Source organism: Amblyomma mixtum, chromosome 2 (assembly GCF_055824585.1).
Source record: "Amblyomma mixtum isolate Tamu chromosome 2, ASM5582458v1, whole genome shotgun sequence".
In the NCBI taxonomy this organism is placed as follows: Eukaryota; Metazoa; Arthropoda; class Arachnida; order Ixodida; family Ixodidae; genus Amblyomma; species Amblyomma mixtum.
The window spans coordinates 244,349,999-244,476,491 of NC_143013.1; the positions used below are offsets into that span (position 1 = coordinate 244,349,999).

The 126,493-nt window shown below is 46.4% G+C and overlaps 2 protein-coding genes across 4 annotated transcripts; one reads left to right on the forward strand and one right to left on the reverse strand.

The window, feature by feature from the left end:
- Window positions 1-41,552: 41,552 nt before the first annotated feature.
- Spase12 (Signal peptidase complex subunit Spase12) lies at window positions 41,553-46,128 on the reverse strand. The gene is made up of 4 exons (XM_089573431.1): window positions 45,957-46,128; window positions 45,776-45,835; window positions 45,101-45,187; window positions 41,553-41,801 (listed from the first exon to the last, which is right to left on the reverse strand). Exons 1-4 carry the CDS (start codon window positions 46,008-46,010, stop codon window positions 41,694-41,696), a joined length of 309 nt encoding a protein of 102 aa, XP_089429557.1. The 5' UTR covers window positions 46,011-46,128; the 3' UTR covers window positions 41,553-41,693.
- A 166-nt stretch (window positions 46,129-46,294) lies between these two features.
- Window positions 46,295-114,115, forward strand: pcm (5'-3' exoribonuclease pacman). Of its 3 annotated transcripts, none has more exons than XM_089573434.1 (39): window positions 46,295-46,472; window positions 47,390-47,521; window positions 48,875-48,975; window positions 51,324-51,421; window positions 52,724-52,833; window positions 53,862-53,972; window positions 55,523-55,608; window positions 57,519-57,606; window positions 57,722-57,890; window positions 59,608-59,675; window positions 59,773-59,920; window positions 61,340-61,478; window positions 61,570-61,659; window positions 62,073-62,229; window positions 64,133-64,252; window positions 65,420-65,592; window positions 72,393-72,519; window positions 74,158-74,247; window positions 74,949-75,052; window positions 76,388-76,498; window positions 78,299-78,373; window positions 78,726-78,813; window positions 80,810-80,923; window positions 81,080-81,178; window positions 82,958-83,137; window positions 85,831-85,913; window positions 86,020-86,103; window positions 88,992-89,127; window positions 89,618-89,807; window positions 91,541-91,746; window positions 93,401-93,532; window positions 96,500-96,674; window positions 98,328-98,388; window positions 101,439-101,520; window positions 103,823-103,945; window positions 104,312-104,360; window positions 106,011-106,357; window positions 108,366-108,599; window positions 112,225-114,115. In XM_089573434.1, the coding sequence occupies exons 1-39, from the start codon at window positions 46,398-46,400 to the stop codon at window positions 112,600-112,602; spliced, it is 5,133 nt and encodes a 1,710-aa protein (XP_089429560.1). In that variant the 5' UTR covers window positions 46,295-46,397; the 3' UTR covers window positions 112,603-114,115. The 3 variants fall into 3 exon arrangements, with proteins under 3 accessions (XP_089429560.1, XP_089429561.1, XP_089429562.1); XM_089573435.1 differs by having other exon boundaries at window positions 93,401-93,523; XM_089573436.1 differs by lacking the exons at window positions 98,328-98,388; window positions 101,439-101,520; window positions 103,823-103,945; window positions 104,312-104,360.
- Window positions 114,116-126,493: the final 12,378 nt, after the last annotated feature.

A 126,493-nucleotide genomic window follows, 5' to 3' on the forward strand; every position in this document is an offset into this window, starting at 1 on the left:
AATTCGAAAAGCCGTACCGTAAACAGAAGTTCCGAAAAGAGTGACTGTGTTATTAGTTTGTGCAGTTTCCTTTTCGACATAATGAACTGGCTTAGTGAGAGTACTGTTCTGAGGGCAAATTTCTGCAGGACACAACGACAAAATTTTTGTCCTGGCCCTCCTTTGTGCAGTGAGTAACCCCACGTAAAAAAATTGCTGGGCCACTTAAGAAACTTACGTGCAAGTACTCTAAAAGCATTGCAATTCTGTTCCAATTTCATTATAATTCTATTTCAATTCTCTTTCTGTTATATTCCAATTCTATTCTAATTCTATTCCATTCCTCCGTAGTTGGTGCAGTTGTAAATAATAGTTCTTACTATTACTGGCCAGCATTTTGTATTTTCATGCCTTTGATGATGTCACACCGTTTCGACCAATCACTAGTTTTGTAACGCCGCTACTTTTGGGGCGACATGGGGTATTCGCGTCGATGAGCCATCTAATGGTTTCGAATTAATAAGGGGGCGCAATACAAGCGAGCTGCACACACTCGAAGCCACGAATTACCGCTTAAAGAGGCCACTTATAAGCGGGGAATAACGGGGTTTGCTCTCGTGAGTGCGCCGTCGTGTTTTTAACGACTTGACCATTATTGCTAGCAGTAACGATATTTATGCAGAATCTCCAGTGTAATAAATCTGTACTGCGCATTCAGAATTCCTGACCTCTATCTACTGTATACGCATCTCTAGCGTCTCGTTTCATTCGCAGGGAGCCTTCGGTACATACGCATAACATAATGAGACTACAAAAACATGCGTAGGTTTCCTCTTACGTAAGAGAAGATACCGGCAAGTTGTGAGTTGTCTCACTCTAGAAATGATTTCAGGGGAGCAAATGACCCGCATTGCGCAGTGCTTCAGCAAAGACGTCACGCATCTAAGGAAAAATCAAATCGTATATTTTACGCTCCTTACGTAATCAGCACCGCTTCATGCGAAAAGTCAGACTCTCTTGCCTTGGGTGACAGCACAGTGAGGCGACATTAGGAAACTGCGTCATCTTAAGTATATCGAATAGGGTTCGTTTAAATGACGTTTGTGAAGTGCCTCCGATTTCCACGTCATATGAGCGTACGTAGAGATTCAGGGGAAATTCATAATCCAATTGGCTTATAGACTTAGCTTGGCAGCGTCGTTGGATATGTCGACTGGCTGACGCAAACGAACATATCACCGGCGCATATCTGCATTCCACTGGCCACCTGTGCCAGGCGTGATGTCTTAACGTAAGAGGCTAGGCTGCATTTATTTCAGAAAGGCATCTTGCTGTCGTTGTCGTTTGAGCAACGATGAACTGGCCCATGATATCTGGTTGTGCCCCGCGTGCCATTCCGACCAAAAGTAAACAAATTACAGTCCAACATCGTTATAACGAAAACGTTTACAACGAAGTAATAGATATAACTAAGGAATAACGATTCCTTTTTGAAACTCCGTAAACACGGGCTATAACGATGTGGCTATAACGAAGTAATCACCTGGCCCCTTCAACTTCGGTATAACGAGGCTAAACTGTAGTTTAGTTTGGCATGGTTGTACGAAGGGGTACCCAAAAGAAACCTGACTAAATTTTTTGGTCGGCAAAGCTTCTGTGGTACCGCGTTTTTACCACTAGGAGCGCATAGAACGAATATTCCAGAGTCAGTAAGCCGAGTGCCGTCGTTGAAGGAGGTCAGACTAGTTTAGGCAGAGTTTTAGAGTGACGACTGTTTTGTGTGAATGTCGTTTTTGCAATGGCTGATTTTCGTCAACAGCGTGCGCCGGTGAAATTCTGATTTTTGCTCGGAAAAATTTGAATGGAAACTCTTGAAATATTAAGAAAGACGTACAAGGACGATGCTATGGGGACAACTCAAGTGTTCCTGAATCGAATCCTAAATCAATGCAACAATCATGACAATGGAAAACTTCAAATTCACCTCGCCTCAAGAAAGCTCGTCAGGTGAAACCAAACCTCAAAACAATGCTGATTTGTTTTTTAGACGTGAGAGGAGTCGTCCATTGAGAATTTCTTCCGCAAGGTCAGACAGTTAGCCAGGCTTTCTACTTGGATGTTTTGAAAAGATTGGGCAACAGTGTGCGGTGGAAGCGGCCAGATTTGTGGCGGTCGGGTGACTGGTTTTTCCATCATGTCAATGCCCCTGCTCACACAGCTCTGTCTCAACGACAATTTTAGACCAAAAATGGCATGACCCCTATTCCTCAACCCTCATACTCTCCCGACCTTGCCCCGTGCTACTTTCTTTGTTTCCTAGAAAGAAAAAAATAGGTGAATAGAAAGCGTTTCGCTGATGTTGCTTAGGTGAAGAAAAAAACGACGGAGGCACTGTCAAGCATCACAAAAAATGAATTTAAACAATGTTTTTAAAAATGAAATGAAAGATTCGACAAGCGTATCATTGCAAGTGGGGAATACTTTGCAGGATATTGAAGGTCTGTGCTTAAAATGTGAACAAATAAGTTCAAACAAAAATAACTCCGGTTTCTTTTGGGTACCCCCTCGTATGCGGTGATTAACGCCCAGAAGCTGGACATACGGGCTGTGAGGCGTGCAGTAGTGGAGGGCTCCGAAACAGTTTCGAGCACCTGATGCTTTTTAACGCGAACTGACATCGCACAGCACAAGGTCGTTTATGCCTTTCGCCCCCATCTATATGCGCACCCCGCGGCATGGGATTCCATCCAGAGAAGAGCTCCTAGCGGAACGCCATAGCCACCTAGACGCCATCGCTGGAAAAACTACGCAAATGCTCTGCTGAAATTTATGTGCAGGCATGTTTGACCGCGTCGTAGTCAGAGAAGGCACGTTGAACGTGTCCGTAAACAGAACAGTATGTTTCTGAACAGACCATAGGTCTTCTAATTTCAACTGCGTAGAGCACCATTCAGCTCAGATGTGATCTTTGTGCTCCATTTTTCTTTCGCTTGTGTGTCGTGTCGCCGTTACCTGTATAAGATATAAATGCATCGGTGGGCAAGTATAGAAGGTCGAAACAATGAACTAGGACTTTCGTGATGCCCGGACACCTACTATTTGAGACAAACGTCTCCAGGACGCGCGACTGACGGTCTGGGCGTATAGGTGCGAAGTGCGCCAATGTTAGGCCCATTGCTTTAGAACGCGTTAGAGAACCCAAGACTTAACTTTCGCCTCCACAGATGAGGTCTTCAACCAGCGGCTGATAACATATGTACAGAGGGCAAAACACATGTCTAGAACGACCGAACTGTGTGTCCCGCAGCTCCCAAAACCGCTGCGACCAAGAAGGCAAAAAATGACGACGAAATACTACGAGTTTAACTGCACATGCTTACATCCAGACCATTTTAAACCAAAAGTTTTCGCTAGATATCGCACAATCAGCCCGAGACACACGCAGAACGTGTTCTAGGCAAGCGTTTTGCCCTCTGTACACACTTTAGATGCCGCTCGCATGTCCTGGGATTTTTGTCCCCGACAGTACACCAAGGTCGTGCTAAGCTTCCATGAAAACCGCTACGCACGACAAATAAGAAACGTCGATCAATACGGCCTAGCCATGGGGCGCCTATTACAATACAGCCGAACACGCAATGACAAACATAACAAGAATGCTGTGAGTGGGGGATGACATGAGGCTGGACTTCATATAACAGGCGATGCTTTCTCTTGGTGTTTCTTCCTCTGACTTTGAGCTACAAAGGTAGAAAAGGAAGGAGACAGAGGGGAGGGCGAGGGGGAAAAATATCCCAAATAAAGAACTGACAGCTTAGCGGCAAGCAGAAAAGCATTCCGGAAAAAGCGAAGATAAATCCGGTAAACGATTCTGAAAAACAAAAACGAGGAAATGCGAAAAGACTCGAGAGATATACTAATCGATGGCGTCGTCGTCGCCAAATATTCACAAATTTCTATAACTCGTAACTCGGTGACGTAACCCACTTACAATCTCATTACAAGCCTTTTAACTTACTAAGCAGCTGACGTCACCTGCTAAGAGAATCACGTCCAACGCCAACTCGCAAGCGTCTACCTTTGTGAATCACGTCCGTCGCGACTGTACAGTTAAGAATTGCGCTCCAGGCTCTTTGGCATAGGTATCCGCTTATATACAGTTGGCGTCGATCTTGCGCTGCGTGCGCCTGGTCCTCCACTCAGGCAGCTGCGTAGTTATCAGAACGCGACGCGTTAGCCGAGATCGCCACAGGGCAGGCGTCCAAATGCGGTCGGACTGGTTTTGGTCACAACACGTGGCGTAAACGACACGGCGCGAAGCGATGACAATACCGCTCGAGCGACACCCGGATGGAAAATTTGCATCTTATTTGTGTGTCGAACAGGATTTCAGGCACAAGATTGTCACTGCTTGTGCTGTGAATTTCGTGAAGCTTGCCACGCGTCGCGCCGGTAGAAGATTTCTGAACAATAAGGAAATGTCGGCAAGTTTACTGTGCGAGCAGCGGAAGACGTTGTCTGGCTACGGTGACCGAATTACCAGTAAGGAGTTGCATCAAGTATTGGAATAATCGTGAGTCCTGTGGCTTTTTCCTCCCCGAGGAACGATCCCTATCTGTCTAATATTCCCATGTATTGCCAGTGTCTCCTATATAGTATATAGGAGGCACTGACAGAACGTATTTAGTATAGTGTACTCGAACTTGAATTTGGCGATTGTACTTGAACGTGGGTGTTTGAACTTGTACTTGCGGCGCCAACGTGATTGATTAAAATACATGTACTTGCTACACCAAAGTAAACTTGGTATGAGCAAACTCGAGTACATACAGCCAGTGTGCAGGCGAACCGCCCGATCACACCATAATAAAAAATTAGAAGATTACTCCTGTCATATGAACATATTCGCAAACTCATTCTTTCCGAAGACGATTCGTGAGTGGAATCGGCTACCAGCCAGTGTTGTGGAAAGCACAACTGCTGAATCATTCGTTGAAAGCCTTCAGTTGCACTTGTAAGCGCTTTGAACTCAGTCACGTCTGACAACACTATTTTGTTTATACTATTTGGTCAATTCGCGCGTGCGTTTCCTCTGTTGTTCGCGTCCATTTGTGGATGAAGTCTTGTTATGCCTTGGCTTGTTTTTCGCGTGTATTACTTTTCTCTGCACTTCATACCTCCCAAAATAATAAATAAATAAATAAAAAAATAAATAAATAAATAAATACATAAATAAATAAATAAATAAATAAATAAATAAATAAATAAATAAATAAATAAATAAATAAATAAATAAATAAATAAATAAATAAATAAATAATAAATAAATAAGATGTCACGCCCATCGAATATGGCTTCCCGTGGTTACAGTCACTGCGTTATGTTCCGTTTACGTTTATCCTGATCAAGCTCCGCTGAAGGTTAAAAACTTTCATTTCATCTTAAGTTGCTTACATGAATTCCCCTGCACACATTTGAAGGAACTGCGAACAGCCAACCGTTTGTTCTTCTTTCAGAATCGGAGGCGCTGCGGCGGTCAACGGGCCAGTCCGACGAACTCTGCTAGTTGGGGCGAAGGCATCGTGAACCATTCTGCCACGCAGGCAACTGCAGCTGTCATCCCGGGACGGACAAGAAACGACGTGGTGCGGCCTATAAGCTTTGACGTGTCCGGACGAATTTTCCACACGGCTGTAGCACCTCCCGTTCAGATGGGTCGGTGGGATTTTCGTCCGTCTACGTCGGGCTCCCTGCGGCGAACAAGCGACGGACGCGCCACCTGGACTTGGGCGCACGTTTCCTGGATGCCAGGGAGACGGCGCTAGCGGTGCACTGACAAGTGGTTAGGAAAAAGTTTGGGAGGCAACGAACGCACCCCGAAGGGGCTACTTACCTGCGATTTGTTTATGCGTTACAAATTCTCCGCGTGGGTGACCACGAACAGTACTCATGCTCACAGCCTTGTGCGGTCGGAAAATGCGGCACAGGCGGTGTGCAAGCAGCGCTGTTCGGATTACTATCCTATCTTAGCTTGACTTGCATGGGATGGGAGGGATAGTTTAGCCGTGAATTTCTCTATGTAAAGTCGAAATTTCTTTTTAGTATATAAGTATCCACTGAGATGAATACGATGTGCATAATGCGTTTCGGTCGGACCTAGTTTAGATGTGTCGAAGTTTGAAAAGACATGAGCAGTTGAGTTGCTGATTATTGTGACGGCACAGTAACCTCACCCCTAGAAACAGAGAACATAGGCTTTGCTGACAGTCAAATCAAGGCCCTAGAGATGCTCTTCCGCTAAGCGGACGAGAACAATATAAACTGTGGCTAATTTTGGGACATCTCCTGTGTGTCTCAAAGTTATGCACAGTGTGTGCAGGGCTTGGAACACGGTTTGTGGGAAAGCCACGAGGCGGGAATTGCAGAAAGCCACAGGGCACGATGTGAAGCTGCGTACGGTAACAACACTTACGGAGCAAGGCGTAATTAACCTCGCAAGTCACGTAGAGGCGTATTGTTTAATTGTAGAGAATATACGCTTCGTCTGACAGTCACAGGTGACAACGAGATTCGGCCTCGAATCCACCGATTTTCCAATGGATGTATAATGTATTCTAGGCTGGTGACGCTGGGTTTCGCAGCCGGTTCATTCCGAGACGATCCACTATGTAACTTCTATAATGCTCGTTGTACCTAGATGAATGAATATGCACCCTCGAATCTCAGTGCGAACAGCATGCGGAAGCAATGTTCACTTATGTTACTTATGACGCAGCAATCGGCTGTTTTCTGGTGACAGCTTTTATTTACAGCAGACCTTGACAATTAAGGCCACGTCTCCTCTCCGAGCAGATCAGGAGCCGCAGTTTCAAATTCTCGTCCATTATACTTGGTCCCAAGTCCTCTCGAACTTTCTCGACTGAGAGAAGATTTATTACTTGTATCGATACGCCTAAACTAGAAGCCGCTTTTCTGAACAGAGGCTCGTTTCTTAGCATCGAACTATGTAACATCTCCACGTCTTCTCCATTTGTAAGAACAGATGAAAAATGTAATAAAGAAAGCTTTGACAGCGAGCAGGTGCGGAGGTGGGGGGGGGGGGGGGAGGAGGGGGGGCTAGCAGGTGAGTATCGTGACGTTTCCAAGGCCGACGCCTCACCTACGCCTTGAGTCGGAAACTCTACGGCTTCTCAGCGCCGTTCCTCCTCTTAAGTTACGCGTCTTGCGTAGCGGCGGCCGTTACGTTCGTGAGTAACGTCTCGACGGCGGCGAGACGGCACGAGAGCGACCGCCGACACCGCCGCCTTCCTGGTTTACCGCACCCTCCCAGCTGCTCTCATTCCGAGGCGGTCTCGGCTCCCCTTCTCCGTCATCTTTTTTCTTCGCGCCCCCCGCTGTGGAATGTGCGTGACCTTGGTATGAGGAGGAGCAGGGCCGCCCTTGGAGAAGAGAACGAAGAAGAAAGGCGCGAGCCAGAGCGAAGCCTGACCGGTTGCCGAGTCCCCCCTTTGCGTCCGATGGCCAGATAAAGGGCGCAGACTGATCGGACGAGCGCCTCCCGCAGCGCTGAGGGCGAACTTAGAGGGGTGGTGGCTAACGGTACCCGAGTGTGTGCGTGCGTGTGTGTATGTGGGGGGGGGGGGGGTGTCTTTTCGATTCGTCTTTATTTCTTTCTTTCTTCGTCTGCTGCCCGTCTGCTGCTGCCTCCCGGCTTCTTTTATCTGCTGCTCGGCTCGGCCCAGGTCATTTGTGCTGTTTTATAAGTGGCCCGCGAGCGAGCACGCGCGCGGCCCTGTGGCGCCCTGGCACGGCTGCCGAGGCGGGGCAGGCCATCCACTCCGTGCTTGGATGCGCGCCGTGGTATGTTCGTCTTGCTCAACTTCAATTCAGCTGCTCCCTTTGGCAGAGTGGAAAGAGGGCTCGCAAACAAGGCGAGGCACGCGGCTCGTTCCATATTTATTTTTTTCGCCCGTTTTTTGGTACTACCAGTTGTCCATGGACATCGGCGAAGAGCACCTCCTTATTCGTATTCGCTTTTTCTTTTTTTTCTTTCTTTCTCTGTCATCATACTCCGTATTTGTTTTTTCGCTTTTCTGTTTACTCACTAACTAGAGTGGCTCGGCGGCTATCTTTCATTCCCGTCTATTTATTTATTTCTATTCTTGTCTGCTGTTTCTTATTTATTACGTCAGCTGTCTTAATTTCTCTTGTTTCCTTAGCTGAACCCCGCGCTATAAGGTTTATACGTCAGAGTTCTAACTGATGTGGCTGTTAGTTCGCGTGTATTCTGGCTCATGAATGATAATGAATGGAAACTTCAGACACTCGTTACAGACTTTAAAAGAACGGCACAGCCGTGTTCACGTTACGCAAACTTTGATTATCTTGGTCTCAGCGTGACTAAAAAAAATGCGGTTGGTTTATTCCGTATGTACGATTGGCTCTTATGCTATGTTTCTGCCCATACCCCGCCGAGTTTGCTTGTCTACTTCGTCCTAGTGGGCGGTAGACTGGACCTTTTCGGGATGTTCCCGCCATGAAAAACACTGCCCTTCACGTTTTCACTATAACCCCTTTCACTCATCCACTCAAGGAACCCGCCGAGGTAGCTCAGTGGTTACGGCGCTCGGCTGCTGACCCGAAAGACGCGGGTTCTATCCCGGCCACAGCGGCTTAATTTCGATAGCGGCGGAATTCTAAATTTAAGGCCCGTGTGCTGTGCGATGTCAGTGCACGTTAAACCCCAGGGGGTAGAAATTTCCGGAGCCCCTTCACTACGGCGTCCCTCATAGCCTGAGTCACTTTGGGACGTTAAACCCTAATAAACCAAACCATCCACTCAAACGGAAAAAAAAAAAACAGTCACACAAGACGGACAGAAGGACAAGAGGCCATGATTGTATTAGCATAACCTCGGTGCGCTTACTCGAAAAGGAATTTTCCTTTTTAGGTAGATCACGATAGATGACATTTCTTGTCTCTTATGCTTTGTGATTTGTGATTCTGCTGTTGCGCATGCTCTGCTGGCCTTGCTGGGACTATGTATTTTCTAATAAACTTCAGTTGATAGTCCAGTCGTTGCGGCGTGTACACTCCTCTTGTCCTTCGTCTTGCGTGACTAGTTTTTTTTTTTCGTTTACAATGTACCAACTGGCCCGCATTTCAACCCTTCTCCATACACTCAAGGCGCGATCAAGGTGTCCCCTCAGCGTAATGCAGTCGCTATGGCTGCGTTTTTTCTTTTTTTTTCACAATCTCTTTTCTCTCCCTTCCACGTGCCCTTGGGGGGGGGGGGGGGGGGGGGCGACGCGTGCCTGCAGGGCTAATTTCTCTCTTCCTTCTTTCAATCCGTCCTTCATATATTCACTTATGGCACGGCTGAGGTGTACACCGGGAAGCAAGACAGTTACTGCGTCCAATCGTTTCCTCAAAAACAATTTCCTCCCCGCGGCACGGTTGACGTATCCATCGAGAGTCAGATGACACTACGTCTTTCCTTCCCTCATAACCAGTTATTTATAACAGCTGCACTGTAACCTGCTTCGACCTACGTTCTTTCCTAGGCTTGTCATGATACAGCTCACAGCTGGAGTCTTAAACCTACCCACTATTTGAAACTCCAAGGCTTCAACACTCCAAAGCTTCAAAACTCGAGCGCAGGAAGTCGATATAGGCCAACTACAGTCGCCATTTTGTCTTGCATGCACGCTTTCGTCCCACCTATATCCTCATTGCCATCTAGCATTGTCATTTTTCTCCCCTCCCGTAAACTCCAGAGCGGAGTAGCAGGCCAGGGAAGCGCATACCTCAGGCCGACCTCTCTGTGTTCTCTTCGAGAAGTTCGTTCCCTCTCTTCTTTTACTCTTTGTTTCAAGCCGGCCAGCTCTATTCTGGTACGTTGGAAGAACAGCAGCGTGAGTATTGACGCACACACACGCAAGACCGGTGGGATAGAGGATTGTAAGGTTTCGGTTTTGTGTGGATTTGTATATGCGCCATAATATACGTACAACCGGCTCTTTCATCATCGCTGCGTTTCAGCCAGCGGTCCCTTGGTCTTGGAGCTGTCGGCGCAAGAGATGGCGTGACGAGACTTTTAAAAATAATTTAAAAAATTACAGAGAATGTCTACTCCATTTGAATCGGGGCGAAAGCATGGATACAAACACCTCCCTTAGAATCCTTAACGCAACCAAATTCTCACCAAATTATTCCGAATTGATATGGGTCCCAGCCCATTCGGGGAATCCGGGGAACGAGGCAGCCCACAATAAAGCCCGAGGTTTCGTCGACCGGGCAGTGGATGAGTCTGGCTCCCTGAATTTAAAGAAGGACTCCATGATCACATATCATGATCTCACCAATCATTTTAAACTAGAGAGCAGAATTTTCCCCCTTCCGGACAAAAGCCTGACTAAAGAACAAGAGGTTACGTGGCGTCGTCTACAGACGAGATCGATACGCACCCCATCACTCCTCGCGCACATTTATCCAGATCTTTACAACCCAAACTGCAAACACTGTGGCCAACGTGCTACCTACGATCACATCCTGTGGGACTGCAAAATAGAGACACCTCCGGGTGATCTAGTTACAGCTCCTTCTCTCGAGCGGTGGGAGACCGTGCTGGCTAGCTCTGACCCCAGAACGCAAGTTTTGGCGGTGGAGTGGGCTGACAAAGTCGTCGAGAGCTATGTACTCTCGACCGCTTAACGCGACCTCTTGCCAAGCTCCTTCCGGCGAATAAAATGTTTTACAATCAATCTGCTATATAGAAGACGACGATGAGAGGACAGTGCCACGGGACGGAGCGCTCGCGCTTCTATGACATACAATCGACAAGAGAGGATTTTGCTAATCCCTGAACCTCCGGGTAAGTGTTTTCGCACTAAAATACCAACAGTGCCGCTACTTTGCTTTGCCCATCGATCCAATCACGTCGCGTGGATGGCCATTTGCTTAGAGTAATTTGTTAGTAAGGCAGAAATCGCGCACTGTTGCACCTCTCGGCTTTCTTCGCTTTGACCGAAATAAACCGCAGCATTGGCTTCCTACTCGTGGATCCGTTTTTCCTCGACCGAGTCCAGGCTCGCGCAACCCACTTAGCGACTGATGGCATGACACCATAGAGGGAAGAACCTTTGCACGTGCACACAAATGGACGAAGGAAAGCAACGACAAACTGGAGGCAAGGCAAGTACTCAGGTCCTTCATCATCGCCCGACCATAATTCTCCTCTTCTTTTGTTATTTTTTGCATCATTTCTGTTGAGGCATGAATGGAAGTAATGTAGAAGAACTTCTTGCTGGGCGAGTTGGTGCATAGCTTTCTTGGGATGACGTTACCCACACGAACAAACATACACAGGAAAGAGCAGAAGACAGATGGAGCGCTCTTTCTGTCTTCTGCTCTTTCCTGTGTATGTTTGTTTGTGTGCGCAACGCCATCCCAAGAAAACATGAATGGAAATAGATATAAAGATAAGAAGCGATTAGAAAAAAAAAACATTTGAAAGATTTGAACGCAATCGACCTGAATGAGTCTGTCGTTTAGCAAAATCGTACGTCGATATAATACACCAGGTATACGTCATTGCACCTTCTCCTGCTTCTTGGCGGCTTGTGCCTTTCTTTTATAGAGCAATACGTCTCGGGTTCGATGCCCGCGCGACGGCATTTCGGTAACGCCAGACTGCGTAAAGGCTCGTACACCACGAAGAACCTTGGATGATTGGAATATATGAGAATCCCTTCGCTACGGTGCCCCTCGCAGCCCATATGGTATAAATATTCATAAATGTATTATTAATTCGCAAGTTTTGATTGTGTTCATCATTTTTTCTCATCGCGCTGTCGCCCAACTGTAACCAGCTCCATATTGACATATTCCTGACGATGGTCAAAACCTGTATAAATATGGGCAGATGTTGCACATAGCTCTATGTGCGTGAGGCTCCAAATCTCATAGCACATATTCGCTGTGGTGTGAAAGGCGCCTCGTGTGAGTTCGAAGGTGTTCGAAGTTCGAAGGCTATGAGTACACCTTGGAAGTACAAAATTAAGAACTTAAGAGAGGATCACATAATGATCTTGTTCATCTACTCAGTTCAAATAGTAATGACCTCCACAACCAGACTAAATAACCGAAGCCAAGTTCATCGGGAGAAGAATGGACACCCTGATATCAACTGGCATTCTCAGGAACTTGGCACATTATGTGTTCCCCAGCAGGGAATCATGCAGAACGACAAGCTCTACAAACGTCATCATCATCATCATAGCTGCTTGCTGAAATCAAGTGGCTAAGGCTTGCTGAATAATGAGCTGTACATATACTATACAGGTGACTTGCGGAGACCGCTGTTCTGCAGTGGGCTTAATTTGGTTGGTGACGACGTAATGGTAGTGGTTATAGCGGTGGTGGTGATGGTGATGATGATAGCAATCTATAGCCAATGAAGAGAAGCAGGAGGCTATGGGTAAAAGCTGCGCGAAGAATGGCAGCGAACGGTGATGATGGAGGAAATAAGGTACTATCGACATTAAGACAGTTGAAACAGGAGCAACAAACTAAGAAGAATTACTTTAAGAGAGAATAAATACAAAGGTAGTTAATTATCGCCGCTTGTCGATAGTGATAACAAAATACGTCCGCATATATTCTCCGCTATTATCGTTTTCGCGTTTCTGCGTTCGCATTTCGATCTCTCATTTATGTGTGTCCATTTATGTGAGTGTTGGACATATACTTCGCACTGTTGCGTGGAAAAAAAAAATGCAGTCAAGGCACACAGTTGAGGCAACTGTTTCTTGCTTATCCAGCCAAGCTACATCGTCTGTCACATACCTTAAGTTCGGAAGTAAGTAGCTGCACGGGCAACCTCCCATTATTACACATAAAACAACATAATAACTACAAATTCAGAATTTAAGAAGTGGAAGAACCAACACTTCACCCAATTTTTGCGGCTTAATTACTGTTTTTCTGGTCTTTCTTTCTGCTCCTTATTTTTCCGCTGTCGGGGAACACAATTTGACTTCTGTAAAACGCAAAGCGCTGGCAGCTCTTAAATCTTTGATACCACCAGAGTGACGATCGAAGAAAAAACAAGAAAACTGCACGATAAAGTACCCCTCCGCCTCACTATGACTATAATCGTCGTCATTTACGAAACCTGTGCCAGCGTCGGCAATTTCCGCGCCGTTCCTCGGCGGAAATTAAACACGAGAGTGCTCGATCATGCCTTTTCCTCAAATCCGTCGCCGTGCTTCCCGACCTGGTGTATATTATGTAGACGTAGCAGGCCCATCGCCCACGGGATTTTACACGGCCGCTGTCGTTCACCAGGAAATGCACGTTGATGGACTCTCTTTTCGAGCCCCGAATTCAATGCGAGCCGAGGAAGTAGCGATAGCGCTTGCTGCCGCCCACGCCAATTCGAGAATCATCATTACGGACTCCCGAAAAGCATGTGATCATTACTTGGCAGGGGAGATCTCCCCCTTAGCTGCTTGTATTCTAAGACGGACTGCCACTGATCCAACACCCAAAAGAATCATTTGGGCTCCTGGCCACCAGGGCTTACGAGGTAATGAGGCCGCTGACGCGGCTGCCCGAGCGCTTACTCACCGGGCTCCTCATCCCAGCTCTTCTGGCTCGGAGACTAACCAGCCGCTGCTGCGATTCAAGGAAATTATAACGCATTATAGCGACATCCACCGCCTTTTCCCGGCCCCTGCAAAGGGGCTGAGTAAGACGGAGGAGCGAACTTTAAGGCGCCTGCAGACAGGTACTCTACTCTGTCCTGCAATCTTAAAGCATTACGATCCTAACACGGATGGGCGATGCCCGCACTGTGGGGAGACCTGTGATATCTTCCACATGGTGTGGGCATGTACTCAAAATCCCCACCTCCTCCCTTCCCCTACCCCTTCCAGAGAGGCATGGGAGACTGCCCTTCTCAACTGCTCCTCGCTTGAGTCCCAAAGGGCTCTGGTGAAACGGGCTAGAGACGGGGCATTGTCATGCGGTGTCCCGGACTAGGGACGCCGACCATGTAGCGGGGCCACTCTGTGGCTCCCAAACTCTATTTCAGTAATTAAAAGTTTTCACCACCACCACCACCATGAACATGCGTGGGATTCCGCTGTATAACGAGATGGTTGTTGTCATGTGGTGCTGAGGAAGCCAGATTGAACGTCCATATGGCACACGTCGTGGAAGCGCATTTCACGGGAAACACAGAGAACGATATCGAATAACATGCTATGTTCCTCTTGATAACTATCACGATGCACACTCTTACGTTAAGATTGTAATACGTCTTGTTGTGCACTTATTAGCAAGAGAAATTAATGATTTCGCAACTGACGCTGCGTATCGACCCACTTGCACTGCTGCGGATAACGGCACTGCTCACTTTTAAAACAGCCTGCTTATGACAGAGAAAAGTCCGCTCCTTCTTTCTTCCTAAGCGTCATGATAATCCTGAAAATCCAGCTTAATCCTTAATGCGCGTCGCTTTCAGCACGCCTCTATATATTATGCTTAACAAAAAAAAAACGGTAAAAATAAGGACGCATGATCAAAGCAGACTGGATCAATACCATTTTTTTTCTCTCCGCATCAAAGAGCGCTTCAAATGTTTTGCGGCACAGAGCAAGAATGACGTAAAGAGGGTACATCGCTGAAAACGCTTTCTCTTCTCTGTTTTTCTTTTTTTTTTCATTTTCATGTTTTGCTGAATCGATATGTATTAATGGTTTCGTGCATATAGATAGACTTATGTACGCCACCGCAGTTAAAAGACCGCGGGGGAAGGTAAAAATACGCAGGAAATCATACGATACGCGATGTGACAAATATGCTTTCGCGGTATTGGTTTGTACATTTCGCCTTTGGATTTACCGCGTTCCAAATACTACTTTGAATCTGATTTAACCGTAGGCTTCTCATGGGTAGTGGTAGAAGACTGTAGTAGTGGCTTCTAGAAGGTGGAGATGGATGGGTGCCCGCAGGTGCTCCCATCAGAGGGTGCTATTGGAGGGTGCCCGGAAGGTACCGCTCAAATCCGCTAGGAGCGCTGGCGAATGAAGGCGGCGCACACGGACACGCATAAAGCTACATTTTCGCCGAAACAGGACTATACCGCTGACGCGGTAAAAAGAAAGAGCCCATACAGTTTGCGGGAATGAAGCCGAGCTGCTATTCCTGGCAGTCGCTAAGTAACGAACACAAATACTCTGCATATGTTACGAATAATTAGTTTATAATGGTGAATACTTTAAGTTTTGGAGACACTCTAAATGTTTAAATGGAGAGTTCAAGAATGTGAAAAGAAGTTTCAAGATAAACGCGAGCTCAATTTCGTTTTCAAACACTCAACTTGAGAAGCTGCATTCGCTTGGTGGCTTGTTGTGGCTTCGGTGCTGTCGTCGTGGACACTTTCACTAGCCATTTACTGTGCAGAGCTCGCTTACCGAACGCGACCTTATATATCCCTTTGTCTACGAGAGGTATACGCTGTTATGCTTTGTCATGTCCTCCTGGCAATTACGCATCGTGCTCGGGCATGCTGACGCAGATGTCCTAACCGCGCAGATGTCCTATTCTGCGGCTAAATGGATAGTAATAGCAAGTAAAGCGAAAGCCTGGCCTAGATCAAAGGCCAACTACAAGAAAACTTTTTCTTTGGCACGAACTTTTTATTTTTGCGTATTTCACGGTATTGTGAGCCTTTCTCGGGTCCTTACAGGAGTGGGTTGATGTACAGGCATACAAAACTGAAATGGCGTTCAAAGACGTTGATACAAGTAGACATAACGCTCACCAGACACTGTCAGACTGGTCCAAAGGTGTAAAATGACCCTTAATATGCACCCGCCGCGGTGGCTGAGTGGTAAGGCGCTCGTCTACCGAGCCGGAGTATCCGGGTTCGAACCCGACCGCGGCGGCCACGTTTCGATGGAGGCGAAACGCACGAGGCGCTCGTGTGCTGTGCGATGTCAGTGCACGTTAAAGATCCCCAGGTGGTCGAAATTATTCCGGAGACCTCCACTACGGCACCTCTCTCTTCCTTTCTTCTTTTAGGATAGGATAGGATAACTTTATTTGGCTCTAGCACAAGTGCTTTTTTTTTTATGTGGTCAGATGAGTCCATCCGCAACAGTCGGTTGCCCCTATTCCAGGGCTCCGCTGGATGCTGCCGTCAGCTGAGCTCGCCGTATCAAACCGATCTGGTCATCGCGGCAGTCGCTGGAGAGCAGACCCTCCCATTGCTCCACACTGGGGTTTTGTATAACTGGGACGATGTCGACTTTCTGACATGCCCATGTGATGTGATACAGTGTAGGTTTTTCATGGCACCACGGACAATTGTGTGCGTAAAGTGTGGGGTGAATTTTACTTAGTGTGTTTAGATTTGGATATGACCCCGTTTGCAGTTGTCTCCATGTGACAGCCTCTTCTTTGTTTAAAGATTTGTGCGGTGGTGGGTACCGCATCCTGCTGCCTTTGTAGTTGTTGAGTATGGCCGAGTATTCCTGAGGTACTGGCAGGGATTCCTCAAGGTCGTTGACGTTGGATGCTCGGTAGTTAGTATATCCTCGAGCTATCCTGTCTGCCTCTTGGTTTCCTGCCACCCCCGTGTGCCCCGGTACCCAGATGATCTTATGTTTGATCGGCTTGTGTGGTTTTGCATGTGTTTGTTGCGTCTTGCAGTCTACAGAGCGGAGTATGCGGAGCGCTCTGTGACCTACTCTGCCGCAAAGATAGTTGCGGCAGGCTGCTTGTGAATCAGTAAGAATTGTCAGTGACCGCCCAGTCCGATAGCCCTCCGCTGCCGCTAGAGCGACGGCCGCTTCTTCAGCCTCAGCTATCGTGCAGTCTTGCAGGGAGGCGCTGGTAATCTCGTGTAATTCCGAGTTGACTACAGTTGCCACTGCGTTGTTGGTGCCTTGTCCCCTAGTCATGGCATATGTGGCAGCGTCGACATACACTGTTGTATCCTGGGATGCGTGTGTCTGCTGTAAGCGGTCGGCCCTTGCCTCTCTTCGGTCTTTGTGGAGGTTCGGGTCCATGTTTCTTGGTATTGGTGCCACCCTGAGCGTGCTGCGGTACTCATCGGGGATCGTTTTAGTTCTCAATATTTCTCGAATTTGTTCGGTGTAGCCCAGTTTCTTTAAAAGAACTCTGCCTGTGGAGGTCTGCTGTAGTCTGCGCATTTGGGCAACATGCTGCGCTTCCCGTAATTCCTCGAACGTGTTGTGCAGTCCCAAGGCTAAGAGCTTTTCAGTTGAGGTGTTATGGGGTAGCCGAAGCGCGGTTTTATACGCTTTGCGTAAAATCGCGTCCGCCTGTTGTATTTCACTTTTGATATGATTGTAGTAGGGGAGACTGTATGTCGCCCGGCTGACCACTAGGCTCCTGACCAGCTTGAGTGTGTCTTCTTCGCGCATGCCATGACGTCTGTGTGAGATGCGCGTAATCATGCGGGCCACTTGAAGTGTAGATGCCTTTAATAGCGCAAGGGTGTGAGTACAGCGTTGATTTGACTGTATCCACATCCCTAGTACCCGTATGAGTGTCTTCTCTGGTATTGGTTCTCCTTCGAGGTAAACTTGTAGTCGAAGTTCTTTACTGGTAGGGACTGTTCGGTTCCGTTTTCCTCTCCAAACCCGTAAGAGCTCAGATTTTTCGGTCGAGCATGCTAGCCCTCTTGCTTTGACATAGTTTTCAACGCAGGTGGCCGCTTCTTGTAGCCTATCCTCTTTCTCGCCGAGTGAGCCAGTGTTAGTCCATATTGTGATGTCGTCGGCATAAATGGCATGGTGAATATCGTCAATTTCTTTTAGTTGCTTCGCCAGTCCGATCATGGCCACGTTGAATAGCGTGGGTGAAATGACCGACCCTTGAGGTGTTCCCTTGTTAGGCGTTCGAAACTTCTCGGACCGAAGTTCTCCTATACCGATGGTTGCAGTTCTGTTGGATAGAAATGCTTTGACGAAGCTGTGAATCCTGCGCCCGCAGTTCAGGTTGTCCAGGCCCGTAAGGATTGCTTCGTGGCTCACATTGTCAAAAGCCCCTTTGATGTCTAGGGCCATTATCACGTTTTCTCCGTCCCGAGGAACGTTCCGAAGTACACCTTCATATAATTGGAGGAGTACGTCTTGAGCTGATAATTTTGCTCTAAAGCCGAACATGCTGTGAGGGATCAGTTCGTTGTCTTCCATGTAGTTTTGAAGTCTCTGCGTTACCACTCGCTCGTATAGTTTTCCCAGGCATGACGTAAGCGAGATCGGCCTGAGGTTTTCTATCTGCAGTTTCTTGCCTGGCTTGGGTATCATCACCACTTCAGCATGTTTCCACTCCTCGGGGACAGTTTCAGCTTCCCAATGTTTGTTTAGGAAGTCTGTCAGTTCAGCGACCAGCACATCGCTGAGGTTGCGGATGAGTGCGTTGTTTATTTTATCCGCTCCCGCGGCCGTATTTCTGGTGGTGTTTCGCATGGCCGCGTAGACCTCTTCTCGTGTGATGGGTCTGTCCAGATTAGCGTTATCGTCTCCCCGGTACTCCCCTGTATAGGTCGGCGGGTTCGTGCTGCCAAAGCATTTGGCGCGCAATCTGTCGAGGAGTTCCGAGTCAGTGCCCTCGAACTGGTGAATGAACCGGTATATGGATTTATTGTTTTCAGCTTTTGTCTTTGTCGGATCGAGGAGCGCTCTAAGGATACGCCAAGTCCGTGTCGTGCTTAGCGTCCCACTAAGGGAATCGCTGAATTGTTGCCAATTTTGTTTTGCCAGCTGTGTGGCGTATTCCTCTGCTTTCGCTGTAATTTCGGCGATTTTAAGCTCGAGTTTCCTGTTATGTTTTTGTTTTTTCCATCTCCTGGTGAGACTGCGCCTAGCATCCCAAAGCTTGAGCAGCCGACCGTCCACCTCGGGTGTTTCCGCTGTTCGGTTTATGGTTTTGGTGTACTTGTCTTGCGTATCCCTTAGCATGCTTCCCCATTCCTCTAACGACTGTATGCCATTCTCGGTAAGGTTGCTGTCGCATGCTTCGCGGAACGCATTCCAGTCCGTTATTTTTGCCGCGCCCAACTGGCGTCTCAGCCTGTCTGAGGTTACTTGCGTCTTGAGTATGTAGTGGTCGCTGCCTAAATTTTCCAATAGGTTCTCCCATTGTGTTTGTCCGAGTCCTCTTACGAATGTGAGGTCGGGGCAGGTGTCGATGCTGACGCTATTTCCAATTCTGGTAGGGGTTGCTGGGTCCGTGAGTAGGTTGCAGTTGAAGTTATCTGCAACCTCGGCAAGCGTTTTGACTTTAATGGTGGCCTTTTGGTACCCCCAGCTCTTGTCCATGGCGTTGAAATCCCCCAAGATGATTAACGTGTTGTTTTTCGCTAGTCTGTGGACACCGTGAAAAAGTTCAAAAAATTTTGCTTTTCTTTGCTTCGGGGGGCTGTACACGTTGACGATGAATACACTTCCCCCTTTCCTTTTCTTTTTCGGTACGATCTCTACAATCACATGCTCAATGTCAGTGTCGGGTATGCTGTCGTGATTGATGGCTATGACTGCCTTGCTCACTAAGATGGCTGTCTTTCCCGTCATGTGGCTGTCGTAGCATGTGTATCCCGTGAGAGTGGGTGTCGCGCCAGTTTCTTGAAGTGCGATAACGTCAGGTGGTGTTAGCTGCGTCTGAATGAATTGTTTGATGAGGCCTTGTTTCTTGCGATAGCCTCTGCAGTTCCATTGCCATATGTCTAAGATGTCTTGTTTGCTGTGGTTCGTGTTAGCCATGATTTAGGTTCTTGAGCTTGTGCAATTGCCCGTTCCCTGGGATGTAGATGGATTGGCGAGAGCTGCTAACGCAGGACGGTTGTAGGCCTTTTCCTTAATGTTCTCTGTGTGTTTTTGTTTGCGGAAAGCACTCCGTAGCTCTGCTAGTTGTCCTTGTACCTGATGCATTGTCTGTTGCATCATTTGTTGCACCATTTGTTGCATCATCTGTTGTATTTCCGCTTTGAAGTTTGAGCGTTCCTCATCGCTCATCTGCAACGAGGAGTTCGTTTGTGTAGCGTTCGACAGCGGGTGGCAGTTGGATTTTAGGTCTTGAACTATCTTTGTGAGTTCCGCAATTTGGCGTTCCAACTCATTCTGTTTAACGCGAGCAAGTTCTAGTTCGCGCTTAAGTGCTGCTTTCTCTGCGTCTCCATGTTCAAGGTCACGGTTGTTTGCGTTGTTTGTATTGGTGTTGAATTTGTTACCAGTCCCACCCGAATGTGGAGCAAACCCGGGAGCATCGGCTCTCCAGCTCACCTTGTTGCTGCTTTTCTGGGCGGACCCGGTGTCTTCGTTCTTCCGGTGCTGGTTCCCGGCATTCGTCCCCGCAGGGGGTGACAGGGGGGGAAACGAATGGGACCACGAGCGATGCCGTGATGAGCGGGATCCCGAGCGGCTCCGTGATGTCTCTCCCTCCGAGCTGAACCACCGCGGCCGTCTGCTGCGGTCACCGCGGCTGCGGCGTCTGCTGTCGCGTCCGCCGCTGTTGCTGGCGTTTTCACCTGTAGCGTTGCTGAGGGCGGTCTTGGTTTGCTGCCTTCTGACTTTCTTGAGTCGTTCGCGGCAGTCCTTCGACCCGGTAGGGTGGGCCTCACCACAAATTACGCACTTTGGAGTGCAGGAATGTCCAGTCGGCGGGTTTTGCGTTCCGCACTGGCTACACGCGCGCACATTAGGTGTGGGGCACACGTCGGAGCGGTGGCCTTGCTGGAAACACACATAACACACTTGTCTCGTGGGGCGGTACGGGTAGCATGCCGTCTCGCCCCCGTAGTAGATAACATATTTTGGGACAATGGGACCGTCAAACGTGATGACGGCCGTCTTGGTTTTTCCTAACATCCGGGCGCTGAGTATGGTGACTCCTTGGGTGCGCACTCGTAAATGGGCCTTGAGTTCTTCCGGTGTCGTCCCGGGATCAATTCCATGTATCACGCCACGTTGGACATCGTCCGGCGCGGCCACGTAGGTGTTCATCTCAAATGCGCGTCCCGCAAAGGTGAGGCTGGTAATGCGTCTCACGAGTTGGGCAGCTGATTCATGTGGGGTGCTTACGATAATGATGTTAGATCCTGGCCGGAGCCGTATGATGAAATCTTCGTCTTTGCATTGTTGGTTGCACGCTGCAACTACAGCGCGGGCTACCTGGTGGGTGTGAAGCTGTCTGACAGCAAGTCCTTTCTTCGGTCGAATGATAATTTTGAAATCGTTCTTATGGAGCGGAGGCAGCCTGCGCCTTGGCTGGTGTCCTGTTCCTTGTCCGTTGGCGTTTCTGCCGGCGGCGGCTGGCCCTCCGTCGGTCGCGGTGAGTTGAGTTGAGTTGTCTTCGCCGGGGTTGTTTTGGGTGGTCGAATTGTTCCCCGCAGCGATCCGTCTGCTTTTCCTCTGGAGTTTCTTCTGGCGTTTGGACAATGCCAATTCCCAGCTGGCGTCGTTGTTGTAAGGGTTGGGCGGCTCCTGCGTGGCGGACGCCGCGTCAGCGTTGCTCACCGGGCTCTCGGAGTCAGTGGTGTTGAGGTCGTCCTCATCCATCTCCTGGGCGTCCGGTAAGTTTTGGGGCAATCCTTCCATGGTCTGATCGAATGTGTCGTTCGCAGAGCGGGGTCGATTTCAGGCCGCACCACCGCTGCCTTGTCAGGCCTACTGGCCCATGTATTCCCGTAGGCGAAGATGCCCTGCCGGTAGGCTCGGCGAGACGCCGTCCGAATCGCAGAGTCAAGTCCGATGAGGAGCCAAAATTTGGTCCTACCGTTCGGAACCTGGTGTCCAGCTCCCTCCTTTAACCCTTCTCTTACGGCGCGGTTCAGGTGTCTGCCGAGATATGTGAGACAGATACCGCGCCATTTCCTTTCCTCAAAAACCAATTTACCAATTTTACCCTTAATATGCTTGGTATGCAGTAAAACGCATCGTGAGAAAGTTCAGTGCTCATAAAAAATTATAGTAGCATACAACTGAAAAAAAAAACAGCAGTTGGTAACAAAGGGTCATGATCCGTGGCATCCTTCACTATACCCCCTGACCAATCACAAGAGTAAATAAATCATATTTTTATGTTTGACTATATCAAACAAGCCAGATGCATCAAAATCCTTTAGCGTAAAATTTCGCATGATGGATATCGATTCGCTTAGGAAGCAAGGAAAGCTTTAACACTGAACTACTTTTGTCTCGGAAGAATTCTGTACGACGGTCACTGCAGACTCAAGTTGTATCCGACCATAGTAGCTTTCTCAAAAGAGTTTGGAAAGGTCTGTAGCAGACAAAGCGTGAGAGAGATAGAGAGAGAGAGAGAGAGAGAGAGAGAGAGAGACTCTTTAATGAAGAGCAGAGAATTTAGCCGGCGCTTAAAAATCGCTGGCATGCTACTCTGCGTAGGGAGCGGAATTTGGGAGATAAAGACAGAAGGAGAGCATAGTGGAAGAGGTAAAAAAAAACCGAAGATAAAATGCGGCCATGAAATGGGTACTAAGCATGCAATGGCGAGTATTGATGTAACCTATGGAGTGATGGAGTGCATAGTCCGTCAAATGGGCTGACGAAGTTCACTGCATGAAGAATGCATGAAGGTGACGTGCAAGTGAATTTAAAGCTTATCGAGATGTCCAATGTCTTTTAAATATGTGAATAGAAAAGTCATTGCAAGTCTCTGTTGCCTAAGGCAGGCTAAGGGACCTAACTTGGTGGCGTGTTGCGCCATTAGGCAACTTGTCTGTTATGACATAAGAAAGAAACCGACGACTCTCCTAAGCCAGGCCGCATAGGAGTTAATGGGTTACGGGTAACGCGGAGTGCAAGGCTGCCTGAAGTGCGGGGCTCATGTTCAGTTGTACGTTCCCCCAGCTGGGGCATGATCGACGAGTTCTTGTTTTGGCAGCGTGCGAACATGCACTGGGCCGCTCTACTGCCGACAAGCACCGAGCCTCAGCCCGCTTTAGAAAGAATGTTTCGCCCCGCAGGCTTTTCACAGGCATTGTTTTAGGAATTCTGTCTAAAGATGGCAACTGTTCTTCAATTGTATTTTCTTATTTGCACCGAGTTACAGTGACACAGATGTTTGTTCGCATGCAAGTCCGCAAAGATCTGCGTCGAATGCGTTGTCTCCAAATGTGCTGCAATCAGAAAATCTCTGTCACACCCGTATCCTTGCATCGTCCGTACAGAGGGCGAAACGACTTCGCGGCGGGGTACATCATGAATTCCTGTTCCTGGAGACAACTCATATGCAGCGGGAGCAGGTACGGACCAAATAGCTCGTTCTTCTTCCATGCAGGAAAGGCGACCGTCGCACTTTTTGTTTTGCCCTCAACGCATAATCCTATAGGACATCACTGATGACGACCGCCCGTGCACGTCACGCAGCAAGCCCCATCGTCGGCTGGATCGACAAGCCACAGACAATGAAGGAACTGTCTGCACCACTAGGGACGATGGTGGTAGCGGTTAACGCGACCCACAAGGTATTACATACCGGCTGCTGAAGAGCCTTTTCGAAGTAGCCCTACGGCTTCTGACGAGAACAGTGACACGTGACAGACAGGGTGCCTATTTCTACTGGTTCATCATCTCCGCCTCGCTGTTTATGCGGCCAGGATCGAAGGTAATCTCGCCAGCCAAACATATCGCAAACCAGCAAACTTCCTACCGGTGGTTTGCTTGAGGTTAACCAAGGTCAAAGCCTTCGAGAGCATTCCCTCAAGCTGGTTCCGCTGGTTTCAGAAGACGACAGAGTTCGCAGCCAGTCAAGACCTCGAATTTCTGATACATTATCTCTTCCTTGCATGCGGCATATTTTTTCATGTATAGATCTAGGGAGGACAACTGCTCGAACCAGCCAGATAACTATCTTTGAGCAGGAAACGCCGGGGCTAAGAATATTCTTTAGTGGAAGGATATCGAAGGGCAGCCATCACTCTTGAAGGCGTTCATTTCTAGAGTCATTACACCATCCTTTTACGTTGTGTCACCCTCAATTTCCTTTTGGAGATCTCGGGTGACATACAGCGGCCACCTAGAACTACTGGCGCCAAGATCAATGCATGGGCTCACGATCTTCTATATTCAAGATGTCACAGTATATAGAGGCCGTATATTTACTAGATGTCTCCTTTGACCTCCCTGCTGCGCTGCAAAGCCAAGTGTCCAGTGTGTTACGTATGCAATGGCCGCAGTGCAGCTTCGAATGCTTTTCTCCTGGGAAGTTCTTTGCAGCAACCTACACAGGGGTTTGTCGCATTACTTAATAAGTAGCTAGAATCGGCGGCTGTGGTTTAAGCATATAGATGAGACCCTTCAATTGCGTACGAAAGACACAAAAAAGGCCCATGCAGTGCGATAAAAGACACAACATAAGGGTCTGTCTGTCTGTCTGTCTGTCTGTCTGTCTGTCTGTCTGTCTGTCTGTCTGTCTGTCTGTCTGTCTGTCTGTCTGTCTGTCTGTCGGTCGGTCGGTCGGTCGGTCGGTTGGTCGGTCGGTCGGTCGGTCTGTCGGTCGGTCGGTCGGTCGGTCGGTCGGTCGGTCGGTCGGTCGGTCGGTCGGTCGGTCGGTCGGTCGGTCGGTCGGTCGGTCGGTCGGTCGGTCGGTCGGTCGGTCGGTCGGTCGGTCGGTCGGTCGGTCGGTCGGTCGGTCGGTCGGTCGGTCGGTCGGTCGGTCTGTCTGTCTGTCGGTCGGTCGGTCGGTCGGTCGGTCGGTCGGTCGGTCGGTCGGTCGGTCGGTCGGTCGGTCGGTCGGTCGGTCGGTCGGTCTGTCTGTCTGTCTGTCTGTCTGTCTGTCTGTCTGTCTGTCTGTCTGTCTGTCTGTCTGTCTGTCTGTCTGTCTGTCTGTGTCTGTCTGTGTCTGTCTGTGTCTGTCTGTCTGTCTGTCTGTCTCTGTCTGTCTCTGTCTGTCTGTCTGTATGTCTGTCTGTCTCTGTCTGTCTCTGTCTGTCTGTCTGTATGTCTGTCTGTCTGTCTGTCTGTCGGTCGGTCGGTCCGTCCGTCCGTCCGTCCGCCCGCCCACCCGCTTGCTTGCTTGCTTGCTTGCTTACTTGCTTGCTCTGCCTGCTTGGTTGTGTGCCACGGCTCTGGTCCATAAAAATGCGAAAGCTATAGGTGGTATGTGGGGTTTCATGTACCCAAACTGCCCGTGAGATATGAGGGGTGCCTCAACCGAAAGCTCCAAATTAATTTCAGCCACATATACTTCTTTCAAGTGCATTGGCACCGCACAGCACAGGGAGTTTTAGCACTTCGCCTCAGTAGAAATACGGTCACCGCGGTCGAGATTAGATCCCGCGTTCTTGGGTTAAGCCAGCGAATACCGTAGACGCAAGCACATTACCTAACATGACGGATGACAGATTTAAAAAAAAAAACGATGGTTGATTTCCGTAGTTAGGTCAAATGCGAATCAGGTGTGCTAGCAGTTCGGTTGGCAGTTGTTCGAATAGCGATAATGGTTTAATGTCTACATATGCGGAATTGGTCATTCTCTACATTCATAGATCCCTGGGAGTCTTCCTGCCGCTCCTGGCGCAGTGGTGCAGCAATGAAGCAATGTGCTACTGCCCTTCTATGCCAGGTGCTGCCATCGTTGGGACATGGGTTGCTTTGATTGTGTTGCGATCCGGGTTGCCCTTCCCGGGCAGCCTCTCACGATAAAGTGAGCAGCCGCGTGACACTCTTGGCAGACTGCTCACCTGGACACAAAGTATATACCTGGGCAGGTCACCCACCACTCGATAGCAAGCTGAGCGATCAGCCTGCCACAAAACAGGACCAAACAATCGGTTGCTTCCTTACTTTGTAAAGTATCGCAGCTGCGGCCTATTGGTTTGAGCATCCGCCTCGGGTGTGGAAGATGCAGGATTAAATCCCCAGTGCTGCCGGCTACCCACGATTCTCTAATCGATACAAGCTTTCCCTAGCCTGGCGTCAGCTTCTCTGAGGTGAAATAAAAAAAAAAAGGGCCCTCATGTCCAGACCGAAACAGCGTCAGCTGCGCCACTCGCTTTTTAGCCAAACTGTCCTCGAGCCATTGATATCATCATCATACTCATTCTGAGTAAGATAAGTTATTGTATGCAATCTCCAGACTTCAGCCTTCACTTTATTTGTTTGTTTTTCTTGTTCGTATGAGCTGTCGTGCACACGCGTCGTCTTCCCCACACCACTTTTTGCTGCAAGTTGGCTTTTTTACATAGCTTACTTGACTTGCGTGCGGCCGCCTTTTCACTCTCCATAACCCAATTCAATAACCTGAGCATAGCGCGCAATTTAGGCCCTACAAGAGGCGCAAAAGTGCTTGAGTAGTAGTTCCTAGACGTATGAAGGCCCCAGAGGTTTGTTCATCGGGGTTCAGTAGAAATGAACAGATCTAAAGGCGATTGAAAAAAAAAAACTTGCAAACTGTCTTGTCTCCTGCCTTGACCTTTATTTCTTGGCCCGTCTTGTGTTCTTTATACGTTGCGCTAAAAAGAATTCCGCAAACATGAACCAACTAGCCCACAGTAGACATTGCTGAAAAACTTTCGATTGAGTGGACAGTTGTTATGTTGCTGGGAGAAATGAGAGTGGGACACTTCCAAGGAAATCACTACAAGGAAAGCTCAGTTTTTCCGAAGCATAAGCACTCACGAATAATGAGGGGAGCTGCACAAACGTATCTTCAATAAAGTGAAGCCGTTATAATGCACGTACTTATAATTTGTTTTATAATGCACCTGCGTTTAAACGTTACACTTTATGAATTGAGAACGATATATGCTACGCGACGAACAGATAAATGATGGTCCCTGCGGGAAACGGAGGGAATTCGGAGAAAATATAAATGTATATAGCGACGGAAGGGTCAGGCGGGCGGACGGTGTTAGGCAGTGAGCGGGGATGGGGAGGCCGCAGCTGGCACAGAACAGAGTGATGAGTGTAGGAGGCCGTTGTCCTGCAGAGGACTTGGCTGGGATGATGATGACGAAGAAGTAGAAGAGGCAGAGGTGTTTTGTGGACTGGTTAGAAACAAATTGCGGACTAGCATGCTTCAAACAGGGCGCGTTTCCAAACCAGCGTGTACTCGTATTTGATACTTTCCATCACTCTGAGACTGTAATTACCGCACAATCTGTGATGGAAACCTCTTGCCGCCACCGGCGCGGCAGGGACCACCTGTCGCTCTTCTTATGGTAGAGCACTCAACTCTGCCGTTGATGGGTCACTCTGACTTAGAAATCACTCACTTTTCTCCTTATTCTATCTTACTGATATGAAAGCTAGGCTGTCGGATTCCTCTGCTCCTGTACCTTCCAGTGAGAGCAGACGTGGCTGGGCTGAGTCACTGCGAACGCAGCTGCCATAACTGAGAATGCAGATCTGTCAACAGAATTTGCTCGCGCATCATCTAATCTTAACACATCGGTATGAAGCGTTCGCCATTCCATCTTAGTGCGAAAGCACTAAACATGGTCCCAACCAAGAATCGTGTGCGAGGATTCGGAGTAACTCGGGTAAATTCGGAAGAACGTCGCGCCACCTGCAGCCAATGGGAGGAGGGCTTCCCGCCAGCTGCCGCCGAGAGGAGTAAGTAGGTCAAGATGAAGCGCGAGAAAAGCGGCTGCGCGGACATGCAGATGCCAGAAAGAAGAGGCAAAAAATGAACATATGCTTTCGAACGTCTACGTGGTTTAACTGCTTTAAAACTACCACTTTTTTTCTACTCGTGTACTTTCCATTGGTATAAGACAGACCCGTGCTGACTAGTGAGAACTCTTCGCAAAGTTAAGGTAACATAAAATATAATTAACAAAGGGTGGGAAGAGAGCCTCAGTAGGCTTTGCTGAGTTTTGTCAACAAAACAGACAGTCCATAGATTGAGTGTCTTTATTCCTGCCTTATTAAGGTCTACTTAGACGGTCATATGTCGAGTCCCACGTGCTTTTTATGAACAGTAACTTCATAGTAGGGCTGTGTAAAGCCTTGAGGGGACACTTAAATTCCACCTTAATGTTATGACGTGATGGCTTAAATGGGCTCTTCAGTGACCTGGGGTCCTCTTCACGTATCGCTTCGCAGACACGGACGCCGTTTTTTCTTTCACCGTCACATTTCTTTCCCCGCTCAGTCGCGTAGGTTCTGCATACAGGCGCATATATGCGCAGTAAGTTAGTCTCTACTCTGCATTCACAGATCGCGGAGAGTCTTCATACCACTACCGGTGCAGTTTTCAAGCGACGCACAACGGCCCCGGCTGGTGGTTGTTTCAAACACAACCACCGGTGGAGCTTGAGAGACCCGGGTTCCTCTTTCCGAGCAGCCACTTGCGACCAGTCATTGATTTAACTGCCACTTGCCAAGGTAGGCAGTTAGCTCGCAATCCTGCGGGCCGGTAAGTTGTGATGACCTCACAGGGTTACTTGACCTAGGTGACCCGCCTGCCACCTACAGGTTGTTTCTCTGCGGATTTTTCGTTCCCGCCGCCGCCGACTTCATTCAATTTATTTTAATGATTTTAATTACCACGTGCCACGGGAGCAGGTAGCTCACAACCCGGTGGGCAGGTTAGCATCTGCCAAGGTGGCCAGGTTGTGATGACGTCGCAAGGTCACGTGACCTCTCTCGACCAAATATTAATTTAACTGCCGCCACCTGCCATGGTGGGCAGATTGTGATGACGTCACAATATCACGTGACCTTGGTGGCTGGTGGTCCACCAGCTTTTCTCGACACGCCGACGTCGAGTTTTACACTCCACCTAAAAACATCACAGACATCATACGAACAATGGGAGGCAGCCCTGACCCCTGGTCAGGAGGACCAAAGTCAGACCATTCGACGGGTCCAGACATCAGCGCAAGCCACCGGAGTCCTCCGACCTGACTCGTCCAACATTTAGAAAGTTTATAAAGTTTTATCTCTCTCTCTCTTTCCGCTGAACGGCACCCTAAAAGGGCTTAGGAATTCGTATCTTGAACAACCACACATACTGGGAGCGCCTCAAAGTGCACACCCGCCCCCATCCCCAGGTGTTCTTTCTTGAGGCAATGCGAATTTCACGCACAGTTGTGCATAATGCCGATGCCAGTCGGAATGTTTAGTAACTCTGGATAGAGGCACTGTTTGCTTACTGTCGGGCTTGAGAGTATTAGCCAGGTGCTGTACCTAGTGGCACGGTGTGGGGGCAGAGGTGTAGGGTAGACGCTCATAACGCCCGTCCATACGTCACGAGTGAGACCCCACGCGCTGTCGCCAGTCCATCCACCCTATCCATCCGTATAAGGTGACGTGTGCAAGGAAAAGAAAGGGAACTCGTGACGTCCCGTGTGTCGTCATTGTGTTCGTACCAATCAGTGATCGATATTCTGGCCGACTGGTGTGGCGTATTGCCATGATGTCATGTGTGACGCCATTCCCTTATAGCGAATCAGCGTGACACATTGTATGTGGTGTATTGCAACGCCGGCGCCAAAGGCGCCGCATAAATGGAAAACGTGATCTTAACAGCAGTTGCTGCAAAAATACTAGTTCTTCACGTCCAGCACCTATCACAAGTGCAATTAGCTCGATCCTGAGTCTATTAAATGAGGTTGATGTGTCTATCCGTTATAATGCAACATTAGATTGCACATCATGAGACTTCGCGTCCTGCGTCTGTCACAAAAGTCGCTGATTGATCGAGAGAGATCACGTGACTTTGTGACGTCATTACAACCTGCCCATTGTGGCAGGTGGGAAATAAATCAATGCATTTAAATTCAATTCACTTGCACCTGCCCGCCGATCCGCGGTGGCTCAGTGGTTACGGAGCTCGGCTGCTGGCCCGAAAGACGCGGGTTCGATCCCGGCCGCGGCGGCTGAATTTCGATGGAGACAAAATTCTAGAGGCCCGCGTACTGTGCGATGTCAGTGCACGTTAAAGAACCCCAGGTGGTCGAAATTTCCGGAGCCCTCCACTACGGCGCCTCTCATAGCCTGAGTTGCTTTGGAACGTTAAACCCCAATAAACCAATAAACCAACCAACTTGCACCTGCCCACTGCGGCGCGAGAAGTCTGAAAAACAAGGGGAGCGCGCCACCAGGAAAGGGCAAAACAAGCAGGTTGGAACCGGTTCTCAGCGGACTCACAGTGCATGATTATGTGTGTGCAAATAAAGATAGGATGAGCGTGACAACATTGACTCTGGGCGAAAGAAATTGCAGACACATAAACATGTAGTAGCAACGTTGCTTCTAATGCTGTTCCATTCCACTCTTAAGGTGACAAGTGCCCCACTGCACGGTACAGAACACCAGGTGGTCGAAATTTGCGGAGCCCTTCACTGCGGTGTCCCACATAGCCCGAGTCGCTTTGGGACGTTAAACCCCAAAAAACCAAACCAACCTAATGTTTATACGGCCGTGAAGGCAGCAGCTGAAAGAAGGAAGTCATGGATAGGTGAGAAAGGCTGGCGATGAGGTGTGCCCTGCCTTCAAGTACGAAAGTGCAGCACCGTAGCATCCATTTGCTTGGCTTCAGAGAGAACGTTTCCGGCGCCGAGCACCAGCGCTACCCGGCCCTTGTAAGGGATCCAGTCCCTTGTAAGGGACTGGATCGCGCTGACGAGCGCCTCCTCATCAAAATTCTCACTAATACTGTAGTGTGCCCGGCGGCACTTAAACATTTCAACACATCCTTTGATGGCACGTGCCAGTTCTGTGGGGAGGTGGCTGACACCTTCCACATAGTTTGGGCGTGTCAATCAAACCCATCTATCCCCCCCAACCCCACCAGAGAGGACTGGGAGGCGGCCCTGCTCGTCTGTCAGGACCTAAAGACCCTGAAGGCCTTGGTTCACCAAACGCGGGCGGCGTTGCTTGCCAATGGGGCCCCGGAATAGGGGCTCCACCTAGTATTGTGAGGGCAAAGGGCCAATAGGGCCTACCCCAATCACCTCTTTGTAAAAAATTTAATACACGGTAACTGTTTTTCACCACCACCACCACTCCACTAGGGCACCTCTTCCTTCCTTTCTTCTCTCACACCCTCCTTTATCCCTCCCCCGTACGGCGCAGTTCAAGTGTCCATCGAGATGTGAGACAGATACTGCGTCATTTCCTGTCCTCAAAAACAGATTTTCCAATTGTCCACAGGTGGTCGACATTATTCCGGAGCCCTTCACTACAGCAGCTATTTCTCTTTCTTCTTTCACCTCTACATTCCTTCCACCCTTTCCTTATGGCATGGTTCGGGTGTCCAGATACGTGATACATTACTGCATCAATTCCTTCCCTCAAAAAACAATTTTTAAATTTTCTACTCTCGGTGGTTAGGGCGCTTAGTAGCCAGAGTTCATGGGTTCGGAAATACGGAAGGCGTGCAGCTAGAACTAGCCACAATTTGCAAGGAACGCATACTATGACAATTTCTGAAACAGATCAAGAGGGCACCAATACCTACAAATATGCACCCGGAACACTATGCGCAGAGAAGGAAAGCCAGGGCTAAATACCTGCACAAAGCATATGGGAGGACAATACACGTCTCATATATGGACGCAGCCGAATATTAGGGTTCAAATGCGATGGCAGTGGCGGCCATAGATGACGAGCTAAACACCAGAGCAAGGGCCTCAATTCGGGAAACTCACGCAGAAGTAGTAGAGGAATTTGCAATAGCTGTAGCCATCAAGGCAAACAGTACCAACGAGGAGCTTATAATTTAGATTCATAATCGGCACGTAGGAATTACATGAAGGGGAGAATCTTAAGTAAAGCACTAAATATACAGCGAAAAGGAACCAACAAGATGACAGAAACGACAATAATCTGGGCCCCTGGACACGAGAGCCTCCGAGGCAACAATGACGCACACTCCGCCGCCCGAGGATTGGCAGGCCGAGCATAGCGAAAGGGACACTCCAATGGAAACAAGGGCTTATCACATGCAGTGATATATTACAGTATTACAAATTGGCGAGAATTAAGTACCCACAACCAGCTAAGTCCTCAACGAATGAAGAAATCACCGTCACACGCTAGCCGACAAAACACGTACCCTAACCTTAGTTTAGTGCTCAAGATACATCCAATGTCATATCAGAACACACACCTATTCTGCGGAGAACATCCAAGCTTATATCACCCATTTTGGGCATGTAAAAAAAAAAAAACAAGCAATACTGAAAATACCAAACCCGACACATGAGCTATATGGGAAGAGGTGCTGTCCAGCTCGGATCACGAGGGCCAGAAGAACCTGGTCATCAGTGTCCGAGCGGCAGCAGCTTTTAAAGAGAGAAGAAAAGAAAGTGGCTATGGCTCAACTCAGCTGGGCCAGGATACAAAGAGCGAGAGCTCGGCTAAGCATGGTTAGAAACTTTTTAGCTTTGGTTCGTCTTTACTTTTTTTAGGCTTGCGCGAGAGCAAATCATGTGATGCATCACGTGCCACATTTGCAAGAGCGAGCATCCAGAGCGGCGGTCGGCGTAGCGGCGGCCGTGACTGCCTAGAGCAGATCGCGTGATGCATAACATGCCACAACTAGCGAGGAGGAGCGGCCGACCAGTAACGGACGTGACTGCCGAGCGCGCAGCTGTGGCACCCAGCTGCCACGCGCGATTTTGCACATGCGGCGCGCCTCCCGTTAGAGATGATGATGATGAAATAACTTTATTGTACTCGTCAAGGAATCAGAGGGCGAAAAAGACGAGTCTTGACCGCCGTCATCTTCCTCCCCTTTCAGCAGGCTGGGATCCCTTGGGATTCAGCGGTGTCCAGGGCCAGACGGATGACTTCTTTTTGTTCTTCTCTTTCTGGCTGGCCATTAAAGCCTCCCAGGACTCTATATTCCTGTCTGGTTCGTTGTGGCTAGGGCATGTCCACACCATGTGGATCATGTCTGCTATTTCATTACACTGTTTACACCTGGGGTCTTGGATCGCCGGATGCCATCTGCTTAGTGCGAGTGGGTTCGGAAAAACTCCCGCTTGTAACTTTCTCCATATGACCTCTTCCTTTTTGCTGAGGCCCTTGCATGCTCCAGGTAATGTCTGTCTTCCTAATCTGTAATGGCTAAGAATATCTTGGCACGTGTTAAGCTCCTCGCTCGTCTGAAGGGGCTCTCTGCTCGACGAGATCGCATTGGGGTCCCGGTGTGTGAGTCCTCGGGCCAATGCGTGCGCTGTCTCGTTTCCCCGGAGGCCCTCGTGGGCCGGAGTCCAAACAAGGTTAATTAGTTCTGCCGGTGTCGGGCCGGCAGTCAGAATTTTGACTGCTTCGACAGATACCCTGCCTGCGTTGTAGTTGCGGATAGCCGATTTGGAACCTGTTATAATCACCCTGACATTCCGTTGAGTTAAAGCCAGCGCAATGGCTACCTCCGCTGTTGCATCTCTCTGTTGGGTGCTGCAGCACGAGACTCGGTCTCCGCCCTCCCTGGTCGCTAGGGCTACGAAACCCGTTCTGCCTTCATATTCCGCCGCGTCCGTGTAAACCACGTCCTGTCTATTGGCTAATTTTTGTCTGCAGAGCTTTCGCCTACCCTCATGGTGTACCGGATCCATATTCCTTGGGAGTGGTGGGATTCTGATTTTGTTCCTTATGTCTGTTGGGATATTCTCCGTGTGTTTGAGCCGCGCTCGAGGTTCGAAGCCTAGCTTTTCTAGTATTTTTAGCCCCGAATGGCTGCGTAGGAGTCGTTGTTGTTGCGCTACTCTGGTAGCCTCAATGAGCTCGTCTAGTGTGTTCGAAATACCCATGTTCAGAACTTTCTGGGTGGATGTGTACGGGGGGAGGCCCAGAGCGGTTTTGACGCCTTTCCTAATTAGGATTTCAATCTTGTTTTTTTCTGCTTTGGCTAGCCGTAGGTGTGGTGCCACGTATGTGATTCTGCTGATTACAAATGATTGAACTAGTCTTAAGAGGTTCGTCTCCTTCATTCCCGCGTGTTTATTTGCTATTCTTTTGAGTAGCCTACACGTCTGGCTTACACTCGATTCGAGTTTTCGTATCGTTTCGGTGTTTGTCTGTATCCTAAGACCCAGTACTCTAATCATCTCCACTGAGGGTATTTTGTCCCCGTTTACCGTTAGCGTTATCCCATGTTCATGGGGCTTTCTTTGTCTCCGAGGAAGAGCGCTTCCGATTTCTCGGCAGAACATTTGAGTCCTATTTGTTTTAGGTACGACTCAATTTCCTCGATCGCTCTTTGGAGGGTACCTTCGATGTGCGCGTCACTGCCTCTGGTAACCCAGAGGGTGAGGTCGTCCGCGTATATTGTGTGGTTGAGCCCTTCTATACACGCCAATTTCTGTGGTAAGCCAATCATTGCAATGTTGAAGAGTGTTGGTGATAGGACCGAGCCTTGGGGAGTACCTTTGTTGCCCAGCCTTATGCCTTTCTCTTTTTTCCCTCCTAGGCTGATAGTAACTGTTCTGTTTGAAAGAAAGTCCTTCACGTAGTTGTATACCTTTCCCCCTACATTTAGAGTTTCTAAGCGTTCTAGTATGGCTGCGTGGTCAACGTTGTCAAAAGTTTTGGCCACGTCAAGGCCGACTATTACTCTGGTATCAGCTGTTTCGTTGTCTAGCACTTGTTCTTTAAGTTGAAGCATAACATCGCATGCAGAAAGATGTGTCCTGAATCCGATCATCGTGTCGGAGTAAAGCTTTTGTTCTTCTAGGAATCTGTTTAGCCTCGTTTGAATAACGTGCTCCATTAGCTTACCTACACATGAGGTAAGCGAAATGGGCCTCAGGTTTTCGAGACTTAGTTTCTTACCTGGTTTTGGAATAAGGACTAGGTTGGCCTCTTTCCACGAAGGTGGGATTCGGCCCTTGTCCCAACATTCCTGCATGTACGCTGTTAGGTTTCTAATTGATGCATCATCCAAATTCCTCAGCATGCGATTGCTGATTCTGTCTGGACCTGCCGCAGTTTTAGTTCTGAGTATGTTCAACCCCGCCCTAACCTCTCCGATGGTGATGGGCCCATCGAGAAGAGGATTCTCTGCGCCCTTGTACTCCGGGAGGGGTGTGGGTGGTGTGCACCTCAAGTACCTGTCCCTCACTTCAGAGATTAGTTGATCGCTAGTACCTTCGTATTTATATACGAGTTTCTGTAGTTGTTGTCGTGCCTCATACTTTGTCTTGTCCGGGTCTAAGAGACGACTGAGCATTTTCCACGTGTTGGCTTTGCTGATTCTGCGGTCCATCTGCTCGCAGATACTACCCCAGTTTTGTCTGGTTAAGTTCAGCGCGTGCTCCTCGATATCTCTATTCTGTTTGGCTAGGAGCTTACGTATGTTTCTGTTCCCCTTGTTTTGAGCAAGTTTTTCTTCTAGCTCCCTTTTCTTGCGCCACAGGCCTATCATACGCCTGTCTACCTCTTCTTGCGTTTCGCTTGCTTCCACCTCTTCGGTGGCTTCTTTAACTGCCGCGAGAATGTCTGTGCCCCAAGATTCTATGTCCCTGATTGCGTCTCGGGTATGAATGTTCGCCCTGAATAGATCCCAATTTACCGCTGCGACCTTTTTGGGTTTCGGTGTGGGCGGTCCGTCTTCTACCACGATCTCAATAATTTTGTGGTCGCTTCCTAGGTCCTCCCCCGTGTTACACCACCTTGCCATGATTTGGCCTCCGGTGAGAGTTAAGTCAGGTGTAGTGTCCCTACTCACGCTATTGCCCTGTCTTGTTGGTTTGATGGGGTCAGTGATCAAGATGAGCTCATTGTGGAGAATACTGTCCCAGAGTTCTCTGCCCTTGATTTGCGTATACAGTCTAGCCCGGTTATAACGAAGTCGGCGGGAATCGGAAATCACTTCGCTATATCCGCTATTTCGTTATATGTGGACTACGAAAAAAATGCAAACATCGGCATACCGATTTATTGCCGCTGAAAGAAGTCGACCAGGGTCCCCTGAACACGTTTCGCGAGTGCGGACTTCAGGATTGCGGCTTCCATACCATCCAACTGCGAACCAAAGATCTGGTCGAACTCCGCGATAACGATAAAAATGAGCCACGCTTCCAACATGCACAATGCTGCCGCGCTTTCTCCCTGCCTTGCGCGCCGCGGCACCGACATAAAACAAAGGGCCCGCTGCCACACCTCCTGCAGACTGCAGTCCAGCCGTGGCGCCGACTGCCTGGGAGAAATAGAGAACCGAGATTGGCCAAGACGGCCGCTCTCTGCGACGTCATCGAAAAAAAAAATCGTCTCTTCCTTTTTACATTTTTCCCCTGCGCGGCGTGCTCTACCGCTCTACGCCGTGACGCCGTTCAAGGACGGCGCAACACGAGACCGGCGTGCCATGCGATGCAGTGAAGCAACCTTTCGCTCCGCAGGAGAGCAGACGACGCCACGAAAGGACGCCGTCAGCCGAATTTTGCTCTTATTTTCGCGGACAAAATCCCCTCAAGGACGCAAAAATGTGTTGATTGGCAGATTAATTTTCGGTTGGTATTAAATCTCTTCGTTATATCCGCTGACGCGCTCTTATTTACTTCGTTAAAACCGGACCCAAAATGTATTGATGCAAAAATGGGAATGGGAAATTGAAATCCCTTCGTTATAACCGCTATTTCGCTATAAGTGGCTTCGTTATAAACGGGCTAGACTGTATTTGTATCCCCATGCGGGATGATGAGCGTTAAAGTCCCCGACAATGACGATAGGGTTTTTGCCCGCTATCTGTTTCGTTTTTGCGAATAGCCTGTCGAAGCCGCAATCATTTCTCTGTTTCGGAGAGCTGTATACGTTTAAGACGAATAGGCTTTTCTCTCTCCGCTTACGCGGTATCATTTCGATTAGAGTGTGATACGTGCCCTGTCTCGTGCTGCAGCGCGGTAACGTTGCGTTTGACAAGGGTGGCAACCTGCGTGTTGTCCCCTCGGCCCGGGTACGATTTGTAACCGGGCAGCTTCGCGTTTTTCCCGCACTCTTGTAAAGCTATAATTTCGGGTTTGTCTCCGTTTGCAAGGAACGATTGTAAAACGGCCCGTTTACGCAGAAAGCCCCTACAGTTCCACTGCCAGATAGTATTATTGTTCTTTGGCCAAGGCATTTTTGGTTGCTTGGAATTCCGCGTATATCCATTGGTCCCTTTTCTCAAATTCCGCCGTGAGAGCAGCGTCTCGCTTTGCAAATTCTACTCTGATCGTTTCTGTGACTTGTTTCATGAAGTGCATTAGTGTTCCGTTCAGTAGTTTCATATCCTGTTGTTGTTTGTCGTTTAGTTCGAATTTGGTCTCAAGATCCGACTCTTCGGTACGTTTCTTTTTTGAAGGGGGTTTTTCAACCTCTTTATCCTGCTCCACTTGCATAGGCGCCATTGCCTTTTCCTGTTGCGGTTTGTTTTCCTCGGGTTGTTTAGCTGTCGTTTCTAGCATTTTGATCCGCTCTTCTTGCTTCTTAATATAATCAGTTAAAGTCTTAATCTGATCTGCCTGCTGTTTAATGAGTTCTTTTAATTCTTTAACTGTCTCGGAGTCCTGGGAAACTTTAGTTGGCCAGCTCACCTTTGCAGCTTGCTCCTTGCGTGGCCGTTAATTGCTGTCCGGTTTGTAGCCGGGGGAAGGACTCTGACCGAAACCTCGTTCTGCTGCCGGATTACGGGATCGGCTGTTCCTTCGGTCTTCTTGCTTCGCTTCTTCAGCCTCCTGTTTGACTTCCCATTGGCGTTTCTTGACAATATAAGGGGTGCGAAAGAGATTTTTGCACCTCTTGTCCCCGGTGTAGTGTTCTTCGCCGCATAGTTGGCACTGCAGTGTACATTGGTGCCCCTCGGGGGGCGATGTCATGCCACAGCCGCGGCACTTGGTCACCTCACTGTCGCAGACGTCCGAGCGGTGGCCAAGTCCTCCGCACTTGTAACAGACCTCATAGCGTTTCTTGTAAAGCACTTGAAAGTGATTCCGCTCAAGACTACTCTGCGTGGTACTTTCTCTTCTTCGAAGGTGATTAGGAAAGATTTGGTCTTCCCCATTCTTCGTGCATCTATGACTGAAGGGTTGAATCCGTTAATGTTCAGTCCTTCTAGTACATACTTGTGTGTGTATTCCTCATCGATTCCATGGATGACTCCCCTGCCGCAACTCTCTGGTGCGTTCATGTAGGTGGTCACACCGCGTTCCTTGTCTCCGATCTTGACAGTTTTAATTTTCTCCACCTTCCTCGCGTTTTCGTAGCTAGGCGAGTGGTAGGTAATCGTTCCTTGCTTGGCGTTTATAGCTAGCCTGTCCTTCAGTGCCTCCTCGTCCTGTTTTCTCCCTGATGGCCGCCGCAATTCTCATCTCGGTGGTGCTCTTCAGCATTGTAAGTCCTTCTTTGGGACGCAGAACTACTTTCCATCCGGTCGCTGGAAGTCTCGGGAGGTCTGAGGCTATTGAACGTTCAGCGAGTTTCCGTCCCGCCTCTCTCTAGGCTCTGGTGTCTCTGCCGTCGGTCGTCGCAACAGTGGCGGCGTTCGCTGCCGCCGCGTCTCCGGCACCATGTTGGCGTCCTAGGTGGCGTTCGTCGTTCTCCAATTTTTCCGCTCGCTTCTTCAGTCTCATAATCCATTCCTCTTTTTCTTTTGGGTCGATGTCGGTTCCCATCACCGTCACTTCCATCGTCATCGTGGAGCCGGGCGTGGTCGGCGATGGCGGGAGCTCGCCGGTCGCCGCCTTCCCGGAAGTAGGCCTATCGTGGCGTGTAGCGCTGGCGAACTTGGAATGACGATACAATCTTTAAAGATGCACCTACAGGCACAAATGTGGTATCCTCGGGTTGCTTGCACCTTAGGAAACAGGTTTAAAAGACATTTACGGTCAACGTAGGAAAAAATCCGCCATGAAATCACTGATTTCGCGGAGCCGACGTGAACGCGTCCGTACTCCTCGACGCCCGCTGGCGGTCCACCTCCCGTAAGAGAACAAACCTGAGCCAGATGACCTTCAGGCTCAGCATGGGATGGGTAGAGCTTTTCGCTATAAAAAGCACATATTGAGCGCTCAAAAGATCCCGGGAACGCTGGTCGTCCAGTTGGTCAGACGCCGCCAGACAGTTACTACAGGTAGGAGGGCGGGGGGGGGGGGGGGGGGGGGGGGGGTTAAGAATGGAGTTCGGAGGGCCACTTGGCACAGAAAGAGACAGCGCTCGAGACTGGCATAGGGTGAGGGGCAGTTGGGGCAGGAGAGGTCAGTCCGCATGCGGAAGAAGTGCAGGCGAGCTGGGGCAAGAAGAGTGTTGGTGTGCAGCCTAACTGCAGAGAATATGATTCTAAGCGACGCTGAGTTGAGGGTGGGTTTGGGGAGTGTCTGAAAGGAGCCACGCAGCTTGTTCCTTAATGGTTCGTTTGTAGCACAGAGCCTCGTCACAGGTCGGAGGGCTTGATAAGGGAATCGCAGGCATCCAAATGAGTTCCTGGACCAGCTCATTGCCTGCAATCCCAGCATGGCCAGGTATCCACCAACCGTGACCGTGGAGGAGGAGAGGGTGCGAAGGTCCTCACTGAGGTCGTCGTGGAGGTCTTCAGGGAATGTATGGTTTTGAAGGGAGCGAATGGTACCTATGGAGTTCGTATATAATGTGTATACAGATGTGGGGGGAAACTTGATGCGGAGGAGGCGGCTTTTCCGAACAGTTCCAAAGTATGTGTTCTAATGTGGCTTTATCGCCGCAATGAGTGCAGGATAGAGAGTATTCAGCGTGGTATATGTGAGAATATACTGCTGGGTTGGGGAAGGAGTGGGTCTTTAGCTGGCGCCAGGTGATTTCCTGAGCCTTGGCTAGGAACCTGAGATGGGGTGGGTGAGGTTGCCTGTTGAGGATATAGTGGTGGGTAATATCGCGAAATGAGACAAGGCTGTCTTTCGCAGACTTGAGGTCGGAGGTGTTCACGGTCCGGCCGACGAATTCTCGGGCGCTAGTACGGGCAGCCCTCGTTCCCCGGGTTGGAGGAGTGGACTGGGACCCAGATCAGTTTAATCTCCCGGAGCAGAGATGGGATGTGACGAAGGAGGTGGAGGATGGTGGGGTATACTTCGCAAAGTTGCGTGCAGTGACTTTTAAGTCGCAGAAAATACTGTCGGTGTGGTGTTGGCTATCGCAGCTTCCTCCGCTGTTTCAGGGAAGGTTGAGTACTGTATATTGTCACGTAGTGGCGACGTTGTCTCTAAAATTAGAAACCGGAGTGCGGAGCAATGGGGAGCACTGCCGGCCAGCGACCGCTGCGGGGACCGAATAGGTCTGGTGTAGCGTGCTCAAAGTCAGCAAAGGCTAGCGGAGCCCTGGACTAAGGGCGGACCACTCCTTGAACCGGTCTCGATCGACGGTTGACGAGACTCGAGATCTGGCCGACAATCACAAGAATGTTTTTAGAGCTCAATAAATGTTTTCCAATCCAGTCAGGACGTGATTGAGTGAGTGAGCAAAAAGTTTATTTGTACGAAAGAGTATAGAGTGGTGGTTAGTGAGTGATGTAGGCAAGCGATGTGACGTCATACCAAATGGCGGCGGCGGCGAGGCGCGCGGTGTGACATCATGCCAGATGACGCCAGCTGCGGTGGTTACTAGGCAGCGGCTCAAGGTCGGTCTCTGAGCCTCCTCGGAGCACTGCCACAGCGAAATCACAAGTTCGTGGCCAATGTAGCTTTCGCGACAAAAAAAAAAAATCAAAGGTGGCTTTTTTTTTTTCAACAATTCCAAAATGATGGCATCATCATCAGCTTGACTAAGCCCACTGCAAGACCACGTGCACGGCAAAGGCCTCCCCCATATCTCTCCAATTAACCTTGTCCTGTGCCAGCTGCGCCCACCCTATCCCGCAAACTTCTTAATCTCATCTGTCCACCTAACTTTCAGCCCCCCCCCCCCCCCCCCCCCCTCTACGTTTCCCTTGAAATCCAGTCCTGCCCAAGCCTTCTTCCCAGAGTTCGATCAGGATGTCATTGATGCGCGTTTGATCCCTGACCTACTCTGCCCTCTTTTTGTCTCTCAATGTTACACCTATCATCTCATTTATCTTTCCATAGCTCACTGCAATGTGAAGTACATTTGCAAGTAAAACAAATCAGCGCAGGCATATGGAGAGTCCAGTTGCACTGCTAAGTTTCAGCCTTCTAGGTGTGTAGTTACACAGAAGTTCGGCTCCATATTTTGAACATTACATAAATGTGCATGTGTGAATTTCTCACTGCTACAAAATAAGTGCGGTTAAAGGCAAACTGTTTAGAAATATAATGTCAGTGAAAAAAAAAACCCTGAACCAACAGCTATATAACTTTCCAGGACTTTTTAAAACATGAGGGTAATGTTTTCAGCAAAATTCGTTCACCCAAGTTTTTTTAATGCGCACAGTAAGTACTATATAGTTTCTTCTCTAAGGTGAAAAATGCCAATTGGACACACATATTTTGATCCGTTGTGAAAGCAGTCTGCCGACGCACTTGCCAGTTTGGAAATGCAACAAAGTGATATTGAATCCAATGGCTTCTTGTAATCTCACACCATTACAACCATGTTCAAATCGGAGTTTTAGGCCACGCATGATTGCTGAAACAGAGGATTCTCAGATTAAGAAACAAGGACTGCCCATTTACCCGTGTTTTAATAAAGGACAGTTTTCGTACAATTTTTTACAAGAAATAAAAGCAATTTGTACCCTTCTCCGTTAGTGTTACAACACCCTTTACAAAAAAAAAAAACAGCCCAAACGTCCCTGCAAGAGGCTTATTTCTTTTTCTTGCTGGATTTGCTGGATGAGGAGCCAGCTTCATCTCGCACCTTCTGCCATGGAAGTGGATGCTTGCGATACAATGGCCAGGGGGGCAGCGTGAGCTGCAAGAGAACAACATCCACTCTTGAATAGAAGAAAGCAAGTTCGATAAGGTATTAAGCAAAACAGGATAGCCTAACCTCTGGTGAATGAAAAAGAATGTGTCAGAAGTTTGGTTGCCCTACTACATTTTCACAGAATTTTGGCTCCACTAAACTTTAACTCTGATTTTTCATCACCTTGTTCGGTTCTTAGTACATTCTAACAAAACAAAAACTGTCTCTTCAGACTTAAGCAAGTACGCTACCTCACCTGATTTCTCGACATTTTAAGATAAGAGTGCTGCCAAAGCTTTAGATCTGAGCTATCTAACCAACATTCAGAAAGTACTAAGTAAAATGCACGTAATTTAACTGTGCAAGCACAAGCATCAAACAGGTATTTTCGGTTATGTCATATAAGCATGTGACCACACGACCAATCTGTGTTTCATACTACAGACGATGCAGATGAATTTTCAAAAACAAGCAAAACATCATGAATATACATGTGACTGGGGCTGGCTACATGCCACGATACTGCTGTGGCCTTCTTATTTTCAGCACTTTTGATGGTTTTAAAACTTGGCACTACACTACTCTCCTAAGAATCGCTTAAGCTGCAAAGAGTTTTACTTAAGCCTCGCGATTTCCAAGTACTTGTAATTTCTTGCAAGTTATTCATAAGGCACAGCCAACCAACTTACCCGCTGCAAAATCACCAACGCTTATTATGAAGGCAGACTGTGGTGAGCTGCCACGAGAATTCAACTAGGACGTTAATTTTCCTCCCAACACAATCCTGTTGAAGAAGTCTAAATACTTGACAACCTCGAGAGGAAATTTGTGTGTGGGCTTACTTTATACTAAGGCTTACGGTGCCTTTTAACAAAGTAGTGTAAGCCACTACAAGGTTCTAGTATAGCAGCATCTTCAACAATATAGTAAGCGTCTTTCAGGCATGTTTTCATAAGTAAATTTTTTCAGGACCCAGCAAAGGTATCTTCCAAGAAAGCCTCAGCACACGACTTCCAGTTAATTCATAAATGATTCACCAGATGAAAAAATTACCCCACCTTTTCTAGCATGATACCAACTACAACAAACACTATGAAATGGAACCCACAAAAGAAATGACACAGTTAACCTCAAGCAAAACCTTTCATGACTCTGTGAAGTAACATATGATAGAAACAGAAGCAGGACAACACAACCCTGATAGTCATTACTCCCCTGCCAAAGAAATAGCCTTCCACGCACATGAAACAAATACCACCATGTTTTTACTTTGATAGCAGAGAGCAAAGTGCAGTGCTTTGCTGATGCCAAGCCCTCAATGAAAAAAAAGAAGCAGTTTTATTCTTTAAACAGTGCAGTTGTAAAAGTTCCTTTTTTTCCTGTGCTCGCTGCAAAGTCTTCAGTGAGAATGTTTCCTTAAGATCTTCAGCACTGAAATACAACTCCCCCTTGGTGCCATGTGAACGCTTTTACGTTGCTGATCGGCACAGTGCATGAAGAGTCAAGACTGTCAATGCACAAGGCTTCCTACTGAAACTTACACTCCAGGAGATATCTCCTGCCCTTTTTGATGCCCACCAGAGAGAGTGAACAGGATCGCTGAGCAAGCCACTGAGATTGACGACACATCCCACAGATAATGAGTGAATCAATTCAATGATTGTGGTGGTAAAGAAAAAATATAAAGGTGTCCTTTTGAAAAGCAATGTGCATGCAATGAATAGCGAGGCCTAATGTTAATGATATCTAAAGACCTAGGAAGGCTGGACTGTGAAGCAGCACTGCTGCTGAAGAGCCACCTTTGACAGCAGAAAGCAAACCAGCTCACAAAGTCTAATGGGCATTCAGATTTCATGCTCACTGGTAAAATGAGTAACACTGACAATGCGATGTTTTTCAGAACATTGGGGTTATGAGTGAAATGCTTCGTGTTTGACAGGAGTGTACTCCAGCTAAAGTAGCTGAACAGCAATTAATGACCACAGGGCTGTTTGACAATGACATGGAGTACCGTATTTTCTGGTGTATAAGACACAGCTTTTTTTCAAAAATATTGCTAGTGCATCCTATACAACCGCGCGTCTTAAATGCATTTTTTTGTTTTTTTGTAAGTCAGGAAATAATTCAGGTGGATGTTCAGGGTTGTTTCACCGTTTAGAATAAGCAGCCACAAGTATTGCACTATAGCCATGATAAAAAAAATTTACAGCGCAGAATCCGGGGAAGATGAAGGATGAACAAGTTGGAAGTGCTCTCGAATGTGACATAATTCACATGCAGCACAGGCAGACATCTTTTCAGCAGCAGAGACAGAGCTAGTGGCATAAAGTGCCGCCTTTGGCCTCGAAAAAAGCTACTGCAGTCATAATGTAGTCACAAGACCAACAATGTGAACTACGTACAGGCCCACAGGGCAAGCATGCTGAATAATGAGGTTATTATTACTTCCGTGGCGCACACACTTTTTTTTCAGGCACTGTATGGGACTGAAAAATCCTAAAACTTCAGTGCGCTTTGCACGTCGCAGGGTGATAAAAATGACTCACTCATGTCTGCCATTAAATACAGCCACACGACAGCACCACTATGCACAGATTCTCATTTCTTCCTCCCAGTCCTTGTAACAATCCCGTGGCTGACAAATGACGCAATAAGGTTTGCTGCTGGCGTGAAGGAAGGGGCACACAGGACGAGGAGGGGTGCTGGACATTTGCAATAATTAGGCTAATAAAACCAGGCCTCTCTCGTTTATTTGTCTTTTCTTTCTTTAGTTCCATGAAACTGATTCAGACAGAAAAAGGCTGCGATAAAGCGTTTTGGCCAAAGAAGGCTAGTACTGAGCTTGGCCGCTACAGGTGACAGAGGCAATGGAAGTAACCTTGATCGCACAATTGAAACCGCCACTGATTAACAAATTATCAACTATGATATTGGCAGAGAAGGGGGCTTCATCGATTGGGGCACCTTGCACAATCTGCACAGCCGATCCGAGATGCAAGCTTCACTGCAAGGTGCTGGCCTCCCTGAAATAAACCACCTGTCGGAGGCAAATAATGGCTGCCCGAGGTAAACCAAGACTGCAGGAACATCAGCACATCTGTACTTCAACTCTTCAACAAATATTATGAAATACAAATCACCAGGTTGATTTCCAAGAACTTTTCTTTCATCCTTGCAACTTGCAGCAGCATATTTAAGTGGGAATTTAGAGCCATAAGGTACGCTGGTGAGCAAGGATGTCATGACAGAAAGACCCACAGACCTGGCAGTTCACACCGGTACAAGGACACGACTAAACTACTTACCAGGCATGAAATGACGAATCCAACTCCAAGGCTGATCACAGTGTAGGAAAACTGTTGCACGATGTACCCCCAAACGAGCCCCGCTGCCTGTGAAAAAAAAAATTAACGCTGCTTTACATGGTGCCTGTATGGCAGAAACATTTCCTCTGCACACACACCGAGAACCTTGTCTGGCACTGCACCTCATTACGATCGCGCTAAAAATAATCTACCTGACTGACACACTATATTTTAGAATGCAGTACAGCTTTGTGAATGTTTGCATGTTTAAGTAGTACCTCGTTTGTAATATCCTATACCCTTCTTGAGTAGCACACCTGCTTTACTTTCTCGAACGAATACCTCGAGCAGCACGAAAGCACTTCAGAGACCGTACAGCAGCAACCCAACAAACGGTAACGTGCAGCACTACAGCCACAAAACCGAATATAGTTTTCTTCTACTTTAGTTCTCGCTAACGCGCAGGGGAAAACGGAAACCTCGCGAGTGCTAAGCTGAATAGCACACGATTAAACTGCCGAAATAAACAGCACACTATACTGATCTGAGCCGCTTGTTCGGCTTCTGCTGGGCAACCAAAGCAATAAGGCCACGTCCGCGTCCGGCTTTTTACGCACGCTTGTAGCCAGAGAAAGTAAAGCCACCAGTGCGCTAACGGCGACCAATGAGACTTACCGCAAAAATAACTATAACTACTTGAAATATCTTCTCCGCCACCTTCTGCCCCTCGAAATCCTGGGAGACAAAACAAACACAATCAACATCACGGCAGTGGCCGGTAAGCAACATCACAACCAGCAGCCGGCTCGCAAGTAGGAAGCTAACAGTCGCATATGCGGGAAGCATGCGTGCATACCATGTACGTGGGAATGCTGTTCAGGAACGGCGTTACGAACGGTATGTCTATCATGATTGTAGTGATGGTATTACTCGTAAAAATAAATTATTCGCTGCTGAGCACTGCAGCAGCAGAAAAGCACACGTAGCCTCTTGCTGCTCTCTTGGCAGGACGAGCAAGCAACGCTGATCTTACAGGCACGCAGAAAAAAAAATTAGTCAAAAACTGTAATAAAATCAAAGTTAACTAAACAAACAAAATAATGTGCTTGAAATTAATATTATAAAATTAAAATTTTGCATTTTACTTTACAATTGTGTTCATTTAAGTCCTTTCTGAATAGCAGGACCGCAGTCACTTAGCATCTTTTCCACTTTCTACCAAAATTGCCAAAGTTGTCCGGGATTATTGGCCCACATGACTGGTTAAATTACTTGGTAGTCTATCTAGGATTCAGAAATGGGGGTTCCGAAGTTTTACCGATGGATCAGCGAGCGCTATCCCTGCCTTAGCACAGTTGTCAAAGAATATCAGGTAGGTTTCATGTTTCGACAGGTAACCCAACCGTCGAGACGCAGTTCGTAGAATGTTTTGCTGAGCCGATCGTTCTCGCTTTGCGTCGCTTTCTTGTATGTGCCGGACGCGGTCAGCTCGCTGCTTAAATGGACTTGGCAGCTGTAGACCGTGCCCATGTATTAATGTTGTTTTGTTGTTGAACCCGCTAACTTCGTCTCGTGAAGTACCGTATTGAGCCGATTCTCGAGCGCGCGCTACCTGCGTCGCGCCTAGCTCTGGGCATTATCGGCGCAGTTGAGTGTTACGTACCACGTTTTGCCCGATTGAAAATAAAAGAGATAACTTTAATCTTCCCGGTCTCGACTGAACCCTTGTAGAATCGACGGTGGCGAGCGAAAAGAAATGTCAGCCGGAGCCCTGTCAAATCGTATCACCGTGTTTCTCAGCGCCCAGGCCATTAAATCTCATAGGAACAAAAAGGTCAGCGGCAAATTTACTTTAATAGTAGACCTTTTCATCAGTTGAACAATGAATCCCACCGCTGTTTTGGAATCCTAAGAGAAAACATGGGTCTTTTTGGCAGAAACAGTGCGTGGCTTTTTACATCGATCCTGGCTGTAGTACATTTTTGTCATTTACGTGTGCAGTGCTTGTCGATAGTCATCATCATAATCGGCCAGTTTAATGACTTCGCCTAGCGAGCTTCAGTAACTCTTGCCTTGTGCCAGCAGTGCTCAAGCAGCACTTTATACCAACTGAGCAAACTGTTTAGACTGATGTTACAAAGTTGACCACTTTTTCATTCAGATTCTTCTTTTGATGACGAGACAAGCCGTTCTGCAGGCCAGTTTGTCGCCTTTGTTGTACCTGAGAGCAAGCGTTCACTTTGCATTACTGATTCAAAAACCTTGGTATACTGATTCAAACCTGTGCAGATACCAGAGTTCGACAACCTGTATCTTGACATGAATGGCATCATCCACGTGTGCTCACACCCCAACGATGATGACCCACACTTTCGGATCACAGAGGAAAAGATCTTCCTGGACATCTTTAATTACATTGATGTAAGTGCAGGTGGACGTGGTTTTATTTTATTTTGCCTGTTTTTTTCTTAATTTCACCCTAGCTGAAATGTGGTTACACTGACTTTACCAATGTCATGCTAAAGCAGCGTTTATTTATTCACGGCTTAAAGATAGCCACGGTCAGTATTAGATTCGCTGGAAGTTTTTCCACAGTGCCACGATTCTTCTTTCCATGCCACCTGATTAGGAAGGTATTTGGCTGTTGCTGCCTAACATTTCCAGCACAGCAATAACCTTTATAGTGTCCTGTGTATCTGCCTTCATTATACTTTGTTGTTATAAGTGGTACCTTAAGCCCCTGAATAGTTAGCATAGCCAATGCTTGCAATATTGTGAAGAAATTGAAGACATGAGCAAAAAAATATTTAGCCTCATTTAATTAGAACCCTGTGCATTCACCCAGGTCCTAGAGGGCGTCCCATCATTGCGAGAGTGCCACTCTAAGCAAATTACTTGCAAAAGCTGTTGCTCAATGATCTGGCTATGCTGGGCTGCAGCTACGAATGCGGCACTCTGTTATGTTTTCCAATAACTCCCGTCAGTTACAGGCAGGTACAAGTGTCAACACATGCATTTGGCTTTGTTGGTTGGTGTCCCAAAGCGACTCGGGCTATGAGGGAAGCCGTAGTGAAGGGAAATCAAACTTGCCTTTGGTGTCCTCTGAATTGAATTGTTAGTAGTATTGGTGCATAGCACATATGTTAAACAGAAATCTTTTTTGTTGTTGTTGTTGTTGTTGTTAAAACTGGCAGCAGGCCTTTGGCCTGGTGCTCAGCTGCTTTGAGGTGAAGTGCTTGGAAAACGGGTGTTCGATCCCACCTTGGCAGATGAAAAATACGTTGTGCCATGGCGATCTTTGGTCGAGCTGCCCGTGCACCATAAAAATCTATTATCACCATCAAAACTGTCATCAGGTGCTGGCAAGAAGTACTCTAGTCTTCTCATTGTTTGCTTTGCTGTTGCGTTCAAGTGCAGTGTTTTGTGTCACGTATCAGTGATGTCACTGTCAGTGATACTATGAAAAGATAAATATTGAGAGAGCTTAGGAAAAAGTAGACAAGCTTTATTTATGGTGAGCAGAGCAAATCCTTCAGACTTTAAGCCCATGTATCCAGATTCCGTGACAACGTTGGGAAAGTTTTTTTTCATCATCTATGTTTCTCTGTGTATCTTTGCATATCCTCTGCATATCTTAATGCCCTCTTCTACTGCTTCGTCATAAAATGAGAAAAACCATGACTACTTTTATTTCTCTCGCCAAGTGAAAATGAGTTGGGATTTTCTCTTACATGAAGGCCAAACAAAACTGCAGCAGTTCATTTTGACTTTCAGTTCCTCTTTCGGATGATCAAACCAAAGAAGACGTTCTTCATGGCCGTGGATGGGGTCGCCCCAAGGGCCAAGATGAACCAGCAGCGAGGCCGAAGATTCAAGTAAATGATGACTTTTTGCTGGGGCTACGCTTAAAGGGAAAACTTTGCGGGACCACGAATCTTTTTTTCAATTATTATTATTTTGCAGTTCGCACTTTTTATGAGAATAATTCTTGTGTACCTTTTTATAGAAATTTTCTTTTAGGTGGTTGTTTAGCTTTTTTGGGCTGATGTTTTTTGGCAGCAAAAGATGTATTTATTGCTGAGAATTTTGGAGTTGAAAGTGAAATATTTTTTTCCACCATGGATTCAAACTTTTGGTGTGAGCGACATTGTCGAGAGGTCTAGGCACTCTGTGACCACTGGCAGGGAGTAGTAGGTGTTGCTTAGTTCTAGGCTCGCAGGCCTGCAGACAAAAAAAGAATGTTCTTCTTGATGTCACCGCAGTTTGCTCATGAGAAACGGCCTGTAAACAGCTGTACCTGTATTTAATCCTTTTGGTCTTTCAGTTTATGAAAGCTCCATGAGCAGCCTCTATATCTTAGAGCATAGTGATTGAATGATATATAAATCAGCTTCAATTTATCCTCAGCGTCCCTTTAATCTTCCTGTGCCTGCCAAACAGTGTACTCATGAAATTCATGAAAAGTGAGACTTTGTACCCGTAACTCTTTTCTTGCCACAAAGAAATGACCGAATTTGAGTGTTTTAAAATAAAAATTATTTCTTCAAGAAGCGCTAAATGCACTGCCCATTGTAATACATTAAACTGTAGCTTATTGATTGCACTTCCAAACAAAAAAAAATTCCACAGTTTTGTCTGCAACACTTTTCCAAAATTTATTGGTTAAATATGCTGGTAACGCAAAAAAAGAATACAAGCAAAACAAAAATAAGCCGCCGCACTGAGCCAGAAGTTGTTGACAAAAAATTGAAATATACAAAACGTTTCACATGTTTTTAGCTACCATTCTTGCGATTTTCAGCTGCATACATAATACGCTGCACTTTCCGTGGCCTTTCAAGTTAGGCAGTGTGACTGCTGTGTCACTAGAGAAAGCAGTCATGTGAGGACATGAAGTGGAGGTAGATGTGGGATGTGCTGCACATTACACTTGTTCCGAGTTTTGTTCTTATTGTTTTTTTTTATATAGCAGAGCTTGCAGTTCCTACTTTTTTTTTTCCATTTGGTTGGTAGTGAATGGGTTCCATGTGTGAATAAGGGGCATGGCCTTTTGTGACATCATCATAATCAAAAATCTACTGGCAACTCAGTAAAATATCTTGACAGTGTGTTGCAAAGACACTAAAGCACCAAATAAAACCACTCTCATTGTTTACAAATCAAGTGCACTGCATAAAATACAACTTGAACAGCAAAACGAAACACACGGGAGCACGCGCTGATGTCTTGAGCCTCTGAGACGAAGTCTTGCAATCGGAACTGAAATCCGACAATTCCACATGGTTGCCTAACTCTCCACTGGTACTCTTAAAAAAAAAAGAAAGTTTCATTTTTCAGGTTGCCTCCTCATGTCAAATAATAAACAAAACAAAACTGAAACCAAAGAGATGGTGTTATAAAAGCAAACTAGATGGCGCAGCTTGTCCAGGATTGCCAACTTTAGTTTTTGGTGGCAGTTTTAAAACATTGGTCCAATGGCCTATGGCGCAGAAAAGGGGGCGTGTCTTTTCTTGGCATCATAACCAAAAAAACTAAAAATTAAAACCACTCTCATCATTTGCAAATCAAGTGCACTACCTAAAACACAAAGTCAACAGTAGAGCCAAACACGTGCCTCTGAGATGAAGTCTCGCAATCGAAACTGAAATCTGACCATGCCACTTGGTTGTCTAACTCACTACTGTTCTAAAAGAAAAGGCAACATAAGAATCGACCAAAGTGCTCAGTATAGTCCTTCGCATTTGAGGAGCGCGCAACGAAATGGACGCCATGATAGGTGACCGGGGGACTATGTCCAGTCAAAGGTTCATTTTTTACGTCTCCTTCTCACGGTAGAAAAGGAAAAAAAAAAGAAACAAAGCTGAAACCAAAGGAATGGTCCTGTAGAAGCAAACTACAGTGATGGCGCAGCTTGTCCACAAGGGCTGAGTTGAGTTTTTGACGGCTTGTCCAAAACGTCTGTCATATATACCACATGGCCTACGGTGCGGTAAGGAAAGAGTCAAATACGTCGTGCACCTCCTACAGCCACATAGATGTAAAGTTTTTGTTTTCAACATTTCGTTGGCTGTAGTCCTGTTTGCTTCACGGCTGAGTTGGTTTGATATTCGAGGGGTCTGGATGTTTGTCATCCCCAAACAGCTCTGCTAATGGGCATTGCAAGCATGTGTGCCTTTTGCGACGAAGCCTGTGGCAGGCCTCTGCATTGTTCTTGTGTTTCCAGGTCTGCCAAGGAAGCCGCGGCACTGGAGAAACAGGCCCGTGACAAAGGAGAGACCTTGCCCACTGAGGAGAGGTTTGACTCAAATTGCATCTCACCAGGTAAGGGCATTTCCCCTCTTTTTTTTACTCTGCGCTTTGCTATGTTAGTTTTCAAGTTGCCTCTTTCCTTTTTCCAATTTCACCGTTGGATATAATTGGATGGGAATATTCGTAGTTTAGTGCACTTCTATGCTTCATACTGATTTCCATTATGCATCAAGTTGCGAATTTTGTCACTGCTTATATGCATGCATCCAGCTCTTTGTCAAGAGCAGTGTGACTGGTTGCTTTGCATTGTGTACGCCCGGTGTCAGTGTCATTTTCATTGCTCATGTTAATCCGGTCCCCTCTAACTATCATTCACGAAATTCACATTTCTTTACATTGTATTAGCAAAATGCAGCTCTAGGCTCCGGCATAGTGCTCATGTTTTATCCACTGGATACATGAAATGAGACTCTCTCGTTAGCATCTTTAAGGACTTTTCCCAAGAAAAATCTTGGTAAATGTAGTAAAACTTTGCTGTGTTTCAAATGTAGCCTGGGGCGTTTTGACATTATAGACTGTACAGAAGCCAACAACGGCGAGAATTACTTCGATGAGACAGTCATTTTTGTGGAGTCGTGACGCAGGTTTGATCTGGTCGCGGTGGTCACATTTCCACGGAGGTGAAATTCTAGAGGCCCGTGTGTACTGCACGATGTCAGTGCACGTTAAAGAACCCCAGGTGGTCGAAATTATCTGGAGCCCTCAACCACTGTGTCCTTCATAGGCTGAGCCGCTTTGGGATGATAAACACCAATAAACCGTCATGCCTTTTCCTCGCCAGACGAGCTTTTATTGAAACCTGGATTATATTGTGAGTTCTCTTGCCTGCAGTAAACCTTTCTTTCTGTATCGCTGGCTGCAGAGCTATTTCTTATTCCGAAGCATGGGAACTGCTGCTTTTGTAGTCATAGTAACAAAGCCTACATCACTGTACAGCTGAAAGCCCATCTCTGGACTAATATGGCTCAGCTGTAATTCAAGGTGCGAATAGCTGTCCTGTCTGAATTGAGTGGGTCTTCGCTCAGTCATATTGCCAGTCAGCTGGTTCGATGCTGGCCCTTGCCAAGCCAAAAGCTGCCGGCACTCATATCACAACATAATGCATTGCTCTCTAGGTAGAACATAGGCCCGGCTATCAGGGTGTACAATTTCGGGAGGAAAGAGATGAAAGCAAGGAGGAAAGATATCCTTGTGAAGAAACATTGTTAGGGTTGTGATCTCTGTGCCAAAATTATCGAGCCCAGCCTGACAGAAGCCGTTTCAGGGCCCATTAAAGGAAGCGGGGCTCTCTGAAAAATGCAATTCTTGATGCAGGCACGGAATTCATGGCTCGGCTTCAGGATCAGCTGGAGCAGTTTGTGGCCACTAAGGTCTCCACCGACCCGCTCTGGCAGGGCATCAATGTGTACCTCTCCGGTCACCAGGTAATTGTGTACCTTGTAGCAAAAGCCGGCCGCGTGTCGTGAAAATTTGATTGTTACAGTAGAAGTGTAGTGATCACTTGCCGCCACTGAGGACTGAACCTCGGTTTTGCGCCATGGCCGTGTATGGGAGCCCACCCCGAGTGGTCATGTAACTGAAGTCCATTTTAGAAATCCGCTAGCCAAATCAAGAGAGAGAGAAGACTAGGCTTGTCTTGGCTTGGCACCCAAGCAGATGAGCACCAAGTCAAGGCATGCAAAGAGAGAGAGATGAAAGAAGAGAAACAGAGAAGACAGAAGCCTAGCCAAGAAAGAGAAGCAGCAGGCAAAGAGAAAGAATGAAAGAAGAAGGGGGAGAAAATTGGAGGACATCACAAGTCGTGCCGAATGTTTCAACCAAGCCGTAGCCAAGTTCAGGCAGTCTTCTCTTTTAGTTTAGTGACCAGATGTTCTTACTCCTGAGGTACTGGAGCTACTTATTTTGCTTGCTTGCTTCACAAATATGCATGCTGAGGATACATGAAATTAGAGTTTTCACATTACGGTTGTTGCATTACTCGTTTGTTTTGTTTTTTCCCCCCATTGTTTTATGGCTTCAGCTTGCTGAAGCCATGAAGTGCAGCAGCGTTCAGCTTGTTGCACTTCCCTTTCAGAAGTCAGTAATTTGTCCCTGAACTAAGGAATGGCAAAGGAGTCCTCTTTCTTAACTTGAAAGACGGTAGTTGCTTCTCATTGCCAGCTTGCTAAATGTGAGGCGTCCCTCTCTGCACTGTGCTTATCATGAAGTAATGTAGTTTTTCCGTGGAAAGAAGCAGTCTCTAAAAACATTTGATTTTATTTGTGGCCTTTGGAAAATGTTACTGATGACAGGTTCTCTGTAGTGTTTCCTGTGTGTGCTTTTTGCTGTTGTATTTTAAGTGATGCTGTTTTGATACTAACAGAGCAATGTGCAGATTTGTGCAGGATTGTATGTATCAGAGTTTGTTTTGTTTGCTGACCAAGTCTTGTTTGTTCCCCATGCGTTGACATAGACCCCTGGCGAAGGGGAACACAAGGTGATGGATTTTATCCGTACTCAGCGATCCCAGCCTGGCTACGATCCCAACACGAGGCATTGCTTGTATGGGCTTGATGCTGACTTGGTGAGATTTTATGTATACTCTGTTGTCGTTCCAATGCTATTGAAGCTGCATTAAAGCATTATGCCTTTCCACTATTGTCATGTCCCACGCCACTTTACTGCCCTTTAGCATGTGAACATTTTTACCAGTTTTACCGTATTTACTCGCATAATAGGCGCACTCGCATAATAGGCGCACTCGCATAATAGGCGCACCCACAGTTCGGTCGCGAAAAATCAGATTTTTTTATTTCCGCGCATAATAGGCGCACCCCGAACTCGGCACTGTGATCAGTACTGTATTCACATGATTGCAAGCCGACGCCTCCCCACCCCCAAAATCTTTATTTTAACAAAGTTTTTGCTGAACTTACTACTAGTCCTCACTAGTGCTGCTGCCGTCGCAGATGCTGCGGACCCACAGCACGTACAACGACATCGTGTGGAACAGCCGTACACAGTTTTCAGGGATGCTCACTTTAAACGTCTGTTTGGAAAGCTTCATCAGCCGGAAACCTTCCTGACTTAGGACCCCAAAAACCGTGGCGATAGGAGTCGCATACGAAAATTTAGGCACGCCGCAGTCGCAGCTGCCGCACTTCTTGTCCACATCGAATTTCCGGCCTGCCGCATGCTTGCCGTGTTCGAGATCTAACTCCCAGCCGTGTAGCTATTAAGGCGCTTGTCCGTCGTGCTAAAATAGCAACGCTCGGCGACAGCGCAAGAAAGCCGCAACTACGATGAACTAACGCGCTAACGCTACGACAGAAACAAATCCTCCTTGCAGAAACCAGCCCTTCAACAGCAATAAAAAAACTGGAGCTGGTGATGCTGATGTCGATATGGATAGCGAAAGCTCGCAGCGGACGAAAACGTTGATGATGACGATAAGCTTGACCTTGGGTGCCATCCGTGGGCGGCGCCTGGAAGCTCCTGTGCGCGTGTGTGTCCTCCGCGACCAAGCGCGCGTTGCTTGCAGCCGGAGCCGATCGCGGAGGCCATCGGCACGTGCATTTCGAAGGCTATTCCCGCATGGGTCGTGGAAAGTTTGGGTGCGGCCCTACGCGGATATTTTTTTTAAAATTATTTCCTTTGGGAAAACAGAATGCGGCGCGTACACGGGTACATTTATGCGGTATGTTCAATTTTGCGAGTCGAAAAATTTCCGGAAATTTTACCCCGTGTAATAGGCGCACACCGAACTTTGAGCCGGATTTTCTGGGAAAAAAGTGTGCCTATTATGCGAGCAAATACAGTATATTTTTCTTACTTGCTTAATAGTCAGCTTTACTGAGAATCAAAGGTTAACTGAAAGTAACTTTTCCAGTTTCCTTATCTGATTTTTGCAAATGTTACTCGCCTCCTTTCAGTTTAATACCACTACCATAAATGCTTCACAATTTGTATATCTTTGCTCATTTTCTTCTTTTCCTGTTGGCAACAGAGCTGTTGTTTTATTTTTTTACTTTTGGCTGTGAGGCTGAGCCAGCATGGTTGTCGTGGAACCTAAATGAAATGTGGGATCTTGTATTGGTGAGAGGAACGCGCTCATGTAGGCACTTTTCCTTGCAGATCATGTTGGGGATATGTTCCCATGAGCCACACTTCGCATTGCTTCGAGAAGAGATTGTGTATGGAAAGAGGCAGAATCAGAAAAGGTTTGTTCTGTTTTCACCAATTATGTTGTTCAGCGTTCACTTGTCTACTTTCATGGTCCCGCTGTTTAATTTCTTTAGATAATTTCCTGCGCATTGAAATGAGCTTCACGGCAATATCATTTTCTGTAGTGCACACAGGCAGACTTCAAAGCATAGACTAATTTAAGCTCTTTCTTTGCTTGAGTTGTGATGAGCATTCTTTCATGATCCTATACCTGCACCTGCTCCATACTTTTACCTGCACATTCCACCTGAGATGAGGTGGAATGTAGGAGATGAACATGAAAAGAAAGCAAACATGGAAACGGCGCCTATCGTATGATGACCTGCTTTGCGTAGCTTCCTTCGTGTGTAAGGACTGTCAGGCCTTCTATTTCAAAATGTGAACCGAAATGTTGCTGACAGGGGCAGCTGTTGCCATGCCCAGTTGATAAGTGTTTGTCTTGCGTAAGTGTTGCTTAGTGTTTGTATTCATTCTGCTTTGAGGGACTAAAATAGGAGGTGCCCACTTCATCTCATGATTGGGCCACAGCCAATTAATTTCGCTAATTTTGCTTTGGTCTGTAGTGCTTCCATGTCTTGCGCGCAGTGGATATGCAATAGAACCTCGTTATAGCAAGCTTGTAAAAAATCTTGAAACGTGGCCGTTAATACATAAGATGTAGTCGAATATGAATGTAAAATTTCGTCAGAAACGCACGCAAGAGCAGTGAAATTTAGTCGTAGAAGGGATGGGAACTCATGCGATCTTTACTATAGAAACTGGGAGACCTTTTCAATTATTTAGCGCTGTTTTAAAGGTGCTCAAGGCGATTCTGGAGACTGCAAAAAACAGGCGCCACTTACCATATTTACATTATAAATCCACTTTTTTTTCCATAAGAATTCACATCAGTGTAGGGAAAGGTTTCGTAACGCACGAAAAAAAAAAGCATTTTCGACGGATTTTTTTGCAAGAGCCGAAATTTCATATCATAGGTAGGTCCGGCTGTCCGTCCGTTCAGCCATTCATCCATAATGACAAAAAGCATAAGGGCGACAAGTTGTGTCACCTGCGTTCATGTGTCGCTGATGTTTATCACCGTTCACTTCAGAAGATGTTTGCTGTATCATGGCATTATTCAATGCTTTTGTGATAGTCGACACTGTTGGCCAGTCACGGTGAGATAAAGCGAGAATGTTGAACACCGGCCATGAATGTCAGGTGTGCGCCTTTTTTCATGAGAGTTTAAAAAGAATAAATTCTCAACAAAAAATGGGGGGGGGGGGGGTTATTATGTGAGTAATTACAGTAAATTGGCTTCTCCGCGCAGCACCAACAGTATACGCTGATGGCAGGCCAAGCATCAGCTAGGGTGGCTTGCCCACATTGCAGCCGTGTCAGATGGAAAATGGTACATGAATGGGAAAGCTGTTGCTGTTTTCACATCTCCATAACAGCCGATGCGAGCGCAGCCTGGTTACTGCAAGGCTATAGCCTTCCACGCCGCTGCTTCTGGGGTGCTATCGAAGAATGCGAGAGGCCTGAATGCACGCTGACCACCTGACTACCAACCCTTCACGCCACTGTATCTTCCATGGCGCTGATAGTACTACAAGATAAAAGCAGAATTCTTGGTGCGAACGCTTGCTGCACCACCACCAGTCACTTATGGAATGCAGCGAAGCCTGCCGCCAGCCATTCAAGCGGGCACTGCTTGGTGGTCGAGAGTTCGACATGTCCGTTTATGGCCAACCACATTTGCTATATGAAGTATAAATTGTGTTTATTACATGTTTCGGGAGAGTTCAGTGTAGTCAGTAACTTGTAATATCCATGATATTATCTACATTTCGTAGTATTGAGGTTTGACTGTAATTAGGGTGTGTGCTTTCTTCAGCCTTTGCTCAATGACCCCTCTCTCTTCTAGGATGAACGTTCCTGAAGAGATTACGTTTCACCTCCTTCATATATCGCTGCTTCGAGAGTACCTAGAGCTCGAGTTCCAAGCTGTAAAGGTGAGCAGTTTTATCAAATCAGCGGGTAGATTCAAATCGTGGGAGTCTGCAGAGGTCTAGAGGATACTGAAATCGTGGTGAATTTTTTTTTTCTTGCCCGTTTTGTATCCTGCAGAATGGGATCACCTTTGATTTTGAGATGGACAGCATCATCGACGATTGGGTCCTGATGTGCTTCCTGGTGGGCAATGACTTCATTCCCCACTTGCCCAACCTCCACATTGCTCACAACGCACTGCCAGTTCTCTACAAGGCCTACATTGATGTACTGCCATCTCTACAAGGTGAGCTTCCAGTGTTCCAGCTGAGGAGTGGGAAAGAACCCAGTATTTTGCTGCAGCACCTAAAGTGATATCTCACACAGTCTTCTTCCAAATAGTTTTTTATTACACCTGCATCAGCTGTCTGTCTTGAATGGGGAAAATCTGGAAGGTGGGCACAAATGCACCAGTTCCTGTGCTTTTGTAATAACTCATGGTCACGTTACTTGGCTCTCTAGTTTTGCTTTGTCGTGCTCAAACTGACGAAAAACACCACTGTAGTTAACTTCTAGCTAAAGCTCATTATGTGTTGATCAGACCTATCAAACTACTGGATATATAGAACTACTGGATATATAAATGCATCCTGTGGTTCATTATAAGTAGGTTGCATTGTAGAGTTTATGGGATGTCAGCTGTGTTCGAGGGGTTGTGTTGGGCTCTGCTGGCTTTTGTGTCAAAACCCGGAGTGGTGGTTTCAGATAACACTAGAGGTGTATCTGGGATGTGGTTTTAGCTGCCATTGACTCAATGACAGTTAACTGCAATCTCATTTGGGAAGTGTTACGTGGTAGCTTCAACTCTGTTCATCTAAAAGGCAGTTGAGTTGAGCTGACCTAAGCCTTTGACATTTTTCGAAGCGCTAAAACAACAAGGACGCAGAGGGAACAGCGCTTGTCCCTGTCTGTTCCCTCTGCGTCCTTGTTGTTTTAGCGCTTCGAAAAGTGTCAAATCTGCACCACTAGCCCGATCCACTACCCTTCTGGCCTAAGCCTACAACAATGACCCAGTGGCTGTGACGTTCAACTGTAGAGCACCAGTTTGTGGGTTTGATTTTGAACATGATCACTTTTTGATTGAGGTAAAAAACGGGGAAAATGCCTTAGTGCTCAAATTTCATTGCACGCAGAAATAAAAAACTCCAGGTGGTTGAAATTCACTTGGAGCCCGACACTACGATCTTCTGTGTAGCCTGCAATGTTGTTTTGGCGTGTAGCAGTCCATTAATTATTTAACTGTGCTAATTGGTCCCAGCTAGATGTATAAGCTGACAAGACGATGGTTGATGGTCGTGCAATTTTTGTTTGCCTCAATGGCATTCCTGCTGCCATGTGGATTGCCATGGCTCTGTACGGTGTTGAATGATGAACTGAAGGAGGAGTTGCAGTTTAATAAAATAAATATGAAAATAGTGCTTAGTCGAAATGGAAATAACAATACAAGCGCATTTTTATTTATTAGTAGGGTGCACTTTGTGAGACTGAGAGGTTGAGCTGGATGCCACAGAAAATATTGCTAATTGGAAATCTAAATTGACTTTTACATGGATAGCAGTTTACACTGTCCATTTAGCATGGTCATAAATTACTAGAGATGTTTTGGCACTGCGGTCATTCAAGGACGTATGCTCTGGCGCCCATGAGAGCAAAAAAAATGGACATGCGGTTACGAATGTTGGTAATGCAAAATTTGAGCACAGCTCTTCACGTATTTTCACGCCACCAGCCACAGCTGGCTGGTGGCGTGTTATGCCAACAACGCCGCCGACGCAGAGCGCAGGAATGGCTGCCTAAGAGCTCTCTAAAAAGGTCACCCACAAAAATGAACTCAATGCTCATCCAAAGAACAGCAAAATCACATTTTATGCCTGGTGTTATAGCTCGTCTGCACCACCAGAGATGCATACCAGCCCACCATTTCTCATGCCGTCCAGCTCTACAAAACTACCCTTTACCCACAGGTTACATCAATGAGTCTGGGAAGCTGAACCTGGAGAGGTTCGAGAAGTTCCTGACTAGGTTATCACAGGTATGTTGCCTCACTTGTTATATGACGGCTTTATTTTGTTTGTTGTTTTCATAAATGCATTTGTTTTCATGTTGTGGTCTGCTTTTCTTTGTTCTAGTTTGACTATGAGAAATTCACAGACGTTCAGGCAGACCAGAAGTTCATGGAATCCAAGAGAGAGCAGGCAGAAGCGCCAAACGGCATTGTGCAGCAGAATGGATCTTCGCCAACTGAAAAAGAGAAGACGAGGGACCCGGATGAACAGCGTAAGGAAAAGAGGAAGGACAAATCTCGATGATGTGCAGTTCCTTCATTCATCAAGGAATGATTATTTGCAGTTCAGCTAAAAAACCAAGGGTAAAATATTACAACATAATCCTATTAAGAGCCGCCGCGGTGGCTCAATGGTTATGGCGCTCAGCTGCTGATCCGAAAGCCACGTGTTCGATCCCAGCCGCAGCGGTTCATTACGATGGAGGCGAAATGCTAGGTGCGCATATACCATGTGGTGTCAGTGCATACTAAAGAACCCCAGATGGTCGAAATTACCCGTAGACCCCCCCCCCCCCTGCTACAATGTCCTTCATAGCCTGAGTCACTTTGGGACGTTAAACCCCAACAAACCATAAACCAATCCTGTTAGGTTTTTCACGGAAGCGCAGGAAAAAACTCGTACCAGTCAGGAAACGCAGTTGTGTGAAAAAAAAAATTTTCAGTGCCCTGTTTTATTGACTGAGCATCCTCAAACTTGAGTAGGATTTTTTTCAAGCCTGTCACGGGCAGACTGCTTGTGGCAGTATTATTCACAGGCGCTAAAGCATGTTATTGCTGTGCCCAACCAGCTAGACTAGGGCAACGTTTACTTTTCATTGTGTTGTGGTTTACATGCATAGTGGCAATGACGGTGCACATAAACATGCATAAAATAAATTTGTGTGCCTGTATGAAGCGACCATTCAGAGAAGTTTCTGAATTATATATACATTAGTCCTAGAAGTCTCCTGTATTTTAAACTGTAACTAGTAGACTTATTTTAAAGGGGGACAGGGCTTTCTGCACTAGCTTTCTTATTTCTCGGTGATTCTAGATGTAAATTGCCATGTGCAATAGAGAGAGCTCTCGGGTCCACTTTCATTGTTTTATATTGAGAACTCCTTCTGCACATTTTTTAAAATTTGAACCTCATGGAAAGCGGGCGGACTCAACAAAGATAGAAGACTGATCAAAAATTCGGCGCATTCCTAAATGTGAGGCACACGTCGTAACTCTTTGATTCTTTTTTTCCAGCTCAAAATTTTCTCGTTTTCATTTTTCGTAATGTTGTTGTCTTAGTTAGGCATGTTGAGATTAGCAGAAAGCCACACCAAGAGTTCGCAGCCCTTCAAATTGAACTGCCCCTCGTGTAATGCCCCTGGTGAGCCTTTGAGGTTAGTAAATTAATAAAAAAGGAATCCAGAGTGTTATGACCTGCAGTGTAGTTCAGGGACTGCAACAGAACAAGGTGGGGCAGAGCAGTGCCAAAGGAATAGACTTCACAAGCTGAGCAACAAGTAAAAAAATGGTAAAAGGCATTCGAAGTTCGGTTCGGTCGTGCTCTCGCATTATTTTTTCTTTACCACTGAGGAGAGTGACAAGCGTGGGCATTTTTACTTACACCAATGCTGCTCTGCATTCCACCTTATCAGGCCTGCTTGAGAAGTTTGGCCACCTCGACATTCCCGACTACGACAGCGACGAGGAGACGGAAGATCTCTTCGAGATGGAGTTTCGGCAGCACAAGCGGGACTACTACGTCAACAAGCTGGACTACAAGGACGTCAATCCGTGAGCTCTTGTTCCCTACCAGTGTGGTGTTCTTAGTAGAATAGCATTCCAGATGCCAGTGGTGGTCATGATGGTGTCCTGATGATTTCAGGGAAGTGATGAAGGAGCAAGCTCATGGCTACGTTCGTGCCATTCAGTGGAACCTGCACTATTACTACAACGGGGTTCAGTCCTGGAACTGGTGAGGTCTTTTCCGTTTTGGGAGTGGTGGTGCGGTTTGAAATATAACTGATGAATTTTTGAACTAGTCACTGGGAAGAAGCAAAGCCTGTCTGCGCACAGTCTTATTTCGCTGCGAAGGAGATCGGGAGTACGAGTGAGAATTGAAGTATTTGCCATAAAAAAGAAAAAAAAGTCACCTGAATATCGCCATTGCCTCAGAAATTCAGATTTAAGAGCCAAGCAGTTGTTGCGCAAGAATTGTCTTGCAAAGCAAACTTAAACTGTGAGAAAACGGTTCAGGATTTATAGTGGCACGCCATCTGTGCTGTGAATATTGGACAGCTGGGATGTGTTGCCTGTATGTTGGCGAGCGCTTTTATTAGGGGGCATGAGAAGTGCAGTGGACGACTGGTTCTCTCATTCTTGCCGCAGGTACTATCCACACCACTACTCTCCGTACATTTCGGACATCAAGGATTTTCAGAACTTGGACATGAGCTTCGACCTGGGCAAGCCGTTTCTGCCATTTCAGCAGCTCATGGCAATTCTGCCCTCTGCCAGCAAGAAGCTTGTCCCCAGTGCCTATCAGGTGAACAGAGACTAACATTGCTAAGTATCCTTTAGGGCCTATGGGACAGCTTTTGATTTTGAACAGTGTGCTTAACAGTGCGCACGGGTTGTCATGCATCCTCAACAAATGTTACCTTTGTGTGCACTACCAGCTAGAAAGTTGGCATGTTGGTCACCTACTCTCCAGTAGGTCTATGTGATCGCCTCCAGCATCACAAGCTTAAATACTGCAGTGTTCAGCACTATTAGTAAGAGGAGCCGAAATGTTCCAGTACTACTCTTAATGAATTGTGAAGCCTGTCACCCAAGGCTCTTATGAAGTCACTGATTTTAAGTGGTTTTCACCTGTAGGTTTCCTCTTGTCCATCAACTGGGAAAGAGACAGCCGACTAGGGGCATGTGTGAAGGCACACGTTTGCAAATATAAAGAGAGATGTCAAAGCAGGAAACTGTGCACACAGCTTCCAAGGCACCACGCAGATTTGCTGTTTAGCCGAAACATATGCTGAAGTAGGATATCGAGGTGACTTTGCCATGGGTGCGCAAGTTTTTGGATGAGAACGAACATCCAGCAGAGCAGGACTAGAGTGAAGGGTAGTCAGTTGTATGGTTTATGGTGTACGGTTTAGGGGGGTTTAACGTCCCAAAGCGACTCAGGCTATGAGGGACGCCGTAGTGAAGGGCTCCGGAAATTTCGACCACCTGGGGTTCTTTAACGTGCACTGACATCGCACAGTACACGGGCCTCTAGAATTAGGGTAGTCAGTTGTAGCTCTCTGTAATTCTCCCCGTGGTTTAAACCATGTGGAAACATGTCTCTTGGATGACAATACCTTGCAAACACCAATTGCAAAGCTTGTTTCTTGGGCCTCTTGAACTGCTTTTCCTAGTCTTTGAGTGAGAAAGTAGTTGCGTCATATGACACTGAAAGCTGTATGAGGCACCTTCTCCAGGGTAAGCTGCATTGTCACCTTCGCTGTAGCATGTCTGAACCAAAGACTATGGATGTCCTCCTGTTGTCCTGCGTTGCCCAGGTAGACCTCAGCTACACAAGGACCACGTGGGGGCTCTATAACAGAAGTCGCAAGCACGCAGAGCATTATTGTGAAGCATGCCAGCCTCAAAGATTTCATCCTTTGTTCTGGAGAACAACATCACTTTCTCCCTTTTTTTTACCACCTCGTGAACTAGGTTCGGTCATCCCTCCCACATCAATAGTTTTTCCTTCATGAGAAGGGCGCAGAATTTGAATAGGGCAGGGAAAGAAATCTGAAAAACAAAAAGGAGAGGTTCATGAGGTGCCCTCTGCCAGAGCTTCTGACTTGTTAGTGTTTTTTTTAGTGTGATAGCATAAGGAGGGTCATGTAGGCAAAAACTTTTCAGCGTCTGCGTCTGTGTGAAGCGTCCACCTGCCACGGTTAGCAGATGGAGAGAAGGAAATCCCCCTTTCCACTTGTAGAGGAGACAGAAAGAGCCCAGGATTAAGAATGACTCAAAGGCGAATGCATCAGTCCAATTGATTGCCCCTAAATATTTTTGCTTAGTAATCAGTAGGGTAGAAGTGAAGGGTGCTACATCTATCACCATTTTTTTCTTGTCTTGTGGAGGGTGAAAAGTATGGAATTACTTTTTGTATTTTAATTGTGAATCATTGACAGGCGACACAGCGTCCGCATTTTAATTTTTTGCACTCATCTTAGAGATGTTTAAAAAGCCTGTCTTGTGCTTCTCTTCCCCATGTCCAAGCTCACCTGTATTACAGAGCCACGTCACGGCAGTTAGCAGTGCTCTAGGCCATCTTGCACTTTAGCTGCCCATGCCGTACATATAGTTGAATTGCATTTGCAAGGTTACTCTGTTGGAATTTGTCATTGCTTATTAAAGTGGTGCCTGTGTTTTTTCTTTCTTTGCCAACCTTTTAGGATCTCATGGTGTGTGAGTCGTCTCCGATCTTTGATTACTACCCGGAGGACTTCAACACGGATTTGAATGGGAAGCAACACGAGTGGGAGGCTGTCGTGCTCATTCCTTTCATAGAGGAGGTAAAGTAGCACTGACAGCATTGATGGCGTTCATGTGCGGTGGTGAGGTTTTCTTCGGTTACCACGTTTTTTAGGCTTAGCAATGGTTAGGCTTAGCAATGGTTAGGCTTACCACCTTCAAACATATAGAGCAAATGGCAGCCGTTTCTGTGATTTTAATCTATAGAATTAGCCATATTGATGCTAGTGGTACATTTTCTCATCTTGTGGCACCTTTTCTGTTGAGTAGTTGCCAGTGGCAATTGTAGAAGCAGGCACAGTTTTGGGCGCGCCAACTGCAGTGCCACCATGCGAGACACTCCTTGCATTGGGCAGGGACACGGGGCAAAGTTTTGCAGGAAGATGTTGTGCAACCGGTAGTGGTGCAAGGCAAATTTTTACTGGGGGAAAAGAAATAACCCAGTTCAGTGCAGCTTAGCACTAGCATAGTGTCAGGGCTTCGGAGGTTTGTGCCCTGATATCATTGATACAGGAGACCATGCTTGCATGGCTAACTGTTTGAAATTTTAAATTTGAATTCACTAGATGCATGAAGTTTTAACATTCTCACACCCCTATTTTTCTGTGCACAGTACCACATTATCGGAAACCTCGTAGAATGTCTAAAGCTAGCTTCTTACCAGTGAAGCCTACCTTTAACAGATATGTAATGCGCTGCCCTGGTGACTTAACATGCTGTAGCTAGTTGTGGAAAAACGCAGTAGAAGGTGTCTTTGCGGCACCTAATTTTGGCTGCTGGTTCCAGCTGCACTACCTTGGTGAAGAACTTACTGCTCTGCAGGCAGTTGGTGGTTGCTATGGTTTTATTGTTTGCTCATCGTGAGAGCTATGTGCTCGGAATAGTACACCTGGACGCTGCTGTCAGAAAGAAGAAAATTTTAAAGAGTGGCTGATCTTTATTTTATTCTACTGCGTTTATTCTACCACTGTTCATTCTTCCTGTTTTCACAGCATATCTTTCATATGCCTAGCGGACCTCACTGTAGTAGTGAGGTTCAACTGTAAAATATTGTTAGTTGTTACAGATTTAAACTGTACCACACTCAAATCATGATGAGTACGAAGCAGTGGTTTCTTTTTTCTCTTTCTGCTTACTTTGCATGCTGTGTGGAGTCGGAGGCACATTTCACGTTTTGTCATTCCACACCATGCATGTGTCCACTCCAGGGTCGCCTGTTGCCAGCCATGGAGGAGTGCCAGGATCGGCTCACCGAGGAAGAGAAGGCCCGCAATGGCCACGGTGGCCATCTGCTCTTCACCTATTCGCCAGAGGCACAGCCGGCACTGACCTTCAGGGGACACACCAAGCTGCTGCCTCAGCTTGAAGTGAACCACGCTAAGTGAGTGCGACACACACACAGCCTGGTGATTCCTGTACTGTTTGCACCGTGCCCTCTGTAGTTGGGCAGCATAATTATCCCTACCTGTCTCGTCAGTAAGCGACTGCTTCTCGCTTGGCAACAGCGCTTTTTTTACGGCGAAAGCCTTTTTTGGCTCATGACTCGCCAGCGTGTCCATCCGTCCGTGCGTCCGCGGCACCTGTCAATCATCAGTATGATAGTAAGAATGGTTGATGGTTACTTGGAAAGTCAGTAATGATAGTTAATGATGTAGTAGCAGATGTATGAGCAGGAGTTAATGATAATTAGTGAATGATAAGTAGTTAATTAGTTAATGCTGTTTAGTTAGTTAATGATAAATAGGTAATGATACCCAGTAAACACACAAACCCACTCAACGCGCACGCTGCACATACGGAGTGCCCCCATGCACAATCCTCAGATGGTTAACGGCACATGTGCAATCGGCGACAATTTTTTTTGCTTTGGCTCTCTAATGCTTAAATGTGCAGTTGCATTGAGAATATGCCTTAAATAATGCCAATGTACTGTGTGTTAAAGGTGTATAGACACCTAATTTTGGTGGCATGTTTTTCTTGCTACAAAGGTGCAGAAGACATTACTATGCATGAATCACTACGCGGTATTCGCCTACGACCGCTAAATAGTTTATCATCGAATTTTTCTTTCAAGCTGTTTCGGTTTCGGTTTCACTAGCCACATGATGACTGTGACGTCAAAATGTGCTTATAGACCACATGAGGTGTGAAAAAACTGCCATATAGTTGATGCTTCTAGATTTGTTGCCATTCCGGCTCATGAGGCAGGCTGGTTTTAGCATTGCAGTGAATTAAAACACTGAAGCAGCGGTTATATTGAAGTTTTTTTTTCATGTCTCAAGTGATCTATAAGCACTCTTTGACGTCATATTCATCGTTTGGCTGTTGAAACCGAGACCGAAGCAGCGCAAGAAAGAAATTTGATTATAAATTATTTAGCAGTTGTAGGAGAATGCCATGTGATAATCCATGCATAATAATGCCTTACGCATCATTATAAAGAAAAAAGCGCACCCAAAAGTTACGTTTCTGTACTTCTTTAAGAGGAAACTATTTGGCTGCAACTGTGGACTATATTCCACTGCTTAGGAATAGAGAGCGTGCTTTGGCTCTGTATCTTTGGCTGCTTTGCCAAGAAAACTTGAGGAGTGTAGCAGCTGCCTCGGGTCAAAACTGTTAGATTCTGATGGGCAGTGGACGTTCGAGAGGAATTCTGTTTTCAGAGCATGTGAGGTCAGCTAGACTGGTGCAGTGCATCCTGCTGCATGCTGTTTCTCAGACCGTCTAGCATGTTTTTGCTCTCGTTATGGATGCAGTATGCCAACCCACAGTTTGATGGAACAAAAGGTGGTCCCTTTGCATTGTACTGCATGATAGTGACACCTCGGACACTGCACACGGCTGCAGAGAAAGTGGGAATGCAGTACAGTAGAATCTCGATCATACGGATCTCACGGAGTCACAAAGAATATTCGCATCGTCCAAAAGTAACGAAATTCCTATGCATAATTCACGCAAATCTGTTTCCAGCTGACAGGGTTTACTTACGAATCACGTGCCGCTGCTCACTACTTGTGGTGCACACCAAGCGACTGGTGATCCTGGTGTTGGTGATATACGGGCAGCAAGTACTTTGGGTTCGAGGGTGCACTCACAGCTCGTGTGTTCATATCATCCACAGGGGGGCGGGTTCATAACTGTTGTGTCCCCTTATTGCTTTTGTGTGTGTGCGCCCCCGCATCCTCCTCCTAACGACCACTCGCATCCTCCTCCTAACGACCACTCGCATCCTCCTCCTAACGACCACTTGCCCCTCGTCGCACGCTGTCGCCAGATGCCCCCCCCCATGGTGCGCCCCCGCATCCTCCTCCTGTTTTGGGAAGCCACTCCCTCCCGTGGACGCTTCTCCGCTCCCTCCTTTCTTCGGGCGGCCAGTTCGGCTCCTGCCTCGGTCGACGCTGGTCGCACCCTCATCAGCTTTAAATAAACAAAGTCTTAAAGTACCGTGTGCGTCTTTCGCTGCATTGAACACAGCGACCGGACACGACAGTGGCGACGAGAAAGTGGATTCGACCCGCGCTACGCAACGCTATTGACAAGCCATGGCTACGCGAGGGTTTCCCAATCAGATACCAGAATTCAACGGCTCATCGTGGTCATCGTGGGTTGGACGCCTTCAGTTCTACTTTGAAGCTAACAACATCACAGACCCAGCCTTGAAGAGGGCCAACCTGCTGACGCTGTGCGGGGAGCAGACCTACGATACTGTCTGCGCCCTTATTCAGCCAAGCACACCAGCGGCAGTGTCTTACGACGACATCGTAAAAGCGCTGCAAAAGCACTACGACCCAAGGCCATCCGAGGTCTACAGCCGGGCTCGCTTCCAACGACGAGATCAACTGGGAGGAGAAACTGTGAGCGCCTACGTAGCCGCGCTCAAGAAGCTCGCTGCCGACTGCAATTTTGGAACGCTGTCGACAACAGCTACCGGGCAGGAGGGAGACGCAGCTTCTTCTGCTAACACCACCATGCTTCCCTTGGACGTGATGTTACGCGACAGATTTGTGTGCGGACTGAGTGACGAGTCACTGCAGCAGCGCCTGTTCGCTGAGAAGGACCTCACATTCAGCAAAGCTTACGACATCGTCGTTCGAGCGGAGAGCGCCGGTCACCAGCAGAGAGGGATTCGCCGGAACACCGAGCCGGTACACCAGACAAGCAACCAGGTGCGCAAGCCTTCTGTTGTTGTAAAATCGGTCAAAAAGGCACAACGCTGCTGGCGGTGTGACGACCAACACAACCCCCAGGGATGTCGATTCCAGTCAGCCACGTGTAATTTTTGCCACAAGCGAGGGCATATCGAAAGAGCATGCATTACGAAACGGAGACTTGCCAAGATAAAGTCACCTTCCCAGCCTAATCACAGCGTCAACGCCTCAGAGAATACGCCGCTATCTGATCTCCATGGAACAACATCAGCAACATCATCTGTGTTGTACGACCTGAACACCATGAATCTCGGCACGCGACCGAAGATTTTTACAGAAGTAAGCGTACATCACCAGCTGATTAAGTTCGAGGTGGACTCCGGCGCAGCCTGTACTCTGAACAGTGAGGACACGTTCCGAACTTCATGGCCATCTGACGCACCCGCCCTGCAACAAGACGACACGCACCTGCGAACGTGGTCAGGACAGAATCTGCCACTATTGGGCTCTGCCAACGTGCAGGTTAACTACAACGGCCAGACCCATACGCTACCTCTGCTTGTTGTGAAGGGCACAGGATCAAGCCTTCTAGGGAGAAACTGGTTTTCTCCACTAGGCGTGATGATATGCGGCATACACCAGACGCCGAGCCAGAACATGGTTGAGCAACTGCAAGAGAAATACGAAAGAGTATTCTCGGAAGAGATTCCAGGAAACGAAGGGCCCCCGGTCACACTGGAGTTGTTGGACAACGCGCAACCCAAATTTCTGAAGGCCAGGCCGGTGCCGTTTGCTCTCCGAGATTCAGTTGAAAAAGAGTTGGACAAACTGGAGCAGCAAGGTGTCATCGAGCCGACGCAGCATTCAGAATGGGCCACACCACTTGTCGTAGTTCGCAAGAAGAACGGAACCATACGCCTCTGCGGAGACTACCGGAGCACCGTCAATCTTGCGACTAAAGCGTCCTCTTACCCGCTACCGACACCTGAAGAAGTATTCAGTGTACTGCGTGGCGCAAGAGTCTTCAGCACATTGGACCTCACCCAGGCGTATCAGCAGCTGAAGGTGAGCGAGTCAACTGCTGAATTATTGGCAATTAACACACTGAAAGGCTTGTACAAAGTCAAGCGACTGCCTTTTGGCGTAGCTGCAGCCTCGGCCATATTTCAAAAATTCATGGAGACAGTGCTTCAGGGCATCCCAGGAGTTTGTGTCTACCTTGACGATGTCATCATCAGTGGCACTTCCACTGAAGAGCATGCAGTGCGCCTAGAGCTCGTTCTCGAAAGGCTAGCAAACGCTAATTTGTGCATAAGCAAATCGAAGTGCTGTTTTGCGGTGCCAGAGGTGCAATTTCTGGGACACCGAATTGATGCGGAAGGCATTCACCCTACCGAGGACAAAGTGCGAGCGATCACAGAAGCACGAGCTCCAACAAACAAGCAGGAGCTACAGGCTTTTCTCGGACTCTTGACGTTCTACGACCGGTTCTTGGAACAAAGAGCTACCGTGGCCAACGACTTACCAACTCCTTCGGAAAGATGTGACATGGACATGGTCGCCACGCCATCAGCAGTCATTCGATGCCCTGAAAGACCTGATTCGAAGATGTACAGTCCTCCGCCACTACGACGAAAGGAAGCCTCTGCTTTTGGCTTGCGACGCATCACCGTACGGAGTCGGCGCGGTTCTATCGCAAACTGACGAGCAAGGAAGGGAAGCTCCCATCGCCTTCGCCTCACGTACGTTGTCGCAAGCAGAACGCAACTACGCGCAACTTGACAAAGAAGGGCTAGCCATCGTCTACGCGGCGACACATTTTCACCAGTACATTGCCGGCCGGAAGGTGACCTTTATAACCGATCACCGACCGCTATTGGGCATTCTGGGACCACAAAGGCCTATGCCACCAACTTTGTCTCCGCGAATGACACGTTGGTGCATCAAACTCTCAGCGTACGACTACGCTCTGGTCTACCGCAATGGGAGTAAACATCGAAACAGTGGTGCGAGAATGCAAGCCTTGCCAGAGCAGCCGGAGCGCCCCGCCGAAAGCTCCTGTCCCAGAATGGGAAAAGCCAGACACACCATGGCACACACTGCACATTGATTTTGCAGGACCAATTGAGGGCTGCACTTTCCTTGTGGTCGTAGATGCCTACACAAAGTGGCTTGAGATAAGGCAAATGGGACAGACGACTTCGGCAGCAGTCATTGACAACCTCCGATCACTATTTGCAACGTTCGGCCTGCCGCGCAAGGTAGTGTCGGACAACGGAACACCGTTTGTGTCTGCGGAGATCCTCAAGTTTTATCGCGACAACGGGATCTCATCAGTTACATCGGCCCCCTACCACCCAGCGACAAACGGACAAGCCGAGCGCTACGTAGCCGAGCTAAAACGCGCCCTTGAAAGAGATCAGACAGGCTCGCTGCAGCGCCGCCTTGCGCGCTTTCTCTTCAAGCAGCACACGACGGTTCAGAGCACAACAGGCGAGACCCCCTCGAAAATGATGTTCGAGCGTGAAATGCGAACCCAGCTCACAGCCATCCTCCCCGAGCCAAAGGCAGAGACGTTCCGGGAAGAAAAAGCAATTCCGCGCTGCGGCACGCTTAATGAGGGGCAGCGCGTCCTCGCCCGACAGTTTCTGAAAAAGCCACGCTGGGAGGAAGCTACAATTGTCAGACGCATAGGCCTGCGCTCTTGGCTCGTCAACATACATGGCACAGTAGCACGCCGACATCTCAACCAGCTGCGTAGATTTACGACGCCGTCTGAGAGCTGTCCGCCAGCGGAGAGAACACGTGCACCATCTTCCCACATAGCCTGGCACCTCTTCCCGGAAGAAGAGACTTCGCCCAGGACAGACCTAGGAGACACAGCGAACAACAGCCAGCCTACAAGTGTTTCTCCCCCGAGCGCACAAAGCCAGCGCGCCTCCACGCGTGAGCGCCGACCCCCTGCACGATACCAGGCAACTTTCTAAGGGGGAAGGAAGTGTTGTGTCCCCTTATTGCTTTTGTGTGTGTGCGCCCCTGCATCCTCCTCCTAACGACCACTCGCATCCTCCTCCTAACGACCACTCGCATCCTCCTCCTAACGACCACTTGCCCCTCGTCGCACGCTGTCGCCAGATGCCCCCCCCATGGTGCGCCCCCGCATCCTCCTCCTGTTTTGGGAAGCCACTCCCTCCCGTGGACGCTTCTCCGCTCCCTCCTTTCTTCGGGCGGCCAGTTCGGCTCCTGCCTCGGTTGACGCTGGTCGCACCCTCATCAGCTTTAAATAAACAAAGTCTTAAAGTACCGTGTGCGTCTTTCGCTGCATTGAACACAGCGACCGGACACGACAATAACGTCCGAATTTCTGCCCATTGCACACAATGCACTCTGGCCAGGCCATTCCACAAATTCGTATCATCCCAGAATTCGTACAAGCTGGGATCATGTCGTCAAGATTCTGCTGTACCTCAGTCCATCATCAGCTGCATGACAGGTGCATGCTTGCCGTGCAGTAAAACGAACTTTCCTTATTTCTGAAGTTCGTCAGGAGCTGATTGGTTTTATATTCTTTCGAAAGGAGGGCACTTAAGTGTGAACATTTCTGAGAGAGACTATATTTGAATAATGAACAAGGTGGCACTTCTCATGCAGCATGGTACAGAGTCCACTTCAATGCAACGCAGACAAGCTCTTGCAGTGTAGGAAAAAGCATACTGCGACCACTTTCCAGTACTACTAGTGCAATTTCCGGGGTGCCCAAATGAGGTGCGCTGTGGTGCTGTGCACCATCATGTCCCAGCAATGGTTCAGTGTGTGCGTGAAGCGAGCGTAATGGAATGCCACCACTGTTCCTTACTTCTGTTTGTGCCACAAGTTTCCCAGGTGCTTTTACTTGTGAATTGATGAAGCTGTGACCCACTGCACTTTGTTTCTGTGCACAACACCCGTGCCTCCTTCTGCTGTGCAGCTATTGCTGGGTGATTGCAGGTTGCTTGATAAGTTTGCACCTGCAACATCTTCCAATGCGCTGCAGGGTGACTGTGTTGGACATGGATGCCTTCCGGCTTCCAGTGAGCCAAATTAGGAAGGGCCTTCTCGAAGGAATCAAGTTGGACGTATACTTCCCAGGATTCCCCACCTTCAAGCATCTCAACTACAGTGTAAGCGATATCTTCCTGAGAGGGCAGTACGCTCACGGGTTAAGAAAGCGCTGTAACGAAGAATTCACTTGCATCACGTACACTGTCTGCTGTGGGGTGGACTCACTCAAACATTTTTTGCTTGCTCAACCAGGCAGATGAGAGCATGTACCCAGTGTTTTTCTGCTATTCACTGAATGCATCGTGCCCAAAAAGTATGAAATTGTTTCTGTGAAGTTGGTTGTGCGAGTAACCTCATTGTTGACAGCTGATGGACAGAAGCTTGTAAACAGCAGTGGCTTGCCCAACGCATTGCAGGAGGACACTGTCTTCTGCCTACTCCAGGGGTCAAACTTAAGTGATGTAGGCCTGTCTCATAGCTTGCTTCTCTCCTCGTAAGCACCGATTCATGCCAGAAATTAAAATCAACATTTTTACGGGGTGTCTAGGTTTTTTGTTTCTTTGCTTTTTCACAGTCAGGGTTCTTCCTTTCCTTTTTTTGCAAATTTACTTTGCTAATAAAATTCTTGACGGTCATGACACCATTCGCTAACCCAAACTTGCTTACTAATTCGAACCGAAAGTTTGGCTCCTTCAACAAAATGTGCCTTGAGAAGGCTCCCCTTAATGTCAGCTGCACATAAGGAGAACTAATTTTGGGTTTCCATTTAGTTTGAAATATCAAGAGTTGAATTGCAGTTAACTAATTACACTTAAATGCTGTAATGTAGCCTTATGGCTGTTTTCGTGTTACATGAAAGGCTGCACTGTGTACCCTCTTATTACCGTATTTACTCGATTCTAAGCACCCCTTTTTTTCACGATCGCGATGCCCAAAGTGAGAGGGGGTGCTTAGATTCGAAAAATCTAAACTGACCCCCCCCCCGGGCCCCTCTTTTCGCGGCGAAATCTCGATGAAACGGGCGCGAGAAAAAACATTTTATTTAGGAAACATTCAAAAGAAAAATAGCTGCAGACAGTTCAGTGCCGCCATCTCTCTTGTAGTGTCGGAACGCAGCAACACAAAAAGCGCCGTGGACGCCGCTGTCCTCGCTTCGGCGAGCGCCGCGGCCTCGCCTGCTTATCTGTTTTTTCAGCAGTGTCCGCTCCGGCGGACGCATTTGTTGCTGCGATGCGCGTCTTATCTTTTCTCTTTATCTTTCTCTGATCTTCTAACTCTCCTCTGTCTACACTTGGCAGCGGTGGTGGCTTGGCTCGAGCCAGTAGGCAGGCCCGTGCAATTTCCTTTTCATCCTTCTCTCAGTCACAACAACAACAACGCGCAGGCCGCGCCTCCTCGGGACTCCGACTGCACAGGCTCGACGAAAAAGAGAGCAAGTGCACTTGGCGGCCTCGGCAACGCTCTCTTCCGCGCAAAAAAGGGGGTGCTTAGATTCGCATGCAAAGTTTTTTTTCAGAAATTTTTTCCCGAAAATAGGGGGGGTGCTTAAATTCGGGGGATGCTTAGAATCGCGAAAATACGGTACATTATTAAGCTTGATGTTGGGCGAGGTTTGTTTTTTTTTTTTTGTTTTGCAAGCTGTTTGTGTCACCTAGATTTTATGACTGATCAATCTTCGCAAATGACATGCATGCTTGTATTGTGGCTAGAACTCGTGAACGTACATTAACCGTGCTTTCCTGTGTCTTCATTTAAAGGCATCCCTCAAGAAGGAGAGCATCAAGGTGTTCCAGGCTCTGACCAGAAATGAAAGCATGGTGATCAAGTTAGAAGACAGAGATGAACGTGTAAGCATAAGAATAAGAAGCATAAGAATTTGTGTGTCACAGTGGTTGCGCTATCATTTTGGTCAAAAGGTGGCAGTCTCGCGACAGTTGCACACTGCTCATTTTTGCAGACTTTCCTCCATGCTCACAGGGGGTCGCACGCCGTTCGCGACTCTGGTGCGGCCCTCCGCTGCGCGAGTTGGGACTTTTTGAACGCTGCCCGCCTGTTCTGCAGTTTTAAAGGCGAAGTAGAGGCCCTCTGATAAGTTCAGGCTTTAGAAAAGAAGGTGTTGGATATTGGCTTTGTGGAAAAAAAAAGCAAAAGGTGGTAAATGACTACGATAAAATAGGGCAACCTCATTACCCAGCTGTTTCCAGATCGTAGTGTACTGCATATTCTGTTCACTTTCGTTAGTTCGAGTTTCGGTTAATTCGAACTGCATTGACATCCTCATTGAATTTGATTAACAAGCTTTTACTGCATTTAAAATTTCTGGCGTCATAAGCTGTCACTGTGCTTAATACGTAATGGCTGGCTGGCTGGTTGGGCATAGGCGGTAAACACTGTTGTTAGTCAGCACCTGTGCTTATGTCCTTTTCTTGTCGCATTCGTGTTGCTACCGCACTGTAGTCCACGCTAAGCTGCCACATGCCTGCACTGGGCGTAGAGCAATTTGCAGTGAACATGTTACCAAAAATTTTCGTGAACTTTCAACTTTCAGACTCTGACGCACATCTCAACGGAACTGCTGGGCAAGTCTGTGTACGTCAGTTGGCCTCATCTCCTCGAAGCCCTCGTGGTGTCTGTTGGAACTAGAGATGAAAGGTGATCTTTGAGCGCCACCGAGAACATTGTTCATTGCCTGCGCGCCACTGAGCTTAGTTTTCAGTTTCTGCTGGGTGCCACTGGCTCTATACTTATTTAGTAATTAGTCCACACATTCAGTAAGTTCATTAATTGGCTGTCACTATATGACTAGACATTGAGGCTTCCATGACATGTTTCAAGCGATGCACTAAGCTCGGTGCATGCTTGCTACTTTGGCAGTGAAATGTTGTGGCACTTTTTTCTTCCTTTGAATTCCATAAAACCAACTTAACGTAATAACAGTATCTGAGCTTTGTCACATTAATATAGCTCAAGTGCAGTTTAATCCCAATGTACAGTTTTCAGGGGGTGACGAGAAATGTTCATATCAGCCGAACTTCGTATTATCTAAAAGTGAACATCCGTTTGCAGAAGCAAGGTAAATACATTCATACGTTTTCGGCTGACAGGATTTATCTACTGCCACGCGCCGATGCTCGGTGCTCATACTGCTTGACTGGCGGTCACCGTATTTACCACGAGCCATGTACGGGTGGTATGCTACTGCTCGGTGCTTGCGCTACGTACTGCTTGACTGAGGATCACTGTTTGCATTGAGCCATGTATGGGTGGTATGCTACCGCTCGGTACTTGCGCTATTTACTGCTTCACTGGCAATCGCCGTGTTTGCCTGTTTGCCACGAGCCATGTAGAAAGTGGTGTGCTACTGCTCAGTGCTTGCGCTACGTACTCCTTCACTGGTGATCACCGTGTTTGCCATGAGCCATGTATGGGTGGTATGCTACCGCTCGGTGCTTGCGCTACGTACTGCTTGACTGGCGATCACCGTGTTTGCCTGTTTGCTACGAGCCATGTAGGGGTGGTGTGCTACCACTCGGTGCTTGCTCTACGTACTGCTTGACTGGCAATCACTGTGTTCACCTGTTTGCCATGAGCCATGTATGGATGGTATGCTACCGCTCGGTGCTTGCACTACATACTGCTTGACTGGAAAAGACTGCTCGCTTGTTTGCCATGTATGGGTGGTATGCTACCGCTCAGTGCTTGCACTATGTACTGCTTGACTGGCAGTCATTGTGTTGGCCATGTACGGGTGGCATGACACTACTCGGTGCTCATAGTGCGTACTTGCGTGACTAGCGAGTGCAGTCACTACACCTGCATTCCTATCCGTAGAGGCACGGGGAAGTGTTCAGAAAATTTTAAATTCGGCCCATTGAATGTAGTGCACTTTGGCTCGGGAATTGAAGAATTCATATCAGCCGTGATCATATCATTGAGGTTCCACTGTAGTGTGATCTTCATAACATTGTGGGCTTGTGTTCATCTCAGGCACTCCGTGGAGCTTCGGAGACATGGGAAAAGTGACAACGTTATAGTCCAAAAGCTCACCAGCTCTGAGCAGGAAGTGTTTGACATGCAAGTTGACGGAATCAAAGACCGGTAGGTACAAATGAAACCTCTTCTTTTTTTTTGTTCTTAGTTTCGTTTTGGTTAGCTGCCATGTCCAAAACATGGCAGCTTTTAGTCCATTGAACTAATAATATCCAGGACATGCTTGTTTTTCGAGGCTATGCGTGAAGCCATGACAGTTTTCTTTTAACAGTTCCTTGCACGTTTTCATTCTTATCTCCATTGGATCATTTTCAAAGCTTATCTTTATGGGCATGCAGGAAGTTCTAATTTGTGCCATCGTCCCTTTTTCAAGAAACATTATTGAGCAATTTAACTATTACATTAGCGAACAAATAATTCGATCTCACTGCATCCAGCCTCGTGTACTTTGGATGTTGCCTCATTACTGTTGCAGTGATGAAAAAGATGTCCCTTATCTCTTGTCACGCCCATATTTTCAAATTATCCGACTATCGTTGAGGAGAAGTTATCAGAATTGTCTGCACTCTTTCCCCTTCTATCATTTTCTGTGCCCAATATGTACAGTGGAAAGAGAAACAGTTCAGTAATTCGTTTTTTTTTGCTATGTGCTCCTCTGTAGATATGACGTACCGTATTTACTCGCATAATAGGCGCACCCCCAGTTTGGTCGTGAAAAATCAGATTTCTTTATTTCCGCGCATAATAGGCGCACCCCGAACTTGGCACTGTGATCAATACTGCATTTACACGATTGCAAGCCGTCGCCTCGCCTCCCCTCCTCCAATCTTTATTTTAACAAAGTTTTTGCTGAACTGACTACCAGTCCTCACTAGTGCTACAATGACATCGCGTGGAACAGCCTCACACAGTTTTCAGGGATGCTCACTTTAAATGTCTGTTTGGAAAGCTTCATCTCCAGCAGAAAACATTCCCAACTTAGGCCCACGAAAACTTTGGCGCTTGAAGTTGCGTATGAAAATTTAGACACGCCGCAATCGCAGCTACCACACTTCACGGCCACACCAAATTTCCGACCTGCCGAGAGCAAACTCCCAGCCGTGTAGCTATTAAGGTGCTTGCTCATCGTGCTAAAGCAGCAACGCTCGGCGGCAAAGCCACAACTACGATAAACGCGCTACCACAGATCCCGGCACATTGACAGCCACAAAAAAACTGGAGCTGGTGATGCTGATGGCGATATGGATAGCGAAAGCTCGCGGCGGAGGAAAACGTTGATGATGAGCTTGACCTTGGGCACCCTCTGTGGGCAGCGCCTGGAAGCTCCTGTGCGTGTGTGTGGCCTGCGCAATTAAGCGCCCGTTGCGCACAGTGAGCTGATCGCGGAGGCCACGGCGTGTGCATTTCGAAGGCTATTCCCGTGTGGGTCGTGGAAAGTTTCGGTGCGGTCCTTACACGGATTTTTTTTAAAAATATTTCCTTCGGGAAAACAGGGTGCGGCCCGTACACGGGTGCACTTATGCAATATGTTCAATTTTGCAAGTCAAAAAATTTCCGGAAATTTTACCACGCGTAATAGGCGCACCCCGAACTTTGAGCCGGATTTTCTGTAAAAAAAGTGTGCCTATTATGCGAGTAAATACGTTATTGCCTTCAGAAGGAGGAAAGAAAATTGGAGAGCTTGGAGCTAGCTCATTTAGAAATTGTCTTGTTGCTATTCGTCAATAAACAGTCCACCTCTTGTGTAGCAATCCATATTTAATGTACCAAGAAATCGTGTCCTTATATCTGTTCCTGGTGGTGGATGCTTGTATTGTCTTTTAGGGGAGGTTTCTTCTTGTGCGTAAGATGGAAATTTTTCACTTGCGCTCACACTATTGCCTTCATTTCTTGCCATTTGTATCCTAGGTACCTGGGCCGCTATGGCGTAAATGTTGGTGATCTCAACGTTCTGGTATTTTGCAAAACAATGACTGGTCGAAGGTAAGTATTGCACTTTTCTTTTTTCATTCTATTATTAGGGTTGTCTGTTTAAACGGCAGCTTTCTATATTACCTTTTTTTTTTCATTCTAGAACTAAGCGCCCAGGGTGTCGTACAGTAGACATGTATGCCTCCTAATTTTGCTTATTTTTGTTGTTCATCATTTGTACCCCTGTGCATGTATGAAACGCACTCTGTCATCACGAACTGGCTCGCGTGCCTGTGTCCATTGACACATTGTGCAGAAATAGTTTCTTCCTTTTCTTATTTCTTGTTGTTTCGTGGAATGCTTACAAATCCGTTGCAGCTGAATAGCTGCAGCATTGTTGTCTTTGGTTTGTTGGCATGTCCAGGTACACATACACTACGAAGGGCCGCATCACACTGGAAAAACAGTGGGCAGAGCACAGCATACCATTTGCGTTACAGGCCATTGTCAAGGTAAGAAGAGCTTCCTTGAACCATGTGCTTCCTTTGCAGCGAATTTGCAAGCCAATGCTTGATATGATGCTGATTCATTTTCATGCGCCTAGTCTGCTTACGTTATTTGCTATGCCTTACCATGTTTCTGTATAATAGCTCGGACATTCTACAGCCAAACAGACTGAATTCGCATTTTGAACTGCATGTGGGCCTCAACTAACAGTGTCTGTCCAGGAGGTTTAGAAAATCGTAACGTAATGATAACATAGTCGATAACAGAAGACTAACAGAGTTGGTTAGTGATACATGTGGAAGTTAGAGATTGGCGGCCGAGTTCCCTCGCCTTATTGTCCACTCCTTTAGCTGGATGGAAAGGCTTTCAGAGCCAAAAAAGTTGTCAAACAATGTAAATTTCTTGAAAGCTAAGCTTACAGCCAGTACACTGCCATCATTAATTCTCGGCGGTACATTAAAGGGACACTGAGGACAATGCTATCAAATTTTTTTGGTTTGTAAAATTTTATAGTTTGGCATTTTGTAGCTTTGTTGCCACTTGTCCAGAAGCGAAAGGTGCATTTATTGCCAAGAGATTTGGATTTGAAGTTGAAAAACTTTTTCCCACCGCTACGATTCAAACTCGGGACTCTGTGATACCAAAATAGGAGAAGAGCGACGTAAAGCGTCAGACACAGAAATGAGGACTATGTGATTGCTGGTGGCGTGTGCTGCGCTCCCGCCTAGCAGCACTCGAAAGGAATACTAACGATGGCCGGATGTTGAAGGCCTCTATCAGCCGTTGTTGCTTTGTTTACGTTTTGCACCAACATTACGCTGAATCCCGTTCCTGATTCCGACAACGAAGTTCTTGCGAATAACTGCGGCCTGCATTCAGCGACCTCAACCCCACACAATGTGAGATGCTTTCTATAATAATAGTCCTCGTAGGGCTAGTTATGCAGCCCAGTGTCTTGGTACGTTGACGAAGCAAACACGCTGAGCAGTGCGTTTGCTAACGTGGAGGCGCATTGAACGTTGGATACGCAGCTCTTTTTCCCTTGTCACAATTGCGTGCCGTTGCGCGAACTTCATCCGACGAGCACTTAGGCACTTGGAGGTCCTCTGCTGTTCCACCCTTGTGAATCGAGGCGCGTTATGAAACCATGCGGACATGCAGAACGCGTAGCCGTGAAGCACCCAAAAATATACCGAAACTCAGTTGGCCGCCTGTTGCGCTGCCAGTTGCAGGTTTTCTTTAACTTCCAACATTCAGGTTGTCTTTTTGCCATCTTCCTCGTGTGATGAAAGTGTACTAGTGGTTTCAAAACTAAACTTATATTCTTCAGTATCGATCAAACACGTAACCTTCATGCACCTTTGTCAGCCTCAGAGATCTCTGGTGTCTTTTCTCCCATTTAATTATCACGCTTGTACTTGTGAGACTGGCCTGTGGCAGCGATACCTGTATTTTAGTTCTTGCTCTTTTCTACCCTACAGGAGCTTTGTTTTCAGAAAGAATGGTGTTTTTGTGTTTAGGATCTGGTATTCTATCGATACAAGCAGGCCGGCACGGTGGTTCAGTGGTTATGGTGCTCGGCTGCTGACCTGAGAGGCGCGTGTTCGATCCCGGCCGTGGTGGTCTCATTTCGATGGAGGCGAAATTCTAGAGGTTCTTGTGCTGTGCGATGTCAGTGCATGTTAAAGAACCCCAGGTGGTCGAAATATCCGTTGTCCTTCACTACGGCATCTCTCATAGCCTAAGTCGATTTTGGACATATAACCCTATAAACCAAACCATCTATTGATACAAGCCAACTTCAATTTCTCCTCAGTGTCCCCTTAAAGCTTTAAACAACTGTCAGTTATTATTATTTTTTTTTTCATGCCAATGTTCCGTAGGCATCAGATTGTGATCTGAGTGCTTGAGTGTGTCTGCATGACCATTGCAAACTTGTTTCTTCCTCATGAGGCCTTGATCACTGTGGCACACAACACAGATTACTTGTCATTTCTGCAGGACATCACTGAAAAGTCTCCAGACTTCGAAGAGTTCAAAACGATTGAGGAGCTGTTTCCTGTTGGGAAGACTTGCTTCATGGTTGGCCATCCCCACTATGGTTGCGAAGGGCAGGTAATGTGGACTGTTGGCAACCCTTGGTACATGATTCTGAATAGCATTCTCCGTCTCATTTTTCAAGCCCCTTCAAGATGTTCTCTAATTGCCATTTCTTGTGGCAGACTGTGAAGGTCTCTACTTTTCTGCTTCTCTCTCTCTGTTTTTCAAAAGGTTGTTGATGCCAAACCAGCGAACAAAGTGGGACGCGTCCTAGTCAAGTTTACAGTGCCAGCAGAGCCAAATTTGGATGGCATCATCCGAAATGAAAGGGTAAGGAGTCACGTGTCCACTCTCGTGCTGTAATTTGCCTGCATGTGAATTTCTTAATGTCTAGTCATATTGTTTGTATAGAGTTTTTGAGTTCTTAATATTACCTATGTATCACAAAGACTTTCTGGACAAATCCATAGCCATAAATCCTTCCCACGACACTTTTGGTGTTACTGCAGATTTTGAACCAGCAAATCCTCTCTCCGTTCCAATGACTGAGCTTTGGTGGTTAGCTTTGGGTTAGTGTGGCATATGAGAGAAAAGAATTAAGTGGATATTATTTCTTGTATGTTCCATGTGCATATTTGTATATTCAGCATTCCATGTGCGCTCTCCTTACATCTCTGAAAGTCCTTTGAAAGGAGCCGTAAGATGCCTTTTTGTGGATTGTGAGGACATTCCTGGAATCGTTCGGGTGTCTACAAGCAATGTAATCCAGGGGGAAATTTTTAAACGCTCAGTAAGAGCAGATTGATTGCAGGTACAGTATCTAGTCCGAACGCAGTTGTCTTTTTCAATAATTTTTTTGTTCTCTTAGATGAAAGGCCTGGAAAGCAGTACACAGGACAACGTCACTTTTTGTTTAGTGTGTTATCGTCATGTTTTGTTCAAGTGAACTGTAGAATGCTTAAAAAAAAAATGCCCATCTTGAGATTGATTGCTCAAATCCAACTACCTCTTTCAACAGAAGACTTACGTTAGAACCCCGCTATAGTAAACTTGCATATATAGTAAGAACTCTGATATAGTACAGTAAATCTACAGTCCCATGTCGCCTTCCATAGGTGACTGTACTTTTTTTTTCATTTATAGTGAAGATTTTTTTACAAGAAACTGCTGTAGTAAAGAGCGACTGGCCATGGCAACATACTTCCCGTGGAACGATGACATCATGGCAGGCGCGAAGTCTAAGATCGCGAGCCCAACATACGAAGGCAGATGGATACTGAAGACGATAAAAGGGTGCTTTTTTGAGATGGCTTCACCACCAAACTCAAATGCATGAGGAGAAGCCAAGGCAAAGCACATGGCATGCACGAAAAAAAGAAATAGAGCTGGCTATGAATTTAGCAAGAAGGCGGCGAGGTTCACTGAGAAAGGAAAGCTAGTAAAAGTGCAGTGAAAAGTAAGGAAGGGAAGGAAAGGGTCAACGTTCGCAGCACGGCAGCACCTGCACTGCACGGGTGATTTTGCCGTGCAGGACTATGTAGTGCTTGTTTTTTAACTATTGCCCCTACCTGGCACTGCATAACAATATAGGCAGTAAAATTGACTCTGCCAATGCTGACAAGAGAACACAGCTAGTGCTCCATTGAAGTGGAACATACCGATAGATGCGAGGTTAACAATCTTCGTAACTTAGGGAGACTGCAACAGCATCCGAAAGATGTTGAGGAACTCCTTGCAGGAACCTTGGTTGAGGAAATCTTGGATTCAGTTTCTTCCTTCTTAACAAGCATGCAAAAAAGCATTCAAATGCATGGCCTTTCAGAACATGCTAAAATTTATTTAAACTGACTGCATGTACATTGAAATGGGCTGCTGTAGGCAATTGCAGTATGGTCAGTTCTCAAAATGAAGTGGCTAAATGCAAGGGAGGGTTTGAGGCATGCATGAATTTTGGTGCTCGGGGAATTCAAAAAGTACTCCAAAGAAACCAAGGGCTCCCCAGGAACCACATTTGGGCATGGCCCATGATTTGTGGAACACAGTGCACCAATTTACTTTGTGCATGTTTGCAATAATTCTTTTTCTATTCCCTTTTTCTTTTCTTTTCAGAATCTTTGCCAGGTTCACTACATGAATGCTCATCAGCTGTCACAGCAGCTTGGGGTCAACCCGCAGTTTGTGTCTCGCATCACAGGCACAGTGTTTATTCAGATGAACAGCAAGGAGGCAGAGTCAGCTTCACTCGTCAACGTTGGGCTGCAGCTGAAGTTCAACAAGACATGCGAAGAGGTGGGCACTCACAGTTGTTGTCATATGAAAATACTAATTCTCTTGTGGACAGACACTTGGCAGGTTTACTTTCATTGAGGGGATGCATATTTGTATTGAAGCTGCAGGCAAACATTGCTCATGATGGAGAAAGGTTTGCACATCCACCTAATAATGCTTGCGTGTTTTATACACGGGGGCACGTAGCCATCTGTGATAAGTAAATGATCATGCTGTCAATTCTGTGATGTGTTCTCGTTTCCAATTTATTGGTGTAGTGAAATGGAGGGGCACCATAATTTTTTATGTTGTTTGGGACTACTCGTAACGAAATATAGGTAATAAGCTACCAGCATTTCTAGGCTATGCTCCCAAAGCATCTGTGTGTAATTTGCTTGGGCCGGTTTATTAATGAGCATTTCTAGGCTATGTCGGTGGGGTCTTGTCACCAAAATGTGTCCGCAAAATGCATCCGCAGAACATGTCCGCAGCAGTTGTGACGTTCTCAGAAGAGGTAGTGTCAAACAAATGGTTGTGATCGACAGAAGACGGTGTGAAGATGATGCGCAAAAAAAAAAGTTGTCACTAAGATGATTAGGTAATTAATGACAGCCAATAATTAGAGTCAAAATGTTGAAATTGAATGTCGAAATAGCGCGGATGGCAAGCAGTAGCAGGGAATTATACAAATGAGTGAAAACATAAGTTCGAAATGGATTGAAACGCGTTTGGTGAATGAAATCCAAAGTAATCGATTAAAAATACTTGATTGATTTAGAGTAATTAGTTAATTAATTAGAAGCAAAAGAAGTGGAGGGTTGAATGGTTTGAACGGGTATATAGTAAGTGGACGAAAAAGCAATTAAGGCGTCGAATTTGAAGAACGAAATGAGTAATCAGTCATCGACCGATAAGGTTAAAAAATCGATAATTAATCAATTGATTGATGATTAGTCGTGTGACCGTTAATTAACCAACTAATCAATAATTGATCAACGCGGTTACCATGACATGCAAAGAGGAAAAGAAGTAAAGAGAGGCTACGAGTGCCGAGGAGGCGTCGATGCTTTCGCATTCCTCCAATGCAGGCAGCCGCAGTGATCTCTAAAGTTTTTTTTTTTTTCTGTTTTGCATGTTGTTTGAGGCTACACGTAACGAAATGTGCATAAATCAAGAAAGCAACCCTCCAAGAGTGGTTCTGGAGCTACCAGCATTCAGTGCAGGCTCTCGAAGCATCTGTATGAAGCAGTTTGTGCAAGCGTGGCACATGTCAACGTTCTGCATCTCTCGCTGCCGTGCAGATGTCAGCATGGCCAGAAAGAGCCACAGAGCTAATTTTTTTACTGGGAAGAACTGCGTGGAGTTATTTCGGACCTAGAAAATGAAGCTTGTTTCTGAAATATGCTTAAGGGGGCGGGGTAAACCCTAGTTTTCCCATGTATTTTAGAGCACGTTTTGGTGCACTTTTCTCAGCAGCCAATTGGGGTAGCGTCTACCTGTTTATATCATTTTTAACGTTGCTTTATGCTCTTTCCACTGAACCAAAACTATGTAACACAATTAAAACACTAATTTTTTATGATATTTTTCTGACTAGGTTTAAGTCAGTCTTTGCCGTTATTTCTGTCTATAAAATAAAAACAGTTCATTGCGCTTGCCTAATTTTGGTTCAGTATGTTCCCACATGCTCATATAAAGTCAGACAAAGAACTGGCCTTCTGCCTCATATTGATTTGAAGATAATGTTACCATCATAACAAAAAAAAAGTGTTTTGAGATAAATGAGTTTAAAGTAAAAAGTAACTTTATTACCTAGTTTTTTGCTTTCCCAAGCTTTGCTGACCAGTTTATTTCATAGGCACGACCTCCGTAGTCATTATTCAGCTTTTCTTAGGCTTTCTCTACCAGTTGTTTACTTTCCTTTTCTTCTTTTTTTACTTGCTATGCTGCTCAGCGAGCAGAGGAAACTCGTCACCAGTCAACTTCTCTCAGATGGTGGAGACTATTACTGCTTGAGAATAGCCAACAGGGCTGCAGTACCTTTGCTGTTGCTATTTTACCGCCGTCGAATACTAAGAGAGCATCTGCTGTGCGCACCCTTAGTGCCCCTGGTACTAAAGTGTCAGCTTTTGGAGCTTTCCCCCAGGTGATGGGAGTGAAGGACTAAAATGCCAGCATAGAGCGCAAGAGCTCCAAGATTGTTCGTAAATATGCTTTACTCCAACTGAGAATAAGAAGCATGCAGTTCTTGTCATGGAATCTTATTTCAAATGGCTGGTAAGGCATCGCCTTGACAAAAATGTGGCCTGTCCTTCAGGGATGCTCACTTTAAACGTCTGTTTGGAAAGTTTCATCTCCAGCCGGAAACGTTCCCGACTTAGGCCCACGAAAACCTCGGCGCCTGGAGTCGCGTACGAAAATTTAGGCACGCCACAGACGCAACTGCCGCACTTCTCGGCCACGTCGAGTTTCCGACCTGCCGCACGCTTGCCGTGTTCGAGAGCAAACTCCCAGCCGTGTAGCTATTCAGGTGCTTGCCTGTCGAGCTAAAACAGCGTTGTTGTAAGAGTTCCAAGATTGTTCGTAAATATGCTTTACTCCAACTGAGAATAAGAAGCATGCAGTTCCCGTCATGGAATCTTATTTCAAATGGCTGGTAAGGCATCGCCTTGACAAAAATGTGGCCGCTGTTTCATTTCTCTCTGCACTTCCAGATTCCTGGCTACTCAAGAAAGTGCGATGGCTCCTGGCTGTACTCGACCAAGTGCCTTGATGTCCTCAAGCAGTACCTGGCTAAGTGAGTACACTCTGAACATCATGGCTGTGTGTCATTTTTCAGCCAGCAAGCTGCATCATGGCTTACAGCTCCTTGACTGTGCGTTTCTTGTTTTCTTCGCCCGCAGATATTTTAGTTTTGTACAGAGAATTCTTCCTTTCATGGGGCAAGAAAAAATTTCCGTGGAAGATATCTACCCGAAAGGAGTTGGGTATGTTGTGCATTGTTTTTCAAATGTGCAGGTGCCTGTGGACATTTTCAGGATGTAAAATCTATGGAACGGCTTACTTTCCAGGCATTGTAAGCATGCTGTCTGCCGTGTACTTAAAGTTGTGTTTCATGTGTTTAGTATTAGCTGCCTGCACAGTGCAACCCACTATCAGGTTGCGTCTCTAGATAGTGAGATTATTCAGGTTTCTATAATTTGTGCATTCCAGAAACTTCTGTGTGTATGTGATCAGAATGCTTACCTGATTGCATCTAGGCGAATTTCAGGTACAGCTAACTGACAGCTTCAACATTGCTAGTTTAGTTTATTCTTGTTTAGAAAAGTAGCCAGTGATTACATTGAGGTTTACTGAATAAGGATGTGGTGTGCAATAGAAAAGTGCTCTGATGTAGCGAGTTTTAATTCCATCTCTCCCATTCTCGAGCGGAACCAATTTATTTTTTAGGCTATTCTTTCAGCGTTTCGTGTCTGTAGTTTGCGGCTATGGTTTTGTTCTTTATTTCTTTGCTTCTATTCTGTGACTTGCAGTAAATTGAATATTCTGACTTCCTCATCAACTCAAAAGAATTTCAGTCTGAAATAGTTATGCTAATTCTGACATACTTTTCTGAATTATATGTGGGCTCATGTGGTAATTGTCCACTCATACTTTGCCATTTAGGACTGCACTATCATGAAGAAGCTTAATTTCTGCATGTCTTAGATGTGCAGCTTTGAGTTTTATGATGAGCGCTGTCCTCTTTTTGGCGGCGTGAAAATTTACTTTTTCTACAGCACCCATGTGCCGTAAATCTTTGCAACTAACTGTGCAAGCTTTAAGTGGGTGTAAACTAAAGAGCGGGAGAATTTTGCAGCCAAGTTTGTCCCCTGGGCTGTTATTGTTAGCATAATTGCTAAACTTTGAAGAGGCCGCCGCGGTGGCTCAGTGGTTACGGCGCTCAGCTGCTCACCCGAAAGACGTGGGTTCGATCCTGACCGCGGCGCTCGAATTTCGATGGAGGCGAAATTCTAGAGGCCCGTGTACTGTGCGATGTCAGGGCACGTTAAGGAACCCCAGGTGGTCAAAATTTCCAGAGCCGTTCATTACAGCGTCCCTCATAGCCTTAGTCGCTTTGGGACGTTAAACCCCATAAACTTATAAGATATTGCTCCTTGTTGCGTGCTTGTCTGGTCGGAGGAATAGATGCTTGACACAAGTAATTGCTATAAACTGCTCCCTATGTGCAGTAACACCTCGAAGATTCAGTATCAGTTAATTCGAAATCCCAGATAATTTGTAGAATTACTGTTGCCCCATACGTAAATCTTACTGGATAATTCCAAGCTGGCAGCTTGTGCCAGCCGATTTAATTCAAAGACCTGGGGTGTCGTGCACGAACACCTGCGTTCGACAGACATGCACTATTGCGTCGGTTCTAATACACACGTGAGACCACATTAGGCAGCGTGATGGTTAATCAGTACCCTTCATTGCTTCACACACTGCTGTGGAGATAGCAGTGACTCTCCAACTTAGTACTGTACAGCATGATGATGTCACGGTGGTCAGAGCAACCATCTACAGTTCACCATTGCCTGATTGTCAAGTGTTTTATGGTGCTGGTGTTCTCAGACTGTGGCAGCAGTGACATGGAGTAAAGTTTGTTTCGTGCACACTGCGTGCTGCACTGAACTCATCACTGTAAAAATGCACCGTGACAGCCCCTGATAGCCCATCTGGACCTTGCATTTTTTCTTCTCATAGCTCCTCTTCAACCGAGAGCTACCCCTCTGTGCATGCTCCTTAGAGCTGCGCCGCACCGTTAACCTGATGTATCCAATCTTGGCCAACGCCCTCATGCGTGCTGAGAATGTCAGGAGTATAAAACCACCGAGTAATGGCAACGGTTACATAAGGGAGGTGTAAGGACATCGAATCTGGTGTGACTGAAATTCGGGCAACCGGCAATGGTGCAGCTTGCAAAACAAGTCCAAATGAGAGCCTGCTGCAGGAGGGTTAGTCACTGAACATCGATCGCAGCGTTGTTGAGTGCGATGATGGCAACTCTAAATAAAAGTGCTGCACGCGGTTTAACAATGTTTTGGGCTTGCCTTTTTTGTCTCGCTTCATTCTCAAGTTATTCAAATATTTCAATCTCCCTGGTGGGCTTTGACAAAATTACTCAGGTGCAAGTAGGGCACTGTTGTTTTTCATTCTTTTTCTGGGCCTCTGTAATGTATATACTGCTAGTAGCCTGTTGTGTCATCAGGCTGTGTGGACAGAGCGCTTTTTATTTTTGGTTCTTTTAATAGCCCTTCTAACGTATGTGCTACTGCTAATGTGCACTTCAAGCTGTTTTAAGGCGAAAGCCTTTAATGCCTCATCATTGTCGACAGAAGGTTGTCAGCAGAGGTGTCACGCTTTTCGGTTGGCCGAAATGGTTATGACGTCATAGTGCACGGATTCGCAGTAACGAGTTCACCCACGGATGCCTGATGCCCCCTTTTGGAGCACACGACAACTAATAAAATAGTTGTCGTCCGCTCCGACAGCGGGCGTAAGGCGTCCATGGGTGACCACATTGCATACCTCATTACTGCGAACAGAGCCATGGATACGACCAAACTCATCGAAGCAGAGAGAGAGTCGTGCTAAATAATCAGTCAGAGTCGGCAGTCAGAGTGTGTAGTTGTAATGTGTAGTCAAAGTGTGTAGTCAAATAAAACACTAGTACAGCACAAACAGTCTCGCAGTCAATGCCAAACAGTGCGCCAGGAAAGGCTTTCGCCTTGCAGCACTTTAGAGAGCCAAAGTGCCCCCTGAATTTTTTTATTCAGTACTGTTGTACTGGCAGAAGGGGCTCACAGTGCTCTTGTGTCTATCCAACCAGGAAAGAAGAGGTGAAAGAAGTGGCCAAGTGGTTGAAAGAGCAGGAGTGCTCCCAGGTGGCACGGATCAAAAGTGGCGCAACACTGCTCGACGAAGGCGTTATCAAGGCCATCGAAGAGACTGTCAACAGGGCTAAGGTCAGTGTGGTCTCGGTAGCTTTCTGCTGGCCTCCCCCCTTTCTGTACCTTCTCTGAGAAACCAGCACTGTAACAGTGAAAAGATTCATCAGGATTGGGATTGGGAAAGAATAGTTCCCAATAGAAAGTTCCGAGAGAGCTGGAAAGGGTCAGCCGCCCAATCCACAGCCATATTTTTATTGGAGCTAGGCGCTACTTGGGGCAGGTGTACGGGATAATCTCTTGAATGGAGAAGTTAGAGGGCGTGGGGGGGGGCTGTTGATAGCTCTATTTGCATTGTATTTCTTGGGCTTCTTCATTGAAAAAATGAGGGATAATGCAGTTCTCCCATTGAAGAATTCTCTCTTGCTACTGGATGCTCACTTTTCTTTATTTCGCTCCTGAACGTTAAGTTTCTTGCCAAAGGCTTTTCAGGAAGTGTTAAAAGTTTTGAGGGCGTAGTCTTGAATTTCATTTCTTCTTTTCTCACTGCGTTTTGCACTTGGAGCAGGACACGCAGCCACCGCAGGAAGTGCTCCTGGATGTGCACCCGAAACACCTGTATCGTCCAGCCATCCAGTACGGCTGGGTTCCACCTGACTCAACTGCCACTTACCAGCTGTTTGACCGAGTGGTCAGCGTTCGCGAGAATATTGTGGTCCCTGTGGGGTACCGAGGGACCATCATCGGTCTTCTTCCGAGTGAGTGTGCCTATGCACAGAGTGCCTTTAAAGGTGCAGTGAAGAGGGATCTGAACTGGTCTTTTTGCTGTGGGAACTCGATCTACACGTTCCGAGCATTCTAAGAAACTGCGACTTATTGCCCTGTGTGGCGGATTTCCCTAATTAAATCCAATTAACGTCCAGCTCCCGCCTTTATTTTTTGAATTCTCCCCGTACGGTGGGCAGAGTTGACCAACGCGTGGAGTGCCTTTCAGCCAGCTCCGTGGAGGCTTTGCTTTCTCTTTATTTTGTTTTTTAGGTTTCCGTGAATAAATAGTTTCATTCGCAGATAATTTAGCTGCAAAATAAGCCCGCAGAAATAAAAATACGCCATGACTATTTGCTGCTACGGATTACTACGTATTACTCTGCCGATGGCAGAGCGGCAAGCCGCCACGGGACTGGGTGAAAGGCACTCCACGCATTGGTCGACTCCGCCCACCGTACGGGGAGAATTCAAACGAAAAAAGGCGGGAGCCAGACGTTAATTCGATTTAATTAGGGAGATCGACCACACAGGGCAATAAATCGAAGTTTCTAAGAATGCTCGGAACGTGTAGAACGAGTTCCCGCGGCAAAAAGACGAGTTCAGATTCCTCTTCAGTGCACCTTTAAGGGGGGTACCCTGGTCTTGAAAACAAAATTTTATTAATCGAGATATAGTAATGAAATTTTCAGGCCACATGTATTTTTGTGTGCTCATTTTAGATATGTCATTTAATTTCTTGTAAAACAATTCCTTGAGCACTTGTACAATTTCTATGCAAGTATTTTGGGAAAAGTTTTGGAGAAAATTTGCTGCAGGAAACTCGTTCAAATGCATGCCATTGGGTTCTCTTGACACCAAGGAATGCATCAAGGGTAAAATTATCATCCTGGCTATCATAGAACATGAGTTGTAAGGGTACTGAAGCTGCCACTTCTGAAACAGGAATACACACTTTTCTTCTCATTTCTGAAGCAACAACTTCAAAACTCTATAACTCATGTTCTATGATAGCCAGGATGATAATTTTACCCTTATTGCATTCCTTGGTGTCAAGAGATCCCAATGGCATGCATTTCAGCGAGTTTCCTGCAGCAAATTTTCTGCAAAACTTTTCCCAAAGTACTTGCATAAAAATTGCACAAGTGCTCAAGGAAATGTTTTACACGAAATTAAATGACATATCTAGAATCAGCGCACAAAAATACATGTGGCCTGAAAATTTCATAACTGTGACTTCTTTAATAATTTTTTTTTTTTTTTTTTCAAGACCAGGGTCCTCCCTTAATGGGAGGTACCTTGAGACTTGCCTTTTACTGAATGATCCTTGAGGGTGACTTGTCATTGATCTCACTTTAACAATCGTCTTGACTTCTTGGCCACTAGAGATGCTGTTCATGTGTCCAGCTAGCTGCAAAGCTGTATCAACCGGGCCTGCATTCTAACTCTACTTGGGAAGTTAGTTCAGCCCTGTCCATCGCCAGTGGCGGCACCCGGTGTAGGCACCTGATGGTGGTCTAATTGACGATCAGTGGAACGGGTTTCTTGTCCTGTGGTTCATCAGTTCATTTTATTTACCCTTAGTGGACAGGGGAGAAGCACATAAAGACAACCAAAGGTGTGTAAATACGATTACAAAATACAAGAACGACGAGCACGATGAAGAGCACGACCTGGGCATGGCAAAAGTCTCCAGCTGACAATTGTTGCTCTTGTGGGGGTGCAGAGGAGGAGAATGAGCCGCAGATGTGCGAGGTCGTGTTTGACGAGACGTTTGCCGGTGGCCTGGCACTGCGGTGCTCGGCACACCGGGGCTACCGCCTCTCCACCCTGTTCCTGGTGAACCTGTCGCATGGCAGTCGGGGCCAGCGCAGCCAGCAGCTCTACCAGGTGCCCGCACGTCGCCAGCAGCAGCCTGAAACATATGCTCAGGTGAGTTGCATTGAGCGAATCCAAATGGTCATGCGGGGCAGACACAGTGCCTAAAAATTTGCAGCAATAGTCGTTCAAAGTATAATACGAGTTTTAACATCATCTGATACAATTTCGAATGCCATGCATATTGCCCTGAAACTGCCTGTTCAGTCTTGAATTTGCTGGCAGGTGTCCTTATCACTTTGTTTGTGATGCAAGAAGTGACCAAACTTATCTGATGAGATTGTAGCCACTGCCAACTGCATCTGTGACATAGGCACTTTGTGTGCCTCGGCTGGAAAGTCCTTCACTACCTTTAAAACATGTGCGACCAAGAGCAGTGGTGATTCAATCTTTCAACGACTGCCGAGCACACTTGCTATTAGTATTGCCTTCACTGAGTTGTTTCTGTTTGCGGGCATAAGATCGCCCAATGAACAGCATTGATGTTTGAAGCAGGTCTGCCTGCTGTCACCGTTGACACTGCTGAAGTTCGTATACTGCTAGTATACACTGCTGAAGTTCGTATAATTTTCAGTGAACATTGCTGCAGGTTTCATTTTGTTACTTTTGATGTATTCACGCACATCATGAGAACGCTGTATGATGACAGATCTCAGCACATTGCCAGTGCGGAAGATTGTTGCTACCAAGCATGACCCCATCGCATTAGCAAAGAGGCCATGGCAGCTTAATGAGGTCACACAGGCTGGTCTCCAGGTAGCACAGTTGGAAAATTTGCACAGCTAGGTCTCATATGAGTTCCCCTTGTTTACAGGTATAAGGCAGCACGAATTTCAGATGAAAGAAAAATTGATATCAGGTATCTAGATGTGTTATAGTTGCATGACAGAAAAAATGTTTATCCTAAGTGGTTGGCGTTTATTCTGCTTGTCCATAAACGCAACGCCTGCTGACTCAGGGAGTTAAACAGATCCTGTCAAGCATTGTAGAATGTGCTGTATGTGGTCACGGGACCAGTAATATCATTTCATTTCATGTGGACGATGCGATCATTGGACAGCTTCTCAGTAACAGCTAGCACTGTAAAAATGGATATTGACAGAGCATGTACTTTTTGTTGAACATGTGTGGATTCTGTCTTGTATTATACCGTATTGGCGTCGCCATGTGAGAGAGGGCGCAAGAAAGCAGGGGGTCGGACAGTGGTGCACACAGGTAAACACACCACCCCCATAGCTATTCCTTTATTAAATTCCTGCATGTCTTACCCAGGCTTTGGCTGAAGCCCAAATGCAACCTGCACTTATTGAGAAGGCAGGCATTTCTCCGACTGCTGTGCAATCGTGTTTGTCGACAAGAGTTACTGAGAGACATAACAGAAGAAAAAAAAAACAGGATAGTGTTCTAATGAGCCATTTATTTAAAAATGAATTTCTTTTTCTTTCACAATTGGTTTTTTTGTTTTGTTTTGCCAGCAGCAGGAAAAGTAGTGCTTCTGCCGTTGGTGCTATGTATGCATTTGGAGATCACCAGTCTGTGGAATTTGAGCTTGATCCAGTTGGGATGTTGAGAGATGGGAAGCATGAAAAACCTTGTGGGCATTCACTGTGGGGGCTGAAATGTTTCAGTGCCGTGGAAGGTAGATGGTAGTGGTTGTTCAGCTGTATTTTGGCTGGCCCCCTTCTCCCATGTTTCCTTCCGGGATTAGGCAATGGGCGGAGGCAGGCCGAGGGCAAACCTGGACAATGGCTGGCAGGAGCTGTCTCCGCAACGTCGGCAGCCGAGGAACAGGTTCCACCACTCTCCAAACTCTCCCTTCGAGGCACAAAAGGTGAGCCAGGTAGGTTTCACATTGCGAGTGCTGCCGTGTGGGAAGGTGGGAAGTTGAGCCAGCTATACTACACACGTTGCAAAAAGAACATGTGTTGCAAAAAGTTTGTCACTGCCTACAGCTGAACATTGAAGTTTGCGCTTATTGGTGTGCCATAAAGTTTTGTGGCTTAGTTTCTCCACAACCTCCATATCTTTTTAGCTTTTGCAGCCATCTTTGTAGTTATTTCAGGACTGTGTACAATGTGAGTCAAAGCCTACAGGAATTTTCATGATTTTCTTGACATTGAAACGTTTAATGGGGGAACAGGGTCCTGTTCGTAGACTTTCCCATGCTCCTTTTGTTTCCTGTGCTGTCGCAGCAGTGGCCATTTTGTGGTATCATGATGGCATCTTAACTCTTTCGCTACCGCGCCATAGGCCATCGATCGCATATGATCGATTCAAATCGCCCGCGCAAAAAAGCTCATTTTGGAGAGTCGTGTACGTGCTCCGCCATCTGGCTAGCGAGCTCAACAACTGCTCTTTCGATTGCAGCCTTGGCTTCAGTGTTTTGACATGAGGGGGTGCCGAGAAAAATAAAACTTTGAGAGGCCGCAGCGGCGTCAGCCGGAGAAAATGGCATCCGCGTCGCCGCGCGCTCCTCGAAAACGAAAGCTGACACCGAGTACGTCGGCCGGTTTCGGTTTCGTTTTTTGCGACGAAAGCAGCGGTTATTAGTCGGGCAACAATGTACAGTCTTTGTCAAAAGTTTAGAGCCCAGGGGGTTTGCTTCTAAGCCTTGTAGTGGGACTCCTGTAGCATTCGTGGTAGTCCTACCCATTGGAGGAGGCAGGACTAGAAATCTTCTTACCTTCATCAAATTTGGAGCGCTGGAGATGCATTACGAACCAGACAGTGTGCTTCAGAAGCAAACCCCCTGGGCTCCAAACTTTTGACAAAGGCTGTACAAACGTTGGATTTCGGTTTCGACAGCGAGACTTTGCCTCGGGAGCCTGGAACGTCAGCGCGTACTTGCATGTAAGTTCTGTTTTCATTCACTGTGGGTTTTCTGCGGATCATACGGTTTGTAATTGATGAGAGTGGTTTATTTTTGTGCTTCAGGGTCTTGACAACGTATGGCGAAGGCAGTTTGCCAAATGCTCAAGGTCGCATCGCGTTTTTCAACCAAGACGACAGCTAGGTGTCCATATCGGCACATCGCTGCGGAGCGACGCTCGGAGATTAGCTCGACTTCTCGACTTTTTTTGATGCTCTTCACGACGGAAATGATGAAGACCGTGTGCGGAAACACTAATAAGTATGCATGGATGAAGATTTTCAGCAAGTTCGGCGTGACGGCTCATGGGAAGACGTGAATCTGTTGGAGATGCTGATGTTCATTGGAATCATCATATACATTGGAATTGTTGACCTGCCGCGACTTTATTTCTACTGAAATACCAGAATAATCTATTCTGGCCCTCTGCCATCAAAAATCATTTCTCAAAATTGGTTTTTCGCTTTTTTTGTTTGTTTGTTTTTTGCACGTAACGGACCCGGATGATTCAGTGGCGGCAGCATCTATTGGCAACACTTGGAAAGTCCTGGCTTGCGAACCACATCTCTAAAACTTATTTCATTGATTCTGATGTTTTAGAGCTTGCCTAAAATGCCAAATTTTATCAGCTGGCTTTCAGGGAGCAGCTCATTCAAGAAATCTTCGGGTATGATGAGGGAAATGAAGTCCATGCCCCAATCCTCCCATAGAATCCATTCAACACCAACCGAAAAAAATTAAAGAAAGAAGAAACTGCAAGCTCGGCTTTCAGAGAACAAGGGAGGAACAAAAATAAAACCTTATGTGAAGCACCTGTCAGTCTACCTCTGCTTCACATCTTCACCCCTGATTGCTCTACACAGTGGCACCACAGTCATGACCCCTGACTTGACAGGCCATGGAAAGTGCAGTAAATTTTTCTCATAGCTGAAACTATGAATAATGACAGCTATAAACATGTGCAACAGTTTGTATATTCCAGTTTTCCTCTAATCAAGTTGTGGCTTAGTGTAGCCGGTAATTTTTGTTTTTGCTATATACTTTTTTTTGTTTTTAGCAAATTTCACAAATAAATGTTCATTTACTTTCGCACACACAACTCTTCTGTTTGTTTCATTCAGAAGTGTAACTAATAAGCTACAATTTCATGCATTGCAATATGTGCTGGGTGTATTAGTTCTTGTGAAAAAAATTTTTCTTTCCGTACACTCCAAATCGTCCATTTTTCTGCGGTAGCGAAAGAGTTAAAGGGGACCAACAGAATTCACTCCAAAGTTGCAAGCATGAGCACTGTGGGTAGTGGCCTCTTGCACAGCTGATGAGGACAGTCACAAGTGGTTTTTTTTTTTTACTAAATTATTTATACTGGTGCGTGCTTGAACCTTGCACAGTTGGGAGGAATGTTTGGCGACGAGTTTTGACGATTGACGAGCTTGGGCGCCATATTTTCCCAATTGTCTTTGGGTAGGCTCAGCACACAGTGTGTACAGGGCAATGTAGTTCTGTACAGTGTAGAAACAAACCAAGCCGCCATAAGCTGCCTAGAGGGCAATTTGGCTTTTAAAAGAATACACAGGAAAAGCATCAGGCTTTTAATCATCCTCGCTATGGATGGCACTCAGCACGATAAGCTACAAAATTTTTACTTTTTGTGTCCAGGATTGCTGTGGATGAGACGGCTCTTAGTTTCGGATAGAGAAGGTTACACAGTGGCTATTGGTATTAGTATCCAATTCCACCCGCGATCAAATGCTGCCTGTGTATAAGGCTTTAGAGTGAGCTAGCCAGCAGCTCTGACCTGGCTTTGTGAGCGATGTTTTTAAAAACAGTTTGAGTAGCTGGCATTACTGATTTCTGCTTCAGGAGTAGTTAAGAGGGGCACTTGCATTTTCGTGTGCGTATAGCTTTCTCTCTCTCTTTTTTTTTCTGAATTCTCAGTCATCGCCTTCGTCCGAGGTGTCCAAGGAAAGCAGCTCAGACTTTGCCTCCCTGTGGCTGGGGCTGCAGAAGGCCACAACTCAGATGCCCAGCAGTGTGCCACCACCAGCGCAGCAGCCATCGTCCTCGCAGCACAACCAGGGCACTCCTCTGTCGCTGGACGAGCTCTTCAAGGGTGAGTGGGACGACTTGAAGGAAGTCTTTGGCTTTGCCGCCACTTTTTTTTTTTTTTCATCCCCAAGTAGTTGCACACCATTAGCTGTTTACACACACCAGCAAATACCAAGGCATGCGATTTCACCTACTTGCATAGCCAGCGTGTTGCACTCGCTCTTTAGAGAGGCTTGTGTGAATTGTGAAATTTCGGCCTGAATTGAGTGTTGAGTGCTGCCTGCAGAATAATGAAAGTTTGGTTACAGGATCAAATCCCGACCACTGCGTCCGTGCTTCCGTGGGGGTGCAGTGCAAAAATGCCTGTGCGCTGCACGATGTCAGTGCGCGTTGAAGAATCCCAGGTGCTTTGAAATTATAATCTGGAGCCCTCAGCTACAGCATCCAGCATGGCCCGCATGAAGTTTTGAGACGTTACACCCTGCATACCGTACCTATTTTCTGCTTAGTAGCACATTTGTTGGAGCAGTCAGCCATGCAAAGCCAAAACCACTGAGAGCATAAAAAGATGACTTATGTGTAAGGCAGATGTTTTGACTTCACTTATTTATAGTTCATGTGCACATTTCACTCTGTATATTTTTTTCAGTGTTGTTACATAGGCTTGTCATTTGATTATGTATTATTATTGTAACGAGTTGGTGGACCGAGCAATGCCGAGAGGCGGACCGGCTCGGCGGTCGCCGTCAACGGCTAGGCTCGAAGAAACGGACGATGATGCACGCGCTCCACTGCGCAACGAACAACTGCTCCTAGAGCTGTGTCCTTTTTATTGTCTTGCTGCCTCGCAAGTTCTATCCCGTCGGCACCGGGTGGCGCCACAACACAAACATGAAAACGAAACTGTAACAATTATGACTTTCAAATGCAGCACACATAACAGCGGTAGGGTATAATCTTCATGCACCCTTCGCATTGTGGCAATTGGCTGCAGATGTAGCAGCAAGCATGCTTTGTGGAAAGAACCACACCACCTATGTGCAAGCTGTGTGGCACATTTTGACACATATTGAAAACTATAATTGGAGCCATTCGGTGCAGCCTAGCATAGGCATGTTGAATGGCAGCCAATATTTGAACTTGGTAAAGTCACTCTCAGAGGGGATGAACGAGCTGCTCGTTGTTTGGAGCTTAAAATATTTTTGAGAACTCTTAATAATAGATGTTCAGAAATTGAATAAAAGTATTTGACTAATTGCTGTTTGATTTGATAATTTGAATACATAATGAATATTCGAGAGTGGAATACTAATTGGTCGAATCATTTTGCTTCAAGTTACTCAAATTTTTCGATTGGTTACTATTAGAAATTGGAATGTTCACACACGTTTAATTGCTTGACATCCTAGATGTTGGTCATGCAGCAAAAATTTTTTGCTCCAGCGCAATGGTTCTGGTCTTATTGTCTTACCACCAACTCCCTGCTAATGCGCCTCTTATTATCACCAGGTCAAAGGAATTTTCACACTTTGCAGCACATTGGGAGTATGCTGCACGCTTCTTTTGTAACAGTGCTCTTCTGCACTGTTAATAACCTTTTTGCAATGGTGTTACATGTATGCAGTGCACTTCTCTAGCGGTGTCAGCCTGCTAGTTGTCGCTTGCATTAACACGGTTGGTGGTGGAGATTAGTGATCTTGCTCTGTGGTGTCTGCAGGGGCAAAAAGCCATGAGCAGCAGGGAAGTGCCATGGTTTCCCCATCAGCATCATCAGCAAGGTATGTCTGCCCCCATTACCTTCGGTACCCATTGATGAGGACACAAGAATTGCATAGCAACAAGACAAAAGATGGAATGAAAGGCACCACCAACACTGTGCTGATTATGTCGTTCACTTGTCTTTTGTGGGCATCAACTCGCACTGTTTTGTAATGGAACCAAACCAACTTGGCCAAATTTCTGTTCTGGGGAAGTGCTACATGGCTATGCCTGTCATGTTTTAGAAGCCATACAAGGAACTGTTTGTACAAAAAAAAAAAAAAAAATGTGAGCATGTCTGTCAGAATTTAAAATTATTCAGAGGGGCCTGAACAACCCTTTAACACGAGCCACTAACGCGGAGAGCTAATTGAATGCATGGACTAAGCAGTGAAAACTTAACCAATTTTTTTTTTTCTTAACCCTTTCAGGCACTTTGTACACAATTGCGTAAGCGGCAAACTTACAGCTTTTTCTGACAAAATGGAGCACTTAACAGTGATTTCATTATTTCAGTCAAATTGAGTACCCTTCTTGTTGCAAATAAGTTGTTTTTGGTACCATGTAGCAAACGCAGTAAATAATAGTTTACATAACAGTGAGCTAGGTAGCACTTTGTCCGTCGTTTCTGTGCAGACAGATTTTGCCGGGAGTGAAAACATCGATGATTTTTGCTCAGTTTCGAGCGTAATATGCATCTCCGAAACACAAAGTAATTCCACATTCTCTAGGGTGTCTACCTGACACACAAGAACATTTCGATGGTATTATTTCTAACAAATCTGACACTTTGTACAGAATTGTCCACATTGTTGTAAGAACTGACCTGCTGGTCTTTCACTCAAGAACTAACAAATTCCCTTTCTTGAGGCCTGAATATACTACTTAGGTGAAAAAATAATTGATTTCAGTAAAAACAGAAAATGGCGCCTGAAAGGGTTAAGCAAAAAGAAAGTATACTGGCTCACCCAGCATGAATTTGACAAAAGTGAATCCTGATTAAATGAGTAAATGACATCCTGCAATGTTTCCATGCCTGCATATAACAAACATGATTGTTACACACCATTTGTCCGTTATATCCGGATGTTCGCAGTAAGTGGACTGGTCATGACATAAATGACAACCACAAGACGGACTTTTTTGGTGCTCTGTCTACATGATACCTGCGAATAGCCATCAACCTGGCCACATTCCCGCGTCGGTCGGCATATTTTCATGCTTCGCAATCTGCGGAACAATCGGCACCATGAGTTCGGGCCCAGTGCATCACGCGATGAAAAGCCATTTTTAAGTACGGGGCATATATCAGTTAGACGCAAAATTTGTACCCACAAATATGGTCATCTGCGTCTATGGTGCATACATCTTGGTGGCTGCCTTTCTCAGAAGATCACAGCAGTGAGGTGCGCGGTTTCAGCGACAGCAGCCACTTTTCGTGCACAAGAAACGTTCCACGCTGAGAGGTGGTGACGTGCACCGGCGAAGGACTGTCTTTAAGAGTAGAAAGCACAGAGCAACACACGATAAAATGCAGTTAACTTGGGGCATATATCAGTTAGACGCAAAATTTGTACCCAGAAATGTGGTCATCTGCGTCTATGGAGCATACGTTTAGGTGGCTGCCTTTCGCAGAAGATCACAGCAGTGAAGTGCGCGGTTTCAGCGACAGCAGCCACTTTTCGTGCACAAGAAACGTTCCACGCTGAGAGGTGGTGACGTGCACCGGCGAAGGACTGTCTTTAAGAATAGAAAGCACAGAGCAACACACGGAAAAATGCAGTTAACTTCTAGTCTTGTCTTTTCTTCACATAAGCTGCACCCTTTTCGTGGTGTTCGCACGAAAAGCTGGAACAATATCAGTGTTTGTGTAGGACCACGACGAAGACTGCCCAGCGTGCTGCCGCTGAGCGCGACTTCCTGGTGCCTGTGTGTTCGCTGTTAACTGAATTTTTTGTCGGTAGACATTTGTTATATCTGAGGTTCGGCGCCGTAGCCCTGATGTACATTGTGATGGTCGTGTCGTCTTCATTCGTGCTAAGCGAGCGTTCGTTACAAGTGGGTTCAGCTGTACTCTGCAATGAAACAGCGTGAGGAAGGATAAAGGAGACACATGACGAGCACCTCGCTTGTCTTGTTCCTCTCCTCTCTTTCTATGCGTTTTGCATGGGTTGGGTTCAAATACAAATACAAATACAAATACCTTTATTTAAACATCAGGGATGTTAGGGGGTACACCCAAAAAGCCTATGACTGGCTTGACAGAGGGGCGCACCCCCGTACATAAAAACCGGCAGCAACAGAACACGGACAGAACAATAAAAAGACTACAGTGCATAGGTAAATATCATTCAATAAAGATTAGTGAACATCCTCTTGAAATTATATATAGTTGAAGTCGGCAAGATTAACACGCAACGCTCAAAGACACTGAAAATGAACTAAGGATAACAATCACAAAAGAAAACGGGATAAAGGGGGAAAATACTTGCAGTAAGAAAAAAATCCGTACCGTTAGGTCCTCAGGGCTCATTGCGCCGATTAAGAAGAATTGGAATTATATGTCGCAGCATTTGACGACCATAATTAGTACGGAAGGATGGCACATACCAGACGTCATTGTTACGCGTTGGGTAGTAATTAGCTTTGGGCCGTAAGTTAGCTGTGATATCAAAGAATGCGTCTTGATTTTTCCGTTTTCTTTCATATCGTTTACTTAGCAATAGATTATATAGGTCGTTAATAGGAGTTACTTTTAATGATGCGAAAAGAGGTTGAGTGTGAGCAGTAAACGGGGCATTTGCAATGATACGAATGACCTTTTTCTGTATTTTCTGTAGCCTATATGTATTTGACCATGTTGTTGTACCCCACACCAGATGACAATATGAAAGGTTAGATAGAAATAGTGCATTATAAACTAACAGTCTGACACTCAGAGGTAGTAAAGAGCGGACTTTGTATAACATGCCTGTGCATTTTGCAAGTTTCTTAACCAGATTGTTGATTGTCAGAAAATCCATTCCTTTAGAGCTTGGTGGCAGAAAGTGTCCTTTTCAATTCCCCACAGCATCATGGAGGACCTGGTGAGACGCACAAGGGAGACGATGGGTGCTGAGCCAGACCACTACTGCATTGGAATGGACGGAGAGGTGAGTGCGGTGGAGCTCATACGTTCTCCAACACATAGCTGGGCTCTTTGCAGGCAAGCTGGGTAGGCAGCAATGCGACGCCGAGGTTTTTTTTTCATTCTTTTCGCTGCTTGCTCTGTGGCATTGTTTCATATAAAAAGTTTTTATGACGAGTTTGCACACGGGGTGCTGTTTTGTTATGATGAAGCGTAAGAGGTCTGTATTCTGTCTGCCAGTGCAGAAAGCGAAGCCAAATTGAGGCCTAAAACAGAATTGCAATGTCCTTTCGGGGCGTCATAATGTCATAAAAAACAATGCGAATTTCAGCGTTACAAAGTAAACTGTAGGTTTTGCTGGCTTCATTATGCTGAGCTTTAAAATGCATGTGCATTTCTGATCAATTCATGTCACATTTTGATGCATACAGGAACATTTTTCAAAATTATATATGGTAGAGCCTTGTTGACACATCTAAAAATAATTGCAGAAAAAAACAGATTATCTGGGAAAAAAGTATGATCCAAGCCACCTAATTTCGAAAAATGTAACTGTTGAATGAGGTACAAAGGCATTGATTGACAATTTCACTTCATAGAAATGTCAGTCGGCACTGCTTGGTGCAGGATCTGAACAGATCCTTTTCTAGTGCTCGCAGAATTCACTCCGTGTTCGTGCTGTCTTAAGCGCGGAAGGAACTTCGTAACGCATTCAGTCCGCCGATGGCAATGACGAAAGTAACCAAAATCCCTTCCTCGTCGTTTTTGAATGCTTTGCCCCCTTCACACCTAAGTACTGTGAGGAAGCCACTGCAACGGCTGACTGTTGCATCGTTTCTGCCCGTGGCCCGCTCGTATGTGAGCGCATTGCTGCAGTTCATAGATGCCTCGCCTCTTTGCCCCTATGCACTGTGGAGAAACCCCAGCGTTTCTGTTTCCTCATGTTGTGTCTCCGCAAAAACGGCTCTCTTGAATGCTAGCGCGTTATTTTTGTTGTTGTTGGTGGTGGTGATGCTTTGCATCCTCGCACCTGAGCACTGCAGAGAAGCCACCGTGGCGGATGACTGCCGCTGCATTTCAGCTCTTGATATCACGTGTCCTCAGGTTCGGCCCCCTTGCAAGTCTGTGCATGTGTGGTTGGTCAATAAACATATTATACGACCATGATTTGGCGAAATTTTGAACACAGTAGCTTGGCAATTGCGTTATCCCCGAGCGTATTAACTGGGAGGAATGTAGTGTAACTCTATGGAACATTTCTAGTGTCCACGATTCTGCGTGTACAAGTCAGGAAATCGTATCAATCGGGAACGTTCAACTAGGTGTTATTGTAGTTATGATGTCGTGACATGATCAAAATGTTCTGCGTGTTCCGTGTTTCTTCCTTGAGGCACTGTCCTTGTTTAACCCTTTGAAGGTTTTTGCCGTATATGTACGGCGGCAGTTTTCTGTCCCACAAGGTCTTTGCCGTACGGGTACGGTTTCAATCTTCCGTTTGAAATTTTGCGCCAAAAGAACAGTGCGTGCTCACTGGGGGGTGCTGCCACCTCTTAGGACTTACAAGAAGTGTTTGAATTTTGTGCTGCCTTCTTACGGAGATAAGCAGAACTTATGTCTAGCTTTAGCGCGGCGGCACAGACTGCGGCAACACCCCTTTTGTAGTTTTGGTTTCGCCGCGTGATCGCAACGGAGTCACGCGAAATTTGTGTTTTCTTTTTGTCAGCACTATCTTGTAGGGGCTGCCGAAGTTGATTTCTATCTTTATTGGCGCTGCTCTTAGCTTGCTTATCACCGTTGCTCGCGAGGTATTCTCGCCCTCTGTGGCAACGCGCCTACGCGGTTTCGATTCCGCCGCGGGATCGCAACGGAGTCGCGCGAAACGTGTTTTCTCTTTGTGGGCACTGTTTTGCAGAGGCGGCGAAAGTTGATTTCTATCTTTATTGGTGCTGCTCTTAGCTTGCTTATCACCGTTGCTATTCTATTCTATTGAACATTTTCCAGCTGTTAGTGATGCTGTCACCAAAGTACTGTTCCTAATTTTTTTTTACTATTTATTCTCGATTATATACATTTTGTAGATTCAAGATCCGCAATAAAGTAATTTGACCACCTGGGAAAGTTTTCTTCAAAATAATTCGACCCTCAAAGGTTTAAAACAAGGGCTGTACACAAGTTCGTGTAACTAGCTATTTTCCTCATAACCAACGTGCTGCTCACGCCCAGCGCTGTACCAGGAGTGTTGGTGCGAGCATTTCATTTGCAGTGGTCCTGTCAACCGTTGGGTCACAGCGTGTCTGGTGCGGATGCGTTCTCTCTCTCTCTCGTAGCCTCCGAAGAAGTTCAAGGCCTTCGTCACCCTTCCCAGTGGAGAGAAGTTTGCCAGTGCCTGCATGGACAACAAGAACTCTGCACTGCAAGATGCGGCCCAGCAGGCCCTTGCATTTGTTGCGGTAAGTGTTTTTGTGCGGACGTCCCCAGGGTATTTTACGGTGGTGAATAATGCTGGGATTTTGAGAAGAGCGCCAGCTTCTGAAGCATCATGTACATCGATTTTAATAGTCGGAGGTCAAATTAGACCTTGAAACTGTTTAGGTAAATTTTCGTTTTTTTTTTTTTGTTGTTGCTATTTCGAGAATCTTGTTTCCCCTTAACGAGGGTTCACTGAACAAACTTAATCTCACAGACCAATGCATCCTTGGTGACATAGTCTTTTGCACTTTTATAGTGACTTGAATTAAGACTTATTGAAATGGGAAATGCTTTTATGTCTCTTTTGTAATCATAGCTGAGTGTGTTTGGGATGCATTTTGATGCAGAAAAAGGCTGCTGCTCCAACCCAGGCAATGGAACAGACGCCATTAGCAGGTTAGTCTCTTTGCTTTTTTTTTTTTTTTTGCAGCTGGTTTCTGGACTGTAGCAATACCTTTGAGGTGCCTGTTCAGAGGCCTCAAAAAATTTGATGGGAGCACTCAGTTTTTCCACTGGTAATTGAGCCGTGCTTTGCTCTACTGTACAATCAATGCAAAGGCTGGTGGCAACAGACCACGTTACAATGCTGATTGGATTGTGACACCCAGATCACTGCCAGCCTCTTCAGTTGCCATGGTTAAAGCTCTCCTTGAAATCAAAACTGTCACCTTGTTTGCCGCACTTCATTAACTTTGGCCTGGCACAGAGTTTTCAGAAAAGTATACAAATATGAATTCAATGGATTGGTAGCTGTGGCTGCTCTCATTCAGGAACCCAAGCCGCCGCGGTGGCTCAGCGGTTATGGTGCTCGGCTGCTGACCCAAAAGACGCGGGTTCGATCCCGGCCGCGGCGGCTAGAATTTCTTTGGAGGAGAAATTCTAGAGGCCCATGTACTGTGCGATGTCAGTGCACGTTAAAGATCCCCAGGTGGTCGAAATTTCCGGAGCCCTCCACTACGGCGTCTCTCATAGCCTTAGTCGCTTTGGGACGTTAAACCCCATAAACCAACCAAACCATTCAGGAACCCAGTGATATATTTTGTATTTTCTTTGTGGATCTGAGGAAACTTGGGTAGATTTCATCGAATTTCACTACCCTCTATTGCTTTTCTTTTTAAAACTGAGGACCACTTTATTTCTGAGTACCAGGCGCTTTACAACAACTAAGTGCCCTGTGTTACAGCGCAGCAAAAAGAAAAATGAACACACTTATGGTGGCAGAAGTGTGGGCACTGCCTTCATTATCATGGTGCTTGCAGCAAACATTATCAGCTGATGCTTATTATGCGCAAGCACAAGGTTTTTATGTGTAGCTCTAAGACAATGTAGAGAGCACTCAATTGCCGGCCAGGTACCAGTCAAACGGAAACTACCACAATTTAGAACTGGCAGTGTAACACTTCTCTGACAAGCGAAAATAAGAAAAGTCGAGTGCAGTATTCTCTCCTCATCATGCGTTAGTCGACTTTCTGGTGGTTAGTCAGCTGCGCTCCCATCGGAGCCCATCGCAGTCCATGCTTTGGCTTCAAATGACAATAATCCTTACACCAATGCTTCAAACGACAGTAGCAGCTTCTCCACTCCTTCTGAGACCTCCATAGACCTTTCCAGTAGACTGTTGTAGCCGCCATGGTGGCTCAGTGGTTACAGCGCTCGGCTGCTGACCTGAAAGGTTCGGGTTCGATCCTGCTCGCGGCAGTCGAATTTCGATGGACACAAAATTCTAGAGGCCCATGTACTGTGCGATGTCAGTGCGCGTTAAAGAACCCCAGGTGGTCGAAATTTCTGGAGCCCTTCACTACGGCGTCTCTCATAGCCTGAGTCGCTTTGGGACATTAAACCCCATAAACCAAACCAAACCAGTAGACTGTTGTGTGCACCTAGCATGGTGCGAGTGGTAGTGCAAGGTCTGGTTTGCAAAAGTCCGAAGAGTGAGTTTTTTTTTTTTCACATCTGCCTATTCACATTGGAAATGTCCATATCTGGCTGTTGCAAATAGAGTCTGTGGTGCTGTGCTTGTTGTCATTTCTTCCGCGTGTTGTTCAGTGCCAGCTCTGCGGCCCAGCATGCCCCTCCCTTTCGGCAACCAACTGTCACTGTCCGAGCTCGGTGCGCGTCTTCGGATGCCGCCCCCTTGCGAGGCGTCGCTGATCCCGGATTCATTCGTCGAGACCAACCGCCGCCTGATGGAGGCACTGAACAGCCGGCCTGAGCCACCACGGTCACAGCCTCCAGACGCAACATGGCAGATGCCAAGGATGCCGGCACCGGTTACCCGCACGCCACTGTATAGGACATCATCGGGGAATGAATGGCAGCAGCAGCAGCAACGCCCATACTTCCACCAGTCCAACCCACGCAGTGCTTTCATGCCACGGCCTAACACCTTTGTCGTAAGTACACAAAAGCACCTCGTTCGGAATTTGTGGCGGCAAAGGAATCTGTTACAACAGACCTAGTTTCAGGCAGTGCCATGCGAGGGTGCTAGGTTTTGGAAAGCGTCAGGAAGGATCGGCAAGGCGGATGGACAGAGGAATAAAGATTGTTGGCATGATAGCCATGTGTGTTGGTGCTGTGTTATATCACCACCATAGTGTGACAACCTATGAGGAAGTACCCAAAAGAATCCGAACTAATTTTTGGGGTCGGCAGAGCTTCTGTGGTATCGCGTTTTGCCACTAGGAGCGCATAGAACGAACATTCCAGAGTCAGTAAGCCGAGTGAAGGAGGTCGCTGAAGGAGGTCAGACTAGTTTAGGCAGAGTTTTAGAGTGACGACTGTTTTGTGTGAGTGTCGCTTTTGCAATGGCTGATTTTCGTGAACAGCGTGCGTCGGTGAAATTCTGATTTTTGCTTGGAAAAAGTGGAACGGAAACTCTTGAAATATTCTGAAAGACGTACAAGGACGATGCTATGGGGACAATTCTAGTGTTCCTGAATCGAATCCTGAATAAGAGCAACAATCATGCCAATGGAAGACTTCAAATTCACCTCGCCTCAAGAAAGCTCATCAGGTGAAGCCAAACCTCAAAACAATGCTTATTTGTTTTTTCGACGTGAGAGGAGTCTGCCATTCAGAATTTGTTCCGCAGGGTCAGACAGTTAACCAGGCTTTCTACTTGGATGTTTTGAAAAGATTGGGCAACAGTGTGCAGTGGAAGCGGCCTGATTTGTGACAGTTGGGAGTCTGATTTTTCCATCATGGCAATGCCCCTGCTCACACAGCCCTGTCTCTACGACAATTTTGGACCACAAATGGCATGACCCCTGTTCCTCAACCCTCATACTCTCCCGACCGTGCCCCGTGCTACTTTCTTTGTTTTCTAGAATGAAAAAAATAGGTGAATGGAAAGCGTTTCGCTGATGTTGCTGAGGTGAAGACAAAAACGACGGAGGCACTGTCAAGCATCACAAAAGATGAATTTAAACAATGTTTTGAAAAATGGAATGAAAGATTCGACAAGCGTAGCATTGCAAGTGGAGAGTACTTTGAAGGAGATTGAAGGTCCGTACTTAAAATGTGAACAAATAAGTTCAAACAAAAATAAGTTCGATTTCTTTTGGGTACCCCCTACCCCCTCATATTTTCGACTGCACTCACGGGGTTTTCCTCATAAGTCATTGAAAATTCAAAGTATTTCTGAGGAACTTGGGGCGGAAAAAAAGTTTAAGGGGTGCTTACGTTATGCGAGATAAGGCGCAGAGTGAGCTGTTAAGAAGGTTCATGTATGCAAACGAAGTTTAATGGATCACGTTGATGGGTCAGCGCCCACTGACATATAATGGATTGCATGACTGACCAGTTTGTTGCCTTCACGTGTGGTGTCGGTTCGTGTGGTGTCGGTTCGTGGTTCGTGGTGTTGCTTTGGGTGTAATGGTTTGTTTCTGTTGGAATGACTTGTTTGCTTGCCTCGTCATAGTAAGGAATCAGTGAATGTGTGGCAAATACTAGTATTGCATGTCATTTAAAAGAGCGGAAAGGGATGTATGCTGCTGTGAAAGAAAATATGAATAAAGTTAAAGAAACCTTGGGTTAGTATTCTGCCTGAAATCTGATATCTTTGTTTTCCATTGTGAGGTTTCCACTGTATGAGCTGGCCACAAGCTTGAATTGCTTGCACAGTGTCGGAACAGATATTTGCTCTGATATTGCTTTAACCATTTTAGCATGGTTCTAAGCGAGAAGTTTGTAGTTGTTTATTAGTTGTAACCTGCCCGAGTGTTATTCGTGCTTCAGGGGGCGAGTAAAGCAGTAGATTCCATCACCCTGTCATTCATTTTTTTTTTTTTTTTCATCTAACCTGAATGCCTTGTGCTTGAAGGCATTCACTTCAAATGCCAGTCGGTAAACAATGTGTGAGAACCGGAAAGGATGTTTGTGGACCTTTTACTGTGCATGCAGTATCCACAGCAGCAGCAGCAGCTGCACAGGCAACCACCACATCCGGACGGCTTGCTGCTGCGGCCCCAAGCCGTGGGTGGCAGGGGCTGGTCGCCACAGCACAGCAGCAGTGGCAGGCCGCAGCAGCAGCACCCACAGCTGGTGCAGAGGGTCAGCCACCACAGAGAGCAGCTGGAGCCTGAACGGAGCGGTCACCAGCTGTCGGCGACCGCCAACGTGTTTGTCCCCACTCAGGTGACGCTCCCAGCGTGCTCGTCACCGTTGCTTGTGTTATTGTTGATTCACCGGTTGATCCAGATTACTGTGTTTACTCGAGGCACCACGGCTGGCGAGGCACCATGGCTTGCAAACGTGCCTGGCACTCTTGTTATCACGATATTTTCAACCTCAGCGCCCGGCAGTGTCATCTGCCACTCCTGTGGCACTCACAAAATGAACAAGGGAGGGGAAAACCTCAGGTTGCTTGAGCCAACGTTTCGACAAGGGGACTTGTCTTCGTCTGGGCAAAGCGTTCATCATTGGCAGGGATTAAATAGGGCCTTCGCTCCGAGGAGGAAGGCCCCGGGGGTGGGGAAGGAAAGAGGTGTGAGAGGGGATGCGTGTCAGGAAGGGGAGGGAGGTGAGTCTTGATTCGTTAAGCTGCAATAGTGGAAAAACTTATATCCGGGGGGTGTGTAATGAACAAAGGCTTTGAAGGGGCTGCGACGGGGGCCAGGCGCTGGGTGGACCTGTAAGACTCAGATAAGAGGATTATGTCACTTGTGCTAATCTTTTTTGCTCACGGCTGTACCACCCGTACACTTTACAGTGGTGTAGAGCTTAGGGCTGTGGTGGGCATGCTCAGATTAAAACATGCTATGCAGGTTGGTTCCCACATGGTGATTGGTTCTTGAGTGGTTTTCACGAATGAAAAAAATTAGCTAACACGAATTCTGGGATGGTGGGGGGAATGGGGAGAGAGAGATAGTGAAGAGCAAATGAGTTGTAAGTAGAACCCCGCTATATTAAAGTGAAACTGCGGTTCCATATAGCCTTACATAGATGACTGTGCATTTCTTCTTGGTTGAGAGCATAGTTATCATTCAAAGAAACGATTATAGTAAAGAGCGTGCAGGCGCGAGGACATACTTCCCGTGGAATGATGACATCACAGTCTGCACGCGCTTTCCAGGACATCTAGGAGCAACAGACATGTAAAGGCGTAATCACAAAGCCAACATTTGAGGCAAATAGACGACGACAAAACGGCGCTTTTCAAGACAGCTTAGTCACCAGGCTCGTGAGCTGCGCAGAGAAGCCAACTTTTCAAAGTCCTTTGGATCCTGAGACAATGCGGCAATATGCATGAAAAAAAAAAAGCAGGCTGTGAAAGCAGAAAGAAGGGTGCACATGTCATTGAGAATGGGAAGGCAGTGAAATAGCGGAGCAGCACTGTTACCAGGCACCGTGAAGGGCGAAGAAGCTATAGTAAGAAGCTGAGGTGCAGTGGCTTTATGTGCGGCATTATCGGTGCAGTGCATATGACGAGGGCGAGAAGAGATACAGACGCAACGCTGACAATGACACAATGCTTTGTGTCTGTGTCCTCGTTGTATGCGCTGCACCGATAATGTCTAACCAACATGCCCAGGCGTCTGCCTTGTCTATGTGCGGGATTTTTGCCACACTTGATTGTGTCACGTGCGTTTTTCAACTGTTGCCTTTTAAATGACAGCGACGTCGTGAAAGACGGCACCATCCATGTTCATGCAAAGTTTTTTCTTTCATATGGACCAAAAGTCCCCCCTGATGTTATGCAGTAAAACCTCGTTAATTCGAACTCGGTTTATTCGAAATCCCGCGTAATTCGAAGGTTTTCGGCGGTCCCAACAGTTTCCATGCAAAATTTGCCGGATAATTTGAACAGCCAGCGCACCCCTCTCCGGATAATACGTAGGTTTAAACCATGGCCTCAGTGATTCGTGGTGAGAACATACATTGCCAGTCTCTGAGGCCAGTATAGTTGAGTTGCCGGAGTGGCAGCCAGGCGGCACTGTAAATCAATTTTCGGTTTCCGGTGGTTTGTTGTGCCTCAGCGATCTGCACAGTCGACTACCAGTCTCGGAGGCTAGCTTTAGTTAACAAAGCAACAACCAGGTGCCGCTAGGTCACAATTTTTCTGGCTCCGTTTCCGTTGTTTGTCTAGCTCGTGGCAGGCGCTGCTCGTAGTGTTTTGATTGTTCGGTGCCGCGATCAAACGTGTTTTGTGTTCAGGCGCGTTTATACTCCGACGTAGCGCACGCTCGCGCGGCACGGCTATGACCGCGGACGTGTCCGTCGGCTTCGGCGCACTCTGACCGCACCGTGGAGCATGTCTCTATTTCGCGCCGAGCGCGCCGAAGCCGCCCACCCAGAATGCACTGCGCACGCCTCCCGCGCCACTCCTCCCCTCTACTCCCTTCGCCACTCGCCTCCTCTCCCAGGCGGCGTGTCGAACGAAGAACGTTCTGCGCTCACGTCGGAGCTCCGCTCCAAGCAGTGCCCCCAATCAAAGGGTGGCAGAAGAGCGAGCGTACCCCCCCCTCCCCTTTCGTAGCCACAAGTAGCAGTCGCGTCGGAGCGCCTGGCATCGCGTCGCCGATGGCTCTCGCCCGCGCGCCGAGAACGTTGGAGTATGTACGCACCTCTAACTACCGCGTCAAGCAGTCGTGCATCGATGGCTACTTCAAGTGACCGTTTTTCAGGCAAAATAAAGGTGCAGTGTTGATGCAGCCATGTTTTGTACGTTTATTTCTCATTTTTCGTCGATTTTTGATAATTCGAAAACCCGGTTAATTCGATGATTTTTCGCGGTCCGACGGACTTCGAATTAACGAGGTTCTACATTCGTTTCCATGCTATATTTGTGCAAATGCAGCAGTTTCACAGTGTTTAGACAAAATCAAAAACATGAGATCGTAAAATGTGATGACTGAAATAAATCATTAGCACATAATGGGATGATTAGAGCAGGATAGAAGGCATCTCTAAGTGTTTCTTTTCTCATCCAACGCTATGCGTTTAGTAAGTAGCCAAATTACCAGGGAGCATCTGCAGGTTGTTTTGCATCACCAGCAACTGATGTAGTAAAGATCTTTGCTGGTCCTAACAGCTTTACTGTGGAGTGGTTCTACTGTATACAGGGTGTTTCACCTAAGACTTTCTGCAATTTTTAAAAATAAGCTATTTGAATTAGATGCGCGCTTTTTCTGGCATAGCATTGTCAGTGGTGTAGTACATCATAATGCAGCTAAGACGTGCTAACTAGCAGGCTTGTTAACCAATATTTAATAGTTAACTTTTAAACTATTACCGTTGGGCTCCTTAATCTATTGAGAGGCATCTAGCCCACCGTAAGTAATGTCCACATCCGTTTTTAGAATTTCGAGAACGCGATTATCCTCGGCGCTGTGGCCCAACAAATTTTGGCTATTTCGACGAGTTAGGTTCACTGGAGAGGTTGCTTTGCCTGCAAACTTCTCAAACCGCTTGCATTTTGGCGCGATGTAGGCGAAATTTGTTGGGCCACAGCGCCGAGGATAATCGCGTTCTCGAAATTCTAAAAACGGATATGGACATTACTTACGGTGGGCTGCATGCCTCTCAATAATTAAGGAGCCCAACGGTTATAGTTTAAAAGTTAACTATTGAATATTGGTTAACAAGCCTGCTAGTTAGCACGTCTTAGCTGCACTATGATGTACTACACCACTGACAATGCTATGCCAGAAAAAGCGCGCATCTAATTCAAATAGCTTATTTTTAAAAATTGCAGAAAGTCTTAGGTGAAACACCCTGTATATCTGCATGTCGCAACCTTTAAAACCATCGCACATTCCAGGTGCTGCGAAAACAGCCTCCTGCAAAGGCAGCAACCGCCGCTGGTTCAAGTTCTCCGGGAAAGAAAAAAGAAATAAAGGGTGGTGCTCCAAAGGCACAACAGCCGCCCAGAACAATGGTGCAACTAAGGCGCCCCGACCCAGCAACTAACAAGAGCACCACCAAGGAACAAGGGGCCACAGCGCCTGCTGAGAAGCTGGAGACAGGCAAAGCAACAGTGCCGCAGTCACCATCCAGCACACAACAAGTTGTAGCCAAGTCCAAACAGGTTTCTCCGAGCACCACGCGGCCGACTTCCGAAGGGAACAGGTCGTCCGAATCAAGGCCACCCGCTCGCAAATCGAGACTGGCTGTGAAATTCGCCAATGCCCCCTCTTGAGGTCTGCTTGGTCAATGGTCACAGGACGACTCCTTCGTATCCGAGGAAAGGCTTCGTCCGAATCTTTACGCGAGGAAGTTTGATGGAATCCAGCCTGTGCTGTGAACGCACTGTTGGTTTTTATAAAGTTGAACTCGGACTTGGCAGACTGTACCCGAGCGTATAAGGTCTTTCTTCTTCCTGATCATGCCTTTCATTTCTTTGATTTTTTTTATCTTGTACTTGGGGTTTGTGAATTTAACGTATTTTGCGAACAGTGGTATTTCATTACTCCTTGCTGATTCAGATCGCTAGATGTTCAGTGCTGCATGAGATATTGTCTTTTTGGATATGCTTTACGTGTAAAATTAAAAAAAAAATTTCTGGCAAAATAGGAAGGCATTGATTGGCTGTGTTTGAAGTAGTGCTTTTTGGCATGTTTATGAATCTCTAAATGTGCAAGTCAGGCTTTTACTACATGGATGCTATTCAAAATCACTTCCTTTTTGTTGAGGGGGTAGGGGGGTGACAGGTTTTTTTGTTCAGCAAAACTGGCCCTCTTTGTTACTTTGAAAGTCTCAAAATATTTAGGCTTGGCACTCATTCGTAATCAACACAAAAGTATACAGCCATGCTTAATTAATATGACCTGTAGCTTAACGATCGCATGTTTAGTGTGCGTTGCCATTTATAGCAATAAAACCAGTGCTAGCTTGGGTGCATCAGACTGGCAAGAACTTGGAAACACTTCTTTTTGTTTCCACCATCGTTATCGCCTGTAATCAAAATTGTGCAAATACTGCCGGGTGAAATTAGTTTCTATAACCACCAGTGAATTGCAGGCCATATCGATTACTAACTGTGCACCACAGCACAGACATGTCAGACAGAAAGCTTAAAATTAAGTTGCTCTTATAGACTTTTATCTGCAAGTAGCTAGTATCTGCTCCTAAGCACGCTACTACGTGTTTCTCAGAAACTTGACTTTGTTCTTCTTTGTCGGTGCATACAAATGCCAGTTATGTTTCTTGAAACTGCTTATTTTCCAACAGGTTGTTATCGTCCGATTACATGGCCATTTGTGCAAACTGGCAGATAATGAGGAGTTGCAAGTTTCTGTCAAAGATGGGGCTGTTGGGATTTATCTTGGTTGGAGTTAGTGAACCTGCTTGATTTTTAGTGTTCTAAATTCTTTAGCTCAGCAATATTTCTGTTACTCACTTTGGTGCAAGGCACGTGGTAATCATAAGTTCTTGTACATCCCATCTTCACTTTTTTTTTCTTCTCATGCAGTGAACCACTGTACATTTTTGTTTCACGTTGGTACCATATCACATATCTCTGTGCCCTCGTGTACTGAACATACAACAGTGCATATGGTTGTAAATACTGTTTTAAACAGCCTGGAATTGTCACGAACAGCTTCAGCGCATCTCAATTCGGATAACTGTAATCGGGATATTGGCAGGTAAGTTTATTTGGTGGACACAGAATGCAAAATTTGTGTAAATAAACTCTTAAATTAAAAAACACACTCTGTGCGTAGACATTTCTGCATAGCATTTGCACGTCCTCCAGCCAGTGCTTGGAGGTTGCGTGCATTCTGAACTTGAATTTATCATTTGTTAAAGCACTTGCTGTTTGTCTCTGAAGTTCTCTCCTCAGCGTTGCTAGCCTGCTGCAGGCTACAAGAGTGCACAGGTACACTATGCACAGTGCTTCTGGCTCTCGACCAATCGTACATATCATGTTGTGCCTTTTTTACTTTTCTTTTTACAATGCAGCTGATAAAAGATAAGTCCCACTGTATCTGTTTAGAATTGGTGTAGTAGCATGACTGGTCACAGGATGGCCAGCCTCACAGTGCTGGTCGTCGTGTTACGAGTGCCATGATGTCACTCGAATGAGCACTTATGTGCCCTGTGCTGGCCACGTGACCCTACATTATCATCATCATCAGCCTGACTACACCCACTGCACGTCAAAGGCCTCTCCCATGTCTCTCCAATTAGCCCTGTCCTTCGCCAGTTGCGGCCACTATATCCCCTCAAACTTCTTAATTTCATCCGCCCACCTAACTTTCTGCCGTCCCCTGCTACGTTTTCCTTCTCTTGGAATCCACTCCGTTACCCTTAAGGACCAGCGGTTATCTTGCCTTCGCATCACATGCCCTGCCCAAGCCCATTTCTTCCTCTTGATTTCAACTAGGATATCATTAACCCGCGTTTGTTCCCTCACCCACTCCGCCCTCTTCCGATCTCTTTACGTTACACCTATCATTTTTCTTTCCATAGCTCGCTGCGTTGTCCTTAACTTAAGCTGAACCCTCTTTGTTAGCCTCCACGTTAGCCTACATTATCATGTCACTCCAAGTGGAGCCATTGGGCATAGAGCCCCCACGTCTTGAAAAGAAGACCAGTAGCAGTCGTAAATTCACAAATTGCAAGAGCGTAAAATGCATATAGAGAAAATTTGGGTGTAATGGAATAAAGCAACAGTACAAAGTACTCTTGTAATGTCACGGGCACCTTTTCGTTCAACGCGCAGCTTCAGCAGTGCAGGCTGGTACAGGTAGCTATAAGCCAGTTCGACGATCTGCGCTGCCTTTCGCCATGCTCCAAGTACACCAACATGATGGCCACTGTGGCTGAAGTGTATACTCCCTATTAAACTGCAACATAACCTGCCCTTTCACAGCTGTGAACAGTAGTACCTGTTGATACGTTCCCAGTTGATATACTAAAATCTCTGGCTATAAAAATGTTCTATATAGTTACGCTATTTTTCTTCCAGGTAATACGTTTCTGGTTAACATGATTGTCCAGCTACTATGTTCAAAATTCCAACTTAAGTCTGGTGGTGTAATACGCTTAGCAACCGACCGCACATATGTGAACATACAACACAGTGTGCCGAACCTGGAGGCACGCGACATGAAGCTAAATGCAGTGGCAGTAACCTGCCAAGCAGACTTCTCTGCAGCGTTTAGATGCAATGGGGCAAAGTGTTAAAAAAAAATGCACAACATACAAGCTGGCTGCTCCCGTTGGAGCGCGACGTGTAGAGAAACTGTGGCTTTTTCACAGTGTCTTGCGGCAAAGAAGCGAAGCATCTTGAGTACTACGACGACTCACTTACATACAGACAGGCCAGGTCTGGTGAGCGCAGTATGAAGACCAAGATTGCCGTGACAGTCTGGCCACCACAGCAGCTACCCCGCAGTGCATTGCGAGGGAGTGAAGCACTCGAAAACGGAGGGATCCCGGCTACTTTTGCCAATGCTGTCAGTTTGACCGGATGTGTTGCAAGTTTGTCCTGCGCTAAAGACAATGTAAATATGGACTAAATTTTTCAAGCACTACACAAGAAGCTGGTCAGACCTTATGCCAAGAAATGCCAATCGACATTTTTATGAACTCAAGTTGTCAATAAATGGTTTCGTACCTCATTCAACAATTGCATTTTTCAAAGTTGGGCAACTTCGGTCATACATTTTCCTGGTAATGCTTTCCTTTGTTTTTTAAAGGAACTCTGAGGGCACATGCAAGCTGGCTTGTATCTATATAGTACCGCTTTCTAATCACAAAGAGACCAGTTTCACCGAAAACAGCTTTTATAAGTTAGAAAATACCACGATATGAAATGCAGGTGTCGCTCTCAACTGCTGGTTTTGCAACCAAGATGTGGGTGTTGACGCTGATCCCAGAGGCTATGCTACAATGCCACTCACTTCAAAACAGTGCCAAACCTGTCCGTTTCGGTAAGGATGCCACAAGTTTGAATCGACTGGTGGAGGACAGGAAGAGTTTTATAATTTTCTCGCCGATAAGATGTGATTCCAGAAAAACGTCGTCATAGCCAGGAAGAGTCGGAGAATGAATTTTTACCGAGAACAATAATTGTGTGGAGTTTTCTTCAGTGGCTCTTTAAAAAGCATATCAGCAAGTTTCTGCTGCATTATAGCATTGCCAAATATAGTATGCATGCAATGCCAACTTGGTTTGTAGGTCTGCATATTAGATTTGCACTTTCGATCTCTGGCTTTGCAGTGGACATCCACAAATACATTTTCTCGTACACAATGCGCTAAACAGGCACGACGTCTGCTGTTTCCTTTGTAAACGGCTCCAGGGCCCAGTCAAGTTGCTGGCTGGACCTTTTAGCCCTGGAGACCGTCCAGTATTCTGGTAAATAAATGTGAATTGAATTGAAAATTGAATTGATTAGAAAGATTAAAGCATGCCAGAAATTTTCGAACGTAGCATAGAAAAAAGTATGCAGTAGAAGGCAATGTAAGAGCTTGTAGCTAGTGGCAGATTATCAGAAGCACATCGTATCCACTTTATCGGGTAGCTTGCACCTCACTTGGTGCATGTACCGTCTACTATGCTTCCTAATAAAAACCTATACGTTTAATGGCCCTGAAATTTGGCTGCAAATACCTTATTGTTACCTGCTATGCAGCACTGCATAGCCAATTTAGCTGAAGGGAAATCTCAAAGTGTACCTGTGAGTTACAGGTACCAGTTACTGCCTGCAGAACAATGTCTCATCGTGAGTTGCATGTAGAGTTGACTGTACTATTCCATTGTACTGAGTGGCGAGGCAGGCTTGAATGATGTAGTGTATGGTGTACAAAAGATTAACGAACTATGGATACAAAAACCTGCCAGTACTGTAGCAATGGCCGAGAAGGCGAAAACAGAACTTGAGGTAAATGCATAAATTAACTGCAAATGTGTGCCTTCAAGACAATGTACTATCGCGCTCAATATGAGTTGCAACGCGTGGTCATCGACCGGGGCTCGTTCTGTGGTGTGCCTCCTCCAAACAGTCGCTCGGAATTCTGGGAGAAACTTTTTCCTGAGCGGGGGTGCTGTTGTTTCCTGGACAGCAGTTTCTCCCGGAAATCCGAGCGACTGTTTGGAGGAGGCACACCACGGAACGAGCCCCGGTCGATGACCGCGCGTTGCAACTCATATTGAGCGCGATAGTACATAGTTAAGATGTGTGGGGACATGCATGCGTTGCAGTATGCCAATGACCCTTTCATGCTCCAGCCTTCTCTGTGAGGTGAGATAGACTGCTGATTTTATTGGTACAGAAAAGGGCGTCCTAAATACTACAGACGACGGCTAGGGATTTGAATAAACTCGGGAGAGGATTGGCAGAAGGCTTTACGGCTCCTTTAGTGACTTGTAACCATTTGCACTGGTGTCAGATGTACAGCACTATTTGTGGTTTATGAAGGAGTCAAAAGACAAAAAAAACCTCTTTTTGTGTATGTGTGAGAATAAAAACTTGCATAGTGATTTTGTCATCCCTTACGGTGTGAAAGCAACATTGATTACTGTATGGCACTCCATCCCATAAGAATGCCAAGCGCATTCTCAGGAATCACATTCTCAATGGAGTTGTTGCGAGCCTCGAAACCCTTGCCGAGCCAAGGATATGCGCAGAGGTTACTCAACTTTTAAAGGTCTCTATCAGACATTTTTAAAATTCTTGTCTTTCATCAGCTAGATAGTAAAAGTAACTTTTAGGCCCTTTACACCACCGTTTTTATCCACTTTGTTTTCAAACTGTGCTCAAGCCAATTTTTCCATACCTTGTTCTTGGCGCATGATAGCCTTAGCTGCTTATGCACCATTAACCACAACACAACACGCATTCTCAGTGTGCACTCGCTATGGCCTCTGTTATCCAAGTTTTGTATCAGTGATAGCCTGGATTACATTCTAAATGGACAGCAGGTTATCCCAAGAATTTTCTGTAACAGTTATCTAGCAAATAAATCATATTTTGCTTATCATTTTCAGGTTCAAATTATTATCCAATGTATAAAAATTTTCAGATTGTTGTAGAGCATGCCATGAATCCACACAAAATATTCCCGCCTTCTCTGATGATTATGCAACTTCCACCAGGGCTGCATATATCTACATTGTGAGGCCCAAACCCTTTAGAGGTGGCAATTATATGTACTTGGTTTGATTGATTCCTGTCTTATAAAGTCAATATGTAAACAAATCGGCACATTTCAGGCACGTTAAACTACAGAGTACATTTAAAAACTATTTTCTGTGCTCACTTTGCATGCCTTGCTTGATGTGCTTCTACAGGAAATATTTGAAGAAACTTTATTGAAAAGATCAATGTTTCAGGTGGCGACGTCACTGCACCTTTAAGAAAGATTCCCAGGTGGTTGAAGTTTCTGAAACCTCCACAAGACCTCCACTAGACCTCCACTACGGCACCTCTTTCTTCTTTCACTCCCACCTTCTCCCTTCCCTTACAGTGCAGTTCAGGTGTCCACCGAGATTTGCGAGACAGACACTGCCCAATTTCCTTTCCTGAAAAACCAATTTACAATTTATGCCATGCTTTCAGGTACATCCCAGTACATTTGCCTTGTCTACGAGGAATTTGAGAGCGTCTTGGTCTCGTGTCCTCAAATGCGACTCAGCACCTGAAGGGATATTCCATTCTGCTCCTTTGATAGAAAGTCGTGATTTCACTAAAGGTGAGTAGATGGTCCCGCGCTGATCTGGCCCCGTGGTTTGGGAACACACCTGGTCCTGCCCAGACAGTTAGTTCTCGGGCTATGTTGTTGACCTTTACGTTTCCTGAGAGGCCTGAGTGTTCAGGGGTCTAATGTAATTAGTTTAATTCGAGTTCCTGGGCAGTATTTGCTAATTAATTTTGCGGCGGGGGGGTTGTAATCTGCCTTTTATGAAGTTATTTTTTGCATTTTTTGAGTAGCTTATTATGGTCTTTTCCTGCAAGACTTTTATGCACATGGCGTACGCTATTGCTGTTTCTTCTGCTTCTTCTAGACTTTTCACTGGTATGGTCACTGCTGCTATGCATTCTCCTTTGTGGTTGTGCCTGTACTCGGCAGCGTCGACATACAGCGCTGACTTGTCGTCTTTAAGTTTATTGTGCATATTTGCCACATGGGCTTTCCTTCTGCTGATGTTGTGAAAGTGGTGCATGTTTTTTTGGAAGGGTGGTATTATGATACATCCCCTTATTTGCCCATCGAGATCCATGATTTGAGGTGAGTTGTGCCTGCATTTCACGTTGACACTTTCTAGAATTTTTCTGTCAGCTGCAGTTTTGGAGAGTCGTGTTATCTGCCCTGTCAACTGTGCCTCAATGAGTTCTTCCGCCGTATTTGTTATGCCTAGACCCATGAGCCTAGCCTGGGGTGTTGTCTGGTAGTCTCAAAGCCGTTTTGTATGCCCTGTGTATTAGAGTGTCTATGCTATTTCTTTCCTTTTCCGTGAGTCAGATATGGGAGTGCATAGCATATGCGGCTGAGCACAAAGACTTGCACTAACCTTATCGTTTCTTTTTCTTTTAGTCATTTGTTTTTGTTGGCGACACTCTTAATGAGCCTAGCTGTTTGATCAACGTAGTTAGTCATATTTCTGATGAAGGTAGAAGTTTTGCCTATTGCTTTGCAGTCACATTCCCAAGATCCTGAGTTCTTTGACCATTGGTATGTCAAGGTTGTCTATCCTGAGTTTGATGTTTTGATGACTTTCCCTGCCCATGGGGGGGGATGATGAGAAGCTCGGATTTGGAAGGAGAGCAGCCAGTCTGGCTTTTCTAGCAACTTCGGTTACTATGTTGACACCTGCGTGTGACACTTCTTCTACCTCATCGTAATATTGTCTGCATACATGCTGTGATATAGGTTCAGTGTCTGTTTTATTCGTTGTGAGATCTCTAGCAAGGCTAAATTGAATAGGAGCGGTGATAGTACTGCCCCTTGCGGGGTGCCCCTGCTACCTAGCTCTATCATGTCTGTAACTAAGTCTCCCATGTTGATGATTGCTTGCCTGTTTGAGAAGAAGTCTTTAACATATATAGTTGTAAGCTTTTTTGCCCGGGTTGATAGAATGGAATACCCCCCTCTCAACCCCACGCTCACGCAAGACCAAGCAACCACTCTCAAGCAGCTCCAAACGCACACATTCCCATGCCCCACAATACTAGCCAAAATTGATCCAGATATATACTCTGCAGAATGCAAAAGCTGCGGAGAGTATGCTAATCTCAACCAGATCGTGTGGTCCTGCGGTAAGAACCTTTTCAGCAGAATAACCACAGAGGAGCAGTGGGCGACCGCGCTGCGCTGGTTGGACCTGTGGCAACAAAAGTTGGTCACAGAGAGAGCTGTCCAGGTCACCGAGATCCAAGAGATCAAGGCCACCAAGCTACAGTAGCTCATCTGCGCCAGAAGGGAGCCTTCCTCTTCAAAGACTCTATATATAAAGTTTATTCTCTCTCTCTCTCTCAGCACCTGAAGAGGTCTAACTCTTGGCAAAAGTTGACTCAACACCAGCGTGCTTGGCTTTAGTGCATGCCAAGTACAAAACAGATATCCAGCTGCCTGTCCATGAAGACAAACAAGAAAAAATAATGGCAGTGGTTTAGCTCTGGTTAAACCGGGTAAACTGCTTTAGCAATGGCTGTATACGCTTGTGTGTTCGCTTGTTAGCTTGTGGTGAGCAGTCAGGTGTTGAGAGTCATTGGTGACCGATGACGTGGAACCACTCTGCAAGGTAAAATGTCGCCGAGCTGCATCCTTAGCACCACGCTTTGCAAGACGTTTTTCATGCTGTTCTGCAGAACAGCATGAAGAACGTCTCTTGTGCACGTTGTCGCTTTCTCGCTTCTTCCTGTCGCTGCCACTTCTCCTTAGAGGACTGCATAGCAAATTTGCATTCACGCCAGGGCAAGCGCGCATTTATACGCGCGGCGCGCCGACGGCGCTGCCATCTGGCGGAGCGCGGTTGAAACAACGTTCGCGCCACCTGCTCGGCGCAGCGGCTGTTCAAGGTCATCCGTCCCTGCCGACCGGGGCTACGCAACGAGGCGAAACCTGGAGTAGTATTGCTAACGCAATAAAAAAATTCTCATTCACTTGACTTCATTACTACATGCAAACTGCAAACATTTTATGGTGATGCTGAAAGTCACATGAAATGCAGCTCGCATGCAAATTCGATGGGAAAGCAATTGAATTCATGCATAAATTGGCCTTGAACAAAAAAATATGTAGAGAGAGAAGGAAAAAACTTTATAGTGACGCAGCAGTATGCATCTTGGATGCCCTACACATGCGTAAGGCTAAATGGAGGAAGACGATCCTCATGTCACGTGACTTTTAATGACGTCATTCCAAAATGGCGTTTGTTTAGGTACATTTCTGGGTACTTTTTGCTACAAAATTAGGTAAAAATGGCGTCGCAAAATTTTGAAACGTCCCTAGCCATAGTTTCTAGGTCGCTGGCGTCTCCACGGTTGCACGGTGACCATCGATCGCCAACGCCACGGTGGTTTGTTGACATTGCTGCGATGGCTGTTTACCGCGCGGTGCATTGACGTGTGGAGTAAGTGCTGCCGTGAAAGTCATCAAAGGTTGGTGCAATGGAACGTCCGGACTTGTACCCCAGTGCCCTAGTGTTGTCTTTATTATGCAAGTTTGCAGTGCGACCTGTTCCAGCCGTGGTATGATATCGGAAGCCCCTAGAGACGTTTTGCAAGGCGGTGCTTCAGTTCTCTTCGGCACCTTTCGGTATTGTATCTCGTGTTTGAACATTGCCTCCTCTAGAAGGAGGCAATGTTAGCGTACTTCAAAGGCTAGCGTACACGCTAGCCTTTGAAAGGACAACACATCTTCCGTCTTAATGTTTAATATGCCTGCAGTACGAAACTCTGCCCGACACATGAACTATGATCCGTACGCCGCTTTCTTCGCTGATAGGCGTTTAGCAAATGTCGTAGTATGGTCACACCACCGAACCTTTGAATATCTAGAAAGCTGCTTTTCTTTTATCTATTTGGTGAAGTGTTTTTATTCTCATTAAGTAGAACATGTGGTTCTTGGTGTATTTCTTGTAACGTTCAGCATTGGAATAAAGCCAGACAAGGCCGAAACTTGTTTTGCTTGCTCTGTCATTTTTGTAATGGTTTGTGATGAAGTGGGAGGCTTGACTTAGGCTTTCAGCATCCGCGTAGCCAGTGTGGCCCTTGGGTTTGTTTGGAGAGAAACACAGAGAGAAACGTAAACACTCCGGATGATCAGTTTCTTGCACTTTCTGTGTGTTACATTTTCTGAGCTTCAATTTCTAGACGCCATGAATGCATTCCAAATTTCACAGCTGTTTTTTTCCGCTGCAGTAGTTAGTAAAAACACAGACTGATGGGCAAGTTGGTATGACATAATAAGGCAAAAACAGCACACCTGCATAAGGAAGATGCTGCGTCTTGTCTCATCTTCCTTCATCCTTGTGCAGGGTGCACTGTTTTAGCCTTATTAGTAAAAGTATGTTGTACAGGGACGTTGGATGCCATGCGTGCTGTAATGCGCTGCATTAACTTTGTGCTAGCATTTGTAGCTAGAAGGGTTTCTTTTTGACATTAGCATTGTATAAGTGAATATAATTTGTGCGCATACATGAATAGCATGCTGGCTTGGCCTTATGTAGGCCACTGCATGCATCATTACGAAGTGTATGAGGTGTCACATTAATTGCACGCCTGCTTTTACTGCACATTGCCAGTTTTGAGTGGAAAATCTGTTTTGTGTGGAGTCAGCAGTGACTAGGCAAGCGACCTTTAAATGCAAATAAGCTTGCTCCATAGACGGCAGCTCTGTGGGGCAATGGACACACACACAAAAAAAAGAATAGCCATGACCTTTCAATATAAAGTGAAGAAGCAGCATAAACCAAACATCAACACGCCATGCATGTGACATGCTTCTGTGCATACAGTGAAGCGCTTAAAAATGCATGAAATGTAAACATGGCTTGTCTGCTTATATTTGGTTGTTCCTTTTAGAGGGAAGCATTTTGACAAATTTTTTCTGGTTTATGGCAAACGTCTAAAGGAGTGTGGGATTTCAATAAGGAAACATTTACAGTTGGCCACATAAGTTTGAAGTATTCAAATTAGAAGGTCTGAAAAAGCTGTGTGCCTTTTCTTTCTACCTGCATTCTAATTTTCATTCTTCGCTTGCCATGCTGCTGAATGGGTGGGTCTGCTGGTTCCTGAATTACTGTTTTTGTAATGTGCACAGTCAGAACATATGTATATCACGAGTATGAGGCAACATATTTAAAAGCACAATGTGAAAAGAGCTTGTGGATACATTTTTGAAGGTTGGCAGCTCAGTTCGCTGATATGTATAGGTGCTTTTTATATTGTCAAGGCCCAGTAGGTATTAAAGGAGTAGAGACAACAAAATTTTAGTTGTTTCTTTCGGTTAGAATGATGCGCAGTATTTTAGAAAGACTAGACAGCTGCATGGATTGCGACAACAAGAGGCAATATATTTATAATTGCATTTTTTCTCTCGCACTCATTTAGCTTAAACAACCGAACGACGACTGTGATGTCAGGGATGTGTTCAGGTCATGTGAGGCATACAAAGACAGCAGTATTATTGCAGTTTTGTTCATTGTTATTTGCATCAACTCGTGCACAAACCTGTCTAAGAGTTGGAGTCACATAAAGTGAACAGGCAGCGATTATATCTCTTTTTGCGTGCCTCATGTGACCTGAAAATGTATCTGACTTCAGAGCAGTCATTCGGCTGTTAAAAACCGAAACCAGATGACACAAGAAAAAAAATTAAATTGTAAATTATTTAGCTGACAAAGTTAAAATCCACATGGTGGCTTGTGTACAGCATTGCCTAGTGCATCAATGTAAAGAGAAATGTGTATCCAAAAATTTGGTTTCTCTACTCCATTAAAGATGTAGCCCATGACATGTTTGTGGCAGACCTTTGAGTTCATCATTCTTTTATGAGAGTTGTGAAACTGGCTCACTAGAGTGTAGCATATCAGGATTCAGTGTGTTACTGGAGTACTCTGACCTCATGGTGATTAAAATAGAAGAAAACTAGTTGAGTCCACAAAGAATGAGGTGCTCCTTTCAGAAGCAGAGCTGCTGTGAAGAATGTTGTATGAAAAGACAACCATCAGCTCTTTGCTACATTTCAGTTTATTATTTTCTTGAAGACCTAGTAACGGGTATTACAGAAATGATGAGAGGTACGTTACAGAAATAATTGGTACCTGCATATTAGCACGATAAGGGGTGACTAATAAAATTTTTGTAGGGGTCTATAGAATTTTGCCTCCATCGAAATGCGACTGCCACAGCCGGGATCGAACCCACGTCTTTCGGGTCAACAGCCAAGCACCATAACCTCTGAGGCACCGCGGCGGCCAGTGATATTCTATTACTGTTCCTCGGTACGGTGGGTTCACGGTTTTGCGGTAGAAATGTTATTGGTGTATGCCTGTTGTGCATATATTGGCTGAATATTTTTGTTCAAAGTAGTGCTAAATTTGAGTTCTTTTTTCTCTTAGAATCCACAATTCATACTGTGGCAGCTGTTACACTTGTATGACACCTTGATAAAACTAGCCAAAAATTATAAGCTCAAGTGTGTAGCAAACGAAGAAGGGCATGGGACAATTATAGTAATTTAGATGGAGCGGGGAAGTTGTCTATCGTTAATTTTTAGATTGCAGATATAGTAAAAGTAGAAGATACCTAGGCAACATGTAAGACATAAAGCAGAGACCTGGACTTTTGGTTGCTTATAATGTGGTCAGCCGTCGCCCCGCCGCAATGGCCGAGTGGTTAGGGTGCCCGCTGCTGTTCCCAAGGACGGGTTCGATCCCAGTTGCGGCAGCTGCCTATCAGTGGAGGCGAAATGCTAGGCGCCTGTGTACTGAGTGACATCAGTGCTCGATAAAGAGCCCCATGTGGTCAAAATTAATCCGTAGCGCTGCACTATGGCGTTCCTCATAACCCATGTTGCCTTCGGACGCTAAACCCCATATTCTATACCATACCATAACTTTGACTTGTTCTGTGTGCTTTACCATTTAAGCTGCAGTAATTGCTGAGCACTTGTTGAGTTTTCATGAGCGTTTTAATGTGCAAATGCACAATGTGTGCCGGGGTGCATATTGACAATTACTAATGCATGGCACTCATGCTAAGACTGGCGTGCATGTGAATATTTGTGTCCATCGTGTAAATAAACGGAAGTTGCATAAATAGTGAACTAAATGTAGTGTCAAAATGTCTGTGAAGAAAAAATTCTTATGTTTGCATGTGCTGTTGAGTCATTTTGATTGTAATGGCAAGCGTGGTTACGTTCAAGATTGCAGCAATATCTCGGCACATTATGATTTTGAATGGTAAAATTTTGTCTGTCTTGCATATGTTGCAGTTTCAAGTAAGGTGGACGCACACAGTTTCAACATTGCTGCCAACATGATTTGTGTAAATGGCTTTATTGCACACTGTTGGGAGTAAGGCTTCTAGTCCATCCGAAGTGCTCTGATGAAAAATACCTTTTATAATGGTACTTGTGGTTCTTTCATGTCATTAAAACTAAACTCAAATAATAAATAATGTGAGTTTGAGCTGCATAAGTTAAAGTTATGTGACCGCTTTGTTCATGACAGTACATTTGGTTCGGTTCAATCCGCTACAACGATAGAAGACCATTCTGCTTTGAAACAGCAAATTGACATGCATTCAAGCTTGGGATGAGCAACAAGAGAGAAAGCGTGCATATTGTGACGATGCAATGTTGACCCTTAAGTGCCCCTGTTACGTTTTCAGTTTTCTTGCCTTAATTTTCTTATGGTCGCACTGGGCGACCCGATTTAGAAAACTGCCAAAAAATAGTCGCACGTCCTAGCTTTAGTCAAAACCAAGGAGAAGAAAACATGCATATTTATATTTTTGTTTTATTTTTATGAATCAATTTTATTGGCGTTTCCTTTGAATGAGTGTGTTGATTTTCGTCAACTGCATAAATGACTTTCTTATTTATGTTGCAATTTTTAACGTTTAATGCCTTTTT

Bases quoted from the DNA above. Each gene is read 5' to 3' on its own strand.
- Spase12 (XM_089573431.1), bottom strand. From the start codon at position 46,010: ATGATAGACATACCGTTCGTAACGCCGTTCCTGAACAGCATTCCCACG. The intron at 45,188-45,775 runs GTAAGTCTCATT...TTTTTTTCACAG, and splicing joins TAGTTATAGTTATTTTTGCG to GCAGCGGGGCTCGTTTGGGG. The intron at 41,802-45,100 runs GTAAGTAGTTTA...GTTCTCTTGCAG, and splicing joins GATTCGTCATTTCATGCCTG to CTCACGCTGCCCCCCTGGCC.
- pcm (XM_089573434.1), top strand. From the start codon at position 46,398: ATGGGGGTTCCGAAGTTTTACCGATGGATCAGCGAGCGCTATCCCTGC. The intron at 74,248-74,948 runs GTAAGCATAAGA...TTCAACTTTCAG, and splicing joins TAGAAGACAGAGATGAACGT to ACTCTGACGCACATCTCAAC. The intron at 91,747-93,400 runs GTGAGTTGCATT...TTCCGGGATTAG, and splicing joins AGCCTGAAACATATGCTCAG to GCAATGGGCGGAGGCAGGCC.